The following is a 140,522-nucleotide window of genomic DNA, read 5'->3' as shown; positions in this document are numbered from 1 at the left end:
CCCACTGTCCGTTCCAGTGAGGAATCTGCAGGGGGGGAGGCAATCCGTTCCTCCCCCCCCCCGGAATCCTCGCGGAGTGGTTCCACTCTGCCAGGATTCCACACAGCCGAGGGCCACCCCATTCCGCCGTCCACATGCCCTGGATTCCCCGTTTTTTTTTTGGCTCCCCGAACTTACATAAATAATTCTGTAAGTACCACCAAAAAATCCTTTTTGTGCACCTGCTGTCGGTCTCCATAAGGGTAAAGCCCTTGTGGGGACTCCCCACATAACTTCCAGTCACCGGACCTCACCTCACCTCACCTCACCGGAGCTGTCCTGACCTCACCTCACCTCTCCTCACCGGACCTCACCTCACCAGACCGGACCTGGCCTCACCTGACCTCACTGGAGCTGTCCTGACCTCACCTCATCTCACCTGACCTCACCTCATCTCACCTGACGTCACCAGACCTGACCTGACCTCACCGGACTAGACCTCACCTAACCTCACCAGAGCTGTCCTGACCTCACCTCACCTGACCTCACCTCCACAGACAATAAACAGAAAAGATGGAGGATTTCCATGGACTTCGCAACTCAGCCCCAGCAAAAGAAAGCCTCGGGAAAATGCCTCGTAAAAAGGGTAAAGCCGTTCACGTTCTTCTTCCTCCATTTCTGATTTACGGATTTCCTTTCGTGATTATTTTTGTAAAATCCACCATTTTGCAGACAAAAAAAAAAAACGGTCCGCGTGAGCTCCGGTTCAGGTCGACCAGGCTTCCCCGTTCCGAGGAGGATTCCGTGGACTGGATTTGTCAGAATTCGATCCCACTTAAAATTCAGGTGAAATTCCCTGACATCCCTAGATGCCGGTGGAAAGCCAACAAGTAGGACATCTTGTGGCCATGAGGAAGAGGAGGAGGAGGAGAGGAGGAGGAGGAGAGGGAGGAGGAGGACGAGAGAAGAAGAGGTGGAGGAGAGGAGGAGGAGGAGAGGAGGAGGAGAGGTGAAGGACAAGAGGAGGACAGGAGGTGGAGAAGGGGAGGAGGAGAGGGAAGAGGAGGAAGAGGAGAGAAGAAGAAGATGTGGAGGAGAGGAGGAGGAGGAGAGGAGGAGGAGAGGTGAAGGACAAGAGGAGGACAGGAGGTGGAGGAGGGGAGGAGGAGAGGGAAGAGGAGGAAGAGGAGAGAAGAAGAAGAAGATGTGGAGGAGAGGAGGAGGAGGAGAGGAGGAGGAGGAGAGGAGGAGGAGAGGAGGAGGAGAGGTGAAGGACAAGAGGAGGACAGGAGGTGGAGGAGGGGAGGAGGAGAGGGAAGAGGAGGAAGAGGAGAGAAGAAGAAGAAGAAGAGGTGGAGGAGAGGAGGAGGAGGGTGTGAAGTTGATGGTGATGGTGATGAGTAGGCAGTATCCAAGGCGACATGCAAGCTAAAATAACTTTGGTTACACCAGCATAAGGGACCTTTAAGGATGTGCCAATGGCGTTAAGTGGTATGACGGGTTTTCTGAGGAACACCAGTGGCCCTTTACAGTAGCACGATGCCATTTACATTCACACTTGTGTCAGATTGGATACTGCCCAGTTATTACTACTATTATTTTTAGCAGCAGCAGCAGCCTTTTGTAGCACCACAAAGATCTGGACAGCCACACAAGGACAAGGCATAAGGGAAGCCTCACCTGTGGATTTTCAGTCTGGTGATCTAGACCTGCAGGCACCAAGCCTTTGGGGCAGGCAGGGGAGCGAAAGGCGTCCTGCCACGTTTGCACTTGTCCCAACCCCTGTTGCAGGCAACCGATGGCATGAGCTGGCCGCTCCCTTATTGGCTGGTTCACCTCTGACTGGAAACAAGAGGGTGAAGGGGGAAATTAAGTTTTAGGGTGAATCCATGAAGAAAGTAATGAAATTGCCAGAGGTGAAATAGAATAAAGCAAAAACAGCAGCGCGCCTGGTTAGAGAATAAATGTTATTTGGAGAAGGTCGATCAGATCCTCCGCGGGTAGCTTTGCCCGCAGCTCTCTTTAAAAGTCCAGCATGACAAGCAGGGGTTACAGATGCAGTGCAGGGACTCAAAATCCTCACAGTAATAACCTGGATACCATTTAAACTGCCGGATGCTGAATATAAAGCTGCAGGGGTGATGACGGTAAAAAAAACCAAAAAGTTAAAAACAGGAAGCCCTTGAAAATTTCTGGTTCTAAGAGTTGCTGACCTTTAAGTTTTTATTTATAGAGGGCTTAAGAAACAGTGGGGTTTTCTTACAGTATAAAACCCTACCTGCAACTGGTCTTGACCTGTGAAAGCATTTGCCACAATAACGCTGCAATCCTATACAGTGGGTTTGGACTACAACTCCCACAATTCCTGACTAGTGGACATGCTGGCTGGGGCTCTCATGGGAATTATAGTCCAAAATACTAGGCGGGCACCAAACCCTGCTAGACAAAGGTTCCTGGGAGTAAATCCCAGGACTCAGTGGGGCTTACTTCTGAGTAGACATATAGAGGATTGCACTCTTAAATCTATTTGTCTTTAAGGTGGCAGTGCCACTAGACCAGACTCCCCAACCTGATCCCTTCCAGTTGTGCTGGAGTGCATCTCCCAAAATCCCCCAGCCAACAACCAGATGCTCAAGGCGGCTAAGAATAATAAAATCCAGATGCAAAACAACATCTTGCTTAAAACATAACACAAAAACGAATCAATTAGAAACGCAATTAACTAAGAGCCTTTCTGCATGAGGCATTTATTGTGCTCTCATGTTTCCTCACCTGCGGTAGTTTGCAGGTCCTTTACATGACATTGTTATCCTTCCTCCAGGGCCTCTCCTGTGCTTTGCAACCATTTTAGCGGGGGGGGGGGGTGTCTAACAAGGAAAATCTGGTATAATTTGTGAATGGTGGAATAAAGCCTAGTTTAATTGCCCAATTCCGCTATACCACAGCACCACCTAGTGCTTGTGTAATGGAACAGAAGGAAAGGAAGAGAAAGAAAAACTCCCGGGGGGGGGGGCATATGTAAAGGAACCAAACTTAATCCTGCAAAAAGTCCATTAACAGAAGCCTCAGTAAAGTGGCGGGTTAAAAACCTCATGTAGAAAAGCCCTAGAAGCACAACAATAAAAGAAATAAACAGCACCAGCCAACTAAAAAATACCTTCAGCAACAGACCAGCTTACATGCTAAGGGCCTGCCTGAATTAAAACATCTTTGCCTGTTGATGGAAGGACAACAAAGAAGGCCAAATTAGCTTCCCACAGCAAGGAGTTCCAGAGCCTGGGAGCCATCACTGAGAAGGCCCTTCAAATGTATTTTATTTGTTTGTTTGTTACATTGATATCCCGCTTTCCCTCCAAGGAGCCCAAGGCAGCTTACATGGTACTGCTCTTCATTTTATCCTCACAACAGCCCTATGAGGTGAGTTAGGCTGAGAGTCAATGACTGGCCCAAAGTCCCCCAGTGAGCTTCATGACTGAGTGGGGACTTGAACCCAGGTCTCCCCAGTCCCACACTCTAACCACTATGCCACACTGGCTCAGTTTTCACCTGGTGCCTAAAAGATAATGACATTCATGCCAGGTGAGCCTTCTAGGGAAGGGCATTCCATAACCAGGGCTTTACGGCCAAAAAAGTCCTTTCCCTAGTTGACGTGGGACTCACTTTCAAAGTGAGAGGCACTTAGAAAACAGCATCAGCAGTAGAAGTGAAAGTGTGGGCAGGTTAGGTATACTGAGTGGGGACTAGAATCCAAGACCCAGTCCAACATTCTAACCGCTACACCACACTGGCTCTTGCCAAATCCCTAGAGAGTATGTAGAGAGACTCAAAGCCTTCCTGCAAAGGAGTGAAGCAACAGAGACTTGCTGATGATCGCTGTTTGGGTCCGGCCTAACTGTGTTAGAAAGAAAAGGCCTTCCTGGCCAGGTAGAAGGCGGGCTGCTGTTTTCAACCATCGGTTGGGCTGCTGTTTTCTTTGATAATGTTATTGCCCTGCAAGACTTCCACACATATTATCTGGATGCTAATGCTCTCCGAATACACACTGCAGTCACCAAGTCAATGACTCTTGTTCCCTGTGGTGCCTTTGAATTAAAAAAAAGACCATCTTGACCTTTCTTGAACAAGAGGGAGGGAGGGAGGGAGGGAGGGAGGGAGCGCTTGATAAATCTCCAAGAAACCAAATGCATCTCATTTGACTTTATTACCCTTCTCATGAGGTCAACGCGAGGCCATTTCATCTAACCGAGCTTCACGCAATGCTGCAAAACTCACTTTGAAGCACCACAGTTATTTCTCACATCTTCTTCAAGTGGAAGCTCAAAGGTGTGTCCATACAGGCGCCGGTACCAATTATCCAGGAAGTAGAGTGCTATAGGGATGTGCGAACCATCCCTGTCTGGGTTCTCCGGGTGCCCGCCCAGCCCCTGCCCCCACTCACCAGTCCTCAGACTGCGCTCCAGTCCCTCCCATGCTTGGCGAGCATTCTGCACTCACCCCGGTGGCCTCGTTGAGCTCCGCAGGCACAATTTCTTCAAAAATAAAATGGCGATCACAAAAACACACTTATTTGTGTACACACGAAAATGCACATTTTTCCGAATGCGCAAATGTGCGCATTCACAAAAATGTGCATTTTCGCGCATACACAAATATGTGTATGCGCAAAAATGCACATTTTTGTGCATACGCAAATATGCGCATTTTTGTGATCACCATTTTATTTTTCGAAAAATGGCAACCACACAGCTTGATGAGGCCGCAAGGGTGAGGGGGGGCTGCTCGCCGAGCAAGGCAGGGGGTGAGTGGGAGCAGGGGCTCAGTGAGTAGAGCTCGGGGGTGTGGGCAGGGAAGATTCCGCCAGACCCCTGGACGGAATCGCGCCCACACCATCCCTAAGAGTAAATAATTCTTTCCCAACCATGTGCCCTCCAGATGCATGGGACTGTTCAGCCAAAAAGCCTTACAAAGATGAATAATAATAAGATGAATAAGACATTCCCTGCCCTCCAGTTTACAGTTGAAAAGACATGACACAAAAGGAAAAGGGATTGGCTCTGGTCCAGGTTATCTGAAAGACCGTATCCTCCCTTATGAACCTGCCCATGTCCTGAGATCTTCTGGGGAGGCCCTTCTCTCAGTCCCACCACTGTCACTGGCATGTTTGGTGGTAACCTGGGAGAAGGCCTTCTCAGTGGCTGCCCCACGGCTGTGGAACGCCCTTCCCAGGGAGGCTAGGATAGCTCCCTCCTCGATGTGTTTCCAGAGGCAGGCTAAAACATTCTTGTTCTAGCAGGCCTTTGGGACATCGCTGGAACCTGGGGGTAAGCTGCTAAAATGCTGTTTTAAAATGCTGTTTTAATGTTTTAATATAATTGTAATTGTATTGTTATATTTTAACTTTTGTATATTTTCATATGTTTGAATTGTATATGTTTCAATTTTTGTAAGCCGCCTTGTGTCCCAGTACTGGGGAAAAGGCGGGGTATAAATTAATAAGAAGAAGAAGGAGGAGGAGGAGGAGGGAGAAGGGAAAAAAGCCAAAGTCAGGCACCAGTCCTTTGTTTCAAAGTTCTTATAGCTGTGCTGGCTGCAGGATTATGGGAGTTGTAGTCCAACACATCTGGAGGACACTAGTTTGGAGAAAGCAGCTCTGTTCTAATCTGGCACAAACCAGAGTAACATTGGAAAACTCTGAATGTCACGTTGGCCATTGCATTCTGGGGCATTCAAAATGGCCACCCTGGGCACTGCATCTGGCACCCTGGAGCCAAGCGGGAGCAGAACTCCTACTTTAAGGAGCTTCCACCACCACTGCAGCCGGGATTGGGTAAGCGGTGCTCATCAGGCCGCGTGGAAGGCGTGAGTGACTGGCGGTCGTGGTGGTGCTGCCTCTGCCGCCTCGTGAAAAGCCCTGTATCTGGTCTCCGCCTGATGCTGCCGCTGTAGCCACTGGTCAGGGTTGTTTCTGAGCGCAGGGAGTGGGATAGCTGTTCAGATTCTGAAGGAGAGCCGCCAAACATGGGGGAGGTGTTTTCCCAGGCTAGTCCAGACATGACCGGCCCGGCTTCTCAGGTTAGAAGTGCCCAGCTGGCTGAGGATGAGGGTTCTTCTTCACACACCCCTGTGAGAGACAGCGAACAGAAGGAGGTGGGGTTGGAGAATCTGATCTAATAGATGCCAGGCACAGGGACAGAGCAAAGAGAGAGGAGGCCGGGCGGAACTTAGACGGTCTACCCGACTGGCCTTGCGTGAGAAGCTGCGCTCAGAAGCCTCACGGGAGAGAGGTTCCTGCCCCCGCTTAAGTTAGGCCAGTGAGACCGCCTTCCTTTTCAAATGGTGGGCAATTTTCTTAACTACCTTTCGAATTCCCCTGAAGGCATTCCTTCGTAGACGGAGAGTCACTGCGAATTTGCTTCTGTATGTCCCTGTGAAGTAATGGATTAAAGCTGTAGATCGGAGCTTCTCCTCTGTGTTTGTCTTCGGTGCTGAAATAAGGCAGGGGCTAAAGCAATCCCGACAGCACTGCCCCCAGTCCCTTGCAACCGCCCCCTGCACACAGTGAGGAGAGGCTACCTGGTTCTGGCAGTGGCGGCAGCATCTCAAAGTAGGAACTGCGCTCCCACTTGGCTCCGAAGCACCAGACTCGGCAGCAGACGGCTGCCATTTTAAATCTCCCAAATGGCATCCCGGGGAGATTTAAAATGGCATCTGCTCGCTGACAAGTCTGATGGAGGCAATATAGTGGGGGACATTTCAGACAGGCGGAGGTGGGAGGAGGGCTCATTTCGCTGCCTCTCCCAGTCTGCTGCCTGAGACAAGAGGCTCCATGCGCCTCACGGCAGGGCCGGCCCTGCTCACACCCCACCCATTTCTCCCTCTCCCTCCTTTCCTTGCTCTCTCTGTCTCTCTCACACACACACACACACACACCTTTTCAAAGTGCAGATCTGTCCAGGTCCACACTTTCAAAGTGCTCTTCTCTCCCTGCTTGGGCAGAGAAGCCATTTGAAAGCACAGATCTAACCACGTCCTTGCTTTCAAAGCACGTTTGAAGGGGCTTCAAAGAGTCTGCCAGAACTCCAGGCTGCCCACCTCCAAGTTTAAGGATCTCCGTCAGCAGGGCGGCTGCCACTCAGAGCAGCCAAGTCAGGGCAAGACACACCAATGGTCTGACCCACTATAAGGCAACGTCCCGGGTTTTCCATCCGCGACCTCCCAGCTCTGGGGGCTGACATGCCTAGTCCAGCGGAGGAACACAAGTCCATGCGTGTCCCCTGACATTCCAGATGCAAACTGACCGCCATTCGCTTTATTGATTTTACTTATTTATTGCATTTCTATCCCGCCTTTCTTCCTCTTGCAAGGAGCCCAAGGCGGCTTACATTCTCCTCCTCCTCTCCGTTTTATCCTCACAACAACAACCCTGTGAGGTAGGTTGGGCTGAGGCTCTGTGACTGGCCCAAAGTCACCCGGCGAGCTTCCATGGCCGAGTGGGGACTGGAACCCGGATCTCCCGGCTCCCGGTCCAACACTCTCACCACTATACCACACAGCTTTGCAGTGTACTCACTGACCCACATATTAGCAGGGACCATGTCCAGCTCTCTTCTCTCCCTCCCCCTTGTGCTGCATTGTTGTTCAATAGACCAGAAGTTCCTTCTGGCCCCTTGCAGCTTCCTATCCTTCCATTTCCCTGTTTCGAAGCCTGATGCACATGAAAGGGAGCACCTCAGGCATCCCCTCCGGCAAGCCCGGAGTTTAAACGGGAAAATCTGCGCCCCAACCCCCCTCGGAGGCACTTCTAGCGGGGCTTGCTGGGAATAATTACCAGACTGTGCAGTCTTCCCGCTCGATGGCTTCACTAGGCATGAGTGGGAATCAGAATGATGACCCCTCTCCAGGTAGGTTTGCACTTCCCCTTCCGCAGAGATTACCTTGGCAGCCATGATATCCACTTTGACATGTACAGCTGCATCATACCGTGTGTGTTCCTGAGATCTCCGCTCTTACTTTATTACTTCTTGGATCGCAAGCCTTTTGGGGCCGGATGGCCATGATCCTGTCCTTGGCAGGTGTGTGTGTTTGTCGCTCTGCCAACCTTCTCCTCCTAATCGAAGGGCGACATGAAACACACACACACCCTCCCAAAGTTTGCCACCCCATTTGCAGGTGGTGAATTGGGGGGTGACTGTTTTTAGAGGGGGTTCTTGAATTGGTTAAGCTAGTTTCAAGAGTGTCTGCTTACTGTTTTCTTTCTTTCTTTCTTTCTTTCTTTCTTTCTCACCTTTTAAAAGCAGCTGCTTATGAAGGTGTCAACAGACGTCTTCTCCCCCTCCACGTTTACAATGAGAGCTGCAATGACTGGATTAAGAGCTCTGACTACCATCATTTGATTTTACCCACTCTGTTTCCAGAGCAGGGATGTGCCAATCAGCAAAACTCAAGCTCACCAACATTTTCCAAAGTCCATCCCAAAGTTTGTCCCAACTCAGGTCTGTATCAGATTGTGAGTTATGTTTCCTTTGGTTTTTGCATGAGAATCTGTGCATGTTGTGCAAATCTACGCATCCATTGTGTGCCTCTTTAAAGTGTATGCATTCCTTTCCCATTGATTAAAGCGTATTTGTTTGCATTATTCAAAGGTGTGCATTTTTTTCATGCCCATTTTTCAAATGTATGGATGTTGTCGAATGCTGGGGGGGGGGGGTGTCCGCGAATCACATTGCAAGATCGGTAATGTGACGGCTTCGACCACAGCTTGCATCCAAGTCTGTGTTCGCTCTGGAAGATGTGAACTGGGTAAATTCTGATCAAACCTGAACTGAAACAAATTGCTCATGCATCCCTATTCCAGAGGCATGCTGGGAGTGGGAAAATGTGGCTGCCTTGCCACATTACCAAAGCGAAAAATGCGGGGAGAGGGGGGGAAGGAGGAAGAACCCCGCTGCAGCTGCAGCAGAAATGGCAACATTTAAAAGAGACAAGGAGAAAGAGAAGGATAAGGGGGAAATCCCCCTCAAAATTAGACCTCCATGAAATTACACTCCAGTTTGGGGGGCATGAAATAGCCCCTCTGGAACTGGTTGAATTCCAAAGGTGGGCAATACTAGGCCAGCGCTGTCCTAAATGTCTTTGTTGGCATGAGCGGGGTGTACTGCAAAGGTGAAAGGGAAAGGAAGGTCAGAGAGAGAGCCTGAGATGGTATAAATGTTCATCATGCATTCTGCCACTGAGCTATGGCTCTGCTAAGGTCATGCTCCCTCCAGTATGGAAAACTGTTGTGCTCTCAGATTTCAGGGATGGGTGCAGGTATGGTTGAAATGTTCTCTCAAAGAAAATTGGATATTAGTGAGGGAAGATAGAGGCCCCTCACCTGTGAAGGGCACTTACTCTCACTTTCACTTGGGGTGTGGGGAGAGAAATACTATCCGAGAGGCCTCCTCCTGCCTGCAGAATCCTTAAATTATGTGAAGCTCTGAGCCGTAAAAAGAGCACATAATATTCACCCGTCACAATTCAAGTATCCATTATCAGCTGCCAAGCAGGAGAGGCTGATTCTCAGTCTCTGTTAGCCAGAAAAACTTAAGATTCATCTTGCTGGATCAGACCAAGGTGGGTCCACCTAGGTCAGTATTCGGTTTCCAACAGTGGACAGCCAGGGAAGCCAAACAAAGGGCATGGCAGCAACAACCCTCTGCTGTTCTCTGTCCCAAGCATCTGCTATTGAGAGTACACTACATCTGCGAAGGTTTGACACCTACAGAGTCCAAGGGCAAAAAAGGTCAGGCTTATTGGCCTGGAGTTTTTGTTGGGACGGGGTATCCCTGGGAGAGTAGTTTCATTTCTCTGGTTAAGTTTCAGTTTCATTTTCCCAGTTAAGTTTCATTTCTCCAGGGTTAAAGCAGTGCTTTTGGTGCTGAGGGAGGAAGGTATACAGAAAGAGTGAGAGAGCCAGTAAGAGCAGAGTTGGGGAGACCAGAGCCTGATGAGGAAGCAGGAAGAAGCAGCCTGGAGAAGACTAAGTACAGCTAGGGTAAAGGAACTTGCATTTTGCAACCTTTAATTTCTTTTAAGGCCTTTTGTATCACTCAGCTGTATTGTGTAAATACCTATAGTTGTGATTGCTTGCTTTAAACTTACCAGTAAACTATTGTGGTTAAACCCCAAGAGTCCAGTGTATCAGTCACCCCATGGCTACAGCCTAAACCCCACATTATTGGAAAGGGGAAGATAAAAGGAGGAAGGTGGGACTCTTAAGGAGGCAAGAGATCCTTAAGGAGTTCCTCAGGGGGTCCAGGTCATAAGGGGACCCCTGACAACATCTGTCCATGGATACTTGAGGAATCCATTCGCTTGACATGTTTGAGAGAACTGACCTGATCCACTCCTCCCAGACTAATGTATGGATTATCTCCCTCTCACACACTCACACACACCACCATGAAAGACAAGGACTTAACAGGACAGATGGCAAGGCTTCCTTTCCCCTGTCCACATAACCTGCAGTCAGCTCTTTAAAAATTAAACATTGTCCCTCAACCTCATTGCAAGTTTACTGTACACAGTTAAGGACACCATTTCCCTTATGTATGTATTCATTCATTTATTTTCTATACCACCTTTCTGAGGACCCCAATTTTTTTGTTACAAGAATAAAAATGCAAACATCAAAGACATCTTCACATAAAAACATAATTAAATGTTTTTAGAATGTTAACAACCATAGCAATTTTAAAAGCCAAGTTTGAAAGATGTGACTTGAACCCCTTCCTAATCGCAGAGAGAGAGGGGACCGGTTGTAACTCCCAAGGGAGGGCATTCCAGAGTTTGGGAGCAACACAGGAGAAAGCCCTTTCCCGTGTGCACGACAAACGGGCCTCTGCAAGTGAGGGTATCTTCAAAAGAGCTGATCTTAGTAACCAAGCAGGTTCATACCAAGACAAGCAGTCCCTCACAAAGCCAGGCCCTAAGCCATTTAGAGCTTTAAAGGTTAAAACCAACACCTTGAATTGGGCCAGAAAACAATTGGCAACCAGTGCATAACTTTCAGTATTGGGACAATGTGATCACAGTACCGTGCACTGGTTAGCAGCCTTGCTGCTGCATTTTGCACTGATGGAAGCTTCTGGACGCTATTCAAGAGTAGCCCATGTACATCATATTGCAATAGTCTAACCGGGATGTAACTAGGGATTTACGGATTTTGTTGCATCCATTCCATATATGTTTCACAGATTGTTAGGTGTCTTTTGTTCTATCAGCTGATCATTGACATAATTGGATTTTTTTAACCAGAATTTCATTCTACTTGCACTTATGCGCATTAGCGCTAATTTGCACTTGCGCTAATACGCACTTGCGCTAATGCACATTAGGGCAAATCCCCTCCCCCCGTGAAAAACCAGTCTGCAGAATCCTCATGATTCAGAAAAACTGGTCTACTGCTGAATCTGTGGGTCAGATTCATAGAAGTCTGAATGCATTTGAATCCACTGTGGATTTGCCCAACATCCCTAGATGTAACAAAAGCATAGATAATTGTGGCCAGATCAGACTGACTCAGGAACAGTCATAGCAGGCGCATAGGTGTAGCTGTGCAAAAGCGCTCCTTGCCACCACTGCAACCTGAGAATCCAAAGACCGCATAGGATCCAGGAGCGGGCCCAAGCTACAAGTCTGATCTTTCATGGGGGAGCGTGACCCATGCAGAACAGGTTGAATCCCAGTCAGGGGAGGTGGAGAATCCATTCTGGGTTTTAGTTACAACCAGCCAGAAGTCTAAAGGAGCTATCCAAGGTGCTGGCCCCATTTTGGGGAGACGTTTAGGCACCAGAGAGCTCCTTTAGGCTTCTGCCTGGTTGTAGCTAAAACCCAAACTGGAATCTTTGCCCCACTAAAACTAGAGCCACCCGCCTCCCCTGATCCAATCCCCAAGCCAGGCTCTCTACTGACCAACAGTACCTCTGCTGCAGCCCCATTTTGGACTAGGTTGGGGCGGCAAATGTGCTCAGATACATTTGAGTGGCTTTTTATTTTTTTATTATTTTTAAAGGACATTAAAAAGACCTAAAAACTGTAAAGGCAGTCCTCGGATCACCTCGTAAATGTAAGTTGATGAATGGGGGGGGGAGAGAAGTTCATTTTTAAATGCATTTTCAGTGTGGTATTTTTAGTTTTCACATTTGCAGATTGCAAGGGGGACGGGACAGGATGGTCCCAGTAACTAACACATGCAAAAGTGAAATGGACTGGAATAGATTGGTCTGTCCCTCTCTACATGGAGGACCCACTCAGCTATCGTGCCTAACAGCTCTGTCTGCTGCAATAAATGGATCCCAATGTGGTCGTGTTAAGAATGAATGTTGGCCAAACCTGCCACCCAGGCCTGACCAGGCCTTTTGTCAGGAAAATGCCTTGGCTAATGGCCCAGAACTCCCAGTGGGTGTTTTCTGAATAGCCAGCAAATACCATTCAGGTGACTTTTCTGAAAGGGGACAGCCACTGAGCAGGGATGGAGAACTTCCAGCCGGTGAGCCCAATCTGGCCCGCAGAGATTCCCTATCTGGCCTGCAAAGGGTTCAGCTCCCTCTGTCTATAAATCTCAAGTTACCCCTTGTTCAGCAAAAACTCTCGTTCCGTGCCTATTGGATGCCGCTGCGTCACTCTAATAAAGGTTTGTCTACGTCGGCGAATTGCTGGAGGGGTAACACAGCTAATGCTTCTTTTAACCCTCTGTTTTGGCAATGCCCAAGAGTTGCCTCTTTGGGGGAGGAGGTTATTATACAGATAAACCTTGTGTTGGAACACTCTTTATTTACTGACGTATGCATCCTCTTAAATTATCTGCCTCCTTCCTGGAACTTAAGGCACGGTCGGCACAAATGGATTCTCTGCGCCCTTTTGACACAGCTAACAGACCAATATTGCTAGGTAGGAAGAATAAACGCTCACTTCCTGTAACGAATTGCATCGAGGACCTAACTACACATTCAGCATTTGAACGGGCGGTATATAGACGCCACTTGCAAGTGGATATTTCTCTGGATATATGGTCTGCTTTTGCTGAAGTGTATATACAATTCTTAGAAAGACGTATTTATAGATAGGTAGATAGGTGGATAGATAGATGTAGATGTAGACATACATTTCATATGCACGCACTGAAATTGATATATTCAAATTTAGGTAGCGACAACTATTTTTTTCCCCCTTTTCTCTTTTTTGTTTCATTGGAATTTTACAATACAAAATTAACTTTAAAAAATGCACACCTGACTCAGGACATGATCTGCATGAGGGCCAACACAGCCATGCGTCAGAAGAGGCTCACAGAACTGGGAGCGCATGCTCTCGTTTTCATGCATGTATGTCCGTCGCATGGCAATGTCTCAAATGCTACTCTGTTACTACCAGCTCTTCTGGGTGGACGTTCCATTGCCACCCTTCCTGCTGGGTCGGGGTCTTCAACATGGTGCCCACCAGGCTCCCCACACTTCCTGATCTTTCTTTTATTCCTTAAGTTTTGTGTTGTTGTTTTTCAACTGGAAGGCCGGCCTGCTGCAAAGTGGAGCTGTGCCCTCCAGCACCATCTTTATTCGGGTTCCAAAGAGCGGTTCTGTGCTTTGGAGCTGAGAGCTCACTTCTGCCTTGTACAGAGGTTTTTCTTTTAGTCACACCCCTTTGCCTTCTGGGCACTGAGTGTCTTGTGGCCAGCCATGCCCACCATGGCAACCGTTTTATGAATGGGCAAGCACCCTCACGGCAGCCATTTTATAAGAGCACCCATGACACTCTCTCAAAATTCCAAGTGTGCCCACTGACCCAAAAAACTTGGGGACCCCTGCATTGAGCAACGAAGTACCCCACAGCTGGTTCTCTGAGAGTCAGGAACTTCGGGGAGGCGGGGAAGCAATACAGGACATCACTGAGAGCCAGCGTGGTGCAGTGGCTAGAGTGTTGGACTGGGAGTCAGAAAATCCGGGTTCTAGTCCCCACTCGGCCATGGAAGCTCGCTGGGTGACTTTGGGCCCGTCACAGACTCTCAGCCCAACCCACCTCACAGGGTTGTTGTTGTGAGGATAAAATGGAGAGGAGGAGGAGGAGGATTATGTACGACGCCTTGGGTTCCTTAGGAGAAAAAAGGCAGGATGTACATGTAATAAATAAATAAATACGTCCTGTGGGGCCCCCTTGTGCCCTAAACTCTGCTGGCTGTGACTGATATGCGTTATACGTGGGGCTGCCTTTGAAAACGCTCCGGAAACTTCAGCTGGTCCAACATAGGGCAGCAAGATTGTTAACAGGGACTGGCCAATGAGCTCATGTTACGCCAGTACTTTTCCAGCTGCACTGGCTGCCAGTCCACTCCCGGGCCCGATTCAAAGTGCTGGTGTTAACATTCAAAGCCCTTAATGGCTTGGGGCCAGGTTATCTGAAGGATCGCCTCCTCCCATATGTGCCTGCCCGGACACTAAGATCATCCTCAGCAGCCCTCCTCCGTGAGCCCCTGCCGAAGGAAGTGAGGAGGGTGGCTGCTAGGAGGAGGGCCTTTTCTGCTGTGGCATCCCAGCTGTGGAAGGAGCTCCCTAGGGAGGTTCGCCTGGAACCTACATTGTATTCCTTTCAGCGCCAGGTGAAGACCTTTTTATTCTCCCAGGCATTTTAGCATTTTAGCTTTCTGAACTTTTAGCTTTGCTGTTTTAAATCTGTATTTTAAACTCCTGCACTGCTGCTAGGTTTTATTGTGGTTGCATTGTTATATTGTGGTTTTAATGTTCTATATATTTTATATTGTTTTATTGTGTGCTGTTTGGTTTTAATTTTTGTGAACTGCCCAGAGAGCTTCGGCTATTGGGCGGTATAGAAATAAATAAATAAATAAATAAATGATAGGAGTTGTAGTCCTTATGCCCTAAACTCTGCTGGCTGTGACTGATAATGACAGGAGTTGTAGTCCTTACGCCCTAAACTCTGCTGGCTGTGACTGATCGGAGTTGTAGTCCTTACGCCCTAAACTCTGCTGGCTGTGACTGATCGGAGTTGTAGTCCTTACACCCTAAATTCTGCTGGTTGGGAATGATAGGCATTGTAGTCCAGCACTTTGGGAAGTGGATCAAGTTCCCAAGCCAGTGTGCCTTTGAACCTGCCCCAGAAGCCTAAGAATGTAAGAATGTGAGCACAGCAGAAGAGCCCTGATGCTGGACCAGGCCAGGGCCCCTCTCGTCCAGCATCCTGTTCACACAGGGGCCGACCCGCTGTCGGCCAGGAACCCGCAAGCAGGGCACGAGCGCAACAATATGGGGAAAAGATCTACAAAGATCTTTCCCCCAGATTTGTTCAGTGTCTCCCTCCCTCTCTAACCAAACCGTGACAATGTGTTTGTTTGTTTTCCCCCCTCACGGCTATTAAATAACGTTCTGGCAAAAGCTGCTGCCTTTTGTAACTATCTCATCTTTCACTACAAGGGAGGGTGCGGAGCGTTCCCAAGAGACGGGGGGTTCTGCCATTTTTAATACAGGGATAGCATAAATATGTCAAATGAAGCAGGCAAGCCTGTCACCGCCTGTGCTGTCAGCACTCCACCCACATGCTCAGCGGTGCCACAAATTGGGCGACACCCTGAGTATCCACGCCCGTTCTGTATTTTTTGTTTTTGTTTCTTCCTTACAGCTACAGAGGCAGCTTTACAGCAAAGGGGGCCATCGATCTTGTCTCGCCGTTAGGGATTCGGGAGCAGTCACGGTAATGCTTCTTGCCGTGCCTGACAGAACTGCGCTATCGATCGCAGCGCCCCCGATGGTCACAACTACGACTCCCATCATCCATGACCACTGGCTGGGGCTGATGGGGATTGTAGTCCAGACACGCTGGAGGGCTCCCAGTTTGAGGAAGCTGCTCAAGTCACAGAGGGGTGGGGCAGGCAGAAATTTCCCTGGCTGGCCCTCAAGGACGGATGAGTAGACATCAGCGGGGATCCTCTCCTTGTACGGAGCAGCTACAGTTGCTTCCACCATAGCTGATGGGAGCATTTCAGCTCGCTCACGCCACCTCTCTTGCTGGCATAAAGTCAGCAAGGTTGCGATGTTCCCAGGGTTGGGATCATGCTCCGGGCAGGACCATCAGCAGCTCCCTGGGTTTTGCTAGTTACGCAGCACTTGAGAAAACCCAGTCCTCCATTTGGGCGCTGAGCATGCCAAAAACAAGCGCCGGGAGACTCAGGCAAGCAGATGGCGGGCAAAAATATTATCAGTTAGCATGACAAGCAATTGTCCCTGGACACCTTGAAGGGGAAGGCCCGTAGCTCAGAGGGAGGACTAGGGATGCTGGCGAAATTTGAGACGGACTAAAATGAGCTCGGATCTCTAAGAATCCGCCCTGCGGAATCTACTGCAGAGCGATCCCCTCAGGCCACGCGGAGTCCATGGGCTCTCGGATCTTTTTTTTTACTTTCCCACAATTTACGCATATTTATTTGTAGGAAAATACACAGTTTCTGCTGAGGAAACGTTGAATGGAATGGGAGACAATACGCTAAATGTTCCGTACTAAGGTAAATTATGTACATTGATATGAAATCTCTTACGGAATTATTTGCGTCTTTTTTCGCATGACGGGAAAAAATCGCATCAGTCTGTGAGCGGGTGACAGAGCAAACGGCGCCTGACAATCCACGAAACACAGAGGGAACAGATTTTACACAGTCCATACCTCCCTAGGTAGGAACCCTGCTTTGCGTGTAGAAGGTCCCAGGTTTCATGCCCAGCAGCATCTCCAAGTAGGGCTGGGAAAGAATCCTGCCTGAATCCCTGGAGAGCTGTTGCTGCCAGTCAGTGTAGACAGCACTGGGCTGGATGGATCAAGGGTCTGCCTCAGTCTCAGGCAGCTTCCTCTGTTCCTCTCTCGCTTGGTTTTTGAGGGTACCAGCACTGAAATCCATCTTAAGTTAGGATTTGAATGAAAAGTGCCCATATTTTTCTCCCAGCACCTTTCGTCGAGTTTCTAAAACTAAGAACCCTTGAGGGTAGAGACAGATGTAGCATTCTGGGGGGGGGGGAGCGATAGAAGGCACGTTTTGGCTAGCGCCACATACACATAATTCCCAAAACAGTTTTGCAACATAAAAAGGGAAGGGAGGGAGGGAGGTAAGAATAAACAAGCAGATCTGTATGCGCTGCTTAAAAAGAGAGAGAGAGAGGCAGCCAACAATGTGTGAAGGGAGAGGAACGCATGCAGGCTATCTAGTACTTGATATGATGCCGCTATGCTGGTCTGGGATATAAATGGTGATGCAGCGGTTGAAGAACCTGATGGGGCCACTCTTAAAACCCTGCATGGCCCAGATTCCCAGGGGTGTTGCTAGCCTGAGGCCATGGGACCCTGGCTTCAAATCTATTTCCCAGACCCCCAGATGTATTTCCCAGAGCCCCGAGTGTCCGTCAGTGCCAATTTTCTTAGCTTAGTTGTCACGCAGAGCATGGTTTTCAAAGGGGATTGCAGATGGGGAGGGAAGGATTAAGCACACACAGCCCCAGTCCGGATTGGGACCATGGCACTCTGGGAGGGGGGGAGTATTTACGCTCTCCCCTCTCCTGTTTTCATTCTGAAATTCCACCCATTCTCTGTGGGGGGTTAAAAAAAGACAAGATGTTTCCACTGATTCTGAACTGGGCTGCACATTCTTCTTTTATTGCTATTTTTTATTACTTTATATTTATATCCTGCTTTTTTTCTCCTGCAGATTGGAACCCAAGGCGGCTTACATGATCCTCCATTTTATCCTCACAACAACCCTGTGAGGTCGGTTAGGCTAAGAGTGACTGGCCCAAAGTCATCCAATGCGCTTCATGGCCAAGTGGGCACTCGAGCTGGGATCTACCAAGTCCCAGCCTGACACCCTAACCACTACACCACACTATCTATCTATCTATCTATTTATTTATTTATTTATTTATTTATTTCTATATCGCCCAATAGCCGAAGCTCTCTGGCACTTACATTAAGGTAAATAAGTCAAGCATGCATAGCTCTACTATGTGGGATTCGAAGAACATCGAGTTGGCCCCAAGCTCTGTGCTCCAAGGGCGCCATGAGCATTCCATCAGCTGATCACCACGGGCCAATCCCTGTCCACCAGGCCCTATAAAGCCTTCACCTCAGAGCTTGTGCTTCAATCTGAGCAACACATCTCTGGTGTGAGGATGCCGCTTACCTGATTGCTGCCTTAGGTCTTGAGCCTGCACCCGCCTCCGGCCCGTGTGATCCTTGTTCGCTGCTTTGGAATTTGACCCCTGGCTGTTTGGGATCATGGGCCTAGTCTGGCCCATTGGAATGAGGGCCAAACGAGATGAGACAACATTCCCAAATACCAGACTGGGGGTGGGGGGGGTCTAATCTAGATCAGAACCCTGGCATGAGGGGGCGGGGAAGGACCCCAGTTGTGGTCCCAGTCCATACAAAGGGTACCTGTACCTGCTCTCTGCACTGGAAGAAAATCTCCGTTTTGCACCAATGGAGATAGCGGGCATGGTGGAGCCATTCGGGATTGGGACTGGAAGAGGGGGTACAGGAATGAGGCTCCCCCCAGAATCCCAATTCAACTTGCACCTGCTATTCACTTTTTGAAACAGCATTTCTGCAATGGCCAACAGTGATGTCATTGAGGCAGTAACTCTGATGCAGGTTTCAGTCAGAACCAGTCAGAACTCTAAAGGAGCTGTCCAACAGTCTAAAGGAGCTACCCAATGCCTCCTTCAGAGTCCTGACTGGTTCTGACTGAAACCTGGAGCGGATTCACCGCCTCACTGACATCGGAGACGCCAGCCTCCACTGATGGCCAAGCGCACAAACAGTGTTGTGCCCCTGTCAAGGTTCTAGTTGTGACTTGGACCCCCTGAGCAGCTCCTTAAGGATCTCTTGCCTCCTTAAGAGTCCCACCTCTCTGCTTTTACTTTCCCCTTTCCAATAATGTGGGGTGACTGACACTCCAGACACAGGGTTTAACCGCAACAGTTTACTGATAAAGTAAAGCAAACAAATCACCACTAAAGGTATTTACACAATCGAGCTGAGTGATACAAAAGGCCTTAAGAGAAAATAGAAGTTGCAAAAGTCAAGTTCCTTTGCCCTAGCTGTCCTTAGACCCCTCAAGGCTGCTTCTTCCTGCTCCCTCTTTGGGCTCTGGTCTCCCTGACTCTGCTCTTACTGGCTCTCTTGCTCTCTTTATATACCCTCCTCCCTCAAAACCGAAAGTACTGTTTCAAACCTGAAGAAATGAAACTTAGCTGGGGAAATGAAACCGAAACTTCACCAGGGAAATGAAACTACTCCTCTCAGGGATACCCTCTCCCACCAAAAAAAGCTCCAGGCCTCTAAGCCTGACCTTTTTTCACATTGCCTCCGTAGGCCTCAAGCCTTCACAGATCCCGATCTGATCCCAGTCGTGAGCTTGACCCTGGTGGAGGCTCAACGCCCCACGACAGCCACTGCTCACCTGAGCACGTGTGCATTTTGTTGTAGGACGAGGCTCAAAACCCTCAAGCCAAGAAATTCAAGCCGATCAAAGCCAGTTCTCTTGGTGAGTGCTGGATCCCAAGCGCTCCCAGTTGAGACCCAGCTCAGAGCCAAGAGCCATAGAGGAGAGGGTGGAGAAGGAGATGCTGTGTCATTGACAGTCAAGAGAAATGGCTCTGATTGTTCAACAAGTTCACCTTCAAATTGTTTGCCACAGCACTTGAAGCGAGAAGGAACAAGGACTTTTTTTTCCCCTGTTGCAGATGGTTGCAGTCACCTTAATCTTCTGTTTAGAAATCCAAAAACGAAACACATAGGGGAATGTCATTATCAGCCATTACTGGCTAAAAACAAGCATAATACTTGCAAGGCAGGCTTGGTGGCGCTCTCACCGTATTCGATAAAGCAACCATTCCTTTTCCTATCTGGGGCTGACCTCCGACAAAGAATGGCTTTGCAAGTCTGCAGCAAATGCTCGCTGTGGGGGGTGCCAACTGGCTGCTGCCTCTGATGTCATTGTGACACATCCCCATCTTCTGATCCTTGAAGCAATCTTGCCAGTCTTTTTTCAATATTTCCTTCTCTCTCCCTCTCTCTCTCTCTCTCTCCCCCCCCACCTCCACCCCCACCCCCCAAAAAGTTGAAGGATGAACATTCCAAGAGATAAACATTAGGGCAGTATCCGATGGTGCCATTCCGCAAACTCAAGGAGCAGTAGCAGAGTCCCGGTGACTACTTTCCATTGCACAAATAGTTGCCCATCACAGTTGTACGACCGGTTGCACAAGAAGTTGCACAACTGGTTTGAAAGGTTGTCCCAGAGAGGAAGGCCAGCATCTCTTCTCGATCATCCCAGAGTGCAGGACACGGAATCATGGGCTCAAGTGACAGGAAGCCAGATTCCGGCTGAACATCAGGAGAAACTTCCTGACTGTTAGAGCAATACGACAAGGGAACCCATGACCTAGGGAGGTGATGGGCTCTCCCACACTGGAGGCATTCAAGAGGACGCTGGACAGCCATCTGTCAGGGATGCTCTGGATTAGATTCTTGCACTGAGCAGGGGGTTGGACCCAATGGTCTTGTAGGCCCCTTCCAACCCTACTATTCTATGATTCTGTGATTCTGTGAAGTGTAATGCACATAGGGATGTCAGAGAAATCCGCCACAGACTGAGGCCGGATTCCAAATGAGGCCGGATTCCAAAGAATCCATGGTGGAACAGCTCCACTTACCTCCGCTCCAGGAGGATTCAGGACGGAACGGCACTCCAGCTCCGGAGTGCTGGTGATACGGTAATGGCAGCTGCCAGCACTCTGGAGCCAGAGTGCCGTTCCGTCCTGAATCCTCCTGGAGCGGAGGTAAGTGGAGCGGTACAGAGCCCGAGCACGGCTCTGCAGAATCCTCATGGAGCGAAGCCACTCAGGAGGATTCCGGGGGGGAGCAATGGATCACCTCCCCCCCGGGTGGATTCCCCACTAGAACTGAAGGTGGGGAATCCGTACATCCCTGAATGCACAACCACTTGTGCAACAGTGCTTGTGCAAACATAACTTCTATTGGATTCTCCTCTTGCATATAGCTCACAACCTAGTTTCCGATAGTGCGACGCTGTTTGTGCTAAAGGAATGACCCAGTTGGATACTGCCCTAGGGCTGTGCTAAAATGGAGAACCCCTTCTTGTCAACGAGTTCAATCCCCCCTCCCCAAAAAGGGTGTCCCTATTTCTGCACAGATTTGGGGCAACTCCCTAACAGGGGTGTCAGGATTCCCCTTATGACCTGGACCCCCTGAGCAACCCCTTAAGGAACTCTTGCCTCCTTAGGAGTCCCACCTTCCTTCCTTTAAACTTCCCCTTCCCAGTAACGTGGGTTTTAGGCTGTAGGCATGGGATGATGGACACTCCAGACAGCTGGGGTTTTAACCACAGCAGTTTACTGGTAAATTAAAGCAAGCAAATCACAATTAAAGGTATTTACACAATCTAGCTGAGTGATACAAAAGGAAATACATTAAAAGAAAACAAAAGTTGCCAAACCAAGTTCCTTTACCCTAGCTGTACTTAGACTTCTCCGGGCTGCTGCTTCCTGCTCCCTCTTCAGGCTCTAGTCTCCCTGACTCTGCTCTTACTGGCTCACTCGCTCTCTTTATATACCCTCCTCCTTCAGAACCAAAAGCGCTACTTCAAACCTGAAGAAATGAAACTTAAGTGGGGAAATGAAACTGACAGTTAACCAGAAAAACAAAACTACTCCTCTCAGGGATACCCCCTCCCAACAAAAATGTCAGGCCTCCAGGCCCGACTTTTTTCTTTTCCTTGCCTCTGTAGGCTCAAACCTTCACAAGGGGCAAGGCATCTCATGTTGCCTCAATCATGATCCATCGCGTGGGTTGCATTTCGTGTAATTCTGCAGATTGCTACAGCCTCTTTACAGGAAATGATCCCTGGTTATACAAGGAGACCCCCTCCTCTTTTGCCAAGGGACAGGAAGAATCAGGCAAGGCTCTATCTATTGGTGTAGCTTTTTTTCTTTTGAAGCGACATGCGCTAAGTAGGAGACTGATTGGAGGATGTGGGAAACAGCCTGGATTCTCAGGCCCACTGAAAGCAAAGCCACCAGCCTCCACTGCATACATCCCTACTTTGCCTTCTCTCTTAAAAACATTAAAACATGCCTGATCTGCTCCTCCACTTGGAGGAAGGTGGGTTTTCGGCATCACAGGCACCAGTAGGTCGGCTGGTTTCTGTTGCAGACTTCTGGAGCCATTTATTTTTTTTAGTGAAACCACTTTTTTTAGCAGAACCACTTAGGCAGAAATTGTTGTCAGAAACAGTTGGCAAAGGGGCTGGAGAAAGGTGGCTATTAAAACACAATTACATAATGAGGCTAATGTAATGAGAATACTTGGCAAAGCTCTAAGCAATAAGCATCAGTGCAGCTGGTGGAGTTTTCCAGGTGTGTTCTCCTGCTGACACAGCGAAGGGCTGGGGTGTTAAACAAAGCATCTGCAAAGCATCCAATGGGCAAATCTGAACACAAAGGCTTGATATCCTAACACACATTGCAGTAGCTAACATACATGTTTGAACTGTGATCGTGTGTTGTCAGAAAGCTTGGTTTATCACTCCTTCTAACAGCAAAACCAGGTAATGGAACCAAAACCGAGCCATGGAGAAAAAGGGGAACATGAGGTTTGCAGAAGTGCAAAAGAGCTTTATTTAAAAAAAAAAAAAGTGGAGAAAAAAATAAAAAAAATCCCCAAAACAGACCAATGAGGCCTGAACAAGCTCAGTGACTATGTAATGGTAACTGTTGGTGGGAAAAGAAAACAGAAAACTGGGAAGAGGGTGGAGTACCCAGCATGAGCTCCTTTCACCTTACAGTATCCTGCATGGCTGGCCTATAACTTTGGTCATCACCCCCGGGTCTTCCCCCAGAGAGGAACTAACCCAGGGGTCCCCAACCTTTTTGGGCCTGGGGGCATGTTTGGAAATTTGACAAACTGCTGTGGGCACCACCATAAAATGGCTCCCATGGAGGATCTGGCTAGTCACATGATGGCTGCCGTGGGGGCCTGTCTAGTCAAAAGTGAGCTAAAGAAGTGGCGGGGGAGAAAAAGTGAGGTTAGAGACTGGGAGGGAGGGAGAAACAGCAAGGCAAAGGGATAGAGGGGAGAGAAGGAGCCAGGCTAGAGGCCAAGAGGGGAGAAACAGTAAGCTAAAGAGGGGAGAAATAGTGAGGCTGGAAGCTGGGAGGGAGGGAGGGAGGGAGGGAGAAACATCAAGGCAAAGGGAGAGAGGGGAGAGAAGGAGCAAGGCTAGAGCCTAAGAGGGGAGAAACAGTAAGCTAAAGAGGGGAGACATAGTGAGGCTGGAAGCTGGGAGGGAGGGAGGGAGGGAGGGAGGGAGGGAGAAACAGCAAGGCAAAGGGATAGAGGGGAGAGAAGGAGCCCGGCTAGAGCCCAAGAGGGGAGAAACAGTAAGCTAAAGAGGGGAGAAATAATGAGGCTGGAAGCTGGGAGGGAGGGAGGGAGAAACATCAAGGCAAAGGGAGAGAGGGGAGAGAAGGAGCAAGGCTAGAGCCTAAGAGGGGAGAAACAATACGCTAAATGGGGAGGAGGAGAAATAGTGAGGCTGGAGGCTGGGAAGGAAGAGGAAATAGGAAAGCAAAGTGGTAGAGAAAGAGCACGGCTAGAGGCTAAGAGGAGGAGAAATAGTGAGCTAAAGAAGGGGGTGGGGAGAAATAGTGAGGCTAAAAAGGGAGAGAAAGAAGATTGCCCTAACATTTTCGAAGATTTTTTCTTACAATTTTTTTTTTGAAGGGGCAGAAAATGGAGACCTTCGTGGGTGCCCATGGGCGCCCTGGCACCTGTGGTCAGTGCGCTGGGGACCCCTGAACTAAGCAAGCACCTTGGCTACACTCATAGAATCATAGAGGTGGAGGGGGTCTTGTAGGTCATCTAGTCCAACTTCCTGCTTGATGTCCAGCCTCTGTTTGAAGATCTCCACGAAGGGAGAGTCAACACCCCCTACAGCCAGCAAGGGATTCCATTGCCAAACTGCGCTTACCGTGAAGGACATTTTCGTAACCTGGCCTCCTAATTTGTACAGGTTCCAGCTGGAACGTTAGGGTGGGATTGCGATACGGTACAGTGGGACTGCAATTCGGTACACCTTCTGCATCTTATGTGATTACTGGAGCCATTTCCTCATGTGACGGAGACCTCGTCTATGATCGCATTGGTGCCAGCCATCTTGGTCCCGTTTTGGTAGTGTTCTTCCATCTCTCCGAGAAGATGGATCCTTGCTTCGCAAGTCCGTTGCTCGGCACCACAACGGCTGAGGCCTGAACCCAGGTTACCAGAAGCAGACCGGCGATGGGTTAACACACCATGACTGTCTGTGTGTTACATACGCATCACCCGTCCTACAACTATTTTTATTTGCTCCGGGACAACAAAACTCATACGTGTTTACAGGACTGCAACGGTGCCGCCAAGCAAACGCTGCCACGCTTCGAACGTTGCACTGGTCTCTGCCTTGACTTTCTCTCCGTCTTTCTTGCCACACCTCGCTCCCCCCCACACACTCCATTAACTGGAAGGAAACTTTCCTTCCAAGGGGACGTCATCCCTCTGAAGCTGACGGGGCACGCATACAGGAGGAAGGAGACAGACGCTGCCTGGGGGAGGTAATTAATCCCGAGAGATTAGCCACGGAGATCAGATTGGATGGATCCGCTTTCGCTAATTAAGAAGGGGAGAAGCCTGCTCTCTGGAGCGTTCAACTGTCGCTCACACAGCGTGTCCGGCACATGACTGCCGAGCGGCTGACAGGGTGCCTTGGGAAACCAGAGCCTTCCTGTTGCCAGACGTTAGGGACAGCAGTGTCCTTGCGCTCGGCAGCTCCTTGTTTTCCGGTCAAAGCTAGTGACGAGAGCAGACTAGCCCAACAATTGCCAGACATATTTCCAGAGCACACCAGTAAGAGATCCAGTAGTGTGCCATGTGAAATGAATTCATTCAATTTTTTCTTTTTAGTTAGAAATCCCCATGAGCTCAGTGTACAGAGGAGGCTGCCTGCCGCAACTCTGCGTGAATTTCTGTTCTGCCCTTGCCTCCTTCCCCAATAGCTTCTGCTTGGAGTGGGTCACTCTGCCGTGACTCCACGCTGGCTGTATCTGGGTGCATCTGAGCACTTGTAATACAGAGAGCTCAGAGGAGGCTGCTGGGTGTGTCTCTGCATGAATCTGCTCTCGCCTTATTTATTTATTCATTCATTAGATTTATTAGCAGCCCATCTGGCCGGCTGGCCGGCCACTCTTCCCATCTGGAAAATAGTAACTCATGCCGGAGCATCTGGACTGAGTTTCAGTTTATGAGCCCTCATCCAGTCCATTGCCTCAGCCAGGCACCGACTGAGCGCATCCACGGGGGTAACAGTGCAGGCTGCCTCTCATTTTGACTGGGAGGGAGAGGGGGGGAGTATGTCTGATCTATTTGACAATGTGACATAGATTCACCTTTCATAGAATCATAGGATCATAGAAGAGCAGGGTTGGAAGGCGCCTACAAGGCCATCGAGTCCAACCCCCTGCTCAGTGCAGGAATCCAGGTCAAAGCATCCCTGACAGATGGGCTGTCCAGCTTCATAGAATCATAGAATAGTGGGGTTGGAAGGGGCCTACAAGACCATCGAGTCCAGCCCCCTGCTCAGTGCAGGAATCCAGGTCAAAGCATCCCTGACAGATGGGCTGTCCACTCCAGCTTCATAGAATCATAGAATAGTGGGGTTGGAAGGGGCCTACAAGACCATCGAGTCCAACCCCCAGGGCCTTTGTCAATTGCCCTTGCTTCATTCTGCAATTGCAGTTTACAAACAACAGCTTCTCGTCTTAGGCAGTCCAAAGCTTTAAAAACTCCAGTCTGGTGGCCGTGCGGCTGCCGTCCTCCGCCTGGGCTGGGCACACGTCGCGAATCCGTCATCCTAACACCCTCATAGGAAAACACACACACGCGCATGCAAATAGCAGCGAGCTGATGATATTGTACATCAATAAGCGATGTCGCTCTCCTCCTTTCGAGTCTGGGGCTTGTCAGAAGAATCCGCTGGAGAGGTATTAAGGCTGAAATATCAGAGCATGTTCTTCTCCTGGAACATTTATTGGGTGGCTCCAGGCGCCAATAAAGCTTTTATATAAATTATTCATTATAGGTTTCAGCCAAAATGCCAAAAAAAACCACACCCACCGGTGGGACTTCTTTTTTTATTACCTCTGAAGATTGTGTCTCGGCGAGCCAGTGCGCTATTGAGTTGGTGTGCAGTTAATTAGGAATCGGGGCGGGGGGGGAGGACATGGCGAGCAGAAGATGGACACAGGCACTCCAACGCTCCCCCCTGTTTAGCAGGGAGAGGGCTGATTTTCTGGGACCTCCCCCTAATAAATAACTGCCCCATTAGAAGTAGAAGAAAACAGTAGGGTTTTTATTTATGGGCGTGACCTGCAACAGAATGTTGCAGTGTGGAGTGCTTCTGTCCAGGGATCCAACCATTCCATTCTTCCTCCCTGTCCCTGTCTCCCTTTTCTTTTTCTCCAACGGTCAGTTAGCATTCTGTGGTGATTAAATAAAGTCCACACTGGGCTGCTAGGGGTTTTCTCTTCCCTGAAGGTTTTGAGGGTGTTGCAAAGATTTTTTATATATATTTCTGTGTTCCTCAGGATTCCCCCAAGCCTTCCAATGCCTCTCTGTTGTGCGAGGCTGGTGTCACTTTTCCCGTGTAAGGACTGGCACTCTCACCGACGACATCAGAAATAGAGGGAATTATTCATTTGCATGTCCTCCAAGGATCTCAAGGCAGCGTGCGAGGTTCTCCACCACCCCCTCATTTTATCCTCACAACAACCCTGTGGTGTTGATTAGGTGGAGAAACCTCATCAATGCAGAATCTGTATTAGCATCTGACCTGAGCTCACCCAGTGACCTTCTTATCAGAGAGGAAATATTGGAATCCAGGTCTCCCTAGTTCCAGTCCGACACTCCGCTACACCACACAGGCTCTCAAGTCATACTAGTGCATGGCACTTCACCAAGAATGAGAGAATAGCTCTCTGCCCTGAGGTGCTTGCAATCTGCATAACACAAAGGAGGCAGCCAGACAGCAGGGAGGGAAATGGAGACAGGGGTGAAAAGGAGGAAGAATACATGATCATTTCAGTCACACACTGCGAAGGTTTGAGGCCTACAGAGGCAAATGGTCAGGCTTAGAGGCCAGGGTTTTTTTTGTTGGGAGGGGGTAACCCTGAGAGGAGTAGTTTCATTTCCCTGGTTAAGTTTCAGCTTCATTTCACCAGTTAAGTTTCTTCCTTTTTTTCAGGTTAGAAGCAGTACTTTTGGTTGGGGGGGGGGTATATAAAGAGAGCGAGAGAGCCAGCAAGACCAGAGTCGGGGAGACCAGAGCCTGAAGAGGAAGCAGAAAGAAGCAGCCTGGAGAAGTCTAAGTACAGCGAGGCAAGAAGGACCAGGGAGTGAGTTCGACTCCTCCTCGGAGCCGATGCTGTTGAAGGACTCCACCTCCAAAACTCTCAGTCTGGAGAGATATGATATTCAGGCTCTCCAGAAAAGTATTTATTTACTTGAAGTGTGTTAGTCCCACTCCTCAGCCCCTGCCTGCAGGCTTACAATCTATCATTCTCCCAGTATTTGGGCATTTCAGTTTCCTAAGCTCTTAGCCCCAGTGTTTTAAAGCTGTATTTTAAACCTCTGCATTGCGGCTAAGTTTTTATTCTGGTTGTACTGTTACATTGTGGTTTTAAGCGTTCATATTTTACACTGTTTTATGCTGCACTCTGTGGTTTTAATTGTCGTGAACCGCCCAGAGAGCTTCGGCTACCGGGCAGCATAGAAACGAAATAAATAAATACACACACGCATGCATACATAAAATCCAAAAAGACATGATACACAAGGGAAAGGGGACGAGAAGGGAAGAGGAAAAAATGCAGTTGATTTTCAGCAGGGCTGGTGGAGTAGCCCTGCTTCCTCCGTCATCTCCTTCTGTACAGCCTGCTGGAAAAACTGCCGGTGACGACAGCTGGGGGAGGAAGAGGCTTCATCGGGGTGATCGTCTTGTAGGGCTGGTGGAATCCCCGCTGCCGCCCCAGAGTTAAATCTCTGGTGGGAGGGGCAGAGGCTTCTGTAATGAACATACACGTGTACGTATACACCTGAACATGGCTGGGACTATTGAAACCTCTTCTGCAAGTTACAGGAAGGGGGCAGCGTTGCAGTTTGTTAGTTCATGGGAATTTGGAGCACAGCTAGCCTCAGGATCTCTATAGCCTACAGTGTGGTTTCCTGTGATTTCTTCTTTTTTCTCCTCCCTTTCCTCCCCGCCCCCACCTCCACCATGGCTGAGAGCACAAGTGTTTGCCCTCGATCCTGCCTGTGTAACGGAACACAAGGTAGACTGAACAAACATCTTGTTGAAACTCTACGCTGTACCTGCATTGTATATGCAAGGATATCTGCGAGGAAAGCTGTTTTCTTCACTTCGCTGAAGAAAGGTGTGGTCTCCCCTGTTGTTATAGCATAACCTGTGCACATGCGGGACTAGTGAACGCTCATTCTGTTGTGCCTTTTGCTTTGCTTTTCTCAGCTAATCGCCTTTTTAGCAGGAAGCGTCATTGCTAAATAACCCCATCAAACACGAAGCCATGAAGCGCTACCCACCCTGCTGTTCCACACACATTGCAGTGGCTGATGTGTGATTTGAGCCTTGAACATGTCTTCACTGTAGTGCTCTGCAGCCACTACAGAGCACTAAAATGGACAAATGTAGCTTGCAAACATGCTGTCTTGGTCTATTTTCGTGCTTCCGAGCGCGGTGGAGCAGTTTGCTGCCGAAGTTTGGCGGAAAGCCTGCAGGTTTCTTGGCTTGCTTTTAAATTATTTATTTTCCCCTCCCCTGACCTCCCGCAGTTGCCCAGCCCTATGTTAGTTAGGGGATGCGCACGCAACTGCAACCTTTGGCCACAATTCCCAATTGTCTGATATAACTTTCAAAAGAAGTACAAGCACCCCTTCCAACCCTACTATTCTATGATTCTATGAAGCTGAACAGCCCATCTGTCAGGGATGCTCTGACTTGGTCAGAATGCTGCGGAGTGAATGAATACGGCAGACAGAGGCAGAGTGGGGCCTTCGGCAATACGTATCGCCTGAACAGTGGATATCATGGCATGAACTGGGCCGTCACAAGCCTGTTCCCAACTGGATCTGTGAAACGCTGAAGGGCAAGCGCACTGCTGCGCTACAGCATCGTAGGCCCATATTGCGATGGTAATCGGACATCAGGAAGCACGTTTTTCTCAGCTAGCCCTAGGCCAGCAAGGCCAGCTCCCTGGAAAACACTTGGGGAAAAGTTCAAAAGTCTCCTCCAGGCGTTTTAACACCACACCAGCTTCACTCTGTCTCCTGCTATGGCTGGGTCGAACTCAGTCCTGGGGCAAACCTGTTCAACAAAATCAGAAGGCAGGCAGAGATCAGAAGCACAGAAGTATTACCTATCACAAAGAGGGGCAGCCCAAAAGCAGGGTCATAGAAGCATAGAATCCTAGAATAGTAGGGTTGGAAGGGGCCTACAAGACCATCGAGTCCAACCCCCTGCTCAGTGCAGGAATCCAGGTCAAGGCATCCCTGACAGATGGGCTGTCCAGCTTCATAGAATCACAGAACAGTGGGGTTGGAAGGGGCCTACAACACCATCGAGCCCAACCCCCTGCTCAGTGCAGGAATCCAGGTCAAGGCATCCCTGATAGATGGGCTGTCCAGCTTCATAGAATCACAGAATAGTGGGGTTGGAAGGGGCCTACAAGACCATCGAGTCCAGCCCCCTGCTCCGTGCAGGAATCCAGGTCAAAGCATCCCTGACAGATGGGCTGTCCAGCTTCATAGAATCATAGAATAGTGAGGTTGGAAGGGGCCTACAAGACCATTGAGCCCAACCCCCTGCTCAATGTAGGAATCCAGGTCAAAGCATCCCTGACAGGTGGCTGTCCAGCCTCATCTTGGATGCCTCCAGTGTGGGAATTGGTTCCACTGTCGTCTTGCTCTAGGAGTCAGGACGTTTTTCCTGATGTTCAGCCAGAATCTGGCTTCCTGTAAGTCAAGCGCATTGGCTCTGAGGCGGAGCCAAAGTCAAGCACAGGCAAACAGTCCGTGTCAAGCACCATCTCAGGAAGAGGGGCTTATCAGGAGTTCAGGGATCAGCAGCATGAGAGATCAGTCCAAGGAAGAAGCAAGGTCAGGAGAACCAGGTTGCCAGGTATTGGGAGCTGAAATAAAGGCGTTGTTCCAGCCACCAGCAGGTATCAAGTGAGAGCTTATATAGTCAAGTCCCCCAGTTGGCACCTGGGTATAGCTCCGAGTCCTGGCTTCAATTTCTCCCTGCTTCAGAGGAGACCCCTTGCTTTTGAGTAGACTTTTACTCTCAAGGAGCCTGGTTGCTGTGGGTCTTGAGGTGCCCGAGGGGCGGTCTGTGCCTCCACCTGTTGGCACTGGCACGCTCCAGGGCTGGGTGGAAGCTCAGCCTCCCGCTCTGACTCCACAGGTGAGATAGAGCCCCCAGGGGGCCGTGCCCAGGGGTTCCTGAGGGTCCGCCAGTTCTGAAGGCCCCCATCCATCTTCTTCACAGCTGCCAGAGGTACCCGGGGTATTGCTCGCATCAGGAGGTCCCGTGGGGTGTTTAAGCTCTGCAGTATCGGGATCTTCATCCAAAGAGTCATTCTGGCCCAGGTGTGGGCCAGGTATGACACTCTGACACCAGGCGAAACCCACAAGACTTGCCAGGGGCTCACGCGGGAGTTTCATACTCCCAACTTATTTAAGTGGCAGGAAAGTCTAACGGCAGCCTGTGATCTGGTTAGGGTGAGGACAGAAGTAACATTTTTGTACAGTGGGATTGGTTAGGAAGCGTCCCTGTTGCAAACGTCCCTTTTTCACTCCCAGGGTGAACTCTGAAGGGCAGTGGTGCTATGGGAAATTTGGAAGTGCTGGAACTCATCATGGCCACCGCCATAGCCACACCCCCAAGAAGAATCTGTCCCCAAGGAGCCACTCCCCCAAGATACATGCATTTACATCCAGCTTTTCTATTACATATACTCAGTTGTTTTGCCAATATGCAGTGGTTCTTTGTGGAATACTCAGAGGCAATAAGCATGCCAGTGAAGGAAAAGTGAAGGAAAGAGATTTATTAAAGAGAAGCACATTAACAGGAAAATTTGAAGCAAAACACACTATTATTTCATTTCATTTCTTATATTTCTATACCGCCCCATAGCCAAAGCTGTCTGGTCCATTCACAAAGACAAAGAACCATTAAAAATGCATTTTACAAAGGGCAAAACAGTTCATTAAAAAAAACACATAATCAAACAGTACACACACAGACAACATATATTTTAAAACGTTTTTTAAACAGAGCAAGAGCAGAAAGAATACGCCCCTTCTGTTACTGAGAACCCAGCATCTTATCTTGTCAAGAGATAAGAGATCAGCAGCAAACGTGACCCCATAATAGCCTGGGCCCACAGGACCAGTCCGGATTGGCCGGCAGTGAGGTTCTGCCCCTTGGAGGGTCCCAGGGAATCAAATACCCTTGATCCCTCCCATTCTAGACATGGCCCAGGCACTTTGAGAGTGTTTCCTACGTTCTTGTAGACTGGAAAACAACCAGCCTCAACAATTGGCAGGCAGCCAGCTCTGATAACTCCCATCTCTGCTCCTGGCTAGCCTTGAGATTCTGCCAAAGGTTTATCTACCAGCCTTGAGCACAGCGTCAACAGCATTAGCCCTGGGAACTAGCATAGCTATTCGACTTAATAAACAGGCTGAAATGACACTGTAGACATGGGCAAGAGAATTCTGCTCACCACTGACTCCTTGATACACAATGGTCTTCCATGTTTTCACTACATCAGTGCAGAACACTGCTTAAAAACTCCATCATAAGACATAGACATCCAAAACAAACAAACCACCAATAAAAACTCACAGTTAAGTTTATGAATCATGACTGCAGTACCATGCATTGCTCCATTGAATTTACTTCTGACTTCATAGGTTCAACCTGTAAAATACATTGAGCTTGAAACAAGAGATCTTCTGCCAAATGAAATGCAACCTTTTGCTTTTAATGAGAAATGCCAGCAATCTTGCAACAAAAAAAAAAGGAGCATTTAAACTGGAGCAGTGATGGAGAGCATGTGGCCCTGCCAATGTGGTTGGACTACAGTTCCCATCAGCCCTAGTAAGCAAAGCTAATGGTGATGATGAGAGTTGCAGTCCACCAACTTCTGTTCTTGGACCCTATGTCTGTGCTAGAGTGAAGTAGGAACTCCATCAAAGGCAAGGTATGAAATATCCAGCCTCTCCTTAATTTTTTTCCACGTTCCCTGACTTCTCTATGCTAATCTAGCACAGTGTTCAAACTTGAATGCTTTGTCATTACCGAGCAAGGAAGGCCCACCAATCACCTGGTGCTCCAGCATATGATGTCATTGCTCCTGCATTCTGACTCCACTACACTATTGTTAATCTGGTACTAAAGGGGTTAAATGATTGTGCTAACAAAAGACTGAAGGGGCTACTTGAAACTGAAGATGGCCAATTTGAACTGGAATGATGGAGTGGTCTGAAATTAGGGTTTGGGCGAGACCTATAAGAAGACCCCCTAAACCGTGGAGGCTGGTGGCTCTCATTTCCATGGGGCTGTGAATCCATTCCAGGTTTCAGTCAGAACCAGCCAGAACCTATTTCAGGGTAGGGCTCAGCACCTTGGATAGCTCCTTTAGAGTTCTGGCTGGTTCTGACTGAAACCCAGAATGGATGCACACGGCCCCACCGAAATCGGCACCGGCAGCCTCCACTACCCCTAAAAGACCCCAGTCTCATATTTAAGAAGACCCCATACTTGTATTCCAGACCACTGGCCCATGGGCAAGAACAGCTTGAAATTATGGTTCCATGCAAGTGGAGGTGCAGGGAATGCTGATCAAATTTGCAGATGACACAAAATTGGGCAGGATAGCTAATACTTTGGAAGACAGAAACAAAATTCAAAGTGATCTTGATAGACTGGGCAGAAAACAACAGGATGGGATTTAATAGGGATGAATGCCAAGTTCTGCACCTAGGAAAAAGAAACCAAATGCACAGTTACAAGATGGGGGATACCTGGCTCAACATCACTACAAGCGAGAAGGATCTTGGAATTGTTGTCGATCACAAGCTGAAGATGAGCCAACAGTGTGATGTGGCTGCAAAAAAGGCAAATGCTCTTTTGGGCTGCATTCATAGAAGCATAGCTTCCACATCCCGGGAAGTAGTAGTTCCCCTCTACTCAGCACTGGTTAGGCCTCATCTGGAGTACTGTGTCCGGTTCTGGGCACCGCACTTGAAGAAGGATGCAGACAAACTGGAGAGGGTTCAGAGGAGGGCAACAAAGATGATCAGGGGACTGGAAACAAAGCCCTGTGAGGAGAGACTGAAAGAACTGGGCATGTTTAACCTTGAGAAGAGAAGACTGAGGGGAGATAGGATAGCGCTCTTCAAGTACTTGAAAGGCTGTCACAGAGAGGAAGGCCAGGATCTCTTCTCCATCATCCCAGAGTGCAGGACACGGAATCATGGGCTCAAGTTACAGGAAGCCGGATTTGGGCTGAACATCAGGAGAAACTTCCTAACTGTTAGAGAAAGATGACAGTGGAACCAATGACCCAGGGAGGCGGTGGGCTCTCCCACCCTGGAGGCATTCAAGATGAGGCTGGACAGCCACCTGTCATGGATGCTCTGACTTGGATTCCTGCACTGAGCAGGGGGTTGGACTTGATGGTCTTGTAGGCCCCTTCCAACCCTACTATTCTATGATTATGATATGATATGATTATGATATGATGTTATGGCATTATAATACCTTTAACTAAGACATTACAGGGCTGGCTTTGAAAGAAGAGGGTCAAAGGGTAGCTGTCTTTGCAAGCGGCTTTACATAGCGGAGCAGGGTGATGATGGGCTGTGCTGACCAAGAAGCTGATATGAGTGAATGAAAAGAAAAACTGAGCATGCTAGGTGGATGAAAATTGCTGTTCGACATCTCGTGCTGCAGACCTGCAGATAAGAGAATGGCCTTACGCGACGCTCGTTGGGCAGGGGAAGCTGAGCACGGGCAATGAATGAGAGGCAGTGTTGGGGTGGAGATGACCAAACATGACCAGAGATGACCGTGAGTTCAAGAAAGATGTACTGGGGAGAAATACGTCAGTCAAGATAACATGCCCAGATGGTAGACTTTTTAGCCACATTTTGGGAGGTTTCAAATTAACCCGTTGGTGGTAATGCCAGAGATGTCCCCAAAACATGTTGGGCATAAAACATGAGATTGTTGGGAACAGACACCTCACTTCTAGTTGATGAAGAGGTGGTTTAACCACTCATGCACCCCATTTATGGTTGGAAGAGGGCTGTCTCTTGGGGCCCCCACCTTTGACCAGAACAAGTATATAAAAGCACAGGTAGCGAGAGCTTCTTCCGCTTCGTCTGCTCCCCTTCACGCTCCCGCTGCCTCACCTATCCGAACTGGGGTAACTATGGACTTCTTTAGACTCTTAGACTTTAGAACTTGCAAATAATTTTAACCCCTTTACTTTCTGAAGTGTATTTCTTATTCATTTATTGCATTTATTATCCCGCCTTTTGTCCTCCTTAAGGAACGCACGGCAGTGTACATACTCCTCCTCCTCTCCATTTTATCCTCACAACAACAACCCTGTGAGGTAGGTTGGGCTGAGAATCTGTGACTGACCCAAAGTCACCCAGTGAGCTTCCATGGCCTAGTGGGGACTAGAGCCTGGCTCTCAGCCCAGCACTCTAGCCACTACACCAGACTGGCTCTAAGTTAGGTCTTGGAATATTTCCTGAGCTTGGGACTCAGAATTATTTCTGAAGATGGAACTTCGAATTCTGTCCAAGTCTTTGATTTCCCCTTTCACTCCAGCTTCTGCCTTTAATTAAATGTAATTCTTCACATGCCTAGAGGAACATAGTAATGCTTTAGCTTAGCTTTTTTATATTCAGGTAATGTGCAGGAGGACATTAAAAGAGAGATTTACCCATTGTTAGCTTGCTTTCGTTTAGCTTAAAAATGCAGGTAGAATGCAGGAGAGTGGTGAGGGGGTTATAACCACGAAGCTCAATTTGTTATCTTGCTCGCTACATGTAGTGCCAGTCTTGTCAACGGCTGTTCTTTTGGTTAATCTCATATTTACATTACATTCTCTTTTACTGCCAATAAAAAAGCTTCTAACACTAATATAAGCACCGTGCGATTTTCCTTAATTTTGCAGTTCTCTTAAATAATGCATTTAAGGTATGGGAGGGAGCAATCCTACGGCCACTAGACAGTGGCTAGACGGGCACAGAATATCTGGTTTTCTGGGAACCGACCTCGGAGTCCGCGTTCCGAGGTCAGTTCCCGGAGGACAGATCTCCCCCCAATTCTGCGCAGCCTTGGAAGCAGCATGGAGCAGCCCCATGCTCGGGGAGGGGGGCGTCCTGGGGCGGGGAGGGCAGAAATGCCTGTACGATGCATCCAATGTGTCGTACAGCAGGCTCCTACCATGCTCAGCCCTCCTGCGGCTAGACAGCCTCGATCGGCGGTCTAGCTGAGAATGCAGGGCAGGAGAGGCACGGAGGGAACGATCCCCTCTGTGCTTCTCCTCCCGTGCATTGGATAGGCGGTCGCCTCCGAGTTTGGAGGCAGCCACCTATCCCCGTAGGATTGTGCCCTTACGTAATTCTAATTTACTTTGGGCCTGTTCAGACATCACGCTAAGCCATGGTGGTTGGGGAATTTCCAGTAACCACCGTGGCTTAGAGTGTCGGGTGGGGGGAGAAAACAATGTTCCATGTGGTTACTAAGCCACCCGGGTAACCACCCCCCTGCAAAAGGGCTAAGGGGCCCCGGGGAGGCTTACAGTGTCATATGGCAGGCTCCCCAGTGATTAAAACGGGCTCCAGAGGACTTCCACCAGCTCGAGCGTCCGCTACTGCAGGTGATGCTCTAGCCGACGTGGACTTTCTCTAGGGTCGCATGGCCATTCAGGATGATGGAGTAGTCATCAGGAGCTGGTTCACACCACGAACGACATCAGGATGCCCACAAACCACTCAGGTAAGCTTGCCCAGTAACTACAGGGGGGGGTAGCAGAAACACAGGGCGCTACACCATTCCTGGTCATCCGACAGTCCCTCGCGTAGTGGTTTCACTACCCGCGACCCCGTAGTTACCCTAACCACCACCACCACCCCATTCGCATGTGAATAGGCCCTTTGCGTCTATGGTGATGTTTGCCTGTTTGGACTTCGCTTGGTTACCCACCGGAGTGCCTGGAACCCATTTGGTGTAGGTTCTGAAGTTAAACAAGTCCGAATTAACAGAGGGGGCTGCTTCCACAAGGTTCCAGTCCTGGTTACTTTGAAGGGCTTTCTTTTGTCTGTCCTGCATCTCTTGCCAATCTATTTTATTGGATGAGCCCAAGTTCTAGTTTTAGGAGAGAGGGAGAAAAACATCTGTCTTTCCACTTTCTCCACACCATGCATTCAGTGCTGGATTTACGAGCAAGCCAAGTAGCTATGTCTTCACATTCTGAGGGGCCTCTGAATAAAATAAAATGAAATGGACTAAATTCCAAGTTTTACATAATTTGTGGAAGGGGGGGGCTCTAAAACAGACATCATTGTTCTGATAAGACAAAAATATACTAACAAGGCTGCATAATTATTTATCATGCTGAGTTCCTAAATCTGTGCAGAAATAACTGTAACTTCTATCTGAAATTTTACTAGATCAGGGCCCAGTTTTTCAAAAGTCTGTAACAGCTCTTGTGTTTCTTATACATTAAAAGTTTTCATAAATGTTAAATAAGAAATCATGAGGTGTTTTCATTTAAAGGAATCAGATGATTCCTTAATTACAAACTCATTACAATTTAAATTTCATTTAAAGGAATTTCTAATCCAAGTAGGCTTATTGCAAGGTTGCTGTTTTTGTTAGATTATTCATTTTTCTTTACACCTTTGCCAAGCATATACACAAAAATAAAGTATTATTATTTTGTTGGAATAATATTTTTTCTAGTGCTATGGGGCCTTTTAAGCTTGACATAGCCTAGGGCAGCCCCCCCCCCACACACACACACACCTTTATGGACCTCTGGCCACATTTGGGAATTTGAGAAACCACTGTGGGCACCACCACAAAATGGCTGCCAAGGAGGATGTGGCTAGTCACATAATAGCTGCCTGGGGGCCTGGCTAGTCAAGAGGTGGTGGGGAGAGAAATAGCAACACTAGAAGCTGGGAGGGAGGGGGAAATAGAAAGAGTTACTTCCTGGCCCACCCAATCTTCTTCCATCCACGTAGCCCTTTCCCCTTTCCTCTCTCTCTCCCCACCCTGACCTTCTTCTTCCCCTCCCCTCCTAGCCCTTCGCCTTGCTCTTTCTCTCCCATTCACCCATTTAGCTTGCTGTTTTTCTCCCCTCCTAGCCCTTAGCCTTGCTCTTTCTCTCTCACTCACCCATTTAGCTTGCTGTTTTTCTCCCCTCCCAGCCTCTAGCCTCGCTCTTTCTCTCCCCCAACACCTTTCCTCTCCATTTATCTCCCTTCCCCACCCCGGCCTTCTTTTTTCTCTCCCTTCCTATCATTGCTCTTTCTCTCCTACTCATCCCTTTATCTTGCTGTTTCTCTCCACTTCCAACTTCTAGCCTTGTTCTTTCTCTCCCCTCTCCCCTTTTGCCTTGCTGTTTCTTTCCACTTCCAACTTCTAGCCTTGTTCTTTCTCTCCCCCTCCCTCCTAGCCTCTGTCCCCACAATTTCTCTCCTCCCACCTCTTTACCTGCTGTTTCTCCCCCCTCTAGCCTTGCTTTCTCTTCTTGCCTGCTGAACAGCTGATCAGTAGCAGGTTCAGGAAGAGGAAGGAGAACCTGGCACCCTAACGTTTTTCATTTTTTGAAAGAAAAATTTGAAGAGTTTTGCCGGCACCACTGGAGGTCCCCACAGTTGCCACGCTGGGGATCCCTGGCTTAGTCCTGCAGCATGTCAAAATCTGGTCTTACGTGCATAGTTTTAACCCCCACCCCCATCATCTTTAAATAAACAGCAGACACCCACCACCATCAAGCTGTCTGTGCGAAGCTCTGTACACATTTCATGTCAACTTGACGTTGGTAGACATTTAATAAACTTGAGCATCAAATATTCATCTCGGTACAGCAGCTTAAGTAATTTTAACTTCCCAAAATCAACATTGCCCGTTCATTTTTAATGAGAGTTCTGTAAAACAGGTTTCTAGGTCATTGCCAAGTGTGCATCACAGAAAGATACATTTACACAAAGCAGAGGTTTTAATATATATTTATATATTGAACTCCCCAAAGAAATAGTGCTAAATAATGCAAGATGTTTACGGAAGACACCTTCTGTCTTCTGTCTTCTGGTTTGTTCTCTAGGTCATGGAATTTGTACATGTTTGAGACGTGAGGCCCTTTGTATCTCTAAATCTCTTGACGGAGGACCATTCATGCAAGGAGTCAGATGCTCAAGCAGCTAATATGTTCTGGTCGACACACCTAAAAAAGGATATTGTAGAGTTGGAAAGGGGGCTACCCAAATGATGAAGGGGCTGGAGCACCTCCCCTAAGAGGAAAAGTCGCAACATTTATTTATTTATATCCCGCCTTTCTTCCTCCTTAAGGAGCCCAAGGCGGCATACATAGGCCTCCTCCTCCTCCATTTCATCCCCACAACAACAACCCTGTGAGGTGGGTTGGGCTGAGAGCCTGTGACTGGCCCAAAGTCACCCAGTCAGCTTCCATGGCCGAGTGGGGACTAGAACCCGGATCTCCCGACTCCCAGTCCAACACTCCGGCCACTACACCACATCTGGGACTGTTTAGCTTAGCAAACAGGTGAGTGAGGGGAGGCATGAGAGAGGTGTACAGAATTATGCCTGGTGTGGAGAAAGTGGAGAGGGAGACATTTTTCTCCCTCCCCCATAATACTAGAACCCAGAGGGGTCATCCCATGAAGCTGCTTGGTGGGAGATTCAGGACGGACTTCTTCACACCGCGCATGTTTAACAATGGAATTTGCTACCACAGGATGTAGTGATGGCCACCAATTTGGATGGCTTTAAAAGGGGGTTGGACAAATTCATGGAGGAGAAGGCTATGGAAGTCTACTGGTCTTGATGGCTATGTGCTACCTCCAGGACCAGAGGCAGTGAGCCTACATACACCAGTTGTTGGGGAACACGGGCGGGAGGGTGCTGTCGCACTCACATCCTGTTTGTGGGTTTCCCGTGGGCAGCTGTTTGGACACCATATGAACAGAATGTTGGACTAGATGGACCCGTGGTCTGATCCAGCAGGGCTCATTGCATGTTCTTATGTGAAAACGTAGGCTCCTCCCACAACCAACGTCCACTGGATCAAAACAGAGCCCTGTCCAAGAACTCAGCTCCTCTGCAGGTTCAGTTAACAAAGGAGCTGGCTTTAGGGGAGATATTTCCCTTTTCAAAATGCCATGAATATTCCGAGTTATAGATCCCTCTTTTTAAATTTTCTAGTAACAAACCAAAATCGGCTGTGTTCGCTTTTTCGACATCAGCTGCTCCCTCAAAGGTCCGTTTTCCCCTTAAATGAAGGACGTCTGAAATGGGTCACTAGATTGGCTTCCCATTGGGATTTGGGGGCCTGGAAAGAGGCAGGCGACGTTTCTTCCTTCCCCCATACTTCTTCCTGTCCCCAGTGCCGCCACCCTTTCTGGTGTTCCAGATAGATGTTTTCAAGTAATTATATTACTGGAGCCTTGTAGGAGGGGAAGAAGACAAGGAATGATTTAAGCAGAAAAAATGCCAGTGGGGAAAGGATTAAGCACCCCCTCCCTTTCCCTCCTGCTGCTGCTGTGCTCAAAATCACAGCCTACGGAGACATTTTTTAACCTGTCAGAGCTTCGCTCCATGCATTGCTATGCGGTGTGAGTTTGTTTCCTTCACCTTTTCATTTTTCTCTGAAAGCAGAAGGAGCTTTGGCCGGCTTTGAGTCAGGGTGTAGGCAAGGCTGGGTGGAGAGAGGCTGCTTAACCCCTTCCCCTTCCAGTCATTCTCCAGCTCCAAATTGCTCCTCCCACCCTGCTTTTTGATACACCGAGGAAAAGAAATTGGGATCCTGTCTCCCTAAGACCCACCACCATCACCAATGGGTGGAAAAGCAGCTTGGAAGAAGGTGCTTTTGAGCTGGAAACCCCTTGGAGGGGAAAGGGTTTAAGAGATCTCTCTCCACCAGCCCTTTCTCTGCCTGGATTCATATCCTACCCTCAAGTCAAGTGCACCGCTGTGTTTTTGGGGCAGCACAACAGCCCCAAAGTGACCTAGGCTCAGGCTCATGGGAAAGGACCTGCAGAGACACCACCAAGTCGGGTATTAAACCTGTCGCTGAATGTTATGCAAAGAACTCGGATCTTGGTGTGTCTTACTGTCATTCCTGGCCTGATGTTGCCACCAAGCGGCCAAGGGGGTGAGGAAGAAAGCACAACTAACTTTCTGGCTTCTCAGGACCAGCACACAGCATCCGTTCCAAGGGAGAAGAGAAGTTACCACACGGAGACACACTCACACACGCGTCCCTGCCGTTACATCAGTGTTTCCTAAAGCTTTGGATGCAAAATTGCAGGCACAGTCTCTTGTTACATTTTGAAAGGTTTGGAGTTGTTGGATTATAGCGTGGTGCAGTGGCTCTCGAGAGCGCTGGACTGGGAGCCGGGAGATCCGGGTTCTAGTCCCAACTCGGCCATGGGAGCTCACTGGGTGACTTTGGGCCAGTCACAGACTCTCAGCCCGACCTACCTTACAGGGTTGCTGTTGTGAGGCTTGGGATGATGGGAATTCCAATTCTGGCTTGGAATGATGGGAGTTGCAATCCCACACATCTGGAGAGCACCAGATTGGGGAAAGCCAGTAATTATTATTATTATTAACATTTCTATAACTCCCCATAGCTGAAGCTCTCTGAGTGGTTGACAGAACTTCAAACATTAAAATACAATATACAAAATTTAAAATCTATTTACGTAAAAGCACACAGACAATACACACAAACAACAGATAACTAAAAACAACTTTGAACTGTCAGTCATAACTAAAGATACATCCCGGACCGATTAATACTCATCGTGTGCTGCCGAATGCATGGGAAAAGAGATCGGTCTTAACCTGGCGCGGAAATATAATAACGTTGGTGCCAGGCAGACTTCATTGGGGAGCTCGTTCCACAGATGGGGGGCTACCACGGAGAAGGCCCTCTCCCTCATTGCCACCCTCCAAGTTTCCCTCGGAGGAGGCACCCGGAGGAGGACCTTAGAGGCAGAGCGTAGCGTACAGGTCAGTTCATTTTGGGAGTGGCCTGCCGTCAGGTATTGCGGTCCCAAGCCACGTAGGGCTTTATAGGTTTAAACCAGCACCTTGAATCGAGCTCGGAAGCATATAGCGTGTGTGTGTGTATGACAGAGAGACAGGCAGAGACAGAGAAAGGAAAGGATGGTTCCTGCTTCTATTTTTATTTTCCTGCACGAGTTGGGGAAATCATGTCATCCTGGTTCCTCAGCTTTCCATGGAACAGTGTCCAGTGTCACATCTGAGGCTTGCCCGCCAGCCCGCCCCGCACACACGTTTTTGCACAGCAGCGATCAACTGCAGATACTTTATAACGAAGTGAATGGATGGCTACGCAGAGGTGCAACCCTACGCATGCTTTGGCGGAAAAACGTCCTACAACTCCCAGCATGGCCGGCTGGGGCATGCTGGGAGTTGTAGCACTTTTCTCTGTCTACACATGCATAAGACCCGTGTTAGAAATAGCAGGATTCCTCTCTTTGCAGTCGTTTTCCTTTTCCTTCCTTTTTTGAGGAGGGGCACCTGCCGCCCCGTCACAACCCCTCCCATAATGTTGTATTTCCTGTATTGATTTCCATGGGCGTCTCTCACTTGGGCAGGAATAAAAGGCTCAATTGAAGCCGGAAACTTGGCGTGCGGTGTCTCTCTACACTTTTGGTGACTCTGCGTTCCGCGCCGTCGCAAATGTCGACGTTGCCCTCTACAAAGATGGCCCCCCTACCCTCAGCGCGAGCACCAAATGGTCTGGCCTGGCCGCTAAAAGTGCGACGGGAAGGGGAGAAAGAGCCTTTTCTCCCTAGTCCTGGGCTCTTAACTGGGGTGACAGCTTGAAGGGAAACAAACGGCGGCTTCTCAACAAAGGAGGGGCGTTTTTTTCGTCTCTGCGCGGCGCGCCCTGAACAAAGATGGCGACACGCTTCCCCCCTCCCCTGCGCCGGCGCAGGCGCGCTTCCTTGCCGGAAGCGGGCGGGGTCGTTTGCCACACAGAAAGATGGCGGCTCTGGCGTCGGAAGGAGGCGGGCGTTCCTCCTCGTTCCTCACTCTGATTGGACGTTCTTCGGCGGAAGCGTCGCAGCTGGGGCGGAAGCGGCTTTGCGGGCTGCCGGAAGTAGGTGATGGTGCCTGGTGGATCCGACCTGGTTGGGGACCAGCCGCCTCCTCATGCGGCCCCGGAGGGTGAGTCGCTGACCCTCCTAATTTGCATATGCTAATATATTCAAATGTGCGCAAATCGTCCCCTCCCCAGCAGGGCGGTGCTGGCTGCCTCAAGCTCTGCGTATGCTGATTTATTCAAATGTATGCCAAGGTGTATGCAAATTGGGCTCAATAATAATGTAATTTTATTAGTTACTTATTACTTTTCTATCTTTCCTTCCTTCCTTCCCAGGAGACCCAGGCAGTTGCGTGGGTCACACACCCAGTGGATCTCACAACCACCCTGTGAGGTAGGCTGAGAGAAAGTGACTGGGCAGAAGCGTCCATGGCCGAGCGGGGATTCGAACCCGGGCCTTAACCGACCCCGACCCAGTGTGGCGCCTCCAAACGTGTTGGACTACCACTCCCATCCTGGTGGAAATTGCAGCCCAACACATTTGCGGGGCACCACGTTTGGAGCAAGGAGGCTCTAACCACTGCACCACACTGTCTCTCTCTACAGACCGCCACTCTGCACTGATCAGATCCCTGGATTTTCTAACCACTGCACCACACTGTCTCTCTCCACGGACCACCGCTTTGCACTGATCAGATCCCTGGATTTTGCGGCGGGCTCAGAATGGGCCGGCAGGCACGACTTCCACGGATTCGTGCAGCTTTACTGATAGGCTTATGTTGTGCCGGTTTTAGATTTCTTGGTCGGAGAGCCTGCAGGGAAAAACCCGCTGGACAAGCCGAAGACTGCTGGCAGGAAGGAAGATTTCCTTTGTTTTTGCCCCACCCGCCCTTGAAGGAGCTCTGGGCAGTGTCGGTAGTTTCCCCCTTTGCCTGTTTTATCCTCACAACAACCCTGTAAGGTAGCAATTTCCATAGGTTCGCCGTCTCAGTCAGCTACAGCAAAGGCAAGACAAAGCCTTGTAGCACTTTGAAGATTAAAAAAAACAACAGGAGGGTAGGCTTTATTTATGCCATGAGAAACTTGCTTGTCTTTAAGGTGTCACAAGACTCTTTTTCCTGTGAGGTAGACGCAGAGAGTAGCGTCCCACGGTCATCCAGTGAGCTTCGACTCACAGACAGGGCTGCACATGCAGAATGTGCCTCACAATGATTATTGGCTATTAGTAGTAGTATTGATTAAATGTGTGTGTCCTAGCCCACTGCAAAGAGTCGTCTCAGAGTGACGTACACACCCAAATACAGAAATTCATAATATAATCAACAAAAACAAAGTCAGTCTGAACCACGATCAGCACAATGATACAAATACAAACGAACGCAAATAAAAACATAATCTAGAAACCATGCAATACGAAATGTACATTTATGTAGCCCTGCGGATGTACACAGCACTTAGGGGCCGCAGAGGAAGGGACGGGGAAAACAGAATAACGGGATGGAAATGTACCGATGTCACGTGGCGCTTAGCCTTCCTTTCTGAGGGCTGCCAGGCCTTCTGAAGCTCAGGCCCTGAGACGGGTGGGGAAGAGCCAGGTGTGGGCAAGGTGTGGCCCTCCAGGGCTTTTGGCCTACAACTCCCAATGGTGAGGGTTCGTGGGAATTGTACACCAAAACATCTGGAAGGCCACACGTTGCCCACCCCTGACCTAGAGCTAAGGAATGGGGCCTAACTGATCACGGGGTGGGGGTGGAGCTGAGTGGCACCTGGCAGGTTAGAGAATGTAAGAAGAGCTGTGCTGGATGGGACCCAAGGACTGCCTACTGCAGCCAGATGCCTCTGGGAAGCCCACATGCAGGGCATGAACACAGTAGCACCATCCTGTTTTTAGGATAATGGTGTTATCCCCATAGAATCATAGAAGAGTAGGGTTGGAAGGGGCCTAAAGGACCATCGAGTCCAACCTGCTGCTCAATGCAGGAATCCAAATCAAAGCATCCCTGACAGATGGCTCTCCAGCCTCATCTTCAATGCCTCCAGTGTGGGAGAGCCCACCACCTCCCTAGGTCATGGGACATGGGTCATGTCCCTAGGACAACACAATATTGTCGTATTGCTCTGACAGGCAGTTTTCTTGCTGTTCAGCCAGAATCTGGCTTCCTGTAACTTGAGCCCATTATTCCGTGTCCTGCATTCTGGGATGATCGAGAAGAGATCCCGGCCTTCCTCTCTGGGACAACCTTTCAAGCATTTGAAGAGCGCTCTCCTATCTCCCCTCGGTCTTCTCAAGGCTAAACAGGCCCAGTTCTTTCAGTCTCTCTTCATAGGGCTTTGTTTCCAGTCCCCTGATCATCTTTGTTGCCCTCCTTTGAACCCTCTCCAGCTTGTCTGTATCCTTCTTCAAGTGTGGTGCCCAGAACTGGACACAGCACTCCAGATGAGGCCTAACCAGGATTTGGAAGCTGTTTTTGTTTGTTTATTCGGTCAGTCGCTTCCAACTCTTCGTGACTTCATGGACCAGCCCACGCCAGAGCTTCCTGTCGGCCATCGCCACACCCAGCTCCCCCAAGGTCGAGCCCGTCACCTCCAGAATATCATCCATCCATCTTGCCCTTGGTCAGCCCCTCTTCCGTTTGCCTTCCACTTTCCCCAGCATCAGCATCTTCTCCAGGGTATCCTGTCTTCTCATGATGTGGCCAAAGTACTTCAGTTTTGCCTTTAATATCCTTCCCTCAAGTGAGCAGTCCGGCTTTATTTCCTGGAGTATGGACTGGTTTGATCTTCTTGCAGTCCAAGGCACTCTCAGAATTTTCCTCCAGCACCACAGTTCAAAAGCATCAATCTTCCTTCGCTCGGCCTTCCTTATGGTCCAGCTCTCGCAGCCATAGGTTACTACGGGGAATACTATTGCTTTAACTATGCGGACCTTTGTTGTCAGTGTAATGTCTGCTCTTCACTATTTTATCAAGATTTGTCATTGCTCTCCTCCCAAGAAGTAAACATCTTCTGATTTCCTGGCTGCAGTCAGCATCTGCAATAATCTTTGCACCTAGAAAGACAAAGTCTGTCCCTGCCTCCACGTTTTCTCCCTCTATTTGCCAGTTAGAGCTGGTTGCCATAATCAAGCTGGTTGCCATAATCTTGGGGTTTTTTAGGTTTAACTGCAGCCCAGCTTTTGCACTTTCTTCTTTCACCTTCGTCATAAGGTTCCTCAGCTCCTCCTCGCCTTCAGCCATCAAAGTGGTATCATCTGCATATCTGAGATTGTTAATGGTTCTTCGAGCGATTTGGAAGCTATGCCTCTATTAATGCAGCCCCAAATAGCATTTGCCTTTTTTGCAGCCACTTCACATTGTTGGCTCATATTCAGCTTGTGATCTACAACAGTTCCAAGATCCTTCTCACTCGTAGTGTTGTTGAGCCAAGTATCCCCCATCTTGTAACTGTGCATTTGGTTTCTTTTTCCTAGGTGCAGAACTTGGCATTGATCCCTATTAAATGCCATTCTGTTGTTTTCTGCCCAGCACTCCAGTCTATCAAGATCACTTTGAATTTTGTTTCTGTCTTCCAAAGTATTAGCTATCCCGCCCAATTTTGTGTCATCTGCAGATGTGATCAGCATTCCCTGCACCTCCTCCTCCAAGTCATTCATCAAAATGTTGAAGAGCACTGGGCCCAGGACTGAGCCCTGTGGTACCCTGTTCGTTACCTCTCCCCAGTTTGAGAAGATTCCATTGATCAGCACTCTTTGAGTCCGATTCTGTAGCCAACTGTGGATCCACCGGATCGTTGTTTCATCTAGCCCAGTTTGAGCTAGTTATCAAGCTATCATGGGGCACTTTGTCGAAAGCTTTGCGAAGTCGAGGTATAATATGTCCACAGCATTCCCACAGTCCACAAGGGAGGTTACTTGATCAAAAAATGAGATCAGATTCGTCTGGCAGGATTTGTTCTTGACAAATCCATGTTGGCTTCGAGTAATCACGGCATTGTTTTCAAGGTGCTTACAGACGGATTGCTTTATGATCTGCTCCAGAATTTTCCCAGGCATACATTTCCTATGTTACAGATCAGAGCAGGCAAGGGGCTAAGGGGATGGAGGGGTGGGGAGGATTCTTGCATCAGTTCCAGAAAATTAACTGACTCCCCTTTAATGAACCCCCAGAGGATGGGAACTTTCAAAGTTAGGAAGCAGTCATCAAGAAGGCACCGTGGAACTGCCCCATGTTGTCCGTGGTCCTCAGAGGGTGCTCGAAGAAGCATTTTCCATGTCACTTGTGCCCTGTTTGTCATCTAAATTTGATTTGAGGCAGCAGCTTAAGGCTGTGTTGTTGTTTTTCACAGGGTCCTTCCCACAAAGCGACCGACAGGCGCCCTTCCAAGAAGCTGAAATGTGAAAAGAGGAGCCTGGCGAAGTTAGAGAGCCGAGGAGCTGACGTTTGTGGCAGCACCAGCCGCGGCCTCTTCTCCAGAGAGCCTGCTAATCGACTCCCCTCGGAAGCGGGTCCGCCTGACCGCAAGACGATGCTGCAGAGTGAAGGGAAGGCGATTCCTAAGGCGACCGAAGGAGTGCTGCGGGACCAAGCCGGTCTCTGTGCAGAACCGCTGGGGCCGGGCGCAGACAGCTGCTTTCCGAAGGCTGATGGGGAAGCACCCTTCCGACCCCATGTCCAAAATGTGGAGGAGGAGGACGAGGAGGAGGAGGAAGGCAAAGAGGAGAGCTGTGGAGCTGGATTGTCGGACGACTCAGAAATGGAGCCTGAGGAGGTGCGGAACCAGGTGGTCGAGCTGGACAACAGCGCCTTCCTGAACGAGGACAGTAACCAGCCGCTGCCGGTGGATCGGTTCTTTGGAAGCGTGGCATTCATGCAGGTAGGGGCATCCGACGAAAGACCAGGAGGAGAGATGCAGGCCGAAATGCACTTACCAGGACAGCCTTTCCCAACCTGGCACCCTCCAGATGTGGCTGGCTGGGGCTGACAGGAGTTGTAGTCCAGCACATCAGGAGGGCACCAGGTTGGGAAAGGCTGTGCGAGAGAATGCACCCCGTTGAACACCATAGCACCTGCTTCTGAGTAAAGATGCACAGGACTGCTGCTTTTCTTGTGGTCTTAAGTGCTGTTCCTTCTATAAGGGTAGCTTCGAGGAATATCATTTTGCCTCCTCGTTTAGCATACGTTATGCTGGTATTGCTAGCTGTGGGGTTAAGTGCTGTGCAGAGAATGAACCCGTTACTCACCCCGGAGACCTTCCAAAAGTAGGTGTCACTTGCCTTCTTTTTAACATACGGGCTGCATCCCTGAAGAACACTGTGTGTAGGCCGGCCCGTAAGATGTGTTTGCTTTGGTTGGACCTCCAGAGAGGTCAGGGCAATATACATGACCCTCCCCTTCCTCTTGTTATGATCTTCACAACAACCCTGTGAGGTAGGTCAGGTTGAGAGATTGTGACTGGCCCAAGGTCACTCGATACGCTTCATGGCTAAATGGGGATTTGAACTCGCCAGGCGAAGCCCAGCCCTCTAACTCCATGCTGGTTCTCAGGTTTCCCTGTGAGTAGGGTATTTATTTATTCATCACATTTATATCCCACCTTCCTTCCATCATGGAACTCAAAGAGGCTCCATGAGGTTCCCAGGTGGTCTCAAGCGCTGACCAGACCCAGCAAGGTGGCCGCCTCGTGTGCCTTCAGGCCATGCCCTGGGTATCCCAGTTTTCTGAAGCAACCTTGGTTTGTGTGTTAAGGCTACTGTTGGGTTTAACTCTTGCTATAAGAAGTCTTTTTTTTAGAGAAAGTCATAGAATCATAGGGTGGGAAGGGGCCTACAAGGCCATCGAGTCCAACCCGCTGCTCAGTGCAGGAAGCATGATTCCCAGGCAGTCTCCCATCCAAGTGCTAACCCGGGCTGACTCTTCTTAGCGTCCAAGATCTGACAAGATCGGGCGCATCCATCCCTTTCGTCTAATAATAATAATAATAATAGGGTTGTTTCTTTTCTAGGACCTCCCGGCCGCCCCTCTCACACGGGCCACTACCAACAGGCGAGAGTTCAGAAAAGCACACTTTATAGCCAAGGATGACGACGAGGATGAAGACGAGGAGATCATTTGAGGACCAGGCATAGTTCTCACACCCATTCTGCCGCTCTATCCGTTTTCCCAATGCAATAAAGACTTGAGATATATATTATATATCGCACTACCATAGCATCTTCTAGAGGTGCGTTTCGTTCTTCACGAAAGAAACCATCCCGGTCTGGCTTTCAGGTACCAGGCAACTTCCAGGAGCCAAGCACGTCAGGAGAGAGCCCTAGTCTGAAAGCTGCCCAGGCCCTTGCTACTATCTCCACGCAACACTTGTAGTGGGAAAGCAGTGTGAGCTACTCCCACCATTTTCCATTTTTTGCATGTGCTTTATTGGACCCAGAAGCAAGTCACCAACTTGATCCCTCTCCGTCGGTCCGATAGCACACAGCAAGCATTTGATACACACGCAGTTCTGGGAAGCTTGCAGGACAGAGGGATAGAATGTGATGATCCATAACATTTTGCAGGCTTTTGGACTTCCGGAGTCCTGCTAGCAGGGGTCATAGGACCTCCCCAAGGTCCTTTGGAGCGAGACCCTTTCCTGGTATGGATTAACTGTGCGTTTACATCATCCCAAACCCTCCAGCCCTTCTTTCCAAAGAGGCAGCAATCCGTTTTGACAACAGTGTTTCTTGTCCTGCTAATTGCAAGGGGACAACCTGGAGAGCACTTCAGAGCTTTTGTAGAGGGCGAATTAAAGGACGGAATCCTAATGTTGTCTGCTCATCTTGCAACGTCGCTCGGGACCCTGGAGAATTCTTTCTGTGGATTTTGTTTTCCCTAATTAAAGGTGGCAGCTGGATGATTCTCAGGTGGTTCCCAAAAGCATGGGGATTCTTCTTGAATTTGAATTTGCGGGGCGGGGGGGTCAGAAAATTTGGATTCTTGAATTTGCAGGGGATCAGAAAAAATGCATGGGGGGGAGAGCAAAATTCAGAAATTGGGGAGCAGGAGGCAGGGAACTGGCTAGAGCAGGGTTTTTCAAACTCCACCTTGAAGGTGGGCTTTTTCTGTCTCAGCTGGTCTGGCATGTCACACAGAGTGGGTGAGATCAAAGGTGTTTCATCTCAGACTTCCCCAAGCAGGCACCCTCCAGATGTGTTGGACTACAAATCCCATTACCCCTAATTGAAGGTCCTCTTATAGCTGCTAGTAGACCTGCCCTTCATAAAGTTGCGCAACCCTTTAGGAAAGAGGCGGAACCTCTGGTCCTCCAGATGTTCTCGCACTCCATCAGCTCTAACCAGCATGGCCAGTGGTCAGCAGCGAGGGGAGTTTCTGCTCCTTGGTGGCAAGCAGATGCCCCCTGCCCCTCTGGCTTTATAAGAACATGAAAGAAAGCCCAGCTGGATCAGAGGTGAGTCTTATCTCAACCTCCCCCAACCACCCCCAACACGGCTCCCTCCAGATGTTTTGGACTCATTTTTTTAATTGACTTTTAAATCGCCCAATTACCGGTGTTCTCTGAGTACTGCACAATACATTAAAATGAGAAAATGCAAACATTAAACCAAAGAATAGAAATGATACCGGATAAAACCAGCAACAAAAAATTAAACCATTCCAGCACTTAAAACCAGCAGCAGAAGGAAGCACTAAAAAGCAGTTCTTAAAATGGAACTACAGCTCCCATCATTGTTGACCATTGGCCATGCTGGCTGGCAATGATGGGCGTTGCGGTCCAACATATCTGGAGGGCCCCAGGTTGGGGTAGGTCAGCCCTAGCTTCTAGATCTAGAGCTCAGCCCCAGCTTCTTTCCCCAACCAGCCCTTGAGGCATGAGTGATGGGCAGAAAACAATAGAATAAAATTTAATAGGGATAAATGCGGAGTTCTGCACCGAGGAAAAAGAAACCAAATGCACAGTTACAAGATGGGGGATACGTGGCTCAACAACACTACAAGTGAGAAGGATCTTGGAATTGTCGTAGATCACAAGCTGAATATGAGCCAACAATGTGATGTGGCTGCAAAAAAGGCAAATGCTCTTTTGGGCTGCATTCAAAGAAGCATAGCTTCCAAATCCCGGGAAGTACTAGTTCCCCTCTACTCAGCACTGGTTATTTATTATTAATTTATTGCATTTACATTACACCTTTTTTTCCTCTTGCAAGGAACCCAAGGCAGCGTACATTCTCCTCTTCATTTTATCCTAACAACAACCCTGTGACGTAGGTTGGACTGAGAGTCTGTGACTGGCTCAAAGTCACCCAGTCAGCTTCCATGGCTGAGTGGGGACTAGAACCCGGATCTCCTGGCTCCCAGTCCAGCACTCTCACCAGTACACTGGCTCTCTGGTTAGGCCTCATCTGGAGTACTGTGTCCAGTTCTGGGCACCACACTTGAAGAAGGATGCAGACAGACTGGAGAGGGTTCAGAGGAGGGCAACCAAGAGCCACCTGTCGGGGATGCTCTGACTTGGATTCCTGCATTGAGCAGGGGGTTGGACTCGACGGTCTTGTAGGCCCCTTCCAACCCTACGATTCTATGTCATGGGCAGTAGCCAATAACGACCTGAAGCAGGTGAGCCCAGGGGGTGGCCATCTCTCGATTCCTCTTCTGTGTGGACAGCAGGAACCCATCCAACCAAACAGCACTGATCTGTTTTCCCCTCAATGTACAGGTCCTTACATATAGTAGCAGCGTGAAGATCACTGCACTCTGTGGGTGGAAGACTGAGGATAGGTTTGAGAAACCCTGCATTACAGGGCACGAGCGGAGTGCAGTTTTATGTACCTTCTGCTCTGGGAGCCACAACGTTGCAGATCAGACGCTTTTTAGGCAGGGGTGGGAATTTGTGGCCCTCAAGATGATGTTGGACTCCACCACCCAGCTGCCCCAGCCAGCATGGCCAACTATCAGGGTTATCCCTCCCCAGCAGCAACCCTCATCCTGAAATCTCTCAAGCTCCCAGTCCAGCACTCTCACCAGTACACTCACCCACCCCAGAAGTAGGCTTTTAAAAAGCCTCCATTGACGCCACTCCATCCTCCCCATCCCTGCTTTAAACTAGTTGCCTCTGTGACATCAGCAGCCATTGCATCAACCCCCATTTATTTATTTATTGCATTTATATCCCACCTTTTTTCCTTTTGCAAGGAACCCAAGGCGGCTTACATTATCCTCTCCATTTTATCCTCACAACAACAACCCTGCGAGGTAGGTTGGGCTGAGAGTCTGTGACTGGCCCAAAGTCACCCAGTGAGCTTCCATGACCAAGTGGGGACTAGAACCCGGATCTCCCGGTTCCCAGTCCGTCACTCTCACCACTACACTACACTGGCTCTCTTCTTCCTCTTCTTTCCCCATCTTCCTCTCAGACCTATTTGCATGGCTAGCAACCAATGAACCCCACGCTGATGAGATGTTTGAGGCTCACAGGACCTTTTAGTGGTTGATTTCACTGCCACAGCCTGGGCCACAGTTTGGGAGCTGCTACTCCACCTTATGAATTGGAGCGGGTGGGGGAGGCTGGATTCTGTTTCAGAGCTCAGGGCAGGAAAGCGTTTTCTACAATCAAGTGTTCAGTTTTCCATTACTATTAACATTTGTACTACTTTGCGTATTGCCATCTCCCTTCCCAAGCAAAGACCCAGACATCCCCAGAGATTAGAGAAACCTTTCATTTTTTATTTTTAATAAAATACAAAACTGCTTTATTCCCTGAGGACCAGACTGTTGTAAGAACTGTTTCGTTTTATTTGCCCAGCAGGCAAGCTAAAGAGCAAGAGAAACAGCACAAAAGCCGGGCATACTTCTTAATCCCCTTGAGCTCATTGCGACTTACTTCTGAGTAAATGGCGCAGAGGACCATGATGGGACAGTACGTGTCGTTTGAGTGGTATACATAAAAGCACCAGATACTTTATGTCAACACTGAAATGCTACTGCATTGCATATCCAACTACAAAACTGATTTTTAGATCCTGAGAATTTTACTGATTTATTTTATTTACTTACTTCATTTCTATACCGCCCAATAGCTGAAGCTACTGATCTCACCCCCCCATCACACACAAAAATATTTTTTTACAATATTTATATACCGCTCCATATCTAGAACAACTTTCAGAGCAGTGAACACAAAAGATAAAACGGTAAGAGCATAAAAAGATTAAAACACCATATTAAAACTACACTTCCTATAAACAATGCCAATAAAGACCATGACTGGTCAATTAAGGAATGCCTCCTGGAAGAGTGCTGTTTGCGGGGGGCTCCAGAAACAACACAGTGTTGGTGCCTGCCTGACCTCCAGGGGCAGGGAGTTCCAAAGGGGGCCACCACGCTGAAGGCTCTTTTCCTGGTGGACCCCAATCGGGCCACAGGTCCATGCGGAACCACCAGGAGCAAGCCCTCCGATGACCTCAGTGACCAGGCAGGTTGGAAAGGGAGAAGGCGCCCTCTCAGGTATCCTGGTCCCGAGTTGTTTACGGCGTTGTACGCATGTACTAAAACCTTCAACCTGGCCCAGTAGGGAATAGGCAGCCAGTGCAGTTCCCTCAGCAAAGCAGTTGCATGCTGGAAAGGGGCAGCTCCCTACAACACCTGAGCTACATTCTGCACTAGCTCCAGCTTCCGGACCAGCCTCAAGGGCAGCCCCACATGGAGCGCACTGCAGTAATCCAGTCTTGAGGTTACTAATGCTTGTACCACTGTGGCTAAGCTGTCCTTGTCCAGGAGGGGCTGTAGCTGGCGAACCAGCCGAAGCAGGTAAAAGGCACTCCGAGCCACAGTGGCCAGTTGGGCCTCCGGCGACAATGATGGAACTAGGGATACCCCCAAGCTACGAACCTGATATTTCAGAAGGAGTGCGACCCCATCCAGAACAGGCAATGCGCCTATCTCCCAGACTCGGGAACCACTCACCCACAGGGTTTCTGTCATGCCAGGATTCAGCTTCAGTTTATTGGCCCTCATCCAGCCCATTAATGAGTTAAGGCACTGATCCAGGATTTACACTGTCTCTCCCGCTTCAGATGTCACAGGAAGACAGAGCGGCATGTCATCAGCATACTGATGGCACTTGGCTCCAAATCCCCTAATGACAGCTCCCTGCAGTTTCATATAGATGTTAAATAACATTGGAGGCAAGATGATCCCCTCCGGAACCCCATAGCTCAATTGCCAAGGGGGCAAAGAAAAGCCAATGTTACTCCCTGAAATCGGCCCCGTAGGTAGGACTGGAACCACTGTAGCACAGTGCCTCCAATACCCATCCCACGGAGTCAATCCAGGAGGATACCATGGTCGATGGTGTCAAAAGCCAATGAGAGATCAAGCAGAATTTCACTCCCCGTCTCTCTCTCGATAAAGATCATCCATCAGGGCGACCAAGGCTGATTCAGTCCCATAACCAGGACGAAACCCAAATTGAAATGGGTCTAGATAATCAGTATCCTCCAAGAGTGCCTTGGATATACTTCTAAAAAGGATAGCTCTGAGTTTTCTGTAATCAAATATTCATGATGGTCTCTCCCTACTTAAAAACCAAAAGGTACACAGAGCCTCAAGGGCAAGCTTATTTGGGGAGAGGAGGTAACAACCACACCTAAAACTTGCTCGCAAAGCATGGGTCCTGCCACTGAGCAATGGCTCCTCTTTTGCGGGCCTGTTGACTCGGTAGCAACCTCCCGCCCCGCCCTCTGCCTCTCCCCTGGTCACCCAGCAGAGAGATCTCCGACCCACCACCCGAACGTTCTGGAAACATCGCACTGAAATCGGCGGGAGGCATCTTTCGTTGTGTCAGGTGCAACACACCTGTGGCTTTCACAAAGCACTCGGAAGAAGGGCTGGGTCGTACCAGGCTTTGCAAGAGGTAAGAGAGAGTACAAGTCTCTCTCGTTGCTTTGGAATTCTCCAAGGGGGGACAAGGTCTCACTCCATCCACGACATAAAGAGTAATGTACTGATTGCAACATACAAGTATAAAAATTTTAACACTGAAAGAGCACTTGGGGAATACATTATCTGCCACATGGGTGATGGCACAGGTGTTAGCCAGTAGGCACTCACAGGGCTGCCAACTTTGGATTTCAAACATATTGCCCCCCTAGATGGAGACAGGCAGGTGGAACTGGTGCAAGAAGCTGGAGGAAGCTAATAGAATCATAGAATAGTGGGGTTGGAAGGGGCCTATAAGACCATCAAGTCCAACCCCCTGCTCTAGGCAGGAATCCAAGTGAGAGCATCCCCGACAGATGGGTGTCCAGCCTCCAGTGTGGGAGAGCCCACCACCGCCCCAGGTAATGGGTTCCACTGTCATCTTGCTCTAACAGTCAGGAAGTATTTCCTGATGTTCAGCCGGAATCTGGCTTCCTGTCACTTGAGCCCATTATTCTGTGTCCTGCACTCTGGGAGGATTGAGAAGAGGTCCTGGCCTTCCTCTCTGGGACAACCTTTCAAGGACTTGAAGAGCGCTATCCTATCACCCCTCAGTCTTCTCTTCTCAAGGCTAAACATGCCCAGTTCTTTCAGTCTCTCCTCGCAGGGCTTTGTTTCCAGTCCCCTGATCATCTTTGTTGCCCTCCTCTGAACCCTCTCCAGCTTGTCTGCATCCTTCTTCAAGTGTGGTGCCCAGAACTGGACACAGTACTCCAGATGAGGCCCAACCAGTGCTGAGTAGAGGGGAACTAGTACTTCGCAGGATTTGGAAGCTATGCTTCTATGAATGCAGCCCAAAAGAGCATTTGCCTTTTTTGCAGCCCAATCACACTGTTGGCTCATATTCAGCTTGTGATCTACAACAGTGCAATCCTTCTCGCTTGTCGTGTGGTTGAGCCACATATCCCCCATCTTGTAACTGTGCATTTGGTTTCTTTTTCCTAGGTGCAGAACTTGGCACTGATCCCTATTAAATGTCATTCTGTTGTCTTCTGCCCAGCGCGCCAGTCTATCCAGATCACTTTGAATTTTGTTTCTGTCTTCCAAAGTATCAGCTACCCCGCCCAATTTGGTGTCATCTGCAAATCTGATCAGCATTCCCTGCACCTCCTCCTCCAAGTCATTCATAACAATGTTGAAGAGCACTGGGCCCAGGACTGAGCCCTGCGGTACCCCACTTTACCCCTTTGGTAGAGTAAAGGGACAAGAACATATCAGGATATCTCCCCTCCTGGCCCAAACAACCATGTATAAGAGTTCTTCAGCACCCATCAAGTCAGTCCCCAGCCTTCGAAACCGGTCACTTTGCAAATGGCTTCCAAGAGGCATTACTTTCGGAGCCTGCGGATCTGTTTTTGTTTTCGGTAGATCTTCCTTTTGTCACAGCTGAGTTTGTGGGTGGCTTTCTTGTGGCATGCAATGTGGACTAGTTTCAAATTATCTACGGTGAACAATAAGCGGTAGAAATACTCCCAGTGCACCTCCCTGCCGTCGCAGCCCTTAATGGCTTCTGCTAAAGTTGGGAGGACCGTCCGTTTCTTCTCAATGCTGAAACAGAAAAGGGACGTCAACGTTTTAGGCCTTTTGGAATTTGGGTATACAAAAACAATTGTTGTTTTGATTGATTTTTTTAAACTGGTATTAGCTTGTTTAATGGTTTAATATGCTTTTAGCTGTTTAAATTATTTACTGTTTTATACTGTTTAAATTTATTTTATCTGTACGGTGCCAAGATCTTAATGATATAGGGCAGGGTGCAAATGTTTTAAATAAAATAAATAATAATAAATATTTCCCAGAGACCAAGGCAATGCACATTCCCTGCAAGGCTAGGAAGAAAAGCAAAAATCAACATCCTGTGAATATCAGGCTTCATGTGGATTTTTTAAAAGCAAGTTTCTAGCCCTCATGGCTTCAAAAGGTAGGCTTTAAAATGTATGTCTAATGCCTATATTCCTGGTGGCAAAGGAGAGGTTGGTGGGATTTCCAGAGATCAAGAGGCATAGCTGTTCCCCTCCTTCCCAAAACTAGCAGAGGCAAATTGATAATACAAACTAAAGTACGCACAACTCCACATCATGTTAAATGGGTCACAGAACTGCCCGCCTGTAGACTAATCCATCTGAGAGTCTCTCTTAGGGATAAAATAACCCATCTGTTGCTACAGCTATTGGTTTAAGAATATAAGAACCCTGCTGGGACAAAAACTGGTATTCAGAGGTAGATAGCTTTCGAACTTTGTGACTAGTAGCCATTGAACTCCCTTCCCTGAATCTTACTCCCTTTTAAAGCCCTTGGCCGTTACCAAGTCTCATAGCAGAAAGTTCCTTAAGGGCCCAAACTTATGTATGTTTCGACAGAAAAAAAGCCCTACAACTCCCAGCTTGCCCCAACTAGCCATGCTGGCCGGAGGATGCTGGGAGGTGTAGGACTTTTTTCCTGTCTAAACATGCACAGGATTGCACCCTACATTAATTATACACTGCTTGCGTTGTGGGGGGGAACACATCATAGGGTGACACCGAGTTCTTCTATTAAAGAAAACGTCAGGGCCAGCTCCAACTGCACTGCACACACACCCCACCCCACAGGGCTAACTGCCATCAATTGCCCTGAGGGAAAGAAGGGGGAGTGAGGGAGACAGGAGCAGACCAAGAAGCCCGGGCCTGCTCTAGTTGGCCTGCCCTGCCCCCCGCTCCCCCGGGAGATGAGAGGGGAAGCGGAGCTATTCCACCAGCCTGCTGGCAGTCTACTTTTTTTTTCCCTCCTCCCTCCCCATCCTTTTTTCCTTGTGTGTCGTGTCTTTGCAGATTGTAAGCCTGCGGGAAAGGACTGCCTTGCTTGGGTGACTGATTTGCAAGGAGCTTCCAGGACCTTTTCCAGCTAAGCAAGGGGATTAAAAAAAAAAAAAAAACTTTAAATACATGTTAGGGAAGAGGAAAAAATACGTCTCTCTCCCTCTCTACTTTCTGTACACCCTTCCATATTTTAACAATTTCTGTAGCTTTCGCTCACTGGGAAGTTCATCTACCCCACTGGATTGTTTTGGCTTCCTATTCACACTCAGACGTTGCTGCACAAGATTAGAGGTTAGTTCTTTTTATTCGTGTTCTGAGGGAAGGAGGAAGGCGGTTTTTAAGGCATTCTGCATCTTCGGAGGCAGGCATCATTAGGGATGGCTGTTGCAGGGAAATCCTGTCCACTTCTGGCTCGACAGATCCCCACAGCGCCCCTGAGCTGCCAAGCATTTGCAAGCTGAGCGGCGGGTCAGATCACGAAACTCAGGAACTTTCCAGCCTTTTTTTTAAACCCACGAGCTGCAACTTGCACAAAATCGCAAGTATATTTACGGAAATCACGATTTGCACAAAATGCCGCTATAAGGTGTAAATGACCATTTACGCTTGCAATTTTGCACACACTGCACTATTTATGGCCGCAATCTTGTGCAAATCACGAGTTCCATTAATATTTATGCCCGCGATTTTGCGCGAATCGCAATTTGCACACATTTTAAAAAGCAGAAAACTGCACGCTTGCCCGACTTGGTGTGCGTCGAGTCGGGCAAGTCCGAGGATCCACGAGCCAGAATCGGGGGGACCGAGCTGGCAAAAACTTGCTGAGCTCTACCCCCCAGCCAGATTCCTCCATCCCTTGGCATCATCAGGTTCCCTCTAAGACAGGGATAGGCAAGACCCACTTGCACTGCCCGTGGGTCTCCCCCCCGCATTTTAAAAATCCCAATGGTGTCTGTAGTGGCTACACTATGATGCCCGATGGCTAAATTTCCCTTCTTCGCAAGCTAAATTTGGCTCTTTTCGCACTCCATAGCCACTGTGGAAAGCCAAAAGGGTCGCATTTAGCTTGCAAACAATTTGAGAGCTTTTTGTCTTGTTTTTAGGGCGCCCCCCAGACCACACAGCTCGCTGCAGGTTTCCGAGGAATAAAACTGGCCTCCAGACATCTGGAGGTTGGCCACCTTTGCTCCAAGAAAAAAAAAGAAGCCGTTTGCTCGTGCCAAACGGTGATGAGTACGATCCAACCGATCTTGGCCCTCTACATACACGTGATCGAGGTTCCAAGTGCTGAAAAGGATCCGGCTTTCTTTGTTCCCGTAGGGATTGATGGAGTGTCTGCCAGGGCAATCATCAGCGTCAAAAGGACCCTGTGGAGATACAATACCAAGCAACCAACGCTGAAAGCCCACGAGGCTTGGGAATACACAGACTTGACTGGTGCCTGTGTTATATTTGTTATATTTTTCTACAGTCTCCCACTTTTCGTTTAAAAAAAAATCTCCTTGCATGCAATAAAGTACCTAATCAGGAAGAAGGCTGCACTGAAATCTGCCTTCTTGATGTGCTAGATTTCCAGCTGTAGGGAGTTTTGTTTATGTGTGGTGCATGACGCGACTATTCTTCCCTATAGTCTCCACGGGACCTTCAAGGGACAATAGTTGAAACAGCAGCAGCTAAGGCAGCTTTTCCCAGCCTGAAGCTCTCCAAATGTTTTGGACCACAACTCCCAGCATTGGCCATGCTGGCTGAGGCTGATGGGAGTTGAAGTCCAAAACATTTGGTGAGCACCAGTTCAGGGAAGGCTGATCTTAAGGCCTGGGGAGTGGACATTTCTATTACACACCCCTCAGACTTTTTATAAGTCACCACCAACGTATTACATGCTAGTATATATTCTCTCTCATTTCTGGGTCAGCCACCTTGGGGGCCTGTCACCATACCAAAAGTGGGGGCAGGGGGATATATTTATTTTGAATAAATAAATATATTTTTTAAAAACACGACAGGCCCACAGTCTCAAACGGTGCAGTCTAGAAGGGACTAGCTTGCAGGTGGAGGAAGAACATTGAAAAAGAAGGAAACAGCCTCCCTTGCATAAAAGAAAATCCCTGCAAAGAGAAAGCTAGCACATCAGGGGAAAATGACAGACCCCTGATGGGGAGGGGCGGAGCCTGAGTCTGGTCAAGGGGAGGAGCCTGATGGATTGCAGGCAGGAGCAGAGCTAAGAGCAAAAGCTTTCCTCTGGCTGTGAAGGGAGCACAAACGCCCAGCAGGCCCTGCAACAGGAGGGGGCGGAGTGTCCCGAACAGGGCCCCCCCGCAGCCCAAGTCTGGCACCTCAGCAACTCCACCACCAAAGAGGCGTTTCTGCCAAGGGCCTTGCAGACAGAGCTGCATCTTAAGGGCGCACCCTTGGCTGCAATACAAGCCCCGGAATGCAACTCCGCCCTCTACCAGCTGACCGCCCCTCACCGACAGAGGCTGGGGACTTCAGCCGGAGCAACGTAGCCTGGCTGCGAGAGGATCCTGCCAGGCTGGGATCCTACGCTGCTGCCTTTGGAGCGTGGCCTCCTGCCCGCAGGGGATTCCGATATCGGCTAATGGCCTTTCTGATCTCTTCGGCTGCGGCTCCTGAAACTTTAGCTGTCCCTGACCTGGACGTGCCTTTGACCTGAGAGCTCACTCCACCCCCCGCCCCCAGACTTTCAGGCCTGACCCCCAACTGATGTGGCTGTGGTTATGAAACGGCACACTAGGCCCGCACCCGACAACCTGAGCCCTTATCAGCGTGTGGCACAGAGTTGGGAGGGACAGCCCACACCGTAGTAAGGGAGCAAAGGGATGGATTCGTTTGATCTCAGAAGCTAAGCAGGGTCAGCTCTAGTTGGTACTTGGATGGGAGACCGCCTGGGAATCGGGCTTCCTGCACTGAGCAGGGGTTGGACTCGAGGGTCTTGTAGTCCCCTTCCCACCCTATGATTCTATGACGACGAGCAAAGGGCTGGATGCACCCGATCTTGTCTGATCTCGGAAGCTAAGCAGGGTCAGCCCTGGTTGGTACTTGGATGGGAGACTCCCTGGGAATCGGGCTTCCTGCATTGAGCAGGGGGTTGGACTCGAGGGTCTTGTAGGCCCCTTCTAACCCTATGATTCTATGATTCTATGAAGACAGGATCAAGAGGCAAGAGGAGCTAGGCTGGCTGGAACACTGGGCTGAAACCAACAAGGTGAAAGTCAGGAGAAAGGAATGTAACATCTTGCATTTAGGTGCAAAGACACAAGTATAGGATGGGAGGGAACCTGGCTTGGCAGCAGTGCACATGAAAAGGACCTAGGGATCTTCAACCTGCTGGCTGGGGAATGCTGGGAGTTGTGGGACTTTTTTCTGCCTGAACATGCATAGGATCGCGCCCCTAGTGGATCTCAAGCTGAACATGAGCCAGCAGTGTGATGCGGCAGCTAAAAAAGTGAATACAGCCTTGAGCTGCATTAACTGAAGCAGAGTGTCCTGATCACAGGAAGAAATAGTTCTGTTCTGCATCACACAGGCCGCATTTGGAGTCCTATGTCCAGTTCTGGGTGCCACATTTTAAGGACGCCTACAAACCAGACTGGGTCCAAAGAAGGGTGCCCAGGATGGTGAAGGGTCTGGAAACCCAGTCTTACAAGGAACAGTCGAAAGAGCTGGGCATGTTTTGCCTAGAGAAGAGAAGATTCGGGGAGACAAGACAGCTGTCATCAAATATCTAAAAGGCTGTAAGATGGAGCAAACGTGTTCACTGTTGCTCCCGAGGGCAGGACTAGAACCAAGGGGTGGAAATCACAGGGAAGCAGATTCCAGCTAAACAATAGGGGAAACTTCCTAACAGGGAGGGCTGTTCAGCAGTGGAACAGACTCCCTCGAGAGGTGGCAGGTTCTCCTTCGCTGGAGGCATTTGAGCAGAGGCCGGACAGCCGACTGTCAGAGATGCTGTAGTTGCAGCCTGCAGTGCAGAGCCCACATTGAGCAGGGGGTAAGACTAGATGATCTCTGAGGGCCCTTCCAACTCTAGGATTCTATGAGCTACCCAGAGCACAGCACATGCCTGCGTCTGCTGACTTCATAAAAGTTTGCGCAGCTGGCCCAGAAGTCAAAAGTACTGGCTGAAGGTGACTGAGGTTTGGTTTCTCTTATTTGGGGACACTGTATCTGTAAGAACTCTGTTTGAAGATGGCCCCACACAACGCATCAAGCTTTGTTTTTCCCGGAACCAGTTTAAAACTTACTTGACAAGAGAACCAGCCCTCTGGCGTGCAAAGGCAGGCCTGGTCGCCCTCGCTCCTGTCGAAATAACAGCCATGGTACCTCTCCAACTTCAACTGCTCCAGCATCTTTTCCACAATCCGTTTAAATTTCGCTTGGACAGAAGGGTGGATGGCAGAAGCGTAGCTGCCAACCTTTGGGAGAAACAAAAACAGGAACCGAGTATTTATTTATCTGGAGGTTTCTGCCCCACGCTCCCTTCGCCAATCTGATGCCCTCCAAATGTTTTGGACTACAACTCCAAGTATTCCTGATTATTGGCAGTGCTGGGTCTGCACTAGGAAAGCTGTCCTAATGGGTCTGCAAGCTGGCATTTAGAGATTCATGGGAGGATTAAATACCAATCAAAACCATAATCAAAACACAACACGATAAATCAAAGAAGCGGTAAAGTCAAACAGGAGAACAAGGTATTTCCCTTGAACAAGAAATCAGAAACCCAAACGCCTCACTGAAAAAGAACTACCTTAGCCAAGCTTCATAACATCAGGAAGGAGGGAGGTGAATAAACCTCTCGGGGGAGTAATATTATAGTATAACTGTATTTGCCTTCTGCTTACAAATTCAAGGGTTAAGTGTAGCACAAATATAGGGCAACTGTTTTAGTTGTCCAAAGAGTTTAATACATTAGCATGAGCGTTCATGGGTTATCTCTGGTGTTTAATAATGCAAGTGGACCCAATGGGGCTATCCAGCACAAGCAAGGGCAAATAAACGTGCACATCATCAAATGCTGTTTATTTGAGCTCTTGCATCAAGTGCCCAAAAGCCACTTACATCAGCCAAACAGGACTATCTTTAAAACAAAGATTAAATGGGCACAAATCAGACATCAAGCACAAGAACACCAATAAACCTGTCAGTGAGCGCTTTAACCTCCCGGGATATACTATCACGGACCTGCTGGTATGGCAGCAGCAGTTCTAAAGAAACTGAAATCAGGGGCTTGCGTGGAACATGAGATTGCAGAACGAGAGATGATAACGGAATTTGATTGTGTTAATCAGGGACTCAATAGGGACTATGGTTTCTATGCACACTACAAAGACTCTTAGCGCACCTTGCGTTTTGCAACTGTTGCTGATGAGAATGGAAGGCTTCCTGCAGATCTCCCGGTTTCACTGTCTTTTCAGACTCACAGCCTCCAGTTCCACTTACAGCACCTGATGAAGTGGGTTGCGTCCCACAAAAGCTCATGCTAATTTATTAACCTCTCCGAGGAGGTTGTTCCACGGCTGTGGTACCACCACCAACAAGGCCCTGTCCCTGAGAAGCCTCTGCCATATTCCAGATGGTAAGATATTCTGGAAGAGAAACTCTCGAGGAAGATCGTGACGTGCAGGCAGGTTCACAGGGGAGCAGGCAGTCCTCCACAGGTCCCGAGCCTTAAGGGCTGTCAATGTTAAAGCCAGCACTTTGAAGTGGGCCCGGAGACTGACTGGAGGCCGGCAATGAAGTCCTAAAACCAGCAGGGCATCCTCCGCACTGTTGCCTCCTGGCCTCACCCCAGGGGCTAGTGCCAAATACCCAAACCAGGCAACAAGTCCACCCACCCACTGGAGGGGGGTTCCGCTCCTTCCCCAGCTGCGCAAACTTGGCAGAAACAGCTGCAGGGACTGGGGGTGGCACCACTTGCCCTGGGGGGCCATTCCTCTTCTGGAAAAGGTGCTGCTGGTGAACCAGCCCGGGGGAGGGGAGGGGAGGGGGAGGTTTCTATACCGCCTAGTGCAGCCTTCAGCAACCTGGTGCTGTCCAGGTATATTGGATTCCAACTCCCATCATTCCCAACGAACATAGCCATTGCTGGCTGGGAATGATAGGAGCTGCAGTCCAACACATCTGGAAGGAACCAGGCCAAGGAAAACAGGCCTAGTGTGTCCTCTGGCTGCGAGGAGCGTGTGTGGTGTCATGGCTAGAGTGCTGGAGCACGATTGGGGAGACCCAGCTTCGGGTCCCCGCTCAGCCATACAGCTCGGTGGCTGGCTGTCACTCTCGCTCAGTCAAAACCACCTTGTAGGCCTGTTGTGAGGATAAAAATGGGTGGTGGGGAGGGACCGTGGGCATGGCTTTGAGCTCCTTGGAGGAAAGATGGATGGATTACTAGTCCTGATGGCTCTGTGCTACCTCCAGTACCAGAGGCAGTGAGCCTACGGGCACCAGTTGCTGGGGAACATGGGTGGGAGGGGGCTGTTGCGCTCGTGTCCTGCTTCATAGAATCACAGAATAGTAGGGTTGGAAGGGGCCTACAAGGCCATCGAGTGCAGGAATCCAAGTCAGAGCATCCCTGGCAGGTGGTGGTCCAGCCTCGACATGAATGCCTCCAGCGTGGGGGAGCCCACCGCCTCCCCAGGTCATGGGTTCCACTGTTGTCTTGCTCTAACAGTCAGCTTGTGGGTTTCCCGTGGGCAGCTGGCTGGCCACTGTGCGAACAGATTGCTGGACTAGATGGACCCTTGGCCTGATCCAGCAGGGCTCTTCTCATGTTCTTATGATAGCTAGATCAGAACAGCTGACTGAAACCAAACCAGAAGGTCCTTCAGGCCTCCGATACACGAGGCCTAAAGAAACCCACGGCGCCACCAACCCTTAGAACTGAGCAGCTGTATCGAAAGCGTTACCTCTTTCATGTAACCTCGGATCCTGCTCGCACAGCTGTAGCGCATGTAACTGGACTTGGTCTTGAAGCGGGTTTCAACCCCTAGGAGAGACAGACAGATGATCAGTAGCCCTCTGGCCCCAGCAGGTCTCAAGGAGAGCCTTCCGTTGACTGCAGTGATGAAGAATCTTCCAAAATCTGGGAGGAGGAGAAGCTCCTATTTGAGCTTCTTCAAGTTCCTAGTCCTTATGGAGGTTTTCCCAAAGCCTTGATAACCTGGAACACGAGGGGGTCTCTGGGTTTCTCCCCCATGTTAAAATTGGAGCTACATTTCACTCCAGGCACCAACAGCCTCAATTCCAAAGGGTCAAGGAAAGGAGAAAGGCAAGCAAACTACCTGAGCATACAAAAAACAACTCCGGGGTGTGTCTGCAGCCGGAGAGGGCTCACCTTCAAACCACGTCTCATCTTCCTCTCTACTTTCCGCAGAAATATTTTCACTGAGATTCTGAATAAGGTCTGCCAGCAGTTTCCGTCTCTTGGGGGCTTCCTCATCAGAGAGCAGACCCCGAGCCGCACGAACAATGGCGTCAGTCTGGCTGGAAAATGCATGAAGAAAGCACTGGATCTCACTCACATCTGCAGGGTTGCGGGGGCAGGAGGGACCAAGGACACCAGCAATTATTCAGTGTTGCCTTCCTTATCCTCATTGTCACAATGATTACTTTTAATGACAATATCTAACTGTCACACGTTCAAAGCACTTCACGTGCACGATCTAGTCGGAATCCTTACAAACAACCCTGTAATGTAAGTCAGTATTATTATGCCCATTTTGCAGATAGAGGGACTGAGGCTGAGAGGAAGGCTTGCCTACGTTCACAATGAGCCATCATGGCAGAGATGAAATTCAAACTGGGGATGTCCTGATTCTTCGTTCAGTCTCTGAATTACTGTGCTACACTAGCTCTCATATATAAATGAAATGTCTCAATAAGATGCTTTTTTCTGTATTTAAGTTGAATTAAGTAAACACTGAAATACAGGGTACTCCCATTATGAGAAAATGTCTCATACCAAGTCTGAACTTTGTGTTTTTCATACATTTAAAGCACAATCCTATGTATGTCTACTCAGAAGTAAGTCCCACTGAGTTCAGTGGAGGTAAATGGGTACAGCATTGCAGCCTTTGTCTGTAAATTGCCTTTTAAAAAATAACAAAAGAAAATATCTGGGATTCAACCCACTTGTTCTATCTGGCAACTCTTGAGCATTTCTTGGTGCTAAATAAGAAAGAGCGACTTCTCATCTGTGAGCCGCCCTTTCCTTGGCTAATTTGCAGTGATGCTGTGGAATGTTCACAAATAATCTGACTGCCATACTGGAATGCTCATAGAAGAGAATTCTTAACAATACGTAGAGCTGATGGGTAGGTCTGAGATGAAGGCAGAGAAAGAGAGAGAAAAGCCACAAGGGCTTAAGGAGAGGAAGGACTGGATGCTATAGGTAGAAAAGGAGATGGCATAATAGGCACTGCGAAAGGCGGGAATGAGGAATGGAAAGGTAAGAAACTAAGCCTTAATTTCATGTGCTGAGTTAAACTTATATGAAAAATTATCACCTACCTGGTTTCTAGCTGTGGGTTTACAGATGTGGGTTTAAAAATGGGGACTCATTTAGTGTTCAGATAACTTGTCTTTTTCAAGTGCCTATATTTTTTCCTGCATACATTTATTATTTCTTTCCTTTACACAGAGCGAAGAATTAGCAATAGCCCCAATTTTGTTTTTCAAGGAGTTTTATGTGCACCTTGAAAGTTTGTGCACTATTCCAACAGCAATATTGTCCTGGTAACAATATTGCGTCATTTCCTGTGAGGGTGTGCGCTCACACACATCTGCACACGCATGAGAAATGTGAACGTTTTCAAGTAATGGGAGAAACAGGACCCTCTGCCGTACTTACAGCCGTGCCAGTCCTCTCCTGGGGCTAACAAGATCAGCTCTGAATGATCTGGAATTTTCGAAAAATAAGCTTCCGTCACCTCCGTGCCATCCTCATATAGACACAGCCGGGAGCCAGAGAAAGGAAGCTGTTGGGGATGTCGCACATTTTAATCCATTTTTTATTCCGAATTTTAACAAAACAAAACAAAAAAGGTAACAAAGCCAAAAAATTAAAACTATAACAACATATTCTAAAATCCTCAGTTCAAATATTACAATATTCTAGGGAGAAAAAAAGAGAAAAAGAATAGGTTACACATAAACGTCAGTAAAAGCAGACCAGCTATCCGAATATAAGTCCATTTGCTAGTTACACCTATATACCGCTCTTCCAAAGGTTGCTAGCATTGTTAAGTCTTCAATCCATTGCATTATTGGAGGTGAGCTTTTATCCTTCCAGTATCGTAGCATCAGACTTTTAGCAACCAAGACTAGAATCAGGGAGTCGGCAGAGACCCAAGGCAAGGTAGCCACCAAACTGCCCCACTGAGACCACTTAATCTAGAGCACTGTGGCTCTGTTCAGACATCATGCTAAATTAGGGGTGGGGAACCACAGGTCCGTGGGCCAAATCCGGCCCTCCTGTGATTCCAGTGTAGCCCTCCAGGTTCCCCTTCCCCCCCAACCACCTTTCCCATTCTAAAAGGTTGAAGCCCCTCTCCTAAAGCTCAGTTACTGGCTTAAGTATGGCTTGGCGCGACATCGGAATTGATGAGCCATGGAAGGGCCATAGCCCAGTGGTAGAGCACGTCCTTTGCATGCAAACGTTTCCAGGATCAGTCCACAGGTCCCAGGGAAAGACTTCTGCTGGAGAGACCCGGCCAGTCAGTGTGGGCAATACTGTGCTAGATGGTCCAGTCCACTGATTCATATCAGGCAGCTTCCGAAGTCTGTGCGTCCCTACGCTGCTTTTCAATCACTGTCCGAACCATGGTTTGGAGCAGGGGTGGGGAACCTTTTTTGGCCCAGGGCCTGCATTTGTGAAGAGACTTGGGGGCCATATTCCAGCAACAGGCCGGGCTGAGGACACAAGATAAGGCCCTGTCGTCCTTCGTAATTGGGGCATTCTCCCACCAAGCATACAAAACGCAGCTCAAGTCTAGGCCCGCCTACTCAGGAGTAAGCCCCAGCGCAACAGCTGTCATGCTCGCAAAACCACCAGCTCAGCCCTATGCAAGTTCAAGTGCCTTTAAATACCCTCTTACCTCCCAGCACTGATCATGGATAACACCAGAAGTTGGTTTGCCAGATGGGGAACCTCTCCTCGAGCCTCATCTAGCCCGTGGGCCAGAAGTTCCCCATCCCTGGTTTGAAGCATTGTGAGCAAGCGTTGGGCTCGGATGCCCCTCGTTCTCCTAAGCTCCTCCTTGCTCCCCATTTTAATCAAACCATAGTTTGCCATTACACCCCAACTGGCAAACTGTGGTTTGCACTTTCCCTCACTTTCCCCTGTGGTTTGGAGCACAGGCTCACTAGATGGAATGCGTTGGCACACTGGATCTGATTAATGCAGGAAGTCGTGAATTAACTTCCGTTGGAGAGAGGAGGAAAAGGGAAAGCGAGCGCATGAGCACAGCGCTCACTCTAGATCCTCTGGCCCCTGAGACTGTCGGAGTGCAGCCTCAGAAACGAAGACCTGGTTCACACGGAACCCTAAACCATGATTTAGTGGTACGGGGACAAGGCTCGACAAGTCTGGGCAAAACGTCCAGCTTCCGCGCTCCTCCCAGCCCTCCCGTCATCCTGCAGGGCCAGGAGGAGAACTTCTGCCCTTCACTTTTAAAGAATCATGACTCTGCGTTACTTTCCAATCGATAATCCTGGTTTAAGACAAACAACAGTTAGTTTAACAAGCCGGCTTCTGAAACCATGTTTGATGTCAGCTTGTTTAGTAACCGACCGGAGTTCGCTTTAAACCAGGATGTCCAGTTTGAACACAGTGCTAAGCCAAGAATCTTTAAGAGTAAAACTAATCTTGGCAGAAATCCTCCTCCTGACCACACGGGAGGGGAAGGGGGGGGCATGCAAGCTTTGCTCAGGATGGTTGAGTCTTGTAGCAGTAAACCATGGGTGGGCAGGGGCAGTTGTGTGAACACAGCCTAAGGCTAGCAGTAGGTTTGCACACCATGCTTTATACCATCCTTCCCTGACCTGGTGCCATCCAGATGTGACGGACTGTCTGCCGTGCTGGCTTTGAATGACGGGAGCTGCAGTCCGACACATCTTGAAGGCACCAGGCTGTGGAATGCTGCTTTATACGAAGTGGAGCTCCGCACACTGCCTGTATTAAGAAACCACATTACACTCGCCTCCAGGTACTGCCACACCACAGAGACGAGAGTGGGCTGTGGATGCCGTGCTGGAGGGAAAATGAAAGCAGACAAGCTGATCTGACTTCTGCTACTATGTTTGGGGAGGCGCAAGCCAGATTTTCGGGTGCGAGCCTCTGGCCCAAACCCCACAGTCCGAATTGCAGCGTTTTGACATAAGCTGCACAGATGCCGAAAAAGGTCTTTACAGCACAAAGAGCTCCAGAGGAGGCAGGCCATATGCTGGAGGAGAAGGGGAGGAAGTTCTGGGGACGTTGGAAAGTTTGGTGACATTTTAATTGGTCTTAATGAAAGCCAGGGCAGCCACTCCTGCAGAGACACAGTGGGGAGCCTCCTCTCTGGGTGGCGCTTTGGCCTTTACAAAGGCCAGGGCGGCCACTCCTGCAGAGACACAGCGGGGAGCCTCCTCTCTGGGTGGCGCTTTCGCCTTAATAAAGGCCAGGACAGCTACTTTTGCACAGGCACAGCAGAGAACCTCCTCTCTGGGTGGTGCTTTGGTTAATAAAGGCTGGGGCAGCTAAGGTAAAGGTGTCCCCACCCAGTCGTGTCCGACTCTAGGGTGCGATGCCCATCCCCATTTCTAAGCCGAAGAGCCAGCGCTGTCCGAAGACGCTTCCGTGGTCACGTGGCCGGCATGACTGAACACCGAAGTGCACGGAACGCTGTTACCTTTCCCGCCGAGGCGGTACCTATTTATCTACTTGCAATTTCTTGCTTTCAAACTGCTAGGTTGGCAGGAGCTGGGACTGAAGACGGGAGCTCACTCCGTCACGCGGCACTCGGGTCTCGAACTGCTGTCCTGCCGACCTTCCGGTCTGCAGTTCAGCGTCTTAACCACGAAGCCACCGCGGCCCCACTCTTGCACAGACACAGCTGCAAATCTCCTCTCTGGGTGGTGCTTCAGCCTTAATAAAGGCCAGGGCGGCCACTCCCGCAGAGACACAGCGGGGAACCTCCTCTCTGGCTGGCGCTTTGGCCTTAATAAAGGCCAGGGCGGCCACTCCCGCAGAGGCACAGCGGGGAGCCTCCTCTCTGGGTGGCGCTTTGGCCTTAATAAAGGCCAGGACAGCTACTCTTGCACAGGCACAGCGGAGAACCTCCTCTCTGGGTGGCGCTTTGGTCAATAAAGGCTGGGGCAGCTACTCTTGCACAGACACAGCGGCAAACCTCCTCTCTGGGTGGTGCTTTGGCCTTAATAAAGGCCAGGGCAGCCACTCCTGCAGAGACACAGCGGGGAGCCTCCTCTCTGGGTGGTGCTTTGGCCTTAATAAAGGCCAGGGCGGCCACTCCCGCAGAGACACAGCAGGGAACCTCCTCTCTGGGTGGTGCTTTGGTCTTAATAAAGGCCAGGGCGGCCACTCCCGCAGAGACACAGCGGGGAACCTCCTCTCTGGGTGGCACTTTGGCCTTAATAAAGGCCAGGACAGGTACTCTTGCACAGGCACAGCGGAGAACCTCCTCTCTGGGTGGCGCTTTGGTCAATAAAGGCTGGGGCAGCTACTCTTGCACAGACACAGCGGCAAACCTCCTCTCTGGGTGGTGCTTTGGCCTTAATAAAGGCCAGGGCAGCCACTCCCGCAGACACACAAAGGGGCACCTCCTCTCTGGGTGGTGCTTTGGCCTTAATAAAGGCCAGGGTGGCCACTCCCGCAGAGACACAGTGGGAAACCTCCTCTCTGGGTGGCGCTTTGGCCTTAATAAAGGCCAGGGCAGCCACTCCTGTAGAGACACAGTGGGGAGCCTCCTCTCTGGGTGGCGCTTTGGCCTTAATAAAGGCCAGGACAAGTACTCTTGCACAGGCACAGCGGAGAACCTCCTCTCTGGGTGGTGCTTTGGCCTTAAAAAAGGCCAGGGCGGCCACTCCCGCAGAGACACAGCAGGGACCCTCCTCTGGAGGGGGGGGTCTGGTCTTAATAAAGGCCAGGGCAGCCTCTCCTGCAGAGACGCAGCGGCGAGCCTCCTCCCTGGGTGGCGCTTCGGGCCGCCAGGAAATTCCGGCCGCGCAGCAGGCAGCTGAGCACCCGCCAGAACTTATTTACTCGTGCTACGACCCCCGCCAGCCCCGGGCAGCACGGCCCATCGCGCCGCCAGGGATTGTGGGAGTCGTAGTCCGACGCTCCCGCCGCGCGGGCTCCTCGCGGCGCGCGGCCTGCCCAGGGCCCGCAGTCCCGCGCGGCGCCGGCAGGGGGCGCTGCTCGCGCCGGCCCCGCTGCGGCCCCCGCCGCCGGCCCCGCGCACCTGCAGGAGAGCGCAGGCCTTGGAGAGCAGCTCCGCCAGGCCTCTCGCCGCCACCCCGTATCGCCGCTCGCCGCTCGGCCGGCGCACTCTGAACCCCTTGCGCGCCATCGCGCCGAGGCGGGGCCGCCCTCGGCCCGGGAGCCGCGGGCCCTTATTGGCCGCCGGGCGGGTCCATCAAGAGATGGCCCCGCCTTCGCCCAGTTAAAGGAGCAGCGCCTCATTTTTACGTGCAGCATCTTCTCAGGTCTAGGAGGAAACTCGCCAGAAAAGATATTTCTTGGCTGTTTTGTTCAGGGGCAACGCACGCTTGGATCGACGGACGCGCCTGGCTATTTTATTCGTAGTTTATTCTGAGCGCATGCGCAGAAGCGGACTCCCGCTTCTGAGGAAAGCAACGGCCGGCTCGGATGGTCCCGAGTACGCATGCTCGCGGCGTCCTCGCTTTCGCCCTGCCGGCTCAGGGAGGGGGCGCGGCCTTTTGACGCATGCGCGGTAGGCCGTTCTAGCAGCAAGGGCGTTGCCAAGGCAAAGGAAAGGCCGTGCCCATAGAAGTAGAACAAATAGAGTCACACACCCTCCGTCTCGTAATAGACACTTCCGGTAAAAAATTAAAGTTTCCCCCCCACACACACCGCGCTACACAGAGACAAATTCAGTAACCCATCTCGTTGTCTGGATAGGCGAATTACGAGTACAACGTTGGAAGACAGTGTGGAGTAGTGGTTAAAGTCAGTAATTAAGGTTGGAGAGATTCAGACTAATGTCTATGAAGCTTAATGGGTGGCTGTGGGCCAGCAAGTATCACTCAGCTCAACCTGCCTCACAGGGTTGTTGTTAGGACACAAAAAATGGCAGGGGAACACGACCACGCAGGGCACCGTGACCTTCTTGGTGGGTTTTCATCTTACGAAGTGAGAACTGCTTGCAGAAATTAATTGGGAAATCTAGAATCGGAAAGTAGCTGTGATTGGACACCAGGTACGGTGTCTACCCCAAACAAAAGGAAGCAGTAATAGCAAAAGTAACATAAACTCCCCCTTCATGGATCTCTGCCTTGTTGTGGCGAAGGGGCTTGCGTAACTCAGTGAAGCCATAAGCTATGCCGTGCAGGGCCACCCAAGACAGACAGGTCATGGTGGAGAGTTCTGACAAAATGTGGTCCACTGGAGAAGGAAATGGCAACCCACTCCAGTAGTCTTGCCAAGAAAACCCCATGGAACGTATCACAAGGCTAAAAGAGAAGACGCCGGAAGATGAGCCCCTCAGGTCGGAAGGTGTCCAATATACTACTGGGGAAGAGCACAGGGTATTTCCAAGTAGCGCCAGAAAGAGTGAAGCGGCTGGGCCAAACCCGAAAGGACACTCAGCTGTGGATGTGTCTGGTGGTGAAAAGAAAATCCGATGCTGTAAAGAACAATATTGTTTAGGAACCTGGAATGTAAGATCAATGAATCAAGGTAAGCTGGAGGTGGTCAGACATGAGATGGCAAGATTGAACATCGACATCTTGGGAATCAGCGAACTAAAATGGACAGGCATGGGCGAATTTAATTCAGGTGACCATCATATCTACTACTGTGGGCAAAAATCCCTTAGAAGAAATGGAGTAGCACTCATAGTCAACAAAAGGGTGGGAAAAGCAGTACTGGGGTACAATCTCAAAAACGATAGAATGATCTCAGTACGAATCCAAGGCAAACCATTCAACATCACAGTCACTCAAGTCTATGCCCCAACCGAAGAAGCTGATGCCCCAACTGAGGCCGAAGAAGCTGAGGTTGACCGGTTCTATGAAGACCTACAACGCCTTCTAGAACTAACACCAAAACAAGATGTCCTCTTCATCATAGGGGATTGGAATGCTAAAGTAGGAAGTCCAGAAATCACCGGGATAACAGGCAAGCATGGCCTTGGTGTACAAAATGAAGCAGGACAAAAGCTAATAGAGTTTTGCCAAGAGAACACGCTGAGCATAGCAAACACTCTTTTCCAACAGCACAAGAGGCGACTCTACACATGGACATCACCAGATGGCCAATATCGAAATCAGATTGATTATGTACTTTGCAGCCAAAGATGGAGAAGCTCCATACAGTCAGTAAAAACAAGACCTGGAGCTGACTGTGGCTCAGATCATGAGCTGCTTCTTGCAAAATTTCAGCTTAAATTGAAGAACGTAGGGAAAACCACTAAACCATTCAGGTATGACCTCAATCATATCCCTTATGAATACACAGTGGAGGTGAGGAATAGATTTAAGGGATTAGACCTGATAGACAGAGTGCCTGAGGAACTATGGATGGAGGTCCGTAACATTGTTCAGGAGGCAGCAACAAAATCCATCCCAAAGAAAAAGAAATGCAAGAAAGCCAAGTGGCTGTCTGATGAGGCTTTACAAGGAGCTGAGGAAAGAAGGGAAGCGAAAAGCAAGGGAGAAAGGGGAAGATATATCCAACTGAATGCAGAGTTCCAGAAAATAGCCAGGAGAGAAAAGAAGGCCTTCTTAAATGAACAATGCAAAGAAATGGAGGAAAAGAATAGAATGGGAAAGACTAGAGATCTTTTCAAGAAAATCGGAGATCTCAAGGGAACGTTTTGTGCAAAGACAAACATGATAAAGGACAAAGAAGGCAGGGACCTAACAGAAGCAGATGAGATTAAGAAGAGGTGGAAAGAAGACACAGAAGAACTATACAGGAAAGATCTTAATGTCCCTGATAGCCATGATAGTGTGGTCACTGAACTTGAGCCAGACATCCTACAGAGTGAAATCGAGTGGGCCTTAGGAAGCATTACTAACAACAAAGCTAGCAGAGATGACAGTATTCCAGTGGAGCTATTTAAGATCCCAAAAGATGATGCTGTTAAAGTGCTGCACTCAATATGCCAACAAATTTGGAACACTCAACAGTGGCCACAAGACTGGAAAAGGTCAGTTTACATTCCAATTCCAAAGAAGGGCAATGCCAAAGAGTGTTCAAACTACCGTACATTTGCGCTCATTTCACATGCCAGCAAGGTTCTGCTCAAAATCCTACAAGCTAGGCTTCAGCAGCATGTGAACTGAGAACTACTGGAAGTACAAGCTGGGTTTCGAAGAGGCAGAGGAACTAGAGATCAAATCACCAACATTCGCTAGATCATGGAGAAAGACAAGGGTTCGTATAATCAAAGCTATGGTTTTCCCAGTAGCAACATACGGCTGTGAGAGCTGGACTATCAGGAAGGCTGAGCGCCGAAGAATTGATGCTTTCGAACTGTGGTGCTGAAGAAGACTCTTACAAGTCCCCTGGACTGCAAGGAGGTCAAATCAGTCCATCCTAAAGGGAATCAACCCTGAGTGCTCATTGGAAGGACAGATACTGAAGCTGAAGCTCAAATATTTTGGCCACCTAATGCGAAAACTCCCTGGAAAAGACCTTGGTGCTGGGAAAGATTGAAGGCAAAAGGAGAAGGGGACGGCAGAGGATGAGATGGCTAGACAGCATCACTGATGCAATGAATTTGAATTTGAGCACACTCCGGGAGAGAGCGGAGGACAGGAAGGCCCGGAGTGCTATGGTCCATGGGGTCACGAAGAGTCGGACACGACTTAACGACTGAACAACAACAAACATAAACTCAGCGATGGAATGAGAACAGGAGGACCAGAAGGTAGATCAGGATACCTTCAGAATTGACTAACAGATATCTGGATGATATCTACACCATGCTTTGATCCCGCAGCTTTACCAGGGCTTCTGCTTCCAGATTCTTTGCAGGATCGAGATTGGCTTCTTTTCACATGTCTCCCCTTGCTTTGTTTGGGAATTTCCTTTGTCTGCAAGTTCTATATGTTTCATCAAGCAGCCACTAGATGGCACTGGGGTACAGTGCAATTGCGCACTTACGCACAGCAATAGCGTGCTTCCCAGATTTAATCCCATATTTTCACTCTTAAGGGAAACGCCACGATATTAGTCACAAAGGACAGGAGAGGCCCTGGAGGTTGATGACATCATGTAAAGGACCCACAAACATCTGTGAGTGACCAATCACGAGCACACGATAAAGCCTTGTGTACTTCGGCCACATCATGAGAAGACAGGACACCCCGGAGAAGATGCTGATGCTAGTGAAAGCGGAAGGCCAAAGGAAGAGGGGCCGACCAAGGGAAAGGTGGATGGATGACATTCCGGAGGTGACGGACTCGACCTCGGGGGAGCTGGGGGTGGCGACGGCCGACAGGAAGCTCCGGCATGGGCTGGTCCAGGAAGTCACGAAGAGGCGGAAGTGACTGAGCGAATAAACAACCACAACAGAGAAGCCCTTGCAGGAGATCAGCAAGGGTTTCTGGCTCCCAATTGTCTAAGGATTGTTGTTGTTTATTCGGTCAGTCGCTTCCGACTCTTCGTGACTTCGTGGACCGGCCCACGCCAGAGCTTCCTGTCGGACGTCGCCACCCCCAGCTCCCCCGAGGTCGCGTCCGTCACCTCCAGAACATCATCCATCCACCTTGCCCTTGGTCTAAGGATAGCAAGAACTACGGCTGTAATCCTATGCGTGCTTAGACAGAAAAAAAAAATCCTACAGCTCCCAGCATTCTCCAGGAAGCATGGCTGGCTGGGGAATGCTGGGAGCTGTGTTTTATTTATTTATTTATTTATTTATGTATCTATCACCTTACTATTGCCATTTCCAGTGTTTGAACTTTATTTAAAATTACGCTGCCGATGCAAATACAGTGCATTATCTCCATGTTGCGGCGTGGGCTGCGGCTGCCTGCCGATGGGTTACGACAGCCCTGCCGTGTAGTTCACTAGAAGCCGGGGGGGGGGAGGCGGGGGGGATTTCCAGCCCCCCAAAATCCCCCTTACAAAGCATGCCTCGTCCTCCTTAAAGCGCCCCCCTCGCAGCCCGATACAGCGCAGCAGTTTCTATAACGCCCCACGTTTAAGCACCTCAAAAATTAAACCAACATTTCGCATGGAAGAGGACCACAGTTTGCCACCTGTTGCTTCCTCTACTATTCTTATCTCTATGTTCCTCTCTCTCCCCCCTCCCCTCCCCTCCCGGACTTCCCTCGCCAAAGGACAAGAGGCGGAGAAAGCGTGAGAGGAGGAGCGGGGAGGATCAACCAAAGAGGGAGGGGCTCCTAGAGCGGCCGCGCAGGAGAGCCCGGCGGCCAATAGCGGCGGCCCTTTCTCACCGGAAGCTGAGCTTCGCGCGCCGGCTCCTCTAGGCTTGGCGTTGTTTGTTCTTCCCTGTCGCTGCGCCGCTCCGCGCGCGCGCGCGCCTGCGCAGTAGCGTCCAAGCGGTTGCTAGGGGAGCGGTGGCCCTAGTGATGGAGCCGGAATGAAGTAAGTAGGTAGGTAGGAAGGATGGGAGGGGGCGGCCGGGGAGGGGGCGGCCGGGGAGGGGGGGTCGCCCCCCCAGCTTAGGCTCCCTACTATGGGGCGGGGGGGAGGGGCTCCAGCCCCGCCCAGATGGGCGCCCCTCCCCCATCCTCAACTGGGGAGGGGGAGGCCAAAGGGGGAGGGGGCCATAATGTGGGGGGGCATAAGGGGGGAGGGGGGAGGGAGAGAAGTGTCCTCCTCCCATTGTGTGGAGGGCAAGCCTTATACCAGCCTTCCCCGACCGGGCGCCCTCCAGACCTTTGGGACTCCAGCTCCCATCAGCCCCAGCCCGTGGTCAGCGGCCATGGGCGTGGTAGTCCCAGCACATCTGGAAGGCGCTTGGTTGGGGAAGGCTGCTGTATGCACAGGCGCGCGCTCTGCATCGTTGACGGTGCGGTCCTCTGTGTGTCTGCTCGGAAGCAGAGCCCCGTGGAGTTCAGGGGGGCTGACCCCCAGGTAAGTGTGTCTCAGGCCGCAGCCGCGCTTGCGGGACGGCCTGCCGCGAGATGTGGCTGCGAGGGCCGTTTGCTGCGTAGAGAGCCTTAAGAGCATCTTTTCTGAAGGTTCGGGCACGACAAATGGATGCACAGAAACAGCCGAGGTCGAGCCGTACTGGATCCGACCACAGGGCCCATCCTGGCCGGTATGTTGTGCTCCTGTGCCAGCCCTCAGGGACTGCCCAAGCGGCCCACTTGTGGAGGTGGGGTAGGGGGCTGTTGCTCCCCATCCTGGCACAGATAAGATAATTATCCTACCCTTAATTGTGGGAGCGGGTGGGGGTGAAGGCCAGTGTTGCGGGGGGCTTAATAGACTTGGGGGGAGGGGGAGGGAGGGGAGGACTGTAAGTGGGTGGGGAGGGATAGCAATCCCCTGGGGAATTTTTTTCATAGATGGCTTAAGAAGAAAGGATGGGCAACTTGTGACCCTCCCGATGTTTTCATCTACAGCTCTCACCAGCCCTAGCCAGCAAAGCCAAGGATGAGAGTTGTAGGCTGAAACATCTGGAGGGCCACAAGTTGCCCATCCTTGGATTAAACAAATACAAAATTGTGAGGGGTGCAAGATAAGAAGCAGAGCCCTGCTGGGTCTGACCATTGTGTTGTGCCCCCTGCAGTCCTCAGAGGCTGCCTTACAGACCCAGGCGTGGGGTTCTGACCTTCCCTACACAGACGGGTGCCCCTCGCTCTTCCTTAACAGAGAGGAAGCCGGTGTGGCTTTAGATGGAGTTTAAAATAAGTATTAGACTACTTTGTGCTTGTAAGTACATAATAACCCAAGGGGAATCCTGCTAGCTCCGATCCAAGAGTCCATCTATGGCAGCCTTCCCCAACCTGGTGCTCGCCAGGCGTGTTGGACTACACCTCCCATAATCCCACAGCCAGCATAGCTGGCTGAAATATGATGAGAATAGTAGCCAGGCAAGTCTGAAGGGCACGAGGTTGCAGAAGGCTGTTCTAGGGTGACAGCCATTTCCCACCTGGCACAAAGGTAGCACAAAGGCCCTTCTCCTGGTTTCTGTCCTGGAATCTGGAACTGGATACCTCTGAACATAGAAGTTTCATTTAGGTAAGATGACAAATAGCTGCTGTTAGACCTGCCCTCCACAAGTTTATCCAAATGTCAATAAGAACATAAGGAGACCCTTATAGGTCACACTAAAGATCCATCTAGTCCAGCATGCTATTCCCATCATGTCCTGCCAGATGCTTCTGGGAATCCCACAAACAGGACTATAAGACATTAGCCCTCATGTGCTGTTGCCCTGGAGCTGCTGATGTTCAGTGGGCAATGACATAATGTGCTGAATACAGGCATTCCTTTAGCCATTATAGCTAATAGCCATCTGTAGACCTCTTCTGTGAATTAATGCTATCCCCCTTTAAAGCCATCAAAGCCAGTTACACAAGCCCCTTCACCACAACAAGGCAATGATCCATGAAGGGGACATGTCACTGTACTGGTGGCTAATTTCTTTCTAATCAACATGCAGACAAGAGCCAAGTTGTTTGACTGTGTTAGCTAAATTGAAGAAATTGTAGCCTGTGTCCTGATATTTGTATACTTGTCTGCATATTTTAACTTGAATGGTTCTAAATGACTGTAATAAAGAAGATTTGATTTAATTTGATTTAAATGGCTTTTTTAAAAAGGGGGAGATTAAACAAGTTTATATGTGTAATTATAGAACATGAGTCCCTAAAATTACGGAGCTGGCTCTGTAAAATATTTTTCCACCCCAGCCTGATGACAAATAATTCAAAATGTCTTCTTGGGTAGTACAGTATTGGAAGAATGCAAAAGTGTGTGATCTAATAATATTAGCTAGGCGTAATAGAATGCATTATGCATATGGGCTTCCTGGAGACATTTTGTTGACCCATGTGGGAGCAAGATGTTTCCCTTGTTTTCAAGAAGAATTGCTGCCAAATTTTGATGGAAAATTTGGTGGCAGGGGTGCAGCCCATAGAGGGGTCTGCAGGGAAACAATGTTGCCCACCCCTGAACAAGATCTGGGCTAGGCTGCCCTTACGTTCTCGTTGTGCCAAATAAACTTTGCAGTCTTTAATGGTTAGAAATCCATAATTTTGCAAAGCTTTCCTTAAAGAACTTTGGGTTGTTTTTCATTTCTTTCTTCCCCAGTTAGTTCAAGAGGGCAGGATGCCGCACAAGATTGGGTTTATTGTTATAAGTTCATCAGGACATGAGGACGGCTTCAGTGCGAAAGAACTGATGGTCCACGCGCCAACCATCAATGGATGGAGGTCACCAAGGTACTGTCAGTGAAAGAAATTTTAGGACAAACTCAGCCTGGGGTGGACATTGTCAGGCTTGTGGGGCGCATGTACCCCCAGCATCACCTTTGCGGGGATCTTGCCAGGATCCTGAGATTCTCTTACTAGAGCCCTGAGTTTCTGTCCACCGTTGACGTGCTTTAGGAAAAATGATGATAAAGGAGCTAGAGGGGAAATGAACAAAAAAGAAAGCTAAACCTGTTTTTGCTGTTTCGCGATTTCTAAGTCCATGATTTCTGGTTGCTTTTTCTTGCAGTCAGTGACCTGTACCCCCCCCCCCAAATGTTCGGAAGTTGGGATTTCAGGAAAAGGGTGGGGTTTCCCATAGCTCTGCATAGTATGACACTCCAAGGCAACTGTTACAGGGTTTCTTTCCATGAGAGGGGAGAGAACTGGACTTACCACATTTTTGAAGTTTTTGAAGTATTTACAAATGCACGCATTGGGCATAGGAGGGCAGGCAGGCACCCAGGTAGTGCTAGTCCTTAAAGCTGCACTGGTTCCCCCCAAAGCAAACGTCATAGCCAGCCTTGGAGCAGTGCCCTCCAGATATGTTGGACTACAACTCCCATAATTGCCAGCCAGTATGGCTAATGGCTGTGTTGGCTGGGAATTATAGGAATCATAGAATAGTAGGGCTGGAGGGGGCCTATGAGACCATCGAGTCCAACCCCAGGAGCTATAGCACAGCTGGATGGCACCAGGCTGGGGAAGGTTCCCTTACAGCCTTCCAAGGCACCTCATCTCAGCCACCTCCAAATTGGACCTCTTTCTCCTTTGCTGGCTGCACTGCAACCCCCAACTACATCTCCAGCCCATACCCAGCATGTGAGATATACGCTAGCTTGGTACCCACCAGCCATCAGTGCTCATTGAATACGCTCTGAAGACCCACCTGTTCTCACTGGCCTTCTCTTAAGTCTGGGCCATTGGTTTTTACTGGTAAATTTTGTTTCTATTGATTTTATTTGGCAATCTCCTTTTTTATGGATTTTATTTAAACATGTTTTTATTAATTTTTTAAAGAACACATCTACTTTGTGTGGTTTTTAGCTTGTACAGCACCTTGAGAGGGTTCCACCCTAAAACGTGGCCTAGAAATAATTTTAGATGGATAGATAGGTAGATGGATAGATAGATAGAAGTGTCTTGTAGAACCATTAAAAGCCATTCAGCTTAGCTCTAGAAGCTTCAACCGGCCCTCAGTAACCATTACCAGACAATCTGTTCCAGCAAAAGTTGGCCATTGCTTCACTTTGATCTATAATCACATTTTTCTTAGAGGACTCTTGTAACATTAGGGCATTGCTGTTGTTTGACATTCATCAAAATAACAGGCACATGATGTTTTTTACAAGAAACTCTTGATACCTTTTTCAATATGGCCCTTTGTGTTCAATCAGTTGCCCCACCTCTTTGTTTCTGGAGTTAATGTAAAAATGGTTAAATGAGGAGACATTGTTGGACTTGGGAGTGGGAAACTGGTGTTCAAAACCTTCCTTAAGCATGGACTTAACTGGATAGTCTTGGTCAAGTTACTATGTATAAACTAGCCTACCTCACAGGGTTGTTTTGTGAGCAAATGACTAAGCACTTTTGCACAGTATTTTTCGTTTGTTCGTTCTTTGTTTCTTCATGAAATCCTCACATGACAAATACGTTTAATAAAAAACATAATGTGTGCAATTAATATTATTAAAAATGAAGTCTGTCTCTCCACACATCCCTTCTAATCTGTGATGGTGGGCAACATACAACATTAGGAAACAAACTCTGGTTTGGGAAGTTAAAACACTTGGCTGTTTCTTTAATTCCAGGCTCTGCCAGTATCCCCAAGAAATCGTCCTTCAAATGGTGGAGCGATGTAGAATTCGAAAACTGCAGTTGCTGGCTCACCAGTATATGATCTCCAGCAAAATTGAATTCTATATCAGTGAGAACCTGCCTGAGTACTTTGTGCCATACAAGTCAGAGAAGTTCCGAAGGCTGGGGTAGGTATTTGGGCATTCGTTACAGCCCGGTTGTTGTGGGCTGTTTTTGTCATGGCCATTCTAGGCAGTGATCAGGGGGAGATTTTTTGTATTTGAGGATGAACACTTTTCAAATTTGTCTTGTTTTGAGATTATGTTTTGATGGGGGTGTTTTATTATCGCTCTGATTATGGTTTATATTGATTTTGGAGTGGGGTTTTTTTCCTGTGTTAAGGAAATATCCAAGGCAGGTTAGGTTGAACAGTCAGAAATTTATTAAAGCATATCGCGGCCGTGGGAGAGACAGACGAAACTGTGTCTCTCCCCCAAAAAGCAAACGGGATGCATTTATACAGACTGAAAGTTGGAGAACAAAGAAAAACACACTATGCATGCTCAGAAACCAATTAGGACTCAGCACAGTCTTATTAGCGCAGCGGTCTTCTTATCTTTAGGGATGACTTACTTTGGTGGATAGGAATGTCTTACTTATGAGCAAATGGCAATTACCTTCTCATGGCCACACACACACACACACACACACACTCACTCAAATCAATTCTGTCAGGCACCTTGCCTGAACGAAACTACTTACAAGGCCTAGTCAGGCCTACTTTCACACCTGTTATATTAATCATGGATTTCTGTATTGTTTTTGTAAGTCACTTCGAGACTGCTTTATTATTATTTTTTAAAAATTATTTTTATTTATTTCATTTCATTTCTATACCGCCCAATAGCCAAAGCTCTCTGGGCGATTCACAAAAATTAAAAAATTTTATTATTAAAGCCTCCCCTTCCACATTTATCTAGGGCAGGTGAGCTGTTTCTTACGGTGCTTCTAGGTGGAGGATTTTGTGGGCGTCTGCCATGCTGAAATAGCATGCATTGCAGCAAAGGCTTCATGCTGATCTTTACAGCTTTGCTAATAGTCCAAATGCATTAACAGGATCAACGTTTGTGGTGCAGTCCAAATAAGCAATGATGGTGCTAAAGCTTGAGATCTTTTCCTCTCCTCTTGTTTTATCGTTCACATCGCAATCATGCGGCACCATCTGGAATATTAGATGCCATTCTAGAAGTCACTTAGTGAAAGGAAGTATTGTGTGGGCATGAGCATGCCTGAGCTGAGCTTTTCCCTTTGCCCCAAGCAGGTGTAACAAATTACATTTTGAGTCTGCTTTGTCCGAGAAGCTCCTTGAAGGTGACTGGTTATTTGCGCAGCCCCACCTGTATATGTGCCACTTTAGGGAGTAACAGAAGCTAAACAGACAGGTCCCTGTCCCATGTGTCTTCCAACCTAAATTTCAGCAGCATGGAAAAACCCAAATTTATTATACTATTTTTATAATGTTCCTCAGCCAAAAAAACCTCCTGGAGCAGCTTACATGCAATCAGTAAAACAAGACAGTCTCTGCCCACAGTAAAAAAAAAAAAAAAAAAAGACACAATACACAAGGAAAAAAGGAGTGGCGGGGGGAGAGGAAAACATGAAATACATAGAAAAGTAGCATAGATGAATGAAGGTGAGGCAATACTTCTCTTTGACATGATAGTTTTGTTTGTGCCAGAATGTCTTTTTCAAATGGGGGTATATTCAACCTTACAGTCCCGTCTCCCCACCGTACCCCTGCCAGCAACCTGAACAGCTCTCCCACTTCATTTTCCAGTATGTTTAAACTGGCCCTGTGATATGAGAGTCTGAAGAACCAGGTTACAATGTAGTGCAAATAAAGCCACACTGGGGATATGAAATGTTTTGGTGTGATGATGTGTCACATGTGTGAAAAGCATAATTAGTGGAAAAGTTGAGAGTCCATCTGTTAGCTTCCATTTATATGCAACTGTTTAATATCTGGTGCACTTTTTTACCCAGAGAATAAAGTTTTGGGCTCAGTGTGTTTTCACTTCGGGGTGCATAGTGCTCACATCAGTACCAGAAGGGTTTGTGATGCTTTTAAATATGATCACATTTTTGGTGTTCCTTTGTAAACTGCTTTGGGATTTGTTCAGTGAGAAACCATATATAAATATTACTAGTAATCATCATCGTCATTATTGTATTGTAATGTTAGTTCTGTTCGCACATAATATTTTCCTCTCCCCACCCTCCGCCCCCACCGCCACCCCAGTTATGTATCTCTCTCAGATAACGAGAAGACTGGCTACAAAGCTCGAGAATTGAAATCGGTCTATGTGGATGCTGTTGGCCAGTACCTGAAGTTGACATTCCACAAAAACTATGTCAATAGGTACAACTTATATAGCCAGGTAAAACAAATTAAAATGTTGAGGGAGGTGCCTGTTGTTTTGCTCATCTGTCCAAATAACGGTTTTGCATGTAGGGAAGAAGCAGCATTTGAAGCAGCAAAAAAAGCATGGGCCTTTTTTTGGCCAGGCCCTGTGTTTTATGCATGTTCAAGCTTTCCTGCACACCACTGTGGCCCATGCTTGCTGTATTCTGCTGGTGCATTTAAACAACCCCTCCACCCTCCCCATCCACACCTTTTCAGCAAGCCCTGCTTGACCCCGTGGGGTTTGTCTGACCCACTAAACCTGCCATCTGGAGTTTTCTGGCATGGCTTGTTCTTTGCCTGCCTCAAAATCAGCATGAGGAGGGCTTCGTGGATCTGGTGCCTTTTTCCCCAACAGGCCCTGTTTATCAAATACTGGATGCAGCCATTGAAAGGATTTGCCAAATGTCTTTAAAAAGCACAACCGGGCTGTTTCCCTTGTCAGGTTGATGGCATTAAAACAACACAGTGGCACTGATCCTGTTTTTGTTGGATGACCTACTTTTGTACCCTTTGATTGTTTTAACATTTTATTCTAAGCCACTTTGAGTGTAAGCTTTGCAGAAAGGTGGGGCATACATTGTAATAATAAATATATAAAGTCGGTAAGGTGGAACATGCTACATTCGCCAGGAGCAAAAAAAAAAAAAGCAGTGGATGTGTTTGTTTGTTTTTCATTTCCAATACACTTTTTTGTTAGGAAATCCAGAAAAGGCAGAAAACATTTACTAGTCTTGTTAATGTATATTACTTGCCACTGGAGGAAGGGGGGGCATAATTATTGGGATCACAGGTAGGCAGGAAGAATTTAACCATTTCTTCTCCTGCTGATTGGCTGATAGTCTGACTCACTACAAGGCAGCTTCCCGTGTTCTAGGGAAGGCCCTCAAGACCCTGTATTAGCAACTTTCTCCTGGCAAAACCAAAATAGATTACACAAAGTAGTTAAAGATAGCAGAATTGGACAATGTTAAAACTTATGCTTGATTTGCATAGATCCTTTTCACAGAAGCAAACATTCCTTGGTGCAGAAGTTGATTTTTTTTTTAACTCAGGAATGCAGAGAACCCCGCCCAACTCTCTCTCTTTGTTTCTTGCTGTATATTTTTTTAGGTGGCCCTCGTAGCAATAAATATCATTGGAGAACCTGCAGACCTCAGCAATGACACTAGTCATGTAAGTGTGTGAGATAATGGGATGAAGAAAAATCGGAAAAGGCTCTCTCCATTTTGCCTTCTGTTAGAGGGATGGTTCAGTCATAATGCCAAGCCAGGATTTGGTTTCTGCTCCTGGTTTGGAGGGCAAGTGCAAGCTGTCATTTGCTGGCTTAAACAAAGAGCAAAACATGGGAGAGGAGAGGGAGATACACCTGCCTAGAGCTCCCTGGCACTCATTCATGTAACTCCACCTTCCCCAGCTTGATGTCGTCCTCATGTGTTGGACTGCAGCTCCCATAATCCCCAGCCAAGCAGTGTTCTATAGAATATTGGGGTTCCTCAATGAGAAGCTCCATCATGGCAGACAGTCTCCCCTGAAAGACATCTGGCCCAATCACTACTAAACTTTCTTTGCTGCCAGCAACTGCCAAGCAGCGTTAGGTGCAAAGGCACCCTCAGTTCACTCAGCATGTGCGGCCCAACAGGCAGGGCCGGTGATCTGAGCATGCTTAGTAGGACATGCCCCGGAATCCTCTGCAATGTGCAAGGATGTGCAATATGCATCTGATAGTAGGCTGTAGTCAACGAAAGCTTGTGCCAGAATAGTCTTTAAGGTGCAACAAGACTCTTTGTTGTCTTGTATGTAACAAGTTCCAGACAAGTAACCATGTGAGAGACAAGTCAGTACAGAAAGAGTTCTGTGAAGGTAGAAAGTCTGCAAGCAACTGATATTATAAGTGCGTGCTGGGGTGTTCACAAAGCAAAATGTTGTGTGCTCTTTTCTCAATCTTTCTAAAGTCTTCCAGAGAGAAGCTGATCGACCATTACCTTGGGAACAACCCAGATGACTCAGCCTTAGATGGAACATACAGTGGGTAAGCATATCCCCCCTCCCCCCACCACCTGTGGCCACAGTTTCATCCCCCCGAAACGTGCATTTGCTGGGGGCATGCCAAGCAACTCCCCTGAATGCTGTTGCCCCTCTCTTTCCCAGGAAGCCAGATTCGATTTCACCGCTGGATGATCTGGCGTTTGACATGTACCAAGATCCAGAGGTGGCCCAGATAATCCGTAAGCTGGATGAGAAAAAACATGAAGCAGTGCGCCAGGAACATTACGATCATGCCAAGAAACTCAAGCAAGCCATTGCAGACCTGCAGAAGGTAGTGCCAGAATGTGGTAATTAAGCCCACTTCCCACCCCCTTTGGGGAGGGCTCATCACTGGGGCAGAGCAACAAACAACCATGATGTCTCTGGGCATCTGCTTTGGGGGACAGAGTGGGGTTCTGGGAAGGGGACCTACCTTGCTGAAGGGTAGGTGAATTCTTCTGGGAGGGATCATCTGGAAGCATCCTTGTGCTCCATGCTGCTCTGGTTCTGTTGCTTAGCAAGGCAGAACTTCCCAAAGTTTGGATACTTGAAGCAGTGAGGTCTGAATTAAATACAGAAAGTTTTGACAGTGGTAGTCACGTTATTAATAGTGATTATTTGCAGTGCAGTCGTTGCTGATAACACAAACATCCTGGCACTAGGTAAACCAATTAGATGTAGTAGGATAAAAATCCTTTATCCTGATTCAAGCCTCTGGCAGTAGATTTCATCAACAGGTTTAATTCTATCACCAGAGGCTTGAATCAAGATAAAGGCTTTTTATGAATTTAATTTTCTTCGGACCTCACTGCTTACAATTCTTTCTCCCCCCACCATATGTGCTGCTTATAAACCTGGGACTCCCCATAATATAAACTCTTCATGCATCTGATAGTAGGCTGTAGTCAACGAAAGCTTGTGCCAGAATAGTCTTTAAGGTGCAACAAGACTCTTTGTTGTCTTGTATGTAACAAGTTCCAGACAAGTAACCATGTTATTCAGTTGCAGCAAAAACAGAATCCTCATCTTGAAGAGCCTAGCAGAGGAAGGCTCATAGAATCATAGAATAGTAGAGTTGGAAGGGGTCTACAAGACCATTGAGTCCAACCCCCTGCTCAATGCAGGAATCCAGGTCAGAGCATCCCTGACAGATGGCTGTCCAGCCTCATCTTGAATGCCTCCAGTGTGGGACAGCCCACCACCTCCCTAGGTAACGGGTTCCATTGTTGTATTGCTCTAACAGTCAGGAAGTTTTTCCTGATGTTCAGCCAAAATCTGGATTCCTGTCACTTGAGCCCATTATTCCGTGTCCTGCATTCTGGGATGATCGAGAAGAGATCCTGGCCTTCCTCTTTGTGACAACCTTTCATGGGCTCTGGAATTCTCAAGTTTCTCTACCATTTCTGTTACTATAGGAAAGCTTCTGCCATCATAAATCTATTAGTCTTTAAGGTACCACAAGACCTGTATGCCTACCATTTTGTAAGGACAAAAGCCCTATTATGGAAGTGGGGAAAGCTCTTGGAAGTACTGTTCAAGGCAAGAAATGAGGGGCGTTCAGCCCCTGAGATCACTGTCTCTTGTTTAGGAAAGAGGTCTTGCCCTTCAGCTGTGGAGCTTATCCAGGAGTGGTGAAGTGGCCATGGGGCTTCACAACCTTCTGTGCTGGCAGTTTCAGACCCCTCAGACATAGAAACAGACTGGAGAAAGGTGGTGGTTCGAGAACCTTCCTTTGTTAGGCTCTTTAAGATGAGCTCTTTCCTCCTCTTCTCCCTAGAGAAGAGTTAGAATACTAGCTGGGAGAGGAGGAGATTGTTTCTGTTCATGGAGCTCACTCTTACGAGAGCCCAGAACTGCCAAAGAGATTATCTGAGGGGAAGGGCAAAAGTGCCTCTCAGCTCTCTCCTCACAGCTCACTCTCTCCTCACACCTCACCCTCTTCCTCTAACAGAGGAAGAAGGTTCTGGACCTTCCTTTGTCTCTTTACCACTCCTGGAGAACTTCCATCCACTGCAGAATAGAGACATTCAAGGGAAGCTGGTGTTTCCTCTCCCGGCTTCAGCGGTGACCTCTAAGCTCCCGTGTTTCAGGTTGGCGAGCGGCTGGGCCGCTACGAGGTGGAGAAGCGCTGCGCGGTCGAGAGGGAGGACTATGACCTCGCCAAGCAGAAGAAGCAGCAGATGGAAGAGTACCGCCTCAAAGTGTACCAGCAGCTGGAACTGCACAGCCTCCTGGACCCAGATCTGATGGTGGGTGACGTCCATGTCCTTACAAGTCATATATGTGCCTGAGTGTTAATACCACCAAGAGAGGCCCTTCTCTCGTTCCTGTCACCCACCACATGGTGTCAAACCCTACCTTGCTAGAGAGACCCAAGGAGCTGTCCAGCAGACCAGAGATCAAGCAGGGGAGCTGTCCAGGAAGGAGCACAGCAGGAAGAAGTGTTACTTCCACCCTAACTGGCCCCAGCTGAGCAGCTGTTTAGCTGGCTCTGCTGCCCCGCCCCTTCCTGGCATGTCATCAGGGCCCTAATCCAGAATTCATAAGGTGTCTGTCTTCCTCCTCGTGAGTAGGGTCAAGGATGCTGCCAGGAGGGCTCTGCATCTTTGGTTCGGGGCTTCTGTTCAGACACCACCACCACCTCTGCTGCTGGGGGCATTCTTAGTGGGTCTGGATGGGGGGCACAGGACCAGTCGGGGTGCTTGGTTCTCCTGAACCTGTGGCCTCCTTTGGGGGACATCTCCACAGGCAGAGGTTGGGGAGGGGAGTCGGGACTTCCCGATTCTGCTTGAACCCTGTATGTACTAGGCAGCAGTGAGGTCACACTCTAGTTCTGGGATGGTCCTGCTGGGAAAGTGATGGGACAAGAGCCCTCCTGGGAGTGGGAACCCTTTCAGGATGAGATGGGTGGCTACCAGAGGCTGGGTCTTCCCTATTGTGGTCCCCAGACTTTGGAATCCCTTCCCCAGCTATACTCCAGGGGCATTTATACTATTAAGCTTTGGGCACCAGTTGAAAAGCGCTGCGTTCTCCCAAGCCTTTGGCAATCAGTCGTCGATGTCTGGAAATGGACTGTCTCCTGTTGGGCCACTCACGCTTAGGTCAGCTTTCCCCAGCCTGGTCCCTCCAGATGTGTTGGACAGTAACTCCCATAATGGGGGGTTATGAGAGCTGCCATCCAACACGTCTGGAGAGCATCAGCTTGCATAAGTGTGGCTTAGGTGTTACCTGGCTTGGCTTTAGATTACTTATTTAGATACTTCTTAAATGTGTGGGGAAACCTCTCTTGATGCCGCTTTCCCCTTCTCCCAAACTCAGATCCGACGGCCTCCCGATTTGCCCCTCGAACCGCTGGCTTATCCTGCTGCGTCTCCTCAGCAAAAGAAGACTCTGCTTTCTCCTCGGCGGGATAAAACCAAAGCAGAAACCCTCGAGCCTTTGCCTCCCGAAAAGCTGCCGGAAGCTTCTTCTCCTGAGCCCGTCGCAACTCAGCCCACCTCTCCCCCCGCAGCCCAGGGGGCGCACATCTCAGCTGAGGCTTTTCCAAAGATCAACGTACGTTTTGTTTGTCCTGTATACCGCAGGTTAACATACTTCTGTGTGCAGCTTGTACTGCATTTTTCTCTGTTTATTTACAGTATTTTTTACCCTGCTCTTCAGCCAAAAAAGGCTCCCGCAGTGATATACAAAGATGAATAATGAGATGTTCCTTGCCTTCTGGCTTACAATCGAAAAGACACAACATAAAGGGAAAAGGGGATTGGGAGGGAGGATGTTGGGGTAGGGGGAAGAAAAGAAGAAGAAAAAGGAAACTCAGACACCAGCTCTTCATTTCAAAGTTCTTATGTCGTCGTCATCATCATTATTACATTTCTATACTGCCCCATAACCAAAGCTCTCTGTGCAGTTTACAAAGGTTATAAGTGTTCTTTCCAGCAGGGAAAGGCAAAAACAAGCTCCCCGCAGCTTCTCTTCTACCAGTCACCCTGTGAGCATGTCCTTTGGGTGATTTAGTTGTCCCAGAGCTGTTCTGCAGACAAGCTGTCGACAGGGAGTTCTGCCTAGGGGATGGATCTGGGACTGTGTGAATGCATGGATGCTTTGAGGTGGCTTATTTGCAGGAGGACTTTGTAGCTCCTCCAGGTGATCAGGAATAAACTTGGCCAACCTTTATCCTCTTGCTTCTAATGAATCTCCAATCTCTCTTATTATTTACAAAGCTTGTAGAAATCAATTAGGCTGAGAAAAATGATGAACAAGGCCCCCAGCTACAAGCTTACAATCTAAAAATCTGGTAACTGCCTGGGTAAGTGCTGGGATTCCACAGAATGTGGTGTCAGGCGCAGAATTCAGCTTCCAGAGAATCCCAGTTTTCATTTTCATTTTTAAAAAGTGTGAGTTTCTAGTCCTTATGGTTGCCAAGAGCATTTAGGCAAAGCCTCCTGGAATCTCAGAAGTCGGAGAGTGCACAAGAGTTCGAGGGGACAGGCCGGGGTCGAGCCCTAGGATCCTGCAAAGCTCCACGCCCCTCCCCATAACTCAAAATACAACTGTCCAAGCTAGTTAGAATGTTAGATGCAACTGATGCAAATGGAAGGAAAATACGCCAGGTTTGCGTCATGTATAGAAGTCATATACAGCCAGCCTTGGTGCAGAATTCTGGTGCTTTTTGAGCAGAGTAGCTAAGAATAAGCTTCACTCCTGCTATGTTGTTGTGGCCTTTGCCAGTTGAGAAATATGTCCAGTTTCTGTGCGTCCTTCCCTTGGACGCCTTCCCCACCACTGTCCAAAGCAAAAGAGGGTTGGGGGAAATGGAGCTGCCTTTGGTGTTTGCCTCCTGCAGGGTAATGGAAGATCGTCTAGATTCTCCCACCCTCCCCTGCGCCCAAAAGCCTTTATCTATGGCAGAGATGAGCCAGCTTCTCTACCACTTTCTTTAGATTCTGGCTCACAGCAGCATGACTCTCAAGTGCTCAGGCTCTTTGTTACCATTAAGGGCATGGCTGGCCAGAACCCAGCATATGCCACAACATTTTATTGCTGTGTCCGCTTGTAAATGTATATAAGATGATTATATATTAACACTGACAGTGCTCTCTGTCTGTGAACTTTGGAACCTTTCTTTTCTTATGGCTGAGGAACCCCTGATCCTGGGATTTCTATGATGCTAAGTTGAATCAAGGGAATGTGCCAAGCCAGTTCAGATTTCAGGGCAGCCTCCCGCAACCTGGTCCCCTTCAGATGTGTTGGACTGCAAATCCCATGATCTCCTGGCCAGCTATGGGGGTTGTAGCCCAATACATCTGGGGGGCATCAGGTTGAGGGAAGCCTGCCCTACACTACTCCAGCTGTCATGGTATATTTAGTCTTTTATTTTGAGATCCAGCCTTCCCTGTCTTGAGATTTCAGGGTGGCTAACAGTGCATAGGAGTTGTTTACATGGGTCCATTTTATATCCCTTTAAAGGGCTCTCAGAAAAACAAAGTAACCACAAAAATGGCCCAGAGGGGAATATGGCAAAGAATGGAATTTTTGGACTGGGACACACAGGGAGAAAAAATTGTTCCTCTAAATATAGACAGAGGGAGAGCAGTAGAAAAAACAAGTCCCAGCTCTTCCAGGAACAGACGTGTCTATGGGGTCCTCTCTCTAGGTGTTCTCTTGGCCTTCCCTCTAGGGCATTTGATGTTCAGGGCTACTGTGCTTGGGGGTGGAAGGGAGTGAAGTCCAGCTGAATCAAGGACTGGCACATCGGTCTCTCCTCTTTGCAGGTTGGAGACGGTTGTGATTCTGTATGAGTGCTGTGCTCCCCTGCTTGGCAGAGCTCATCTCCTTCCCTGCTCTCGCTGATGTGCTGCCCTCTGGAACATCCACAGGCTGGCTGTGCTGTTAGCCCGGGGCGACATCAGCAGTGCTCCTGTGGTCAATCTCTCATTTCTCCACCAGGTTGAGTTCTTGCCGTATGATGAGAGGCCCCTCCCAACCATTCGGAAGCAACAGGAGGAAGGCTTCAGCTACTTGGATCCCGAGATGAATGAGGAGGACCCTGGCGACACGCCGAGAAGTGGCGTCGTTGGAGAGCCGGAGCCATTGACAGAGAAGGCGCTGAGGGAGGCCAGTGTGGCCATCGACGTGTTTGGGGAAGGCCTGGTAAAGACCTGAGAAACCTGGCTTAGCGGCAGCAGGGCAGGCATCTTGCACCTAGAGAGTATCGGGGCTGAGACCCTGTTCATGTGCAGGAGGGGTCTCTGGATGCCAGCTGGGTGAGAAGCATCTGCCAGAGGGTTACTTCAAAGGTGATGCTTTGCACTCCCCAAAAGCTCTTCTGTGCAGCGGGGGTGTGGAACCTCAGGGCTGGGGGCCAAATCCAGCCCTCCTGGGGCCCCAGTCTGGCAGTCTGGGGTTGCCCAGATGGCCAAGCCCCCTTCCCCATGTTGCCAAGTGGTTCCTACTTTCCCTCCCACCCCGCAACCCAATTGTTGGGTGGTTTCCTGTCTTTTGTGCTATTTTTCCCCCATTCTAAAAGGTTGGGATTCCTCTAAAGGTTGGAATGCCTCCCCTAAAGCATAGTTCCTGGCAGTCAGAGCTTTAAGCGAAAGTATGCTGGTGTTTTGGCCCCACCCCTTTTGCCCACCACCCCCTTAGCTTCAGCCCTGTCCGTCACTGCAGTGCCACCCTCGAGCGCATCTCAGAAACAGGATTTGGCCCTCAGGCTAAAAGAGGTTCTGCACTTCTGCCGTATAGCGGCAGGCATGAAACCCATGTGTAGGTCAACAGAATGGCTTCTGTGCCTTGCGCCTTTGCCATCAGCAGGTCCCCAACTCCACTGATTGCGTTATCAGTGTTTATTTGTTGTTGTTCAGTCGTTAAGTCGTGTCCGACTCTTCGTGACCCCATGGACCATAGCACGCCAGGCCTTCCTGTCCTGCGCTCTCTCCCGGAGCGTGCTCAAGTTCATATTCATTGCATCAATGATGCTATCTAGCCATCTCATCCTCTGCCGTCCCCTTCTCCTTTTGCCTTCAGTCTTTCCCAGCATCAGGGTCTTTTCCAGTGAGTTTTCTCTTCGCATTAGGTGGCCAAAATATTTCAGCTTCAGTATCTGTCCTTCCAATGAGCAGACAGGGTTGATTTCCTTTAGGAGTGACTGATTTGACCTCCTTGCAGTCCAGGGGACTCGTAAGAGTCTTCTCCAGCACCACAGTTCGAAGGCATCAATTCTTCGGCACTCAGCCTTCCGTATAGTCCAGCTCTCACAGCCATATGTTGCTACTGGGAAAACCATAGCTTCGATTATACGAACCTTTGTCGGCAAGGTGATGTCTCTGCTTCTTACTATGCTGTCTAGGTTTGCCATAACTTTCCTCCCAAGGAGCAAGCATCTTTTAATTTCATGGCTACAGTCACCGTCTGCGGTGATCTTGGAGCCCAAGAAAATAAAATCTGTCACTGCTTCCATTTCTTCCCCTTCTATATGCCAGGAAGTGATGGGGCCAAATGCCATGATCTTAGTTTTTTGAATGTTGAGTTTCAAACCAGCTTTTGCACTCTCCTCTTTCACCCTCAACAAGAGGCTCTTGAGATCCTCTTCGCTTTCTGCCATTAGGGTGGTATCGTCTGCATATCGGAGGTTGTTGATAATTCTCCCGGCAATCTTAATTCCGACCTGTGATTCATCCAACCCGGCGTTTCTCATGATGTACTCTGCATATAAATTAAATAAGCAGGGCGACAATATGCAGCCTTGTCGTACTCCTTTCCCAATTTTGAACCAATTGGTTGTTCCATGTCTGGTTCTTACTGTTGTTTCTTGTCCCTCGTCAGGTTTCTCAGGAGACAGGTAAGGTGGTCTGGTACTCCCATCTCTTTCAGAATTTGCCACAGTTTGTTGTGATCCACACAATCAAAGGCTTTATCATAGTCAGTGAAGCAGAAATAGACATTTTTCTGGAATTCTCTTGCTTTCTCCATGATCCAGCGAATTTTGGCAATTTGATCTCTAGTTTCTCTGCCTCTTTGAAACCCACCTTGTACTTCCGGTAGTTCTCGGTTCACATACTGCTGAAGCCTAGCTTGTAGGATTTTGAGCATCACCTTGCTGGCACGTGAAATGAGCGCAATTGTACGGTAGTTTGAACACTCTTTGGCATTGCCCTTCTTTGGAATTGGAATGTAAACTGACCTTTTCCAGTCTTGTGGCCACTGTTGAGTGTTCCAAATTTGTTGGCATATTGAGTGCAGCGCTTTAACAGCATCATCTTTTAGGATCTTAAATAGCTCCGCTGGAATACTGTCATCTCCGCTAGCTTTGTTGTTAGTAATGCTTCCTAAGGCCCACTTGACTTCACGCCCTAGGATGTCAAGTTCAGTGACCGCACTGTCATGGCTGTCAGGGACATTCAGATCTTTCCTGTATAGTGCTTCTGTGTATTCTTTCCACCTCTTCTTAATCTCATCTGCTTCTGTTAGGTCCTTTATCATGCCCATCTTTGCACAAAGCGTTCCCTTGAGATCTCCGATTTTCTTGAAGAGATCTCTAGTCTTTCCCATTCTATTCTTTTCCTCCATTTCTTTGCATTGTTCATTTAAGAAGGCCTTCTTGTCTCTCCTGGCTATTCTCTGGAACTCTGCATTCAGTTGGATATATCTTCCCCTTTCTCCCTTGCTTTTCGCTTCCCTTCTTTCCTCAGCTCCTTGTAAAGCCTCATCAGTCAGCCACTTGGCTTTCTTGCATTTCTTTTTCTTTGAGATGGATTGCGTTGCTGCCTCCTGAAAAGTGTTACGGACTTCCGTCCATAGTTCCTCAGGTACTCTGTCTATCAGGTGTAATCCCTGAAATCTATTCCTCACCTCCACTGTATATTCATAAGGGATATGATTGAGGTCATACCTGAATGGTTTAGTGGTTTTCCCTGCGTTCTTCAATTTAAGCCGAAATTTTGCAAGAAGCAGCTCATGATCTGAGCCACAGTCAGCTCCAAGTCTTGTTTTTACTGACTGTATGGAGCTTCTCCATCTTTGGCTGCAAAGGACATAATCAATCTGATTTCGATATTGACCATGTGGTGATGTCCATGTGTAGAGTCGCCTCTTGTGCTGTTGGAAAAGAGTATTTGCTGTGATCAGCGTGTTCTCTTGGCAAAACTCTATTAGCCTTTGTCCTGCTTCATTTTGTACATCAAGGCCATGCTTGCCTGTTATCCCGGTGATTTCTGGACTTCCTACTTTAGCATTCCAATCCCCTATGTTGAAGAGGACATCTTTTTTGGGTGTTAGTTCTAGAAGGTGTTGTAGGTCTTCACAGAACCGATCAACCTCAGCTTCTTCGGCCTCAGTGGTTGGGGCATAGACTTGAATTACTGTGATGTTGAATGGTTTGCCTTGGATTCGTACTGAGATCATTCTGTCGTTTTTGAGATTGTACCCCAATACTGCTTTTCCCACCCTTTTGTTGACTATGAGTGCTACTCCATTTCTTCTAAGGGATTCTTGCCCACAGTAGTAGATGTAATGTTCACCTAAAAAAAATTCAGCCATGCTTGTCCATTTTAGTTCACTGATTCCCAAGATGTCGATGTTCAATCTTGCCATCTCATGTTTGACCACCTCCAGCTTACCTTGATTCATTGATCTTACATTCCAGGTTTCCAAACAATATTGTTCTTTATAGCATCGGATTTTTTTTTTCACCACCAGACCCATCCACAGCTGAGTGTCCTTTCGGCTTTGGCCCAGCCGCTTCACTCTTTCTGGTGCTACTTGGAAATTCCCTCTGCTCTTCCCCAGTAGTATATTGGACACCTTCCGACCTGAGGGGCTCATCTTCCAGCGTCATCTCTTTTAGCCTTGTGATACGTTCCGTGGGGTTTTCTTGGCAAGAATCCTGGAGTGGGTTGCCATTTCCTTCTCCAGTGGACCACATTTTGTCAGAACTCTCCACCATGACCTGTCTGTCTTGGGTGGCCCTGCACGGCATAGCTTATGGCTTCACTGACTTACGCAAGCCCCTTCGCCAAAACAAGGCAGTGATCCATGAAGGGGACATTTCACTTTGTGGGGATTTTAATTGCTCGCGGCTTTTAGAGCCAACCTGATATATAATTATCTAATATGTTACCTGCTACCAGTGTGGCATACACGCGTGGGGAAGCAGCATGCACTCACAGTAGCTCTTGACACGTACATACAGAACTGGTGCATAAGCCCTTCCCTACTCTTGAATATTTGTCCACAGCGAGCTCTTAGCTCAGATCAGGTGAAGAGCAGCTGAGGTAGGCCGCTCCGTCTTCTAGCCCTGAAACCTAGAAGCTGCCCTGGGACTTCAGTGGTTTATGGCCAATGTGGGTGTGATAGAATTAATATGGTGATAACAGCAGCACCAGTAATGACCACCGAAGGCAGCGAAACAGACGTGCACACGGTCGTCACCTGTGACTATCGCAGGATGGTCCATGTCAGGTGCCAGATCTACTTGTGACATTGTGTCAGTGGCAGAACCCTTCTGCCCAAGGGCAGATCTCCGAGCCCTTCCCAGTCCCCTGCTCTAAAGATTTCTGGGAATCTATTGCTTCCACTGCTGCCTGGGCACCTGGAAGAAAATACTCCAGTTTTGTCCGTCTGCTGCGTTGACTTTTTCCTGCAAAAAGTGTTAGAAGTGTGCCATTGGTTTTATACCTAACTTGCTAACAGCTCACCAGTATGCCAGGCAGGGTAGGCTGAGGAAGCTTGTAAAGGATGAAAACTCCAGGGGAAGGGGGTGAAGTGTCCATTCTTTCCTGTTGCATCCCCTGCGTGGTTCTCCTTTAGCACTGGTCTGTCCAGTGTCACCTATCCTGTGGTGAGAGCAGTGGGTTTGTCCTCACCACAGCAGTCTCCAGTGCTTTATCCCACCCACCCCTCTCTCACTCTCACACATGCACACATATGCAGTTATGTTTTGGAGTTAATTTATATTATTTATGTATGTATTTAGCACCACCTGTTTACATGGCACTTTGCAAAGAACACGTTTGTCAGGTCCCTTCCTCAGGGGGCTTGCAATGTAAAATAGGCACAAGGAAACAGGCAAGGAATGTGGTGGGGGGATGGAGGCCTGGGTAAGCAGGTGAAGAATATGTGATTATTTCAGTTGCATGTACTTTGGCTTAGTTGCAATAAGAAATAAGGACTAGAGAAGGGGTGCAGAACCTCAGGCCAGAAGCTCAAATCTGGCCCTCGGGGTGGCCCCCAGAAGGCCACCCCCCCTTTCCCCCAACTGTTTGGTGGTTTCTGGCTTTTGTACAGTTGTTCCCCCATTCCGAAAGGTTAAAATGCCTCTCCTAAGGCTTGGGTACTGGCAGGAAGAGCTGTAAGCTAAAAGATGCTGGCATTGGCAGTGGGGGGGCCTTGGCCGCACTCCTTTTGCCTTCGGCCCCACAAACTTCTGGATTGTGGCCTCTGTGAGCTTCTCTGAAATGAAATTTGGCCCTTGGTCAGAAAGAGGTTCTCCACCCCTGGACTCGGGGGATGATCCAAAGACTTCCCAGAAAAGGTGAGTTTTGAGGAAGGACTGAAAGGAAATAAGGGAGGTGGTCGCACAGAGTCGTTCTGGAAGGCAGTTCCAGGCATAAGGGGCATGAAGGGAAAAAGGGCCGAGTCCTTTCAGATGCGTAGGAACTTGGGACAGGTGAGGGTGTTGGAGCTGGACAACCATAGGTCACAGCATGGGAAGTGTCAGGATATAAGAGAGATGGGGAAGGCCTCGGAGGGTTTTGAAGGTAAGGATGAGAAGTTTGTGCAGGATCTGGGCATGGATAGGAGGCCAGCATAGATATAAAGAAGGGCCAGAGCGACAAAAGAGCTGAACTCTGGGAGAAAGGGAAGGAGTGCAAGTAAAGGGTTCACTTCTGCCTGGGGGCTGAACCGATCTGCTGGCTCTGGTGTCCCCGGGGCCCCTTGAGAATTGAGCCTGCTCCGGCCTGCCTAACCTCACCCTGCGTCTTCCCCCTCAGTCACACTATGGTGTGACGGAATGAGGGGCATTGGCTTTTTCTTTTACAGATGTGGGGTCTTTGGGCTATTTCAGCTCCTTCGCATTTCTGTTTTGTGGTCAGGTTGCTGGAGCCTATTCCAAAACGTGGTCCTACCGCGAAGACTCATTGCTCGCGATATATAAGAAGATGATGGAGATTTCCACAAGTACGCCAAAGGACGACCTGAAGAACCTGCTTCGGGGTGCCATCTTTCTCATCGTAAGAGCCATAAAAGACATCGTCTCTTCAGTGAGTAATATTGGGGGGGGGGGGGCCTCTAACGTCTTGTCTTTTTTTTTTGCGACTCCCATGAAAGCACCCAATAATCCCATATTTTAAATTGAGAATTGGAGGGTATTTAGCAGTGGCAGCCACTAACCCCCAATTTCAGTGGCTTGTAAAGGCTCTCCCCCGTTCCCTCTCCTCCTGCAGCACAGCCTCATAGGAGGAGACTAGAAACAGCCACTTCCTGCTTTTAACTATTTGCTGTTTAGTGCTGTGTCCAAGAAGTGCAAATTCTCTGCTGTTAGTGTAAACCAGCCTTCTCCAACCTGACACCCTCCAGGGGTGTTGGACTGCAACTCCCAGCACACCCCAATGGGCATGCTTTCTGGGGCTGATGGGAGTTGTGGTCCAACACCCCGGGAGGGCGCCAGGCTGGGGAAAGCTGGTTTCAACTATGGTTTCTTGAAATAAGCCAGCATCTGAGCAGGGCGGGTGCCTCGTCTGTATACAAGTGAGCAACTCTCATTGAGCAGGAGAGGGGTTGTGCCCCCATGTGGCAAGAGTCTGGGGAGGGGCCAGCCTGGTTGCCGCTAGGAAGCACAATTCCTGAAGCTCCCTTCTCGAGCACCTCCCTTGGACTCAAAGATGACAACTCAGGGAGGTTCCTTGCCTCTTGATTAAACTACGTCGAGTTGGCTCTTCAGTTGGCTCCCCGTTACTGCTTGGCAATCCTGATTTCTTTCTGCTGGTTTGCGAAAGCAAAACCATTGGTTTGGGACCGCTGCAAACTTATTTAACAAGCCTGCTGCTTGTGTGTGTGTGTGTGTTTTTTATGGTAGGTTTTCCAAGCTTCCTTAAAGCTCCTAAAAATGATCATCACGCAGTACATCCCCAAGCATAAGCTTGGGAAGCAGGAAACCACTCACTGTGTGGAAAGGACCTTCCCCAACCTGCTCTCCAGGACAGGGGATTCCTCTGCCCGCCTTCGTGTAGCAGCCGCCAACTTCATCCAGGTAAGGCTGTGTGCAGAGATGCTTTGTGGGGTTTAGGCTGCTCCTCAGCTCAGAGATGCTCCTGCCCCCAAAGGAGAGAATGGCTCCAGCGTGCCACCAGGAGCCAATGAAGTCAAATCTCCTAGGAGCTCGAAGCCCTTGCTCACAGAAGAGATGGAGGAGGACACCTGGGGATGCAAGCCACGGGGTCCCTCAAAGCTCCCTATAGGGACGGAGAGTTAACACTAGAGCTCATAAGCACACAAGGAGAGCAATGCTGGATTAGGTCCATCTAGTCCAGCTTTCCCCAACCTGGGGCCCTCCAGATGTGATGGACTACAACTCCCACAATCCTCAGCCAGCATGGCCATTGCTGGCTAAGGGTGCTGGGAGTTGAAGTCCCACAAATTGGGCAGGCACCAAGTTGGAGAAGGCTGGACTAGTCCAGCGTTCTGTTCACACAGTGGCCGACCCGCTGCCCATGGGAAACCCACAAGCGGGACATGAGTGCAACAGCACCCTCCCACCCATGTTCCCCAGCAACTGGGGTACATAGGCAAACTGCCTCCTGTCCTGCTTCTGAGTTTCCTGTGGGGAGCTGGATGGCCACTGTGTGAACAGAATGCTGGACTGGATGGACCCTTGATCCGATCCAACAGGGCTCTTCTTATGTTCTTACAACACTGGAGATAGCATAGAGTCATCAGGACTGGTAGCCTTATCCTCCTCTGGGAGCTCACAGTCTCCCAGAGATATTGTGAGACAATTGATTCAGGAAAAAGAGAAAAAAGAAAGGAAAATAGAAATTGCCTCTCCATTTTATGGTGAGCCTGAAAGTTCAGAGAATCATAAAATAGTAGGGTTGGAAGGGGCCTACGAGGCCATCGAGTCCAACCCCTGCTCAGTGCAGGAATCCAAGTCAGAGCATCCCTGACAGATGGCTGTCCAGCCTCTTCTTGAATGCCTCCAGCTTGCGAGAGCCCACCACCTCCCTAGGGAATCAGTTCCATTGTCGTATGGCTCTAACAGTCAGGAAGTTTCTCCTGATGTTCAGCCGGAATCCAGCTTCCTGTAACTTTAGCCCATTGTTCCGGGTCCTGCACTCTGGGATGAGTTGAGTGTGTAGGGCACCTTGTGAATGGTGTGTACAAGCGTGTGTGCGTATGAGCATTACGTGTGAATACTATGACTGGGATGTGTACGTGAAGGTGTGCATATGTGAGAGTGTGTCTCGTCACAATTTTCGTCTATGCTCTTCTCTCCTCCCGCCTTGTTGTTGCCCTCTCTGGGCTCCAAGTATGCCGTCTTATGGGCAGCTTTCACTCCTCTTCGGGACTTGTGTCATACGTGTGTTTGAGGCTGCTGCCATACGTGCCCAAGGGAATGGCCCCAGCCTGTTACACGGGACTTCCCCCTGCGCAGAGAGGCTGATGCATGTGATGGAAGTAGGGCTGGAGCCAGGGGTGGGAGCGGTCTCCCCGTTTGAAGACCTCAGCTGTGAAATGTCAGTGTTAGAGCACCTATGGGTTTCCATGTCCCTGCAAAGTGCTCCCCTTCAGGTTGTATGTCTGACATGAAACCCTTCAATGGATGATGACTCTTGTCGGGTCTAGGAGGGCATTTCCCAACTGTGCCTTTGTGAGCCGCACTTTAACCACGAACCTGTGTGCGGTGTGTCTCTCTCTAGGAAATGGCCCTTTGTAATGAGGTGAAGCCTCTTCCGATTATACCTTCTCACCTGGTGCAGCCCCTAAAGCCAAACGCCCCGACGCATCTCGCCATGAGCCAGGTGGAGCTGGTGGAGCGCTTGCTGAGAGATCTAGGAACGGATAACACCGGCTTCACTGTCGATAATGTCATGCGGGTAGGGAGCTGAGCTGCTGTCGTTTCTCTGTTTCTCGTGTTCTCTGTCTCTCTCTTATTCAAAGACGTCAGCCAGGTGGCAGGACGTCTCCCCCAGAAGGTGGAAAATGAACCCTTCACCTTGACAGGACTCTAGCCTAACACAAAAGTTCCTAAGCCGCTTCCACAAGGCAGCGTTCTGTCTCGTGACTATTGTCTAGGGCAAGGGGTGGGCAGAAGGTAGATCTCCAGATGTTTGGTATCCCAGAGAACTCCACCATGCATGGAGGTTGAAAGGCTGCTGAGAAAGAAAGGCCCTCTAAACAGGCCCAGACCCTAAGCAAGCCTTCTCCAACCAGGCGCCATCCAGATGTGTTAGACTACAACTCCTACAATTCTGCTGGCTGGGGATTGTGAGAGTTGCAGTCCAATGCACTTGGAGGGCACCAGATTGGAGGGGGCTGCCTTAAGTAGCAGTGGAGAGCCAGTGTGTTGTCATGCTGGACGTTAACCAATGAGACCTGAGTTTGAATCCCTGCTCAGCTACAAAGCTTATTCGTTGACCCTGGGCCGCTTGCTGTCTCAGCCTGAGCTACAGGACAGCAAATGCCATCCTCTTAAGCCACACTTTAAAACCATTGCATCTTTCTTCATACTTAGTTTGCCACGGGAGCTCTGGAGCACAGAGTATATGAGGTGCGGGAAACGGCTCTCCGGATCATCTTGGACATGTACCGGCAGCACCGAGCCGTCATCTTGGATTACCTTCCACCTGACGACACCAACACACGCAAGAACGTGCTGTACAAGACGCTCTTCGACGGGTTTGCGAAAATAGATGGCAAGCTCACAGAGGCTGAAACCAGGGTCAGTATGGGGTGTTAAAGCAATGGTGTCCTGTGGTTCCATTGGGGCCCATGGTGAACAAAGCAGAGAAGCCTAAACACCCATTCTAAGGATCAGGTTGGTAGGGATCCGGTACTGAAAAAGCCAAGAAAATCTAAGCCTTGTGCAGATGTTTGAGGCTATGCATGGTCAGCTCATCGGAATCATCCTGTCTCGGACGCCTGCACATTAGGGGCTTGCATGTGTCGAGCCCACACAGCCAAAGTTCCATCTAGTTCAGCATCCTGCTTTTCACAGTATTTATGTATTTAGAGGGTTGGTGTTGTTTTTACCTTGCTCTTCCAAGAGCATCTTACAAACATCATTAATAAGATGGCCCTTGCCCTCAGGCTTACAGCCTAAAACATACAACATGCAAGGAAAAGGGGAGAGGGAAAGAGGACAGAGAAAAGTATCCTTGGGCACGAGTTCTTAAAGTTACCAGCTGGGATGGAAACTGTTTTTTGTTTTTGTTTTTATTTCATTTCTATACCGCCCAATAGCCGAAGCTCTCTGGGCAGTTCACAAAAATTAGGTTTAGGTTGCCTGATGGAATGGCTTCTGCTAGTTATGGGGAGCCAAAAGCAGCTGGTGTCTCAGCAGAGGCGATGGAATAGCCCTGCTCTCTTTCTTCTGCTGCTCTGGCAGCCAATCAGATGCTTCCAGGAAACTTGACAAGGAAGGCATGAAGGCAACAGCCCTTCTTCTCTGCTGTTTGTCCCTAGCACCAGGAATTAAGAGGTATACTGCCTCTGTTCATGGATGTTCTATCATGGCTGAATAGCCTCCTAGCCTCCATGAATTAGTCAGATCCCCTTTTTAAAGCCGTTTAAGACAGCGGCTATCACTACATTTTGTGGCAGTGAGTCTCATGAATTAATGAGACGCAGTGTTACCATCAGCTTCAGCTTTCCGACTGAATAAATTATACGAGTTGTTTGACAGACATGTTCAGCCATTTTGCCTGTGCTTGCTCAGTGTGTACACTTTGGTCATCATGCGAGCTGCCATCATTCTGTGCCACATGGCAATATCCCAGACACTGGGATTTCAGAAAGCAAGCAAGTCAGCCCTGTTTGTGACTCATGCCCAGGACTCAAGGACTTTCAGTTATGTGTATGCGTATTTTAACAGGCACAGAAAAAGATGGCTACCGAAGAAGCTGAAAAACAAAAGAAAGATGAAATCAAAGCGTTGCAAGGTCAGCTGGCCGCTCTGAAGGAGATGCAGACGGAAGCTCAGGCTGCAAAGGTATCTATCGTAGGGTGGCCTGGGGCTTTAAATGCTCTTTGCCAGCTTTGTTCTTACAGGCAACAGATAGAGCAAAAGTCACCAGCCCAGCCTCCCCCAACCTGGTGCCTTCCACTGGTGTGGACTACAACTCCCAGCATCCCCCGGCCAGAATGTGGGGCACAGGTTGGGGATATGGAGAGCACCTGGTTGGGGAGGGCATCTCTAGACTCACTCTCTGTCTGTTATTCAAAATAGTGCTATCGTTGCTAGCTGAATATACACTCCTACCACCGTCCTGTCTGGTCAAACTGGTTTCACAGTCCTTCAGGTACCACTGAAAGCTGTTTGGCCAGAGACGATCATAGGCTGAAAGAAATAACTGTGCAGGTGCCATGAGAAATGATGCATTTGTCATACTCTGTTCGACTCTCCTATTAAAAATCGTATTTTGTCCAGCCCTGATTTGGTCAGGTGAAAGACAGAATCTTGGTTCCTTGACATTGTTTTGCCTTGGTGCATGTTTATATGCTGTTGGCCTTCAGAATCTACAGCCTTAACTCAAAGTGTACATTTTTAAAAAGAATCACATACGTCCCCTGCTTGAAAGAGAAATATAATATTCCCTCTCTCCCAAAAGTATTGCATTGCACTTGCAAAGGTCTTTAGAAGTTTGAAGCAGTCCCCGTGCACACAAATGAACAACAGAACGCTTCCATTTACTGAGTGAGACCATTGGCCCATCTAGTCCAGAATTGTCTGTTCCAGTGATTTCCAGTCTGTAGTGTTGGGTGCACTAATTTACCATGAAAACCATGTTTTGAAAAACACAAGTCACCATGTTGGACGCATCATCCACCACCCTGCGTCTGTCTGAACTGGAAGACCCTGCACAGCTTTGGTTCCTGTGGCTCTCTGCCAATATGCGCAGTGACGTCACCTTGATGGAGGGAGTAGAGCTGCACTGGGATTCTCTGATGCAGCCTGTGTTGCTGCTGACAAGTGCCTGCGAATCCCTGAGGCATCCCTATTGCCCGGAAAGCAGGCCCCATCCCTGGGCCCTGACCAACTAGGTAAAGAGAAGGTTGGCATGCCAGGAGCCAGTATTAACTGGCTGACTTCACAGCTGCAAGGAGGACACCTGCCCACCGCTCTGTGAACATGTGGAGCAGTGTGTCCAGTTCTGAGTGCCACATTTTAAGATGGACGTCGATAAATTAGAGCACGTCTAGATGTAGCGGGTGGGTTGGTGAGCAGAAAATGTGGACTTCGCAGAGTCCCTAAATGCATAGAGACCTGTGTAGTTTAACACAGGTCATAGATTTTAGCAGGCTTTAGCTAACAAAAGTAGACCCCTTGATTTGGGGGGGGGGGGGCTTCTAGAGTGAGCCTGTCACATACTTTTGATTGGTATCAAGCAAGCGCACCTTCATAGCAAGTGCAGTGTCATAACAACTGTGCATATGCCTGGTTACTTCACCCTTTTCTCATAGAGGGACAGCTAATCTCACCCATGAGCTGGGAGGCTTCCTCTCCCCTCACTCTCTGTCTCTCTGGAATGCTAGAGGACTTTCTTTGCAATCAGGTTGCCAAGCTGGAAGCTGTGAGCGGGTGAGCCCGCCTCCCCCCGCTTCTCCTACATGTGTGTAACCTGTCAGCTATTGAACTTACAGAGAGAAACCCATATAAGCTTGTGCTAAGAGCAGCCAATTTAGTCTCCCTTCAAGGGGAAATATGCGTTACCAGCTTGGAGAACCTCTGGCCCAGGAACAGCTTCCCCATCTGCCTTGGGGACTCAGAAAGACATATCAGCTTGTGACAAGGGTGCCTGTTTTGTCAACTGGGGGGGGGGGTGAACTTCCTTTGTGTGTGTGTGTGTGTAGGAGACATGACAGCTGTCTTCATATATCTGAAAAACTGTCATGTAGAAGATGGAGCAGGCATGTTTTCTGTTGCTCCAGTAGGCAGGACTATAGAACGAATAGGAAATTGCAGGGAAGCAGATTTAGTAGAAACTTCATGATGGTAAAACCTGTTTGCCAGCAGAACAAAGTCTGGAGAGGTGGTGGGCTCTCCTTCACTTGGAAGCGGTTAAGGAGAGGCTGGATGGCCATCTGTCAGGGATGCTGGACTGACAAGATTCCTGCGTTGAGCAGGGAATCCAACATGATTCCAACCCTAACATTTTATGATTCTGTGAGCCAACTGAGAAAAAATATATGGACCCTTTTGTACGTAATTGTAAACTGTGCCTCCCATTTTAATCCAGAAAAAACAGCACTTCTGTGTGGCCTCAAGCAGCAATCCTGGTTACCTGGGATCCTTTGGAATGGAAACGCTAACGTGGTGACAGTGTGCCCACAGACGCCACTGTTGGCACCCCCAGGCTCCTTTCCCCTCTTGGTTTATATTTTATTTCTGAAGATTTCTTTTTTAACTGGGGGGCTGGCATGCTGCAAGGTGTCCTATTTATTGGAGTTCAACAGAGTAGTTTTGTGCTTCGGAGTTCAGCTCTCCCCTCTGCCTTGACCTGAGCCGTTTTATAAATGGGCAAGCTCCGTGCCCCATGGCAGCCATTTTGTGAGAGTGCCCACAACACTCTCAAAATTCCAAACGTGCCCACTGACCCAAAAAGCTCGGGGACACCTATGCTAGGGACTGAAGCAGGGGCTACTAGTCCTGATGGCTATGTGGTACCTACAGTACCAGAGGCAGTAAGCTTATGTATACCAGTTGCTGAGGAACATGGACAGGAGGGTGCTGTTGCATTCGTGTCCTGCTTGTGGGTTTCGCATGGGCAGCTGGTTGTCCACTGTGTGAACAGGATGCTGGATTAGATGGGCCTTTGTTCTGATCCAGCAGGGCTCTTCTTACGTTCTTTCTGCTTCTGAGGTTGTGTCTTTTATCGTGATGGTCTTTGCAGATAGATGCACCAACTGTTAAACGTTGAGCTTCTGCAGCTGTTTCAACTGCTTCTTTTGTGGCTACTTCATTTTGATTGCATTCTGTTGCCCAGGCCTCTGATGTCTTCCTTTGAACCTCAGCTGCTGAATGAAGATTAGAGATTTAGAGATTCTGATTGCATTAGTTTGTTTTTAATTTCTTTCCTTCTTCTTTCTTTTTAGGAGAAAGAGAGTGATTTTCAGAAGCCCAAGAATCAAGGTAGGTTAAAAAAAAAAAATGATATGCTTCTAAAGAACATGTGAATAATATTTGTGGTGATGGAACATAGAATTATCAGGGCGGGTACTCAGGGTTGTGTGCACTAAGAAAAGGGCAGCATCCAGATACTTCACTGAGGTTCGTCAAGAGAAGGGGAATTTCCCTGCCTTCACATAAGCAACTTTTAAAATGTATGGAATTGTATTCTGCTTCTGTTTGTGATGGAACGAGACAAGGAGATACGCAGAGCACTAAAACTCTATCCTGCTGTTATAACAGTAACAGATTAATAGCAGTTCACACAATACAGTGAAAGAACAAAAAGGAAGCTTCAGTCAAACAAATTGTTCTTCAGCTTGACACCGAACACTTGTCAGATTTGGTACTTGCCTGCATATGAGGCCATCTTTGTATATTAGCCTGAAATTGAGAGTTAACTCCAACCCAAAAACCGTTCTGACTGTCACAGAATTGTAGAATAGTGGGGTTGTAAGGGGCCTATAAGACCGTCGAGTCCAACCTGCAGCTCAATGCAGGAATCCAAGTCAAAGCGTCCCTGACAGGTGGCTGTCCAGCTTCATAGAATCATAGAATAGTAGGGTTGGAGGGGGCCCACAAGACCATCGAGTCCAACCCCCTGCTCAATGCAGGAATCCAGGTCAAAGCATCCCTGACAGATGGCTGTCCAGCTTCATCTTGAATGCTTCCAGCGTGGGAGAGCCCACCATCTCTCTAGGGAATTGGTTCCATTGTCATCTTGCTCTAACAGTCAGGAAGTTTTTCCTGATGTTCAGCCGGAATCTGGCTTCCTGTCACATGAGCCCATTATTCTGTGTCCTGCATGCTGGGATGATGAAGAAGAGATCCCGGCCTTCCTGTCTGTGACAACCTTTCAAGTCCTTGAAGAGCGCTATCATACCTCCCCTCCGTCTTCTCTTCTCAAGGCTAAACATGCCCAGTTCTTTCAGTCTCTCCTCATAGGGCTTTGTTTCCAGTCCCCTGATCATCTTTGTTTAGGTTTAAGTCACAGGCAGTGTTCCTGCAGATATAACCATTCAATGTGATCGGTCTCTACCTCTCTTTATTAACATGTCTCCAGATGTGCCTATTTTCTTGGGCTCTTTCCAGCTCCATGCTGCCCTCTCTGGTTTTTCCTCTTCCCTGTGTCTGTATGTGCTAGATTAAAAGCCTGCAGGTGGACTCTGCTGATTCTTAATTTTGCTTTGTTGAACGGGTCTGTATGCCCCGGCTTTGGGCTGCTAAGGTTTGGAGGTGCCGAGATAATGATAACCCAGATCCAGGTTTGCTTACAAGGAGACTTTGTTGAGTACTTACAGCGCCACAGGCGTATCCAGTGGTTGGATCAGACAGCTTCTCTGAACACAGAGCCATGGGGCAAGATGGGTCTTATACCATACATGTTAGCAGTGAAGCAGCATGACAGCAGCAGGCGTTAATTAGCGTTCATCTGCAACTTTCCCAGCACAGACTAACAGTGCTTGTTCAGAGGGAAAACAATCAAAACTTTCCCAGCACACGCACCTGTAGCTCGGCATAAACAGAGCCTCACTTCTCAAGCACATCCTAGGTCTTGATAAGATACTAGCCTTCGTTAGCATGGAATGTGCTGAGGCCGTGCTGTCGACCTTTGATTCATCTCACATGCTCAGAGGCCCACTAGCAAGGGAATTGGACTTATAATGAACCTAAGCCAAGCATTATGGATCTCTAGGCCCCTCTAAAACTACAGGTGACTTGGTTACAGGCCTGGGGCCATTACAGGGTCTGTGACTGTATAATAAACTTTGATCGATGGATAATTTTGCTTTGTTCAGCGTCTAGTTTCTTACGTGCTTTACAATAACTTGTTGTAATTAAAGTGCCCCCATGCTGGAGATGTGTGGCTACAGTCCTTCAAAAAATGAAATAATGGCAGAGCAATGAAGAAGCTCTTCTTCATGTTTGTCCCTTGTTTTTGTTCCGAAAGGGCTCCAGCACTTGAGTGACAAAGCCAGGGAGTGCCCAGCCTCTAGCGGCAGCAAAGAATCTTGTGGCAGCTTCAGGATGAACAGATTTATTATGGCACAAGCTTCCGTAGATTAAATTCCACTTCATCAGATGCATTCAATCTAATCCTCACTGGGCAGGTTGTATGCATGCATATGTATACACATACGCAGAGGTATAGAGAGATGGAAAGCAGTAAACGCTGGGTCCAAATCGCCACAAAATGCAAAAAAGAACAGCCTGTGAGAATTCTATGCAAAGCGTAAATTTATACAAGATAAACTCAGCGAGCATTCACAACAGCAGGAACTGGTCAAAATGCAACATCCCTAGCTTTCTTGAATAAATGAACACCTGCAGTGGGACAAAAAAAAAACACCTCTCAATTCAGACTTAAATAGATCAAAACAGACTTCTCAGTAAGGTCCAGTTAGCTGTTTCACACTGGAACCCCCCGCCCCCTTTGAAATTCCTTTGTTGGAGAATGGCGCCTTTCAGGTGAGCTGCAAAGCTTCCTGACAGATCGAAATGTTCTCCCAGTAGTTTCGAATGTTGCCATTGCTGGTCTCAGCTTCATGTCCATTTTTCACCTTTTTGAATAAAGCCTGACCTCCTCCTCTTCTAACGTAATATATTCCATTGCCTGCTGGTAATGCCCTTCCTCCTTGGACAGTAATGGATGAATTTGATGAAAGAGTTGCATTTCGCCCAGCAACAAAATATTTTGAGTGGCTGTAATATGTGTCATCTCCTCGGTACCATGAGAGCTATCCTAACCCACACTGCTCTCCCCTCCCCACAAAAGAATGAACTTTTCCTGCTCTTGTAGTGGTTTAATGGCCTGGCTTTCTTTTCTTTTCCTTTCCTTTCCTTTTTTTTAAGGTGAAGCCTTCAAAAAAGCCCCACAGCCTGCGACAACGGAAATTCCAGATGATCATTCCTCCGTTGCAAATTACCTTGACAAGTAAGTAAGAAAGCTACCAGTGATTAGTTAGCACAGGGAACAAACAAACAGTGTATTGAGTAAGTCAGAACTGCCCACCAACTGAGAGGTGCTTAAAAGAAAGCAGGTGTTCCCTCCACCCACCCAAAAAAAGAGAACGAGATAGAATTAATTGGCTGGAAATTAAAAATGGTGTGTCAGTGTTTCATACACACACACTCTCTGTCTCTCTTCACTGTTTCAGGATTAAACTCTGTTTCTGAATGTCTCTCCAGGTCCACTTACATTCTGTACCCCGAACACAAACTCTTCAAATTCTGTTTTAATAGTAAATTAAGCAAAAGTCATTTATATGTGTGCATTTTCACTGCTGATGCGTGAATTTCCACAATTTGCATTTGTTGCTGTCTATCTCTCTGCAGGTGTTTTCTGCAAGGGTTAGTGGTGGGAAGAGAGATTTGGGTCAGAAAGGTGAAGATGTAGGAGTTTAATATAACATGGCTTGAACTCCATAGATCAGTGGGTAGAGCACGTGCTTTGCAAGCAAAGGGTCCTAGGTTCAGTCTTTAGAATTTCTAGGATGTGCTGGGGAAGACTCTTGTCTGGAACCCTGGAGGGCTGCTGCTGCTCAGTCTATACTGAGCTAGACAGACCAAGCGCCTGACACTGTATAAGGCAGCTTTCTACATTCCTAAAGGCAATAAACAGTTTTGAATATGGTGTTTTATTTCTTTTATCTTTTTATCACTTTACAGTTCACTGCTCTGGAATCTGTTTAGATGCGGAGCAGTATATAAATGCTGTAAGTAAGTAAAGACAGACAGAAGACAGATAGGAACATAGAAAGCTGCCTTATACTGTGTCAGACCCTTGGTCCATCTAGCCCAGTATTATCAACACTGATTGGCAACAATGGCTCTCCAAGGTTTCAGGCAGGAACTTTTCAGGCCCTACCTGGAGATGCTGGGGATTGAACCTGGGACCTTCTCCATGCAGAGCAGGGGCTCTACCACTGAGCTACAGCCTGACAAACAGACAGAGAGATGACACAGAGAGGAAAAAAGAGATGACAGGCAGGCAGACAGGCAGGCAGACGACAGACAGATGCTTCACGCTCCCCTGCAGTTCCTGTGCCTTAAGCTCTGCCTTCACTTTTCTTCATCCACTCCAGCCTCTGTATTTTCTGTGGTGAAAGAGATGAATCCTTCACAGAGGAAGGACTGGATCTCCACTACTGGAAACATTGCCCCATGCTAACGAGATGTGATTTCTGCAAACAGGTGAGGCCTTATCCTTCTGCCAGGCTACCAAGAACGTTTTGCTACATTTCCTGGTGTATACAAACGTGCAGCTAAACAACAGTCATTGTGCTTTTTCCTCCAGGAGGTTGAGCCTGACTTCCCCCTGACTTTATTATGAAAAAGACACATGTACCTACCACCAGTTCCAACATTGATTTGATAGTCAGTTTTACTACCCCCACCCCCATGCAGGCGGCCATCTTTTTAACAATTTCCAAAGTGCCCCGTGTACATTTATTCAAGTTAAGGTTCATTCAGTGCCTTATTTTTCATTTTTAAAAAACAAGTTGTAAAACTGCTCCAGGGATTGTAGGGATGATGAGAGATGGAGTCATAATATCACAGCCATAGCCAACCAGTGCTGTGTACACCTAGTTTTTAAAAGCTGACTTCCAGAAGGTTTTTTTTTCCCTGAGCTCAAACCCCAGAGAACAATAAATACGTCTAGCCATGATATGGTGAGTACATCCAGAGTGCAGCAACTGCTGTGTTAAGGTACCTTTGTGCACACCCTGGGCCCTTCCAGACAAAGCTTTATTGTGCAATCACCCTGATTCATTTACTTTTCCTGCGGGGGATGGGTTCCAGATGATGTCGTTACCCATTTGTAATCAGCCCATGTTTTCCCGGTGCTGCATCCATCTTTTTTCTTACCACAGTAAATCTGTTGAGGAGGGAACGAGTAGAATAGCAGTGCAATCTCATTGCAGGTGTGGACAGGAAAAAGGTGGATTGGAGGCAGGGCAGAAGAAGTTGTCCCTGGGGAAGGTGAATGACATGTTGGAGATGCCACTCTGTTAATTGATGGCTGTGTATTTCCCGCTGCAGAACCACTTCTGTCTTGTTTCTCCCCAAAAGAGTTTTGCCATTTGCCTGCAATCTTTGTTACTCATTTGCTTGTATTTAAGTGTATGCATGCATTTGGTGCCATTTGCTTCTGGCTCTCCAAACCAGCATAGCCAGCCACTTAATTAATTGCTTCCTTTATTCCTTTCCTCCCGGAACACGATGTCTCCAACCCCAGCACTGAAATCGGCCATTTAACTTTTGCAATTTGCTGTTTAAAAATGTGTTATAGCTCAATTCTGATGGAACAAAATTGCACAAATACTATTAAAATAATCACTTGAGGCGGCTTTGGGGCCAGGCAGCAGGAGGTAACACCTCCAGCAAATACGGGGAATTCTCCTGTCTCAAGCCTTCTCTGAGAGATAATGTTTTTGAGGGGGACCAGACCCTGCTCTGCTCCGAGCCTCTTCTCACTGCTAGGAAAGTGCTTCCTCAATTTTTGAACCAGGGTGCAGGGAGCTGCTTTGCCCTTCCTTGTGTAGGAGATACTGCTGGACAGGAGCATCTCCCTGAAAGCTCAGCAGGAAGCCTCCTCGCTTGATTTACAACAAAACAAAATGGCTGTTTTAAACTGGAGTTTTCTCCCTCCCAGCTCACTTTCAGTATTGGAGTCAGGCAGGGAGAAAACAGCCATTCAAAGCACTGAGCAAAGCCAGGTAAGGTGGGAAACAGGAACAGCATAAAAAGCGGGACCCCTCCCACACCCACTTCTTATTTTATTTTTAAACAACACAGACTCTCTGAAGAGCCTGCAAGTCCATTAGGGAGAAGAGGGCGTGGAATTGTCCATTCCCTTCCCACACAGCTATATCCCATCCCAGTGACATGAACAGAACGTAGCAGAATATATGTACCTAAAAGGTGGAAATGTGTGGGAAGTCCATTGCAATTCTGATTTTGTAGTGCGAGGAGCCTTTCAGTAGGAAGCACCCCCTAAGACTCATCCAGGCCGCTGAGAGCAGTGAATTTCCTTCTCTGTTTAAAATGTTTGAACGCTTCAGCATGCACCCCCCTCCGTATAACCCACACAGCGGTTCTGTTTGAAGCAGCAGAGAGCAACGACATGCAGCTGTGCACCTTCCCTGACATTTTTCCCCAGTGTTTAGGGGGACGTTTGAGACTTGTGGTCAGGATCCACACAGCTAGCGTAGGTAAGAGCTTGAGTGTGCCAAATGGGATTTTTAAGTTTGCCAGTGGAGCCTGGTGGCTCCAGTGTCAGTGAGGCAGAGAATCCGCCCCGGGTTTCAGTCAGTCAGCTAAAGGAGCACCTCGGATAGCTCCTTTAGAGTTCTGACTGAAACCCAGAGCAGATTTCCTGCCCCACTGGCATCGGAGCCACCAGCCTCCACTGAACTTTGCACAGCAGATACATGCCTAAACACACATCCTACCACAATCCTGCTTGAGTATTATGGACTGCCTTCTCCCATACAACCCTGCCCGGGTTTTAAGATCCTTGGAGGAAGTCCTTCTCTCAGTCCCTCCACCATCAGAGGCATGTTTGGTGGGGATAGAAGACAGGGCCTTCTCGATGGCTGCTCCCAGGCTCTGGAATTCCCTGCAGAGGGAGGCTAGGCTGGCTCCCTCCCTGTTGTCCTTTGTCCAGGAGGCAAAGATATTTTTACCCAGGCAGGCCTTTGGCATGCAAACTAGTCTGTTGTGGAAGGGGGTTTTACATTGGTTGGGTGCTATTTAGTTCCTTTGTTGTTGTTTCTAATTTGTTTTCATGTTACATTTTAATTAAGATTGTTTTTCATCTCTTTTATTATTGTTAGGCACCTTGAGTGACATTTTTGGCAGAAAGGCACGGTATAAATGAAATGAATAAATATTGTTTTCTCCAGCTGCCTCCCCCTGCCCCCCCCCCCGAATTTTCAGGAGTAAAGCAGATGGCAGGTAGAGACAGGGCTTTCTCGGTGGTGGTGCCTCTCTCCAGAAAGGTCTACCTAGCGCCTTCACCATTGTGCAGATGTGTTAGACAGCAGCTCTCATAAATCTCAGCCAGCATAGCTGTGCTGGCTGGGGATTGTGGGAGTTGTAATACAACACATCTGGAGGAAGCCTGTTTTAGATACTAAATGAAATACCTTTCTTCAGCTAAGCTTTTAATTGAACAGTAAGTCCTGTTATCCTGTAACCACAGATTCTTTTGTTTCATTTTCTTTCCTCGACACTGTTCTTAACACTATCTTGGAAACTGTGTGAGCTGAAAATTGGATTATAAATCCTGGGTCTGAAATAAACATATTAAATACCAGAAATTGTTTTTGAATGTCTTCTCCCCTCTCCCCTTTCCCCTTTGGAAGCAACTTGCTGTGGAACAGGAAATAAGAAGAGCCCTGCTGGATCAGACCAAGGGTCCATCCAGTCCAGCTTTCTGTTCACACAGTGGCCAACCAGCTGTTGACCAGGAACTCACAAACAGGACAGGAGTGCAACAGCATAACCCTCTCACCCATGTTCCCCAGCAACTGGTGTACATAGGCTCGCTGCCTCTGGTCCTGGAGGTAGCACGTAGCCATCAGGACTAGTAGCCGTTGATGGCCTTTTCCTCCAGGAATTTGTCCAACCCCCTTTTAAAGCCATCCAAATGGGTGGCCATGACAGGGTGAGGTTCTGCCACCACGCTGAGGAAAGCCAGGCCGAAGCATGCTTGAGCCTGGAGAACCACTTGCATGGGCCCTTGGCATTCACCCTCTGTGCGCATTCCGCTGGGGACAGGTGCTTGATTTTGATTTGTGCTCCACCCTTCAACAGGTTCCCAGGGCAGCTGGTAAAAGTTGAAATGACCAGCAAACAGAGTGAAAGAAAAACTTTAAAGCACTGGGGACAGGGAAACCCCAAAATAGAAAAGAGCAGTATCGAAATAGTTGGCAGAATTAAAAACAAACACCAAGTGACATAAAATAATCAAGAAGTCTGGGGAAATGAAAACGGTTCTACCTGATCCCAAAATGATGTCTAGGTTGGTGCTGGGAGCGCATTCCGGGAGAGCATTCCACAGTTGAGGCACCACCAGCTAGGAGGTCCTTTCCCCTGTAGGCACCTACTCCTGCCTCAGATGCCAGGGCCACCCAAAGAAGAACCGCGCAAGATCTTAGCATACAGGCAAGCGTGCGTGGAGATCAGTGGTCCTTCGGATAACTCTGTCTCAATCTGTGAAGGGCTCTCGAGGCCAAAACCCAGAGGTTGCTCCTCCCATCCCACTCTTGCCTCTGGCAAGTAGGGTTCTGCAGCTTTTTGTACTGTTTCAAAACAGGCTAGTCAGTGGTTTAATAACGGAGAATTTATTTCTTTTAATACATGGTTGCCTTTTATTTCACATCTCAGCATAGGCTCCCCTGGACAGCATTCTTTTTGGAGAGGCACCCTAACCCGTAAAAGCAAACATTTGTGGACCTCCCTTCCTGTGAGCATAGGTCAAATCAACAGATTAATCCAGGTCCCTTTCATCTCAGAGTGTAGAAACTGGGACTCCATCTTGATCTGTTGTTTCTGACTGTTGTCCGTGTAAAGTGAAAACTTAATAAAAGCATTAAAATAAACCTGCTTGGCCAGTGACAACAGTGGGCCAAAAGATGTGTGCATTAATCATGGGGAAGGGATGCCCAGAGCTCTGAACAGCTGTTGTCCGTCTCCAGGCAATAGAACCCAGTCTCCCACCCAGTCTCACTCTCTCCCCCTCCCGCTTTTGCTACAGCAACCTTCCCCAACCTGGCACCCTCGAGATGTGTTGAGCTGCTTGCTGGGAATGATGGGACTTGCAGTCTGACACATCTGGAGGGCCCCGGGTTGGGAAGGCTGCACTACAGCATAGTGAGCGGGGTGGTGTCCTGCTGGGGTGACAAAGCCAGAGAGGCAGTCAGGATGGGGGAGAAGGGACTGACCAGCCAGCACCCTTAACCCCCAGTCCTGAGGAGGAGGACTTTGCCACAAGAGATGTTCCTTAGGAACATCGGCAGCGGCCTTATACAGACTCAGACCACTGGTCCATCTAGGCCAGTCTTGGTGACACTGACTGGCAGCAGCGGATCTCCAGGGTTTCCGGCAGGCGTCTTTCCAGCCCCACCTGGAGATACCAGAGATCGCGCCTGGGACTTTCTGCATGCCGAGCAGGGGCTGAGCCCCGTCTCTGCTCGGGCCTCATCTCGGAGCCAGAACTCCCTTTCTCTTCCCGGCGCAGGTTGTCGAGATTGCCAGCCTGACCGAGCACTTGCTGACCGAGTGCGACAAGAAGGACAGCTTTGGCAGGTGTCCGCGCTGCTGTGAAGCCCTGCCCAAGGACGGGCTGCCCGGGCACGTCAAAGGGAAGGCCTGCAACCGTAAGTGCCTGGCGCCAGGGGGCGTGGAGGTGGCAGCACAAAGGAACAGCCGGCGTTTGGGACTGGGGCACTGGGTTGGCAGGGCCCAGTGGGGCACCTCGTTGCTGCTGCTCTAAAAGCTGCTGCTGTGAGGCTTCCCCTGGGGTTTGGCCTTAGCTAGCAGAGGTGTGCATCAGAGGTGTGCTGGAGCAGGTGTAGAATTGATCGGTCTCTTGCCTGCGAGCCTGAAAGGAGCCCTGTGTCAAAGCAGGAGAGAAATTACATGACATGGCTTGACCTTGTACTTACATTACATGACTTGGTCTAATCCAAATTGTGTGTCCTTACAATACTTCACATGTGCACTTAGAAGGGGAGGCAGGTAAGAGGGAAAGAGAGAGAACAGAATCTTGCATCAGTGTTTCCTTCAGCTGAGGCACGGAGGGTGGCCCCGACAGTATGTTTCCAGAGCTGGCCTCCAGTCTCAGAAATTCGGTCTGTAATGTTACACAGTGGCCAAGATAGGTGGGGGTGAGGAGAATACCTGTGACCATGTGCAGGGTGCCTTTCCTTTACCACTGAATTAAACAGAGCCAGCCGCCACGCTTCCTCTTGCCATGCTGAGGTTCAGCAGCTTTTGCTTTATTGATTAAGCCAGGAGTGGCCAGCTTCCAGGGATCAGGGACCCACATTGTCCCCCCGCCCCAACTCAGCAGGAGCCATGCCGCCACTCCTGCACCGCTGAATTTGCTGCAGCAAGAGGTTAAAAAATTATTCTTATTATTTATTAGATTTTTATACCGCTCAATAGCTGAAGCTCTCTGGGTGGTGTACAAAGAAAAAAGCTTCTTTTAAAAGCAAAATGCTACAGTGGCAGCTGGGAAAGGGGGCTGCATTGCTTTAAAATTGCCTGTTTTTGCCACTACCACACCACCCAAATTTGCTTTTTGCTTTTAAAAGGAGCCTTTTTTTCCTGGTGTTGCTGCTGCACTGCTAGATTTCAGTGGTTCGGCAGGGCACAGGGGAGGGTGCAAAAAGGATGAGGGAGTGTCTTGCCCCCCCCTTGGATTAAGCACTCAGCAACTCCCAGGGGGAGCACCCCTGGAGGTTGGACTCGATGGTCTTGTAGGCCCCTTCCAACCCTACTATTCTACGATCCACCCCAGGGAAATCTTGCATCCAAGCAGGTCATTCATTCAGCCTGCTGGAGCCCATTCCCGGCTCATTCGTTAAAGAAATTGCACCGCCACCCCTTGTGTGTGGCTGAGGACAGAAGGAACTTCTGCAGTCGTTCGTTGTGTGGGAAGGTGTTGGGAAAGGGGTACTCGGACATCTGCCTCTTTTCCTTCGCCACTGAGGAGGACGCCAAAGCAGAGGCAGACTGCTTTGTAGAGGAGCCTGTGCTGGATACGTGGGTGTGGTTCCTTGTGTGCTGGGGAGCATGGGTGGGAGGGTGCCATTGCACTCATGCCCTGCTTGTGGGTTCCCAGTCGACAGTGGGTTGGCCACTGCATGAACAGAATGCTGGACTAGGTGGACCCTTGGGCTGATCCAGCATCACGGCTCTTCTGATGTTCTTATGTCTTTATTTGTAATGCATCTCTGATTTCTCTCCCGCCTCCTTCCAGCTGCCAAGCCTGAGAAAGTGGCCAATCACTGTCCGTTGTGCCATGAGAATTTCACACCTGGAGAGGAGGTGAGAGTGGGCTTGTCCCCTCAGCTTGGCTATGACGCCGTTCCGAGAGAGCCAAGCTGCCCCCTTCTCATGCGCTGCCCCGTCTTCACCACAGCTCACGGGACTTGGCCAGAACTGCCAGGAGGAGCCTGTTGACCATCCAGGGAGGACCATCTTCCAGTCCTGGGTGGGCAGAGGATGACTGGCAGACTACCTTACAGGGCTGTTGTGAGGGCAGCTGCAGGGAAAATGGTACCTCATCTTGCAAGCCCCTAGGGTTGCGTTGGCAGCTGAGGGTAGCAAGAGAGAGTGCATGAGCCAGTGCAGTGGCTGTGGACAGGCAACGGCTTTCGAAGCGCTGGCCAACAACTTTTAAAATCCCATTCTTATCCTTCCCGTCCTGCAAGGAACACAGATAGTTCTCCCCGCCCCCTTCTTCTCAACAACCCTGTGAGGTGGGCTGAAACCCCACAGCTCCTCCCCACCACGATGTTTAATAATGCAAAACATGTGACATGACGCCATCACTGAGGTGGGGGGAGAGGGGGAGTTGTCCAGCCCATTCCACTCCATTGTCTGTGTGAAAGACCTGGTCCCTTTTTTAACTTCTCCCCTCCCTCCCTCGCAGGCCTGGAAGGTGCACCTGATGGGCAAAGATGGCTGCCGCATGAACCTGAGGCGGGCGCACACCTTGAATAAGAGCATGCCGACGCAGTCAGTGGCCGGTACAGCTTCCCTCGCGCGTGTCTGTGGCGTTCTCCCTTGAGAGTTGCACAGGGTGCAGGTGTCTGTTGCTACATCTCTCCAAAGTGCAAGCCGGCTTATCTCAACCTGAACTTAAAACCATAGCTTTTGCAACAAAATTAAGCCGCTGAGGGCTGAAGTCCATTTCACGGCTGCAGACCCATATCTGGGGACGCGGGTCATTCTGAACCACCGTTGGGCAGCAGGGAGGGCAGCTTCGAATGGATTTTTCTCAGGGCGGTCTCTTTTGCACTGCCATACGTGATTCAGCGGGGGATGGATGTTCAAGCCAGCCTTCCCCAACACAGCACCATTCAGAGCTGTTGGACTACAGTGCCCACCATCCCCAGCCAGCTGGCTGGGGATGGTGGACATTGTAGTCCAACACCTCTGGAAGGCACTGGGTTGGGGAAGGCTGGCTTGAACTATATCGGCAGTGTATAGAGCCCAGTCCTACCTGGGTCTGCAAGGAGCAGTCCTTGTGCCCGAAAATGACTTGCGCTTTTGGTCTGATGCAGCAGGGCTATTCTTCGATTTATATTTATTTGTTCAGAAGATTTATGTCCAACTTTTTGATTAGGGTGCTCAAAGTGGCTTACAACGTTTATAAAATGCAACAGGTACAGCAAAGATCCCATGCTTAAAAAATAACACCACCTTAACCCAGCCAGCTGCACTGGAACAGCAACTGACACCTGGTATTCCATCCCACAGGGCAGTTGATGTCAGTGCCAGGTGGGTGTGTTGAGGGGGCAGATAGTCCAAGCAGAGCAGGCCCTGATGCTCCCGCTGCCTGCTCCCATCTCCCTCGCGCCTTCTCCCTTCCCGCAGGGCAGTAGATGTCAGATAGCCCTGGGGATAGAACTACCATAGGGGATTTGCTGCCGTAAGATGTGATGGCCACCCGCTTAAGGGTGCAACCCTATGCATGTTGGACTTCTTGCTGTCTAAACATGCATAGGATGGCACCCTAAATGGCTTTAACGGGGGATTGGACGAAGGCATGGAGGAGGAGAGAGGACTACCAGTGGCTACAAGTCATGGTGACCACGTCCAGAGTCAGAATGCCTTTGAACTGCCATTGCTGTAGAGCCAGCCGCCCTCGCGTCCTGCTCGTGGGCTTCCCAGAGGCCTCTGGATCCCCACTGGGGGAGGCAGGATGCTGAATTTAAAAGAACCTTTGGTCTGGCCAGCCGGGCTCGTCTCATGTTCCATTACAACGCTACTCGGTGTACCTAAAAGAGTGCAGCGGGTGGGGTTTGCTGGCCAGGAGCATGAAATGGAAGCCACAGGAAGGGAAGGGACAGTGGTGCACAGCAAGACCCCATCTTCTGGATCGGGGGGAACCCTTTCCAGCTGCTCTCTCATTCCTGGGCCTTTGCTCGTGGGTTTTCTTCCTCTGTCATGACTTCTAGAAATGTCCTTTTCTTGTTCACTTGGGCAACCTGTGCTCAGGGAGGGGCACACCCAGCCCCAGCCCGGCCTGAATGGCATTAGATCCCTCCGTTGGATGCCAGATGGACTGGATTCCGTCCCTGACGGTAGGGGCCCCACACATCTCTGCCTAAACTCCACCATCTCTTTTGTCCCCCGCTTGCAGGCAGGCCTTCCGCAACAGCGCTCAACCGATCTGGGCCGACGGGTGTGAAGCTCCGTTCCCCTTCCGTCGGAAGCAAGATCCCCACCCCACGTGGAGGCGTGAATAAAAGCACTGGCAGAACGTATGCAAAGCGATGACACGGACCTCTTCTTTCCTTGGGCTCTGCAACCGGCCACGCTCAAAGTCTCTTTCTCTGAGAGTCTGCTTGCAGGCAGCGGCAACCCCCCCACCCCACCCCTTTCCTTGCCCCAGCAACACGCTGCTGGTTATCGGCCAATCGCCTTCCTCTATTTATGATCCTTTGGTTCTGATTGATTGGTTTTCTCTGCCCCAGGGATTGTCCCAGGAACATGTCCCTGTCCCAGGGATTGTGCACACTGGTGCTTTTGCATGGAGATGTTGTACATCAAAAACTCTATTCGACGTTCCAGGGGTTTTAAGCCAGCAGGGTTGCTCTCGCCCCTTGCCAGTCCCCCCTGGTTCTCAAGGCAGAAAGTAGCTTGCACTCCTCCTTGGAGGGTGAAAGCAGGGCAAGGAGGAAGTCCATCCGTACCTTTTTGCTCCCTCTGACCTCCGGTTCATTTTTCCTGCGCTCAGGCACAACCGCCTCATGCGGGTTGTCTGGTTTCAGTGGGATTTGCAGTGAAGGGTTTATGCAGACTCAAGCGCATTCTCAAGGACTTTCCCCAGGCAGAGGGAAGGGCGATGTAGATACAGGCTGGAGGATTCACAAGGCGTCTTGTACACATGAGGTTGATTTGTGTTCTCCCGTTGCTCTTGTGGAGGTCCATTGGTTTCTGCAGGAGATCTTCCCAGAGAATTGTGTCCTGTAGGTCCGATCTGTTTGTCTCCCACGCTGCTGCCCATAAGGGCTCCCAGAATCTGTTGTCTGTGGTAGCCCCTCTCACCTTGCCTTTATAGCAGGGCCATCCCTATTCCTTGTTTATAACTAGATAATGCCAGAAACATAGATTAAAATGCCACGGTCTGCACAGCAAGGCTGTCTCGTGGGCCAGTTTGTGCCATTCAAAGGTACCTTCCCCCATTTCCTATTGCTTGTTTTCTGCGTAGTTGTGCTGATTCAAAATCACTCACAACCCTGCATTAGTCCAGCTACTGTGAAAGATCTCTAAAGACCAATAAAAATTTGGCCTAAAAACTAGAACACACCATCAGCGTGGGCACGTGGTACAGCTTTGGCTTGCTTATACCATTTCACCTTGCTAGTGGAGCGGAGTGTATTCTGAATATTTGCACTTAACAAAACTAGGATGTCGGAAGAAAGGGCGGTCGCCTAGCTTTCCCCCACCAGATGCTGACTGGCAGTGATGGGTGTTGTTGTCCAGCACATCAGGAAGACACCAGTTTGGGAAAGGCCAGACTCAGTTTTTTGTGTACATGGACACAATGCATTTTTGCATTGAAACATTTGATTCCCCCACCTGGGGTCCAAACTGCCACCACCCAGTGAAAGCGGAACCATGCAACTTCTCTGATCCTGTGTTTCTGCTCCCGAGGAGAAGAGGCAGATGAGTCAGTCGCAAAGACAGGACTGTTAACGTATGCGGACGCAATGCATTTTGTAGGGAAGTGAGGGAGGCAGCTGTAAATGAGTGTTGAACTGGAGATCCCCAAACCCACGCAAAACAAGCATCAGCAGATAGTGCAGCACTGACAAATCCTGAATAAAATGTAGCTTTTAAACGTCATTTTCCCAAAGGGGATTTTCTAACCTCTCTAGGATGTTGCCTTGCCTCTTTAGCCTCAGAGCATAGCTCGGTGGGTTACACATTATGCTTTGCATTATAAAAGAACTTAACCGTGTTGTTCATCTTAATGTCAGATTTGCTCAGGATTACTGATCTTTCCTGCAGCGTCTAAACACGGGGGAACATTGGATGCATTCTACTCCTGTTCATGCGGGCCAAAGGCCCGGCCAGTGTGCCATATAAATGGAGCAGATGCCATAAAAACAGCCTTCCCCAACCTGGTGCCCTCTGGATGTGTTGGACTACAACTCCCAGAATCCCCCAGCCAGTTATATGTCCCATAAGGCTGCCCTAAAATTTGCCCCAGAATTCTCAGCAACACACAAGTCGATGCAGGAAGAAGTCTTTGACAGTGCCAAGTTTGAAAACCCTTAGATGAGGTAACCGGAAATCCTGAACAGCCACAGGATAAAAGGTTTGGTTTCCATCCCATCCTCCCAACCCCCAATGTTTAAAATGAGGCACTAAATGGGAAGCTTTATAAAAACCTGTTTTGCACCTTCTGGTGAGATGTATAGTGGTTGAAGTGATATCTGCAAGCTTTTGGATTGCACAGAATTCTTTAGCATGCAGAAGGGCATGACAATGTAGTACTGTGATCGCTTGTCAATTTAACCTCATTTTTGGCCTTGAAACTGCAGGTGGGTTGCTGAGGTGAAGGAAGGAGCAGGGAAGCTTGTTGCTTCAGTGTTTTAAAATTAAAATAGGCCCATGTGCAGCCTCACTGCGTACAGGTTGAGTTTGATGGGGAAAGTCTGAAATTGACAAGGATTTCCTGCCTTTGCCTCTGTCCCAAGGCCTGCCTAGAGTAAGGCCAAAAAAAAAATGGAGGGGGATTGAAACTGACACGCTCTTAACAACTTCATCTCAGGTGTAACTTCTTCCTCCCAGAGGCAACAACACCATGGCCAAAGAGATGGTCTAGTAAAGCTGCCACAGCAGCAGCTGGGAGGAAGTCTAGTAAAGCAGAGAACAAGTGTTGCCTTCCCTAGAGTAGCAGCAAAAGCAATGATGGGGGCGGGCACTGTTTTTAGCACCCAGGGCTTACCTGGATGTAGGCCCCTCTAATGAGCTTACTTCCAAGCCAGTGTGCATAGCGTTGCAGCCGTAAAGGTGTTGTGCAGGTTTTCCTTTCACTCCTCCACAGATGAGAGCTAGAACAGCCCAGCTGGGCAAAACTAACGGTTCTTATCCAGCATTAATTAAAGTTGCTTTGAAGAGCCACGCATGGTTTGCCTTCATTCTCACTGCTCCTGTGGGGGACATTTGGGTCTGTATTCGTCTTTCATCCCCTTTCATGGTTGTCATTTTCCCTCCCAGCCGCTCTCATTAATGAGCTTTGGGTGGATGGCAATGCCATTTTAAAATCGGAACCTACAGTTCAAACTACAGTGCTAAGAAAATATCCCCAGATATCATAAAGCCTGCTTAACCCTTCAGAGGAAAGAATTTTCTGGTCCTAACACAAGAACAGCTGTGGCATAATAATTTCCTTGGGAATTCCCTGCCACAAGTTAGATCAGGCTTCTCCAGTCTGGTGCTCTCCAGATGTGTTGGACTGCAACTCCCAGAATCCCCCAGCCAGCTGGGGGCTGTAGTCCAGCACATCTGGAGAGCACCAGACTGAAGAAGCCTGATCTAGATGGCTTTTCTAAAGAAAAGGATTAGACAAATTCTTGGAGGACAGATCCGTTAACATCTGCTAGCCGGATGCTGGTGACTGTCCAGCAGTGGGGTAGCCACCACCTTCAGGCCCTGCTTGTCACATTTCCCAGAAGCATCCTGCTGGAAACAGGATGTTGGACTAGATGGGCCCGTTATCTGCCAGGGTTCTCGTGTCACCCCTGGTATTAACAGTGGCCTTCTCATTCCTTTCCTGGCCCTGTTTGCTAGGAGCCACCGACCCAGCCAAGCAGAGGGTGCAGCTGGGGGAATGGGATTCTGTTTGGGGAGCCTAAGGAGCCAATGTTAAAATGGTTGTAGTGCTGTACCTCCAACTCCATAGGCCCACTTTCTGGCACAAAATAAATAGGCATGCCTATGTGCATGCGCGCGTGCACACACACAGGCATTGCCATCCATTCAAGCAGGCTGTCTTGATCCTATCACAAGCCAGTTTTCATTCAGTAGAAAGTAAGAGTGGGGCACAGAGAGGCGTCGGGGGAGATGCGCCCTCCATTCTTCCCCCACCCACACTGAGCGACAGCAGCTTCTTCCATAGAGTGAGTTGCTTAGGAAAGCAGCGATGCCAGGAGGCTCACCTGCCTCTCTCCTGTACCTTCCAGCTCTGCTTCTTCCCCTTCCCCACCCCCCTCACCAGTATTCCTCCCAAGAAACTAGGAGTCGCACTCCTGTCCTGCTTGCGGGCTCCTGGCCAACAGCTGTTGGCCACTGTGTGAACAGAATGCTGGACCAGATGGACCCTTGGCCTGAGCCAGCAGGGCTCTTTTGATGTTCTTATGTTAAGCTCTCTTTAGACAGGCCTTGCCCCTGAATCTCTCAGAAACTACTCGTAGCCCACTGATACGAGACTGGGGCCTGTGCTGAAAGTATGACCGTGTCCAAGTGAACAGTTGCCATACATGAGTTGCAGTTGTGAGGGGCAGATGGAAACATGGGGTAGGGGGCCAGGGGGCTGCAGTCAGAATGCTGAGCTTCTGGATTGTTCTTTTTGGCTTTCTTAGGGCAGAAGAAGGCATTACAGCAGCAAGCACAAGTTCCCAATCTTGTTTGCTGAATAACAGGAAGGCTTGGGCGAGAGGGGGGCATTTTCAGGACAGTCAGTGGCAGGGAGACGCTTAAACCCCCAACTTGCCACAGGCAGCCAGAAACCCTTTCCCCTGGGCTGTTTTGAACCCAGACAGACATTTGCAGTCTGGGGCAAAACAGCCTGAGGAAGGGTGGGGAAAGGTAAGGTGTGGAAAGGGTTAAATGCCCCCAATATTTTTACTTCTGAAAATTGCCCCCGCCCCCCATGCCTCTGTATAGACCTGATTGTGCAGTCGCGGGGTCTTAGTGACTTTGGTGAGGAATTACTGGCCTACCTCTAGGGAAGGAAATAAGTTGGCGGAAGGGAATCCCTCTGGGGCGTGCGACCAGGTTTCTCCACTTTGGATTCCCTACCATGAGGACACTAGTCCAGGGCTATTTCCGAATCCCCACGAGCCAATCTCCAGCTAGAGCCTTGCCCCAAAGAGCCAACACCAACCTGTCACCGGTTGAGATGTCGAAGGGAAATGGGATGTCGCTTGCGCAGTTCCACCTTGGCAGTTGCAGGGTTTTGACAGTATCATAGGAATGAGCAAATTGCTGGATAGCAGGCCTGATTCCAGAGTTTTGCGAACTTCTCTTTTGTTACCGTAGATCAAGTTATGCACACATTTGTACTGCTCTGATAATAAAGGTCTATATTTCAACAAGGAGCATTGCTGAGCCTTTTTGACAAATGTGTCTTATCTATGTGCATGTGTCATTGATTTCTAGTCCACCCTTGGAATCATTTGGGGCTGGTTACCATCTCTTTAACTCCGAAGCCCATTTCAACTTTTAAAAATGCCTTAAGGTCTGATCCTATGCCTGTTTAGACAGAAAAGGGTCCTACAACTCCCAGTGCTGGCTGGGGAATGCTGGGAGTTGGAGGACTTTTTTTTCTGTCTAAACAGGCACAGGATTGCACCTTTAGACTGTTTCTGGAAAACACACCAATTCAGCTCCGCGACTCCAGAGGAAGGGAATTCCACAGAAGGGATAGCTAAGAACTCCTTTCAGCTTACCTTTGTGGGTCTGATTTGTGAGTAGAGGGTAGGCTTGGTGTAGCTTTCCCAGTTGATCTTAAAGCCATCACAGACCTGCTCTTGATGCAGAAGGCGCCAGCTTCAGGCCCTAGCACCTCCCGTTAAAAAGATCAGATAGGCAGGCAGAGTATGTGAAAGACCTGCCTGACATCCTTCACTGCCACTGCCAGTCAGATAATATTGGGTCAGATGGACAAGCCATCTGGCCTGCTGTAAGCCTGTTTTCTATGGGACTTTGGGTCTCTTTTATATGCAGGTCCAGGCTATTTAGTCCCTGCAGGTCATCACCAGTACTTTCAACTGAAGCCAGAATGCAAAAGAGCCAATTTAGACACTAGTGTTCATCAGACAGGTCTTTGGAGCCCACAGACCTCTTGGACCAGATCTATACTGACATGTTGCTTTTGGTACTCTGCTTCTAAATTAATACTTTTGAAAACTATTGTTGTTGTTCAGTCGTTCAGTCGTGTCCGACTCTTCGTGACCCCATGGACCATAGCACGCCAGGCCCTCCTGTCCTGCGCTCTCTCCTGGAGCGTGCTCAAGTTCATATTCATTGCATCCATGATGCTATCTAGCCATCTCATCCTCTGCCGTCCCCTTCTCCTTTTGCCTTCAGTCTTTCCCAGCATCAGGGTCTTTTCCAGGGAGTTTTCTCTTCGCATTAGGTGGCCAAAATATTGGAGCTTCAGCTTCAGTATCTGGCCTTCCAATGAGCACTCAGGGTTGATTTCCTTTAGGATGGACTGATTTGACCTCCTTGCAGTCCAGGGGACTCGTAAGAGTCTTCTCCAGCACCACAGTTCGAAAGCATCAATTCTTCGGCGCTCAGCCTTCCTTATAGTCCAGCTCTCACAGCCATACATTACTACTGGGAAAACCATAGCTTTGATTAGACGGACCTTTGTCGGCAAGGTGATGTCTCTGCTTCTTACTATGCTGTCTAGGTTGGCCATAGCTTTCCTCCCAAGGAGCAAGCGTCTTTTAATTTCATGGCTACAGTCACCGTCTGCGGTGATCTTGGAGCCCAAGAAAATAAAATCTGTCACTGCTTCCATTTCTTCCCCTTCTATATGCCAGGAAGTGATGGGGCCAGATGCCATGATCTTCGTTTTTTTAATGTTGAGTTTCAAACCAGCTTTTGCACTCTCCTCTTTCACCCTCAACAAGAGGCTCTTGAGATCCTCTTCGCTTTCTGCCATTAGGGTGGTATCGTCTGCATATCGGAGGTTGTTGATAATTCTCCCGGCAATCTTAATTCCGACCTCTGATTCATCCAACCCGGCATTTCTCATGATGTACTCTGCATATAAGTTAAATAAGCAGGGTGACAATATGCAGCCTTGTCGTACTCCTTTCCCAATTTTGAACCACTCGGTTGTTCCATGTCTGGTTCTTACTGTTGCTTCTTGACCCTCATACAGGTTTCTCAGGAGACAGGTCAGGTGGTCTGGTACTCCCATCACTTTCAGAATTTGCCACAGTTTGTTGTGATCCACACAATCAAAGGCTTTAGCGTAGTCAATGAAGCAGAAATAGACGTTTTTCTGGAATTCTCTTGCTTTCTCCATGATGCAGCGAATGTTGGCGATTTGATCTCTAGTTCCTCTGCCTCTTCGAAACCCAGCTTGTACTTCCGGTAGTTCTCGGTTCGCATACTGCTGAAGCCTAGCTTGTAGGATTTTGAGCATCACCTTGCTGGCATGTGAAATGAGCGCAATTGTGCGGTAGTTTGAACACTCTTTGGCATTGCCCTTCTTTGGAATTGGAATGTAAACTGACCTTTTCCAGTCTTGTGGCCACTGTTGAGTGTTCCAGATTTGTTGGCATATTGAATGCAGCACTTTAACAGCATCATCTTTTAGGATTTTAAATAGCTCAGCTGGAATACTGTCATCTCCGCTAGCTTTGTTGTTACTAATGCTTCCTAAGGCCCACTTGACTTCACTCTCGAGGATGTCCGGCTCAAGTTCAGTGACTGCACTATCATGGCTATCAGGGACATTCAGATCTTTCCTGTATAGTTCTTCTGTGTATTCTTGCCACCTCTTCTTAATCTCATCTGCTTCTGTTAGGTCCCTGCCTTCTTTGTCCTTTATCATGCCCGTCTTTGCACAAAACGTTCCCTTGAGATCTCCAATTTTCTTGAAGAGATCTCTAGTCTTTCCCATTCTGTTGTTTTCCTCGATTTCTTTGCATTGTTCATTTAAGAAGGCCTTCTTGTCTCTCCTTGCTATTCTCTGGAACTCTGCATTCAGTTGGGTATATCTTCCCCTTTCTCCTTTGCTTTTCGCTTCCCTTCTTTCGTGAGCTACTTGTAAAGCCTCATCAGACAGCCACTTGGCTTTCTTGCATTTCTTTTTCTTTGGGACGGATTTCGTTGCTGCCTCCTGAACAATGTTACGGACCTCCGTCCATAGTTCCTCAGGCACTCTATCAGGTCTAATCCCTGAAATCTATTCCTCACCTCCACTGTATATTCATCAGGGATATGATTTAGGTCATACCTGAAAGGTTTAGTGGTTTTCCCTATGTTCTTCAATTTAAGCTGAAATTTTGCAAGAAGAAGCTCATGATCTGAGCCACAGTCAGCTCCAGGTCTTGTTTTTACTGACTGTATGGAGCTTCTCCATCTTTGGCTGCAAAGGACATAATCAATCTGATTTCGATATTGACCATCTGGTGACGTCCATGTGTAGAGTCGCCTCTTGTGCTGTTGGAAAAGAGTGTTTGCTATGATCAGCATGTTCTCTTGGCAAAACTCTATTAGCTTTTGTCCTGCTTCATTTTGTACATCAAGGCCATGCCTGCCTGTTATCCCGGTGATTTCTTGACTTCCTACTTTAGCATTCCAATCCCCTATGATGAAGAGGACATCTTTTTTTGGTGTTAGTTCTAGAAGGTGTTGTAGGTCTTCATAGAACCGATCAACCTCAGCTTCTTCGGCCTCAGTGGTTGGGGCATAGACTTGAATTACTGTGATGTTGAATGGTTTGCCTTGGATTCGTACTGAGATCATTCTATCATTTTTAAGATTGTACCCCAGTACTGCTTTTCCCACCGTTTTGTTGACTATGAGTGCTACTCCGTTTCTTCTAAGGGATTCTTGCCCACAATAGTAGATATGATGGTCACCTGAATTAAATTCGCCCATGCCTGTCCATTTTAGTTCGCTGATTCCCAAGATGTCGATGTTCAATCTTGCCATCTCATGTTTGACCACCTCCAGCTTACCTTGATTCATTGATCTTACATTCCAGGTTCCTAAACAATATTGTTCTTTACAGCATCGGATTTTCTTTTCACCGCCAGACACATCCACAGCTGAGTGTCCTTTCGGGTTTGGCCCAGCCGCTTCACTCTTTCTGGCGCTACTTGGAAATACCCTCTGCTCTTCCCCAGTAGCATATTGGACACCTTCCGACCTGAGGGGCTCATCTTCCGGCGTCATCTCTTTTAGCCTTGTGATACGTTCCATGGGGTTTTCTTGGCAAGAATACTGGAGTGGGTTGCCATTTCCTTCTCCAGTGGACCACATTTTGTCAGAATTCTCTGCCATGACCTGTCCGTCTTGGGTGGCCCTGCACGGCATAGCTTATGGCTTCACTGAGTTACGCAAGCCCCTTCGCCACAACAAGGCAGTGATCCATGAAGGGGTTGAAAACTATAGGTACAGGATTTTGTTTTAAAAGGTATACAAGACATTCTCCAAATACAGGCGGGGGGGGGGGATTTGCCGGCGAAGACACCCCTAGCTCCCTTTTATTGCTGAATCAACTGTGCCATGTCTTCCAAGCCGCACGGTTCTGGGAGTGAACAAATAGGCAACCAAGAATAAGCAACTTTCGGTTTTGTTTTGTTTTTAATTTACTCCTGCTGTTCAGCCTGCTAGGGCCCCTTTTCAAGCTAAAAAAACCCGAAAAAAACTATATGTTATTTATTTATTACATTTCTATACCGCCCAATAGCTGGAGCACTCTGGGTGGTTTACAGAAATTAAACGCTGTCTGAGGCGAAGGTTTCTCAAGCCCTTAAAATCTAGCAATTGCGTAAAAAACCTACATTATCAAAAACAGCACCAAGAACCCACTTTTCTATTTAAGCCAACAGCAGCAGATTTGACCGTTCCAAGCTGCCCTGACAACGGAGATGGGGAAGGGGCTGGGTTGAAGCGCGGGGGGGGGGGGGGACTACCGCGGAAATTAAGGCTGCGTGCACGCGCACAATATGCTAGGCATATCGAGCAGCTTCTAGCCAACGCTAGTCCTACTTGAGAGTAGGCCCATTGAAATGAATGGGGCGCAGGACTCACACACTCATCTGCGGTGCTGCTTTGTACATCGCTGGGGGGGGTTAATGCACGCGGTTCATAGCACCTGGCCTCCCCCCACCCCCACCAGCTGCAGCGCGAAGGGGAATCCCCGGCTGACGTCAAGGCTCAGCCGGGGATGCCTCCGCTCCTCCACGCCCCTCTCTGCACGGCGGGCGGCTCATTCGAAAGGAGTGGGCGGGGCGGATGGCGTCACGGGAGGGGAGGGGCTTGGGGCGAGGCCCCGCCCCTTGACGTCATCCGCCCCGCCGGCTTGGTCCAGGGCCCCGACCCGAAGGGGGTTGCATTCCGCTGCTCCAGGGTCACCTCCGCTAGTATACATCTATGGCCTTCCAGCGCCGCTCGTGAGAGCCTCGCGCGGCCTTCCTCTCACTTCTTAGCTCTATGGCTTGTAGAAGAAGAGGAAGGGGCGGGCGGGCGGGCTCGCCGTGATTGGCAGCTGCCCTTCCGGCCCTGGGAAGAGCGACAAGGACGGCGGGGGGGGGGAGGAAGCCGGCGCAAGGGCCCTGGAGCTGGATTGGCTATGCCAGCCGCACTTCCGGCGGGCGGGGCGGCCTAGTCCCGGGGCGCCATAGACATCGGGAGGCCGCGCCTAGAGCGTCCCCGCCTGTTCCCCCGCCCAAAGCAGGCGCGGCCTCCCCGGCCCTGAGGGCCTGCGGAGGGGCGCCGCGGCCGCCGGCCGGAAGCGGAAGCTCCCCGGCGCCGGAAGCGGAAGCGGCGGGCGCGGCGCGGCGGCAGCCATGGCAGCCACGGCAGCCATGGAGCCGGCGGAGGGCGAGGCCGAGGCCGAGGCGTGGCCGGAGCTGGAGCAGGCGCTGGCGGGCGGCGCGCGGCGCGAGCTGAGCCTGGCGGGCGGCGCGGCGCTGGAGCGGCGCGTGCGGGCCGCGGGGGGCCGCCTGCCGCCGGCGCTGGGCGCGCTGGGCGCGGCGCTGCGCTCGCTGGAGGTGCGCGGCGGCGGCTGCGCGGCGCTGCGGGAGCCCGGCCCGGCGCTGGGCCGCCTCGCGGCGCTGCAGACGCTGGCGCTGCCGGGCTGCGCGCTGGGCCCGGCCGGGCTGGCGCGCGCCGGCCGCCTCCTGCCGGCCACGCTGCGCACGCTCGACCTCTCCGGCAACGCGCTGGAGGAGCTGCCGGCCGAGCTGGGCGGCGCCGAGCCGCCGCCGCCCGGGGCCGCCGCCGCCGCCCTGCCCGAGCTGCGCCTGCTCAACCTGCGCCGCAACCGCCTGCGCGCGCTGGGGCCCGGCCTGGCCCGCGCCGCGCCGGCCCTGCAGGAGCTGCTGCTGGGCGGCAACCGCCTGCGCGCCCTGCCCGGCGGCCTGCTGCCCGCGCCCGCCGACGGCGCCCGCCGCGTGGCGCCCCCGCTGGCCCTGCTGGGCGTCCTGGAGGCCGCCGGCAACGAGCTGGAGGAGCTGGGCCCCGGCGTCGCCCGCCTGGCCGGCCTCAAGGTGAGGCGCCCCGCCGTTGTGGGCTACCCGCCGGGCGGGTGCGCAGCCCCCGACGGTCTGGCAGGAAGAGCTTCCCGCTCAGATGGGCGGTGGCGTCGGCCCCGCCCGCCGCGGGGGTGCGGCCCCCGGCAGCGCCGCTGACACGGGATGCGGCCCTCGCGTTGCCCTGCCCCCTGCCGCGTGGCAGACGCGGCGCTGAGACAGAGCAAAAGCGTGGTGCCGCCTCATGTATCCTTACGTGCCTGTCCTGCTCTTTTTCCAAGCAGCTCAGGGCGACGCATTTTGTTTCACTTCTCCTGTTTTAGCTTCACAGCAGTGTTGCGGTCTGGTGGTGATGCCAGGTGGACAGAGCCCCTGGTTTGCATGCAAAAGCCCCACAGCATCTCCAGATAGGGCTGGAAAATTCCTGCCTGAAACCCTGGAGAGCTGCTGCCAGTCAGTGTCGGCAGCACTGGGCTAGATGGACCAGTGGTCTAACTCAGTATAAGGCAGCTGCCTAGCTTCCTATGAGAAATACTAGAAATGAGATTGCCTCAATGTTCAAGAAGCAATAGGCCTGTATTTGGCAGTCTTACTGGACAGCAAAGTCTTTTCAAGGCTCTTTCTAATGTTTTTTCTCATTATTTCTTGAGGCTGTAGAAGTCAGCACATTTCATTGCATCTATTACATTTCTATCTTGCCTAATAGCCAAAGCTCTCTGGGCAATTATGCTTTGTGTGCAGGTGGACTCGGGTTCAGTCCCTGCTCTCTCCTGTTGAACAGATCTCAGGAAGCAGAGCTAGGCAAGACCCCTCTCCACCTGAAACCTTGGAGAGCTGCTTCCACTCGGAGCAGATGGACCTGGCATAGATAAACCAATGTCTGAAATCGGAAGTTCAGTTGATTTTTTTTCCCCCCTTAGAGCTTGGATGTCTCTAATAACAAACTAACCGAAATCCCCGTGGAGTTGGCAGATTGTCCAAAACTGAAGGACGTCAACTTGAAAGGAAATGCCCTCAAAGACAAGCGACTTGAAAAGATGGTGAACAGCTGCCAGACGAAATCCATCCTGGAGTACTTGCGCGTTGGGGGCCGAGGGGGTGGCAAAGGGAAAGGCAAACAGGACAGCGCTGAGAGAGAGGAGCAGAGGAAGAAAAAGAGAGAGAAGAACAGGAGAAAAGCAGGCAGTGATGCAGAGGAGGAGGTGGACGAGACCCAGAGGCTGCTGGTGAAAGTCCTCCACATCTCTGAGAATCCAGTTCCGTTGGTCATAAAAGCCAGCCCCGGTGTCAAAGATGTCCGCCCATATATTGTATGTTGCGTCGTGAAAGGCATGAATTTCAACCCAGGCAATGCTTTGAAGAGGTTCCTTGCTGCTCAGGTAAAGCTGCAAAGATGGTTCTGTTTGGTTATGGGCATGATTGAGCTAGGGAGGAACAAAATTCTTGTCTGCAGTCAGTCGTATATCAGACTGGGTTGCTGATACGAACTGCTGCTGGACAAAAGAGCGCAAAGGTTTGTTCTCTGCTGCCTGAGAGGGTAGGGCTAGTTCTAATGGGCTGAAGTTACAGGGGGGTTGCCTCTTACTCGTGGCAGTAAGAGCAGTTCGATAGCGTAACAAATTACCTTGGTCAGTGGCGGGCTCTCCTTCGCCGGAGGTCTTCAGGCAGAGGTTGGCCAGCCATCTGTTGGAGATGCTTTCACTCTGGAGTTCCGGCATTGAGCAGATGGTTGGACTAGATTGCCTCTAAGGCCCCCTCCAGCTCTTTTGTTTTATGACTGAGTGTGAAGAACCTTGGGAAACAGAGTTAATGAGTCTTTGGCGCAGCTTTTTTTTTTAAATGACTTGATTTAGACCAGACTCCATGAGGACATCTGTGAGAAACGAACAGCGGCCACGATAGCCACACATGACTTGCGACTGGTGAAAGGTCCTCTTCTTTACGATGCTCGTCCTCCTGATGACTTGAAGGTAGGATGTGCCGTGACAAACAGCCAGCAGCCCGTCAAACAGAGAGCTGGCACAACGTTCACTCTTTGGCTAGTTTGGGTTCTAAGCTATGGTTAGCACAAACTGATTTGGTGTGATATCTGAGATAAGCCAGTATCTCCTATTTGAATTGGGGTATTTGATTTCCACCTGAAAAATATGGCTGTTCCAACAAGAGTCAGTGTCTTGAGAACTAGCTCCTAAATCAGCATAAAATACAAGATTTTCCAAGCAGCCTATCACAAAATTATGGTGGGATTTTGCGTTTTTAAGTTCAGTTGGACCGACGCTGTGGTTAACTCTGCTGTAAGCAAAGGAGCTTGAGAAAACTGCAATCTTAATTCACCGAGATTGGAATGACGCCCCACAAAGGAATTGCCGCAGATGGTCACTGTCACCCATGTGTGCTGTGTGGGGGCTGTTCTAGAAACTGGTCCTGAGGTGAATGATTGTTAACAGGTTCCACAATGCCTTTTGCTCATGCTGTAGATCACTCCCTTGGGCCGGAAGGAAGTTAAAGCAAAGGACCTCCTCCGACAGCTGCAGTCAGAAGCCGAGGAGCAGCGAAAACAGAAGAAAAGGCAGAATATCTCTGGATTGCACAAGTTAGTGTTTACCTTAGGGTGGAGCATGACTCTTGGGAAGCTTACAGAGTCCGCAGTGTAGTGGGTAGTTCATAGGGAGAGGAGAAAGAAAGCATCTTCAGAACATTCGGGGCGCCTTATACCAGGTGCAGGACCTTTTCATTGGTGGCCCCGCATATTTGAAACTCCCTCAACTTCCTTTTGGCCTATCTCACTTCAGTTAAGCAAGGCCCTAAAGACTTTTCTGTTTTCCCAAGCCTCTGAGTGATCTGTTGCTGGCTTGTATCTGTTTTATTTTGCTGCTATTTCTAGTAATTTATTATGTAGGTTTATTATATTGTTTCTCAAACTTTTGTTGTACATCACTTGGAGAGTGCTTGCCCTGAAAGCTGGCCTATAAGGTTTAAATAAAGAAGCCAGTGAGTCAGTGTATACAGTGGACCATATCAAAGCATTGGGATGTTTCTGTCTAGGGAGAGAAACACATAACTGCTCATCACAGTTCCTCTTTCCCTGGCTCCCGCAAGGTTATCTTTGTGGTGACCCTTTGGAGGAGTGATTGGTAAAATCTTCAGAGAGTCATGTGTTTCTAGTTTTCTCCTCCCCTATTGGCAGTATTCAATCACTGAATGGCTCTGCTGTGTTAGCCTGGAGGCATAAGGCTGGTGAGAATCTGAGCCAATGCTTTCTTCTGGTACTCCAGCCCTGCTGCCCTCACTAAGCCTCTGAGCAAACAAATCTGGCATTTCATCTATTAATTTATGGGATTTGTATGGTGCCTTCCTGCCAAAATACTCGAGGTGGTTTGCATTTAAAATAATGGCATATAGGTCTAATAGACATGACATACAAGGAAAAACGGATGGAGATGGACTGGAGAAAGAGAAAAAGCAAATTTAGGCAGTAACCCTGACATAATGCTACATCATTGTCATTCTCCCTGGTCATAACCACTGAGCATGGCAGTTCCAGGAGCAGAGGGATCAGACGGCAGTGGGTCCCAGACAAACCAGTGAAGAAAGCCCAGGTTGTCTTAGTTCTCTGCCTAAAGAAGCTGGGTGTAATGACCACCCCATTTAAAAGTAACATGAAGGTGTTCTGATTTACTACATTTCAATCCCACCCTTCTTCCAAGAAGCTCAGGATGGTGCACATGGCTCTCCCCACCCCGATAAACTTATCCTCACAACAGCCCTTTGAGGTAGGCTTGGTTGACTGAATCTGGCCCACAGCCACACAGCGAGCTTCATAGCTGAGTTGGGATTCGAACCCTCATCTCCTGAGTCTGACGCTATAACCGTTATGTCATGGAATAACCGTTGAGGACGATGGAAGCGAGCGTGGCCCATTTTCTGCCCCTGTCCAGCTGGTGCCTGGGGCAGGCGCACTTGCCCTTTCCATGAGCCCAAGGCTCCAATCCTGTACCTGGGAGTAAGCCTCGTTGAACTCAGTAGCACTTACTTTTGAGTAGATATGTATCGAATTAAGCTGTAAGCAGCTCTCTTGATCCCTGCTCGTGTGTCAAGGGCTAATGCTTCTACGCTTTCCTGCTTGAAGATGCAAATTTTCAAAGCGAAATGTTCAGTGTTGCCATGTGCCTCCATCAAATATGCAGATGTGCTTTATGGCTGCTAGCAGCTAAAGCAAGCTGGCGTCTTGGTTTTGGCTTCTCAGTCTTATTGCAAAAAGAAGTCCCTGGAATATCTTGGATCAGAAGCCATTCTTACATCTCATTCATGTATTAGTTCCCATGCCGCCATCTCTCTTCCCCCCCACCCCCCTCCCCACAGTAATTTCTGCCTTTATTTCATCTTTATCAGGTACCTCCAGTTACTGGATGGGAAAGAGAATTATCCATGCCTGATAGACGCAGAAGGTGCTGTGATTTCTTTCCCACCAATCACAAATAGCGACAAGACAAAGGTATGGATGTTGTGACTGGAATGTGATCAGGGTTGTGCTTTCCCCATATTTGCGGGGGGGGGGGGGGAATTCTGCATCAAGCAAATGTCAGTTCTGTGATCTGCACAATTCATGCGCATTTGTATATCTTACTTTGCATAATTCTGGTTTTGGCAGTTTTGGGGCAGGGCTGTGCAGGGCATTGTGCCCCTCAATAATTTCTTTGCCTTATCAGAAGCCTTTGATACTTCAAAATCGTTAATTTTTGTGAAGTGCCCAGAGAGCTTCGGCTATGGGGCAGTATAGCAACATAATAAATGAAATGATACTGATACTTTGGCAAAACGTTTCCCACTACAGTTCCCAGGTCATCTCAGAGAACACCATAGTGGTTAACCTGGTCTACAACCAATTTAAAATGTGCAATGTAGATTGTTCTGAGGCTAGAACCTGGATTTCTGCAGAACAGAACAGAGCAGAGCAGTGGGCCGAGGGGGCAACCTGCCGCAAAAAGGGGGAAGGGGGTTGCATTTCCCATTCATTCAATCTCCCAGTTGAGGTTTCAGGTGAGTGTTTGCAGGACAGTAGCAGGGCATTGCAGGGGGGAAAGCAGTGGATGGAGGAAGGATTAAACACTCAACCCCCTCCTGCCTGCCACTTCTCGGTTCCAAATCACCCCCTGGCGCATTGTCTCTGTTCGGTGGAGACTTGGTTTCCCAGACGTAGTTCTGCCATCAGGCTTCATTCCAGCTTAAGGTGAAATGGGTACCTGTGCGGCAGTGTCATCTGTGTCCGTTTATAAAAGCACCTGAAGTTTTCTAGTCGCTGTACAAAGATGAAGAACAAAGTCCTACCTACAGGCTCACAATCCGACAGGCGCAACACAAAAAATGTAAAGGGGGTGGGGAGGGGAGAGGTGAACAAGCCAGTTCTGGCAGCAGTTCTTAAAGCCGCCTAGTCATTATGAAGAGCAGCTGGAATGGAAACAGTTCAGGGAAGCAAAGAGCCAGTGCCAGCTCTTCCCGGCAGAGCCAGTGGAACAGCCCCTGCCGTTGCGCCCCAGTGGAATGGCCACTGATGAAACTCTACGTAAGAGGGAGATTGGGGTCGGGGGGTTGCTGCCTCCTAGAGAGCCCAAGCATTTCCTTGAAGCACATCCTGCTCTTACTGCTGTTTTGAAGCTGGAGCTGGACTACGCTTCCAGTCCCACTTGGCAAAGTTGGAGTTCCCCTTATTCGCACCTGTCCCCCTTTTTTTCAGCTTGGGAAAACAACCTCTGATCTCCTCCTGGAAGTGACAAGCGCCACTAGCCTGCAGACCTGCAAGGATGTGATGGACACCCTCATTCTAGTAAGGACTCGCTCAGCCTTCTCTTTAACTGCAGGCTCCTAACAGTTCCTTAAGGGCAGGCAGGCACTTGTAAAAGCCGCGATTTAAAAGTGAAGCCAGGTGTGCGAAATAAACTCACCTGTGCAGCAGGCATGCTGTTTAATTCAGGTTGCCAGCCTCTTCACACAAAACTGCTCGCATGCCAGGGATTTGTGGAGCCTGGGCACCTGCCACACTGGTGTGCTAATGCTCCGTGCATAGGATCCAGCAACTCGATTTCGACAGCTAGCTGCATCAAAACGCCTACATGTCTGTGTTGGTCTTGCTGCCATGGCTTTTAAATCGGGCCTCTGTTGGAATATCTTCCACTATACACATCGGTTTTTCCATACTGTCCCTGGAAGCTTGGTTCGTTCTCTTGTCGTTGTGTTGATGGGTTGTATGGAAGGGCCTTCTATGGAGTCAGCCCATGGGTCCACCAAGCCCAGGACTGGTCTACTCTGACAGAACAGTAGCTCTCCAAGGTCTCGGGCTGCAGGAGGTCTTCCCCAGCCCTGTGACCTGAGACCCTTCTTAACTGGAGAAGCCAGGGCTTCCACCTGGAATCTTGGCAAGCAGATGCTCTAGGTCCTCCCGAATTCAGACGGGCAAGGAGACCCATGATCGTGTCCGCTGAAAAGGGCCCTTCATAAAACTGGGCTCCTGCCGTAATCTTGCTACAAACTGAAGGTTAGGCAAGGGTAGTTTAACCTTCAAAGTACCCACAGTGGCCGCGCTCGGACAACATGCCGCAACCCCATGGGGGGTTGCATATTCATAATGGTGGGCGCACGAGTCTGGCCTGTACCGCAGTTCATTGTGGGTTACACAGTCCATGGTGAGCCCAGTATAGAGTCATAGAATAGTAGGGTTGGAAGGGGCCTACAAGGCCATCGAGTCCAACCCCCTACTCAATGCAGGAATCCAAGTCGGAGCATCCCTGACAGATGGCTGTCCAGCCTCGTCTTGAATGCCTCCAGTGTGGGAGAGCCCACCGCCTCCCTAGGTAATTGGTTCCATTGTTGTATTGCTCTAACAGTTAGGAAGTTTCTCCTGATGTTCAGCCGGAATCCTGCTTCCCGTAACTTGAGCCCATTATTCCGTGTCCTGCACTCTGGGATGATGGAGAAGAGGTCCTGGCCTTCCTCTCTGTGACAACCTTTCAAGGACTTGAAGAGCGCTATCCTATCTCTCATCGGTCTTCTCTTCTCAAGGCTAAAAATGCCCAATTCTTTCAGTCTCTCCTCATAGGGCTTTGTTTCCAGTCCCCTGATCATCTTTGTTGCCCTCCTCTAAACCCTCTCCAATTTGTCTGCATCCTTCTTAAAGGGTGGTGCTCAGAACTGGACACAGTACTCCAGATGAGGCCTAACCAGTGCTGAGTAGAGGGGAGCTAGTACTTCCCGGGATTTGGAAGCTACGCTTCTATTAATGCAGCCCAAAATAGCATTTGCCTTTTTGGCAGCCACATCATATATTGGTGAACCAAGTAAATTCATCAGATGGTGAGGGGTAACCTATTCTCTGCAATTAGTATATTTTTCACCCATTTCTTTTAAAAAATAAATTAACAGGGTATGTTGCAGCTGATAAATGAGACACCTAATTTGATGTCCGTAGCATAAAGTATGCTAATCAAGCCAGTCTGCATGGTTTTCCAGTTTTTCATCATATTTTACAATGGCCACGTTTGCTTGTAACTCTAAGCCAAAATCCTGGCTTAAATAAGCCAAGATAGAAGATATGCACACGGTCCCCTCATTCCTACTTCATGCAAGTGAGGAAACTAACCAGGAACCACAATTAACCTTGGCTTCCTATTATGTGTGAACTATGAGTAGTGGTTTATTGCTCCCCAACAAGCCAGGATTTGTAAACCAATTTCAAACCTGTGCGTAAAGCTCTCTGCAGTACTGGAGCTCTCCGCAGTACTGGAACTTTGGGAATCTTACTCATTCATCAGTGTTTGGAGACTTCACCAAGCATCGCCCACGTCCTTTCAAAAGCCTTGAGGGATAGAAACTTTTCTTTTTCAAATGAAAAAAATGGAGTTTCCAAAAAAGCTGGTGTAGTTGCACATTCTGTGGCTTTTCTGTTTCTGCAGAATCACAGCATACACAAAGCCCCGAGCATAACCAAAGCACAGCGATAACAAATACTTCCCCCAAAAGTTTGTGTTTCAAACAAAGTCTGAAATTGCACATCTGCCTTGCAGGTGTCTTCTCAGATCTCTCCACTTTCTATCTTAGCAGCTGCTTCCAGCCAACCCCAGCTGCTGCAGTCTCAGTTAATAGTAGTGCCTTGTTTCCTGGGTCAGGGGAAAACCCTGGCAGCTTTTCCAAGGAACTCCTGTTTATACATTGCGCTATATATTCCTTTTACCACAGAAAATGGCGGAGCTGAACAAGTTCACTTTCGAGAATAAGGATGGGGAATTGGCTTCCGATCGTGAATCGAATGACATTGTCCAGCACGCCAATTCAAGCCCTGAAAGCGTTTCCCAGAACTCCCCTCTAATGTTGGAACAGGTTCGGGTTGTGGACATGGACGGGAATTTAAAAGTCCTTTATCCTTCAAAAACTGATCTCACTGCAGTCTCGTCTCTCATGACCGTCGTTCATTAAGCGCCTCTGGTTTTCTCTTCTTGTCCTGGGCGTGTTTCACGGCATTTGTAAACGCAACTTCTCTTTGCAACTTTTTTTTAAATATACAAACAAGACGATATCCAGCACCCTGCTTTGGGGGAATGGTTCAGCTGACTGTTAACAGTGTGGGAGTTTGTGGTCTTGAGAGAGACTCAAACGCCCACTTGGTTAATAAAATATGAACCTCCACCCAAACCTGGACTCACTATAGACCTGCCTTGGATGAAAGTGCTGAATTGTATTTATTTTAATGAAACTTGCTAATACCTGTACTGCTCGGCGAGACTGAAATCTCCACCTGGACATAACCGCACCATGGCGTGGTGCTCTGGTCAGCAACTAACTTTTGAAAGGGGATGAAGTCTCTGAAGGACCAGCAACATCGACTCCATGCGCACGCCCACACCCCAACTCATTCCTGCACCAGCTGGGGTGTAGATGGGGGGCTCTCTCACACCTTCGTCCCCCGTGTGGACGGCAGAGGTCTGCATCAGGCACCTCTCTGCTCTCGCGCTTTTAGCTGCTTATTCCCACAACTCCCTGAGGTGCAGACAGGGTCGATCTGTCCGGGGCTGAGCAAAAGACCTTTTTACCAGGGGGTCAGCTAGTCCTGGGGAAATAATGTGTGTGGTGGGGAGGGTCCCTTGTCTTGGAGAGTGTGCGCTGTGTGCCAGGCGGGAAACGTCGGTGTGTTGGAGGCTGAGCCCCCAGGTAAGCCTTCCCCAACCTGACCCCCTCAAGAATGTTTTGGATTCCAGTTCCCATCAGATCAGGAACGCTGGGAGTTGGAGCCCAGCACATTAGGATTGCTCTAGATCATTGGTTGGCTCTCTAGCCTACAGAGCGTGGCCTCTTGTATAGAATAAGACCCTGCTTGCAGCTTTGATCAGGGTGGCGTGGTTGCTGCTTCTGCCACTCCAGCTCTTAGGTCGTGACACCTTGATGATTTCTGACATATGTGGGGTGTCGTTAGGGTAGCAAAACCGCCCCTCCCCATAGCATATGCTGCAATGGCCAGCACAGTGGCACATTTCGTGGCTTCTCACGTGACTGGTGGCATGAGATGAAGCCAAGCGGCAGCAGCTACATAAATGGGGCCTGTGCTTGTATTCTGCTTAGGGCTGCCTTCCTCCGATCTGGTGCCCTCCAGACTACAACTCCCACAATCCTTTGCTATTGGCTATGCTGGCTGGGTCTGATGGGAGTTGTAGTCCAAAATATGTGGAGGGCCCCAGGTTAGCTTTGGAAAGCAGATAGTCATTTGGGGACAGGGAGTGTAGGTGCTCTGTTCAAGAAAAACAAAGGCCAAAATCCTGCTGGACATGCTTGAGCACTTTGGCTGTGCCCAAAATACCTCTATGCATCATGGCCTAAGTTTCTAGCCCTCAGTGATCACATGGAAGAACTTTAAAATGTAACAAGCCCGTCATGCCAAAAGAATACAAATAAAGCAGCAGATGCACAGTATCTGAACTTTGATTCGTTATTTGCGTTCGTGTGTTGCACTTTCAAAGGGCTGAATCCGATGTTTCACTTGGCATGGCAATTTCAGAATATCGTAGGCTGCCAGCTCCCGCAGGGTACCTGCTGTGATGCTGCACATACCTGACTAGCTCTCTCTAAACCGCCCGCCCCCCTCCCAGCCTGATGGTCACAGAGCCGTAATCAAGCTTCCTGAAGGTGCTTTTTCCCTTTTAAGCTACCT

General features: G+C 49.2%; 4 protein-coding genes across 11 annotated transcripts; 3 read left to right on the top strand and 1 right to left on the bottom strand.

Annotated features, from left to right (window-relative positions):
• The first annotated feature begins 42,598 nt into the window (after window positions 1-42,598).
• On the top strand, window positions 42,599-49,347 carry C15H1orf174 (chromosome 15 C1orf174 homolog). 2 transcript variants are annotated; one of them, XM_084822168.1, is made up of 5 exons: window positions 42,599-42,673; window positions 42,885-42,942; window positions 43,155-43,463; window positions 46,893-47,420; window positions 48,549-49,347. In XM_084822168.1, the coding sequence occupies exons 3-5, from the start codon at window positions 43,272-43,274 to the stop codon at window positions 48,657-48,659; spliced, it is 831 nt and encodes a 276-aa protein (XP_084678294.1). In that variant the 5' UTR covers window positions 42,599-42,673; window positions 42,885-42,942; window positions 43,155-43,271; the 3' UTR covers window positions 48,660-49,347. The 2 variants fall into 2 exon arrangements, with proteins under 2 accessions (XP_084678294.1, XP_084678295.1); XM_084822169.1 differs by lacking the exons at window positions 42,885-42,942; window positions 43,155-43,463.
• A 2,896-nt stretch (window positions 49,348-52,243) lies between these two features.
• DFFB (DNA fragmentation factor subunit beta) lies at window positions 52,244-70,958 on the bottom strand. Its single transcript, XM_084822167.1, has 7 exons — window positions 70,788-70,958; window positions 66,179-66,305; window positions 64,664-64,852; window positions 64,236-64,315; window positions 61,581-61,751; window positions 58,582-58,682; window positions 52,244-56,065 (listed from the first exon to the last, which is right to left on the bottom strand). Exons 1-7 carry the CDS (start codon window positions 70,893-70,895, stop codon window positions 55,846-55,848), a joined length of 996 nt encoding a protein of 331 aa, XP_084678293.1. The 5' UTR covers window positions 70,896-70,958; the 3' UTR covers window positions 52,244-55,845.
• A 5,108-nt stretch (window positions 70,959-76,066) lies between these two features.
• Window positions 76,067-124,190, top strand: CEP104 (centrosomal protein 104). 6 transcript variants are annotated; one of them, XR_014786037.1, is made up of 22 exons: window positions 76,067-76,126; window positions 78,803-78,933; window positions 80,772-80,945; window positions 83,057-83,195; window positions 84,332-84,394; window positions 85,174-85,250; window positions 85,370-85,538; window positions 87,337-87,495; window positions 88,565-88,801; window positions 91,193-91,396; window positions 97,339-97,506; window positions 98,322-98,495; window positions 100,162-100,338; window positions 100,977-101,183; window positions 102,336-102,452; window positions 105,557-105,593; window positions 108,483-108,564; window positions 109,715-109,823; window positions 114,877-115,015; window positions 116,623-116,856; window positions 117,298-117,394; window positions 119,014-119,148. XR_014786037.1 is itself a non-coding variant. In XM_084822104.1 (22 exons), exons 2-22 carry the CDS (start codon window positions 78,821-78,823, stop codon window positions 119,148-119,150), a joined length of 2,847 nt encoding a protein of 948 aa, XP_084678230.1. In that variant the 5' UTR covers window positions 76,067-76,126; window positions 78,803-78,820; the 3' UTR covers window positions 119,151-124,190. The 6 variants fall into 6 exon arrangements, 5 of the variants coding, with proteins under 5 accessions (XP_084678230.1, XP_084678231.1, XP_084678232.1 ...); XM_084822104.1 differs by having other exon boundaries at window positions 116,623-116,690; window positions 119,014-124,190; XM_084822105.1 differs by having other exon boundaries at window positions 76,067-76,134; window positions 116,623-116,690; window positions 119,014-124,190.
• Window positions 124,191-129,515: 5,325 nt separating this feature from the next.
• On the top strand, window positions 129,516-140,284 carry LRRC47 (leucine rich repeat containing 47). 2 transcript variants are annotated; one of them, XM_084822247.1, is made up of 7 exons: window positions 129,516-130,348; window positions 131,251-131,709; window positions 132,184-132,300; window positions 132,808-132,923; window positions 134,723-134,825; window positions 136,065-136,154; window positions 138,560-140,284. In XM_084822247.1, exons 1-7 carry the CDS (start codon window positions 129,647-129,649, stop codon window positions 138,794-138,796), a joined length of 1,824 nt encoding a protein of 607 aa, XP_084678373.1. In that variant the 5' UTR covers window positions 129,516-129,646; the 3' UTR covers window positions 138,797-140,284. The 2 variants fall into 2 exon arrangements, with proteins under 2 accessions (XP_084678373.1, XP_084678372.1); XM_084822246.1 differs by having other exon boundaries at window positions 129,573-130,348; window positions 137,212-140,284.
• The last annotated feature ends 238 nt before the right edge of the window (window positions 140,285-140,522 follow it).

The sequence above is a fragment of the Heloderma suspectum genome, chromosome 15 (assembly GCF_057233095.1).
Source record: "Heloderma suspectum isolate Gila_16-S chromosome 15, 16-S_ref, whole genome shotgun sequence".
NCBI classification, from domain to species: domain Eukaryota; kingdom Metazoa; phylum Chordata; class Lepidosauria; order Squamata; family Helodermatidae; genus Heloderma; species Heloderma suspectum.
The sequence above is the reverse complement of the archived record's forward strand: the minus strand, read 5'-3'. Positions and strand labels throughout refer to the sequence as shown.

What these genes read in the sequence shown, in the direction of transcription:
- C15H1orf174 (XM_084822168.1), top strand. Translation starts at nt 43,272, where the DNA reads ATGGGCCGGCAGGCACGACTTCCACGGATTCGTGCAGCTTTACTGATA. An exon ending in AGGAGCTCTGGGCAGTGTCG is followed by an intron (nt 43,464 to 46,892) that starts GTAGTTTCCCCC and finishes TGTTTTTCACAG; the next exon opens with GGTCCTTCCCACAAAGCGAC. An exon ending in GAAGCGTGGCATTCATGCAG is followed by an intron (nt 47,421 to 48,548) that starts GTAGGGGCATCC and finishes TTTCTTTTCTAG; the next exon opens with GACCTCCCGGCCGCCCCTCT.
- DFFB (XM_084822167.1), bottom strand. Translation starts at nt 70,895, where the DNA reads ATGGCGCGCAAGGGGTTCAGAGTGCGCCGGCCGAGCGGCGAGCGGCGA. An exon ending in AGGAGAGGACTGGCACGGCT is followed by an intron (nt 64,853 to 66,178) that starts GTAAGTACGGCA and finishes GCAACCCTGCAG; the next exon opens with ATGTGAGTGAGATCCAGTGC. An exon ending in TCCGAGGTTACATGAAAGAG is followed by an intron (nt 61,752 to 64,235) that starts GTAACGCTTTCG and finishes TTTCTCCCAAAG; the next exon opens with GTTGGCAGCTACGCTTCTGC.
- CEP104 (XM_084822104.1), top strand. Translation starts at nt 78,821, where the DNA reads ATGCCGCACAAGATTGGGTTTATTGTTATAAGTTCATCAGGACATGAG. An exon ending in CCATTGCAGACCTGCAGAAG is followed by an intron (nt 85,539 to 87,336) that starts GTAGTGCCAGAA and finishes CCCGTGTTTCAG; the next exon opens with GTTGGCGAGCGGCTGGGCCG. An exon ending in CGGAAGCTCAGGCTGCAAAG is followed by an intron (nt 102,453 to 105,556) that starts GTATCTATCGTA and finishes CTTTCTTTTTAG; the next exon opens with GAGAAAGAGAGTGATTTTCA.
- LRRC47 (XM_084822247.1), top strand. Translation starts at nt 129,647, where the DNA reads ATGGCAGCCACGGCAGCCATGGAGCCGGCGGAGGGCGAGGCCGAGGCC. An exon ending in GTCCTCCTGATGACTTGAAG is followed by an intron (nt 132,301 to 132,807) that starts GTAGGATGTGCC and finishes CTCATGCTGTAG; the next exon opens with ATCACTCCCTTGGGCCGGAA. An exon ending in CAAATAGCGACAAGACAAAG is followed by an intron (nt 134,826 to 136,064) that starts GTATGGATGTTG and finishes CCTTTTTTTCAG; the next exon opens with CTTGGGAAAACAACCTCTGA.